Source organism: Erpetoichthys calabaricus, chromosome 8 (assembly GCF_900747795.2).
Source record: "Erpetoichthys calabaricus chromosome 8, fErpCal1.3, whole genome shotgun sequence".
Taxonomy (NCBI): Eukaryota; Metazoa; Chordata; class Cladistia; order Polypteriformes; family Polypteridae; genus Erpetoichthys; species Erpetoichthys calabaricus.
The window spans coordinates 120,521,185-120,643,080 of NC_041401.2; the positions used below are offsets into that span (position 1 = coordinate 120,521,185).

Consider the following 121,896-nt stretch of genomic DNA (forward strand, 5'->3'; position numbering starts at 1 on the left):
TAATTGTGCTTAGGTTTGTATGCTACCAGACTGTCATCCAATTCTGGGATTATTCATGGTACAAAATTTCCTGTTCACTACCTAAGACTGTTATACGCAATTGTCTGTTAACTTTGAACTGCTTCGCCAAACATTCAGCTACAGTATACTGTATATTAATTTTTGTAAGTTGGCATGGTTAAAAGTCAGAATTGTAGTCAACTCAGCATCGTAAATTATTGAAAGCACCAATCTCAGTGACTAAAAATTAAAATGGCACACTTCTGAGGATATGGACTACCTTATTTTGCAATTTTCACCCAAATAAGAAAGCTTATTGAGTTGTAGAGTAATAGATCAATTTTGCTTTTATGTGGAAATGGCTCTCTAACTCCATCAGCTAAGTTGATGTCACATTATGTGACTTTAAGTCATTAGGTATGTTAGACTTGCCGACTGCTGTTTGTGAGTTTGTCACCGAACCATGTTAATTTACAGAACTGAAAATGGCTGGGAATGCCAAATTTAGCAACTACATAACAACTTTCCAGCACAATCGTGCTTGTTCCTTTTTCTGACAACCAATAGCTTGATGCCTAACAAAGCTGCAGTTGTACAAAGGGTTAACAGGTACGGCAAGTTTAGCTGCAATCTCTGCACTTTTTTTCTCCCATTCCGCTCTGGTGTACGTAAAACACAAGACATCAGATGGACAACCTTGTCTTCAGTTTGTGAGGCTTAAAACACCTGGGTTCCTTATTCCTCTCTGTTGTATCCTATGAATTGTACCTCCAAATGAACATTCATTGGTTGTCAGCTCACATGCACACACCGCCCACCGTTACAATTAAAAGAAAAATTTTGGAGTGTGACATAGACTAGTTGAAGTGAGTCTCTGGGCGTGTCACATTAAGAGATTGATCATCAGGGGAGCGATCCACTAACTGCCACTGAATGCCCCCAACTCACTGAGATTATGTGAATGAAGGCTAGAAATGAATAATCACTGAAAAAGTCACCTGATATGATATGGCCTTTACCTACAAAGCTTTTTTAAAGTTTATGAAAAAGGGAATGCGTAAATACTTGTGAAAGATTTCCTTCCACTTTTTCTGTTATCCATCAATCTAAATTAATGTTTTAATACTGGCATAGGTGAAAGACAATGTCACAAGTGCAAAGAGCATAAATCAAGAAGTACTCCTGGATAAGACAACAATTTACAAAAGAATATGATTGCATAGACGTGCACAACGATGTACCTAACAGCTAGTGAGAGGAAGCCCAAGCTGATATAAGGAGAACATCAGACTTCAAAATGTCAAGCATTCAAGATAGAAAATGAAGAGGAATCAACATACTGTGAGATGGAAACGCTACCTATGGCACACCTAGGTAATCATTCATTCATTCATTCATTCATTCACCCATTTACTGAATGTGTTATGTCTGTTACAGTATATTTCCAAAACAAAATGAGCTCAAGAATGCTTTTGGGGATTGCTATTATTCATCAGATCAACAGAGAGCCCTGACTAATGGACTCCAATATAATTTTACATAAAGCATACTGTATGTGTGAACCATTAATCCATAGTAATAATCAAAGAATATCTTTTTGATTGAAAACAGGCCTACTGTATGTATTAAAGGTGTGTCTAAATCGAATTTCAGACAGCTAATATGCTACTTATTATTTTTTTGAGTACAAATTTCATCCTGAGTCATACAGATTTTCTGGCGATGAATCAAGTCACACAGGAGCCCTGCAGCATGTGAGGCAGAATATACGCAGAGAAGAGAGAAAACGGTCAAGCACAGGCTGGCCCAACATCTGCACAGAGTAGAAATGTATTCATTCCACAAAAAAATGAAGTGTCTCTACTTGGCCAAGCAAGTCAGGCCAAGTTCTCAATACACAATTCAATAGCTCTCTGGTCATCATCACTTTTGATGAAAGAAAAAAAATTGACTACATTTACTTTCCAGATGTGCTGTGATCCTGCTCACTCCCTTTCTGCCTTTCATCAGATCAGAAAGAAAGAAAGAAGCCTCTATCCCCAGAGCCTGCTCTCACTTTATCTCTCTCTCTTATTCTGCATTCTGTCGATCCTCCCCCATTTATCCTCCAGCAGATCGGCAAAACAAATTATATGTTTAATTCTGATAAACTGGGCAGCTTGTTCAGACAGGATCTGCCCATTGATGACCTCATCTCTAACTCTCAACAATGATAAGATTTGACAGTTTAACAGGAATATCACATTTAATCACACCTGGTATTGTGGTTCTCCAACTCGTAAAGAAATCTGCCACCCTGGTCGCTTCTTGTTGTAGGTACGCATTATGTGGCTTAGCCAATTTCCTTTGCTTGTTTAATTTACATTATCTCTTTAAAGAAAGCAGAGATAAGGTTTGTTAGTCTTCAAGGGTGATATATGCAAAGATCTTTAAAACAAGAGAATGTAAATATTTAGAGCTAGGTGCCTAGTAGCATGCTTTTATGCCCCCTCGCATTTTTAATTAATGAAACAAGTGACCAAGCGAGAGTAAAATAAAGAGTAAATAAAACTTAAAGGGAACTGACAGAATGAGGTATTACTTAAAGTTATCAGTGGATTTATATTTCTTAACACACACCCCCCCCCCCCACACACACACACACACACACGAACACAGCGTAATGACTTTCAGAGTGATGTCTGTGTGTCTGTCGGCATCAAGATGAGAGTCCATGGACATAATAACACAATTGAAACTTGGAACAGTTATTTGCATTGTAAAATGATTGAAGCCTGGTAATTCTGAACAAAAATCTCTCCAACAATTTTTACCTGGAGAGAAAACTACTGGTACACTGCATACTTAGATAGGGGAAGTGTTGTGACAGATTCTGTAAATGGCTGTCCTGTAGTCTAACACCATGCTTTTATGTATGGGAAATCATGTTGTAGACACATCTGATTTCTTCTTAAAAGGCACAGAAAGTTCATTGAATTCAAAACATATTCAGACTTTCTTCACATTTTATTGTGTTGTAGATTTAATTTTAAATATATAAATGCACTTTTTTTGTCCATCAATCTACACTTAATAACCCATAATAACAAAGAGAAAATATGTAATCAAAATTCACATAAGTATTCTGACCCTTAATTCAGTAGAAGCCTTTCTGGCAGCAATGACATCTTCAAGTCTTCTTGTGTAAGTTTTTCACACATGGATTTGGGCCATTTATTCCACTCTATCTGGCAAATCCTCTCAGAATCCAATAGATGTATGTAGAGTGCCATGTTTAGGTTTCTCTACAAATGTTCTATGGAGTTTAAGTCTGATTTTTTTCTGGACAATTCAAGGACAATCAGAGGTTTGTCCTGAAGTTACTCCAGTGTTGTCTTGGCTGTGTGCTTATAGTTATTGTTGTGTGAAAGTGAACCCTTGCGCAAGTCTGAGAACATGTGTACTCTGGACAAGGTTTTCATCAAGGGCATCACATTATTTGGCTGCATTTAACCTTCTGACCAGCCTCCCTGTCCCTGCCACAGAGAAGCACTCCATAGAATAATGCTGCCACCACCATGCTTCACCATAGGAATGGTATTTAAGGGTAAATGCATTTGAAGCTGAAGCCAGGAAGACGTTCTTTACAAAAAGAGTTGTAACACACTACTGAGACATGGAGTTGAAGCAAAAGTCTGACAACCTTTAAGAAGAATCTGGATGAGATATTGCGACAGCTTAGGTATTAGCTAAACAAACGGGCTTGATGGATTGAATGGTCTTCTCTTGTTTGTCAAATTTCTTATGTTCTTTTGTATTTGGCAGCTGAAGAACAGTACACTTTCATACCAGACATAGTGCTTGGATTTCTGCCCAAAGAGTTCACTTTTTGTCCTATCAGGCCAGAGAATATTTTAACTCATGCTCTGAGTCATTTAAACACCATTTAACAAAATTGGCATATGTCTATCCACTCTACCATAAACACCTGATTGATGCAGTGCTTCTGAGATGGTTGTCCTTCTGACAGGTTCTTCCATCTCAGCAGATGACTTCTGAGGACTTCTGTTAGAGTGATCATTGGGTTCGTGGCAACCTCCCTGACCAAGGCCCTTCTTATCCAATTACTCAATTTGGCCAAATAGCCAACTCTAGGAAGGTTTCAAATATCTTCCATTTCACAGTTTTTGAAACCACAGTACTATTGGGAACACTCAGAGTTTTCGGAAAGGTTTTATACCCTTGACCTGATCTGTGCCTCACCACTATTTGATTGCAGAGTTATACAGGGAGTGCTTTGGACTTCATGGTTTCGTTTTTGCCCTGAACTGCAGTGTGAATTATAGGACCTTATACAGTATATACAGGTCTGTGCCTTTTTAAATAATATGCTGTGAATTCACTTTATCACAAATTAACTACACATACTAAACTGTCATTTGTTAGACAGTGTTCTGATTACAGATTTTGCCTCTTAATTGCATTAAAGTCTCTACTGAAGGACAGTTGAGTAATGACTTTTATATACAGTGTGGCAGGAGGCTGGGGGTCAGACCCAGCCAGGAGTCCTGGAGGGATCGGGAGGCAGATTATACGTCCCCCGGGCCACGAAGGGGCAACCGCCCTGGTTAGTATGGGGACCACGGGAACAGAGCGTGGAGGCTCAAACCCACTGGGGCCCGTGGCCACCGCCAGGGGGCGCCCGGAGCCTCATAGAGTCCGGGATATCTGCACTTCTGCCACACCTGGGAGGGTTGATGGAGGACCTTCCAGGGACGTCCAGAGTGCTTCCGGGTGCTCATGCAGCACTTCCGCCACACCAGGAAGTGCCACCGGAAGAACGTCTGGGTGATTATAAAGGGGCCGCCTTCCTAAAATTGAGGAGCCAGAGTCGGGTGCAGGAGGAGGACGAAGCGCCAGTGAGAGGAAGAAAGGCAGCCCACGGACATTTAAAGGCCTGTGTAAAGGTGACTGGTGCGGGAGCACTGTGTGTGTGCGGGACTTTAATTTGTAAATAAAACGTGTTTTCTAGAACTGCAGTGTCTGTCTGATGGTGTTCGGGCTAGCTCTCACAACAGATCTATACATTCTCAAACCTGCTAAATCCAGTTCAGGGTAACAGGAGGCAGAAACTATTCTGGAATCATAAGGCTCAAGCTAAGAACAATCTGGAGCAAGACCTCCTTAAGACATGCACATTTCATGCATTACTTTACAGAGTTATTCATGTTTTGTGAAATGTTGTAGCGGCTGGAAGCGCTGAGCCTCTAAAGACACAATTCACACGCACTGCAGTGTGGGAGGAGGCAGGTTGATGAGGGAATAGGCAACAGTTGTATATAGTTTAAGCAAGTTCAATAAACAGTCAGTAGTTTTTGCCTGCATTAAGAAAACATTGTCTGGTGAGTTTTCTTTCCTCATAGGGCACTACAGTGTGTCTTGTGAAAGGCATCACATGTATTTTATATGGGCTTTTTCACTAAGGGCAAGTGTGAAAAATAATTTAGTTGTCTTTGTGACATATGGCAATAAACTAGGTAGGTTTATTGGGTCATTTTTGTCAAGTGAACTAGCTGTTATTTCATTGACTAGTTTCACCATCTTTCAAGAAGGTCGTTAATAATGCTTTCTTTGAGCAGTGATTCAATGTTTTTCCCGTATACATAATACTAAGTGGTCACTTTATTAAGTACAACTGCCTTCATATAAAACATAATTGCTCAGTCCGCGACAATACAATATGCATGGCAGAAACACTTTCAACATAGGGGCACAGAGCCTGTCTGAAGAGGATCTTGTATAAGGCAGGAACTACCACTGGATAGGGCACTAGTTTATCCTTTACACAGCCCATGACTGAACAGCAGTCCTGCCAATGTGCATTTTTGGGATGTAGGAGAAGACCAGAGTGCCCAGGAAAAGTATTTCATAGACAGAGGAACAGCAAATTCCATAAAAATAATACCCAGTTGTATGATTTTGAAGCCAGGATGCTGAATCCATAAAGCAGCAGCACTAACCACTGCACCACAGTGTACATCACAGCAATATGCACAGGCAATGTCATCAAAAGAACATTGGCATGTTCACAAAGAATGTAGCTGTGCATATCATAGGGCTTTTGACATTGTATGGTTATGGACACCAGATATGCAGGCATGAATATATAACAAAGACATGTAATTTACAACATTATGACAGTTATTAAAATAGGCTTATCACTCTTAAAATTTCAAACTACAGTTGGTCTGGGAACTGGAAACAGATTATTGACAAAAGCGGACAATTAGGTTCTGTCATGAACTGTGCAGGTTGTTAAGTCCGAACCAGCAGGTGGCAGCAGTATGCCACATTACACTTTGCATGGCTCACTGAATTGTGTGTTAAAGTAATTGGCCAGCCTCATTTGAAAAACTTAGAACTTTACATTTAAGTTGAGGTTTGGGGCAGGAAAGAGACACCTTGGGCCACCAGAAAAAGAGTTGAAGCCTCACCCAGGGATCGCTTTGAGTTTGAACTCATGGACAAACTGCTAGAAAAAGTGCAAAAGTGGAAAATTGGTAGGATGATAAATAAAATAATAAAGTTAAGAACACACTCCAGTCAGAAGCAATGAGGAAATATAGAACACTTCTAACCGACACAAAGGGTTTTTATTATTAATTCAAAATATTACTATATTGACTGCACTAGGCAACAGCAGTATGAGAAAAAAATGGAATGAGGAGATGACTGTGGTAAAACAAAAAAAAAAGAGAATTAGTGTAAGATGCCCTAATTCAGGGTTTTCATAAGAAATGTAATAATTTACTTCATGAGGTAGGAGTAAACAATAGACAAGAATAATTGCATCAGATATTTGAAAAATTATAATATGTGCTTCAATTTAAATGTATCAATGATTGTAATAGAAATAGGTCATTTTCCAAATTCCCACCCTGTGATAGAGGTCCATATGGTGATGGATCAAAAATCAAAAACACCATAAAATTAGTAACCATTGACCTTTAGTCTAAAATGATACCCCACATACTTATGTTTGAAAATTGCCTTTTTAACCATCTAGGAGTGGCTCTTAGAAGGCAAGAAATCAAATATTGGTAAAGAATTAAAAATCATTGTTATCATATTCACGATCAGCAACTTCGAAATGTCATAAAACAATACTCCACATGCCTATATTACTGATCGCCATTTTTTCAAAGGAGTAACTTTGACTCCTCATATCCCATTACAGATGAACCTCTGGGGTCGGTTGATGTGACTTGCACAACTTCAAGTCCTTCTGCGCATTTCTTCTAATGACACCTATAGGTATACTTTTTATCTTAAGGGTGTAATTACCTGCACAAAATATGGTCCAAGAATGGCTTACAAATCAGGGCTTTTATGGTCTAGAGCAGGCATGTCAAACTCACTACCATTGGTGGGCCGCTTCAACTGCCATATGTGTGTCAGTGGGCCGCACTGTAACAAATACTATTATACTATTATACAAAGTTACTGTAGCTTTCTTTCCAATACTGAAAACTTTAAAAAATGTAACAGTTAAAGTTTAAAGTTTAAAGAAAAGCAATTTATTTCCATACAATCTCCATACAACAGCGTACAATTAGAGTCTTAGCCTCTTAGCTAGGTCCTTATATAGGAGTCTTACAGTCTGAGATCTATTTCTTTTGTCCCAACACTTGGCATCTCTTGTTACTAACCAGTTTGTCAATATCAGGCTTTAAATCTTGTGCAGCTGCAACGTTTATGAGGGATAAAAGGTGCTTGACAGTAAGTCTTGAGTGATGTAGGGTTTTGGTAGCTTTCATTAACGAAAACAATTGTTCACAAAGGTAAGTTCTTCCGAACATAGACAGTACTCTTGATGCCAACTTACAGATCTGCACGTACGAGGGTGGCAGGTAAGCATACAAGCCTGGCACACCATCTTCGTTGTATTTTGCCTTCAGAATAGAATCTGAGTGCAGTTCAATCAATTCCATTTGGATATTCTCAGGCGCATTCTCAACATAGTAAGAGTATGGTGACGTAAACAGCGCAATGTCCAGTTTGTGTGAACTGAAATCATGAAAACACTCACTGAATTCATTGCTCAGTAATTCAAGTTGGAAAACAAATCCTCCAAAAGTCAAATTTTACTTTACTAAGTTTACTTCAAATTTTATATTGTAAAATAAGCTGATATGCAAAAAGCCCCCTGACCGACACTAATTTTACAAACTCAAGATCACAAAAATTTGTTAATAAACAATTCAGCAACTTCTTGCGTCCATTTCAGATCTTCAGCTGTAGTCTGCACTAACTGTTTGTTACAATACTAGCACAAAATTATATAAAACTAAAGCAAAAAAACATGAAAATATGCGAGCTATTACTACTTGTGATGGTTAGTTCTGGCCAGTGGCCAGTCTCAGCAGCCCAGCCAGTAGTGTAGCCTGCCAGGCTGCTGTAGCCTAGCACTTAGTTGCGACGTTGCGGCTCATTAATTTTGGTCAAGGCTTCTGGGGGCAGTGTCATGCCTACGGTATCAAGGAGCTGACGCCGCAGCTGCAACTATACTAGCAGATGACGTTTCCGGTACAGTAATGCCATGGGAAAACGCACTTTTGTCAGAAGGCGGAAGTAAGAAAAGTCAATAAGTGACGCTGAAGATGCAGAATGATTCAATCATAAACAATAGTAATCATTTTGTACATGTTTAGTGCTAACTAGGTTCTGTTATGGGGGCTGCACAGATTTCTGTTGCGGGCCGCGTGTTTGACATGCCTGGTCTGGAGGGCCAAAAATTGGTAGGAACCCCCAAAAGGCTTGAAACTTGCATAAAAAAAACATTCATAAGTAATTCTTATAAATGCAAACAGTTGAAGTCAAAACTGGAACAGCAAGAATCAAATAACAGGTCCCAGAACATGAGGCAAAAATCATAGTTTATATGCAAGACAAAGTAGTCAAAACCAAGAATCGACTGAATACTGAACTGAATTTTGGATCAACTGATCCAAAATTTATGTTGAAGCTTGTTGTAAAAGGGCCAGAAAGAAGTCTGCCATCGAAATTCAGGCTTTTGAAATTTAAAGAAAACTAGGGGGACTTCGCGAATCTGCCACTCACGTTTGGCAAAGTGGATGTACAATTTAAACACATTATTATTTTCACGGGAATTGTTACATATGCATAATAGAACTAACTATTTTACATTACAGCGAGTAATTAACCAGAGTAAAAAATAGTAAAACTTAATAAATTGAAAAAAAATTATGTTTCATGTTGCGTTAGAAGTATTTGTTGCGTTATATGTTTTCGTTCTATTTAGCTTTGAAATTAACACGCAATTACTTTTTAAACTTACACTTTTACTGTAAAACTTCAGTAAAAACAATTTTTTGAATTAATTTTTCATCAATATAGCATTGAATTTTGATTCTATGCTTGGACTTACTTCGTGATAACGCAACACCACCTGTGCCTGTGAGTGAATATTGTTTCTTTCACTCTAATAAATAAACCGACTTTTTCGAATGTTTGTCCCTGTGATTTGTTAATTGTCATAGCAAAAGCTATTGTAACGGGAAACTGTAAACATTTTAATATGAATGGCATATCAAGTTCTCCTTTGGTGTCTAATGTTATCCGCGGACGATGTACTACATTACCTTTCTTGTCGCCTGTTCAAATTCTACATGTCATTGCCATGTAACCGATCGTCAATTTTCGTGTTAATTCGTTTGACTTCATCGTTTCTCGGTGCTAGGATTGCCCTTGTACTCATCTCTTCTGTTGATAAACCTTTGGGATGAAATTCATCAATAAGATTTAGACATAACAAGTTGTCTTTTATTGGGAATTTAAAGTGTGAAAAACGTAAAAATGTATAAGAGCTGAGAGCGCAGGAACTGCATCTGACAAAAGCATTCACACGAATGAGAGGTGAGTGGACTGTGGGCATGGTTGTAAATGGTTGAGAGGAGGGCGAGACTTGACAAAATCTTTTGGCAAAAGTCTCGTCTCGCGGGACTTGAAAATATCTCTTGGAAAATGTCTTGTCTCATCTCCAGGTTTTCTTTTATAATAGAGAGATAACACAAGGGTTTTTAGGTTGTACGTACAACCTTGGACAAACTAGTACGTGTCTAATGCCAGTTTTGTATACCTACAGCTCCTGTAATGTAACGCATCCAAAACACTTCCTGCTGAACTTGCCTAGCAGCTGTGACAACATAGAATACCAAATGGGGGCACCCATAACAAAAATAAAATATCACCAATAATGAAAGTAATTCATTTATAATATAGTGTAAACACTTCAAATCTAAAAATGAATGTAACAAGGACATTATTTGAACTCTAAAATCTGAAAAAAAAATCTTACATATTTTTAGTATAAGAATTAAAAGCTATATTATGACAGTTGCATGCTATCTTAAATAACTTCTGTGTAAAGATGCTGAATGTACAACTTGCTGGTGTCAAGTTCTATCCACTACATGGCTGCTAAGCCCTACAGAACATCAAAACTACAGCAAAAATATAAACAAAATGAAATAATAGCAAGAAAGTAATAAAACTGATACAAAGAAGTACAAAAATAACAATAGTGTTAAAGAAATAAAAAAACAAGAATCGTTAAAATGCTTTTACGTGAAACAGATGCCAAGGTTGTTTTCCAAAGTTAAAAGCTTTTTCATGCAGGCTCTTTTATCTTGATTTGGAAAGATTGTAAACAGATACAAACAACAGATAGGTGTTGAAATTAGAAATAAAGAAATACTGGATCAGGCTTACTGAATGATTTCTAAAGTCTATGAGGTCTAAGTCATTACACACCCATGGAGGTGATAGAGAAGCAAGAAATTATGGTCAAAGGCCAAAATACCAGTGAATCAAAACAGGATCAAAAGGGCACAATGAAATCATAAGTCAAAACACTGAAGACAAGTCAAGACCAGAACTTGAAACAACGTAACGCTAGGGCCTTCTTGGTTATCAGGCTAATGAGCACTAAAGAGAAAGAGTTTTCACATCTACCAAGGAATAACACAGAATGCAGCCATGTTTATAGCATCACTTCCCATAAAATCATAATCACAACAATCGTGGTGATGTGATCCATTCCAAAGATTTCATGAAAATAAATAAAGCAGAGAAAATAAACTTTTTAAATTTAAGAGAAATCACTAAAGAACCACCAAAATTAGATTCCTCATGTGTCATAACCAAAAATACACACGTAAAAGGCATATACTCTTCTGTGACACTTCCTAATTTTATTTTTTATTTGGCCTTCTCTTGCATTATTTAATAATGTTCTGGTTCATTGTGGACTTTAATTCTTATAGCATCTTTTCGCATAATCAGTTTCTCCCTTTCTTTTGTTATTATAATTTTAAAATTTAATTGTAACATTTCAATCACCATTTTGGAATTGTCTCAAATGTTGCTATCTTGGAGAGTTTTTGATTACCTGTTACCATGAAATCTCTCCAGAAATTGGTGGTCCGTGACATCACTAGCAGGGCAAGATCATCCCTGACATCTTATCTCTATGCAAAACTGCAGATACGCTGTAAACCTTAAACAAAACAAACTTTCTTTTGTTCTATCTGATTTTTTTCTGGCTTTTTTGGTCTGTCATAATGGTTCCTCTTTCTCCACTGCCCATTGTGTTTCATTTTGTTCCTAAAAGTTTGGAGGTTGCCGTTTCTGTTTATATTTTAAAATGACAAACATCATGTTATGCTTGAAAGTCTGGGTACTAGCAGAGTAGGATTGATTGTAGTAAATATACTGCTAAATAAGCAAAAGCAGTTTTTGTTTTAAAGAATCAGAAGATGAGACTTAGACAAAAACAAAGCCTTGGTGAAAATTGCAAAGATAAATCAGATTCAACAAACCTCAAAAAGAAAGACAAAAAAACAAAGTCCAACGATGCATCCAAAAAATTCAAAACTTGCAGAAAAAATATGTTTGTTTTATTTAAGGTTTATATACACAATCTCAAGGAGAGATACATGTAAGACATCACTGACCACCAGAGCAGTTACCATAAAGGAGAGATTTAACTGGCTTCTTGTGGTGAAGATACTGCATGAAGAGCAGTGGAAATGTTTATTTCCAACTGTTCTTTCTCACTTTACAACTACCTGTTCTAATGAAAAATAAAAAGATTTTTGCTTGTTCAATAGGTTAAAATGAACCACATTTAAATTATCATTGATTATAGGTCCTACTTTATAAATAATAGTGAATTCATGTGTAGAAACAGAAATGTAAAAAGTAAAAACTCTGTATACTAAAATGGTGTTACACACCTTGAACCACTGGCACTAACACATGATAAAGCATCTTTCTCTTTATTTGACAAGAAACAACAAACCTAGAATCTATAAAGGTTACTGCAAAAAAACTTCTAAGAGACAAAACTTTAACACAGAGTTCAAGAATGCTGTGGTAGCTCAAACTATGAATTTTTGATTGAAAATTGAAAATACTTGAAAAACAAAATAAGACTGGCATTGATTTAGAAGAAGTGCAGAATTTGCAAAAGAGGAAATGCTTATCATAGAAATTATTGACATTACTAGTAAAAGAAATATTGATCAAGAACTGTAAAGTAAGTTAGCAGTTGCTCAAGCAAAGAAATTAGATTAGATAAACTGTATTAATGCCAAAGGGAAATTTACATGCAGTAGCAGAAGCATAAGAAAAAAATAGAAACTCACAGAACAAATTATACAATCAAGAACAAATTATACAATCAATCAACAGATACTATAGATAAATATATAAAAATTATATTGCGCAGAAATAGCAAATTAAAGACTATAAGTACTGGGATGTCAGGAGAAAGCACTAAATTTCCTGGTAATAGCAGGTACAAAAGATCCCCGTATGAGCAATTTGATAGTAAGGTTATTTGAAATTATTTCCGATATTTTCCTAGTTATTTTAAAATGTTTGCCTGTATATTAGTTCATAGTTAATGGCAGTTTCGATTACAACCCCTAAAACATTTAAATGGAATATTCTAATTATTTCTTGTCATTCTGACTAGAGACTAGTTCAGTCTGTGATCTGCCTTGCCATTGGTAAGGTATAGAAAGCTAAAAGTTTCAAACCGTAGTAAACACACTGAATGTACTGAAGTTAAGTTTATGTAAGTTGGCCATACAAAAGCAACACAACTTTTAAGTATGGAATGTGTAAGAGCCAGTCTTAGAAAGTTAAAGCTTTGAGTTAAACCCATATTAGTGTTTGCTAAATTTGAATAGAATATACATTTCTTTCATAGTCATAGGCAATGGTATAGTTTTTTTTCCACCTGTAAGTTAGTATGAGATAGAACTTTCTTGCTAAAATTAAGATACAGTCTGGTAATTGATTCAGTTGTTGTTTTGAATAGGTCCCAGTGCACAGGGACTTAAAAGACCCATTTTCAACATAGATCTGGGATAGGCATACAGTTTCTGTCCTGTTTGAAATAGTCCAGAAATGTTAAGAAGTGATTTGTAACGATTAGAAATGAAACAAGATTTAAGCTTTGAACAGAACTTTTCTTAACAAGAGCTCTTTTTTTTCTAAATCAATTTTCTCTTTTTTGTGTGAACTGTTTTGATTTGAATTTTTACTAAAACTTTTAAAAACAAAGACATTTTGTCTGTGGAATCATTTCGACGCGTCAGGCGTTTGTTGAATCCCATTTACAAGCTGGAGCTGCAGAATTTTGGTAATTTTTGGGTAAACGCAGCTACACTTTTTCATCAGAAAACTAGCCGTCTGAAGGCGTTAAACTTGAACTGGAAACTACCATCTGTGGACTATTGACACTTGTACTCCAGAACTCGTCAACGAAAGAAAAAGAACTGAGCTATTACCTTCTATCTCTGCATGATCGTAAATGAAAACAAGGTCGACATACCTGAAGTTGAGAAGATTTAAGAGATTGTGATGTAATATAAGGCATTGTGGAAGATTGCTTGTGTTTTTTGTCTAAGTCATGGAAGCCCGAAAGTCAGAGAACAGTTGCAGAGAGAGACGAAATTGCTAAAACATTGGCCCAACAAAAAGATGCCCCAGCATCTCCAGCGCCAGCACCTCCTGTACCTCCTACACCTCATGGTGAAATACCACACAGACAGGTTCCTTTACTTTCAGGAGACCCACTGGCATATGCATACTTTATCAGAGCTTTCGATCACACTGTAGGTGATGTATTAGAGGACCCTCAAGTTAAATTAGATTACCTGATTCAATACATAAGAGGTCCTCCTCAAGATATGGTTAAGGGCTGTTCACAGAATGTCACAAGGGACAGGCTACATAGAAGCCAGAAGATTGCTTGAAAGATATTATGGTAATGAGTTATTCGTAGCAGACGCATATCTTGACAAAGCATTAAAATGGCCTCAGATAAAGCAAAATGATGGAGAGGCTCTGAGAGATTAGGCGAACTTCCTCTCAACAACAACAACATTTATTTATATAGCACATTTTCATACAAATGATGTAGCTCAAAGTGCTCTACATGATGAAGAAAGAGAAAAAAGACAAAATAAATAAGAAAATAGAATTAGGGAACACTAATTAAAATAAAATAAAGTAAGGTCCGATGGCCACAGAGGACAGAAAAACAAAAAAAAAAAAACTCCAGACGGCTGGAGGCAAAAAAATAAAATCTGCAGGGATTCCAAGTCCACGAGACCCCTCTAGGCATTCTACCTAACATAAATGACCTCAATCAGTCCTCATTGAATTTTGAATTCACATGGAAGAACTTGATGATGACAGTCATGTTTACTTCTGGCCTTTAATTCATCAATGTAGGGACATCACTGTGCTTTGATCAGGTGGTGGTGGCGCAGATCACCACCACAGAAGAACGGAAAGAGAACAAAAGAGAAAATAGGGGTTAGTACAGATTTCAGAGCCTTCAGGAATGATATTGATAATTAAATGCATACACAGAGTATAGGATTAAATTAAAATGAAGATATGAGAAAGCCATGTTAAAATAATGAGTTTTTAGCAGTTTTTAAAGTGCTCCGCTGTATTAACCTGGCGAATTCCTATTGGCAAGCTATTCCAGATTTTAGGTGCATAACAGCAGAAGGCCGCCTCACCACTTCTTTTAAGTTTAGCTCTCGGAATAATAAGCAGACACTCATTTGAAGATCTAAGGTTACGATTTGGAGTGTAAGGTGAAAGACATTCTGAAATATAGGATGGAGCAAGATTTTTTAAGGCTTTGTAAACCATAAGCAGTATTTTAAAGTCAATTCTAAATGACACGGGTAACCAATGTAGTGACATCAAAACTGGAGAGATGTGCTTGGATTTTCTTTTCCTAGTTAAGATTCAAGCAGCTGCATTCTGCACTAGTTGCAATCGATTGATGTCTTTTTTGGGTAGTCCTGAGAGGAGTGCATTACAGTATTCTAGCTGACTGAAAACAAAAGCGTGAGCTAATTTCTCAGCATCATGCAATGTTATAAGAGTTCAAAACTTTTGCTATATTTCTTAAGTGAAAAAATGCTGTCCTAGTAATCTGATTAATATCCATCCAGTTTCCAACCCGCTGAATCCGAACACAGGGTCACGGGGGTCTGCTGGAGCCAATCCCAGCCAACACAGGGCACAAGGCAGGGAACCAATCCCGGGCAGGGTGCCAACCCACCGCAGGACACACACAAACACACCCACACACCAAGCACACACTAGGGCCAATTTAGAATCACCAATCCACCTAACCTGCATGTCTTTGGACTGTGGGAGGAAACCGGAGCGCCCGGAGGAAACCCACGCAGACACGGGGAGAACATGCAAACTCCACGCAGGGAGGACCCGGGAAGCGAACCTGGATCTCCTAACTGCGAGGCAATCTGATTAATATGTGATTTAAAATTCAGGTCAGAGTCAATAGTTACCCCTAAATTCTTTACCTCCATCTTGACTTTTAATCCTAATGCATCAAGTTTACTTCTAATAACCTCATTATATCCATTTTTGCACCAAAATTTCTGTTTTCTCCTTATTTAGTTTGAGAAAATTACTACTCAACCATTCAGAAACACAAGTAAGACTTGTGTCAGACAATCAAGAGTGTCAGGATCGTCAGGTGCTATTGATTAATAAAGCTGTGTGTCATCAGCATAGCTGTGGTAGCTCACGTTATGCCCCGAGATAATCTGGCCTAACGGAAACATGTAAATTGAAAAGAGCAGCGGACCCAGGATAGACCCTTGTGGAACACCATATGGAATATTATAGCAAAGAATTTTCTACCTGCCAGGTAGGACTCAAACCAATTTAAGACACTGCCAGAGAGGCCCACCCATTGACTAAGGTGATTTCTAAGAATATTGTGGTCAATGGTATCAAATGCAGCACTCAGATATAAGAGGATGAGAACAGATACAAGACCTCTGTCTGCATTTACCCGCAAGTCATTTGCTACTTTAACGAGTGCAGTTTCTGTACTGTGATTTGTTCTGAAACCCGACTGAAACTTATCAAAAACAGCATGTTTATTGAGGTGGTCATTTAGCTGCATAATGACTGCCTTCTCTAGGATTTTACTTAAGAAAGGCAAGTTAGAGATAGGTCTAAAATTTTCAAAAGCAGAGGAGTCAAGATTATTTTTTGTCAGCAGGGGTTTAACTACAGCAGTCTTAAGACAGTCTGGGAAGACCCCCGTATCTAATGACGAGTTTACTATGTCAAGAATACTATCAGTTAGCATGCCGGATGCTTCTTTGAAAAAACTTGTTGGTATTAGGTCAAGGACGCAGGTGGATGGTCTCAGTTGAGAAATTATTTTATATAAATCAGGTAAATCTATCCTGGTGAAAGAATTTAATTTGTTTAAAATGGAGTAATGGAGTTTAAGAGGATCAGTATTGGGGAGATGTACTATATTATTTCTAACATCATTAATTTTTTGATAAAAAAAATACAGCAAAAGCCTCACAAGTTTCAATGAAAATTTTTCGAGGCATTCCATTGAGTGACCTGGGTTTAGCAGACAAGCTGTATGAACACTATGAACGGCATTGGGAATGATGGAGAATTCAATGACAATCATAATGTGTGTGCTGTGCTTAAGAAACTCCCATGTTCTTGCGAAGCAAATGGAGAAGGTATGCTTACGAGCTTCAATAAAAAAAGGAGATCAGGCATACCCAAACTAATTACCTTTTTGCGTCACAAAGCTGAAATGCTGTTACATCCTGTGCACGGTGCCATTTCACAAAGCTACATTTTCATAGAGAAAAAAGGAAACACTGACAAAGGTGGGTTTCTCCTGAAGAGTGGCTAGAGAGCAGGAAGCATTTTCACTACAAGTACTTCTGATGCTGCTGAAAAGAGGTCTGGAGAAACCTCTGTCAAAAAGACTGTTACTGATGTCTGTGCATTTAGAAAGCCTTGTGTGTTTTGCAATAGCCAGCATACTCTTGCTGAATGTAGAAAAATCAAAGAAGTGCCACATAAAGAAAGAACTGACTTTTTGAACTCTAAAGGTTTATGTTTTCGCTGTCTCAAACAGGGGCATCTTGGTAAGAACTGTGAAGAAATAATGAAATGTCAGACATGTTCCTTGTAGCACCCAGATATCCTGCACATCAAAAAAGAGGGTGGAGTGACATCTACAGCTACAGCCAGTGTGGCAACATCAACTGAAGGGGAAACTTGTGCCTTTACTGGGTCCGGAGAAGAATGTGCACTATACATGGTCCCAGTTAAGGTAAAATCAAAGAAGAGCGAAAGGTATGTAGAAACCTATGCCTTTATGGATGAACAGTAGTTACTCAATTTTGGGAACCTGGAAAGAGGCAGCTACAATCCCCACTGGGCAAGAAGGGTGATCAGCATTGGTCCTGGGGGGCTGCAGTGGCAGCAAATTTTTGTTCCAACCCAGCTGCTTAATTAAAAAATAGTCCTTGCTAATAACAGGTCTCATTTTTATCATGACTTTACTAGTGCTTTAACTCTGCAATAACAGGTCATTCTTAAATCATAAGATTTTGTTGTTGTTCTAATGATATCATCCAAATGATTTGAAGCCTAAAGCAAATGAGTACTTTTCAGGTCTTCACTTTCTCTTCCCTTTCCTTCTGCGTAATTTATTATGCCAAACCGTGCATAATGAATACATACAAGTGCAAATGGAAACAAGATAGAAGGAAAACTGCTGGTTCCGTTGTGATTTGCATCTTATTGCTAATAAAGAGGAATTAAAAACAGTGAATGCAGCTGTTTAAGATTAAAATAAGCAATTAAGGGTTCAAAATCGTAACAAATGAGACAACTGAAATGAAGCAGAAAAAAGTCACTTGAGCAATAAGTGCTTCATCAGCAATAAATAACTTCTCATGAAGCATTTGGCTTAGAACAAAAACCTGCAGCCACTGCAGCTCTTCAGGACTAAGATTGCTCACCCCTCAGAAGGGGCGGATTCTTAAATAGAAAATTAATTAAATAAAGTTAATTATCAGCACAAACTGGTCTCTAATTAAGAAAAGGGTTAGACTGAAAATCTGTACCCATTGTGGCCCTCCAGGATCAGAGTTGAGTACCCCTGCCTGTGGCAAAAACTGCTCCAAGATGGCACCTCCTAGAGGGTATGGAGAGGATTTTCATGATGACATCCGATTTTGCCACCATTCTTTTTTTCCACAACTGCGTCCAGTTTGTCTAGGCTTTGCCCTGTCATGGAGCAGGCTTTCCTTGTAACTTTGTTTAGGGATATTGAGAATGTACACTGCTCAAAAAATTAAAAGAACACTTAAATCATCACAGTCTAACACCAAATCAATTAAGCTTCAGGGATATCAATCTGTCCTGTTAGAAAGCATAAGCGATTCTGAATCAACTTCATCTGCTTTGGTGCAAATGAAAGTAACAACATGTGCACTGGAGAGGCAACAGCAAGACAACCCCCAAAAAGGTTTTGCAGGTAGTGGTCACAGACATTTGCTTTCTCCTTATCCTTTCTGACTGATTCTTCTCTAGTTTTGCATATTATCACTACTGGTAGCATGAAACGGTACTTTCAGTTGATTCAGGTGGCACAGGTATTTAAATATTTAATTGTAACGTTCCAATCACCATTTTGGTGTTGTCTCAAATGTCCTTGTCTTGGAGAGTTTTTGATTCTGTCACCATGAAATCTCTCCAGAAATTCGTGGGGTGTGACATCACTAGCATGATGCGATCATCCTCCAAGATGGCACATCCATACATGCCATCACAAGAAGTTCTCAAGAGCATGGAGGAGATACCAGGGTACCTGGAGTAACTGTAAATGTTGTGAAATTCCAGTAAAAATGGTCTTTATCCTAGCAATCCATATTACTAACCGAGAATAAACCGAATATGGACGCAGGTACACGGCGATGGGACCATGTATGTACTGCGCAGGCGCACGTCTCATAAACCGCAAGCGAAGTCTTATCCACCGCGAACGAAGGAGTCACGGCCCAAGAACGAAAGAGCTCAACTAACGTGAATGAGAAATGAAGCAACAACGCGCCCATAGCTAATGACTAACGACACAGCCACACAAAACAGAGGATTCTGCGCTGCACCCCAGAGTCAAACGTAAGAGGCTACGGAGGCCCCACAGGTCCACAAAGATAGTACGGAAGGCGCAGGCATCCAAAACGCACTTCTGAATAGGACAAGAAGCAACAACGCACCACAAACTCTCCGTATTAAACGTACGGCATCCTCACACGTCCAACCATATAGCATATGTGAATCACATTACAGTGATGCATTATTAACGGTACAACCACAGAAAACGCTCCGTATTAACAGTAAGTGCAATTATCCATATAATAGACAACAGATAACTAATGGAGTCACGGTCACGGCTCCAAAACGATCCAGCTCAACTAACGGAGCTACAAAAGCGAGCCCGCATGGATAAAAACAATAGACGTAGACGCCTACAATGCGCGTCTGAAACCGCGGAAGCAAAACTGTCTCGGCTCCAAAACCAAACAGCTCCGTATGAACAAATACAATGTACATGGACGCCTATAACGCACGTCAGAAACTGCGGAAGCAAAGCAGACACGGGTTCAAAACGAAAGACCACAACTGACGGAGATACAAACACGAGCCCGCCTGGATATAATCAATGAACGCAGGCGCCTACAGCGTGCGTCTGAAAAGTCGCAAGCAATGCAGGCACATATCGCATACATTCATCAATGTATTTCGGGTTACGCCGACAATAATCTCTTTCAAATCTATTTCGGGTTACCCAAGACCAGGGGTTGGCGAGCGAAGCGAGCAGGGGGCGGAGCCCCCTAGTATCGGATAGTTAACAAAGTCAGAGAAATAGCATCTAAATTGATATACACACTTTTTCCAGGGAAAATGTTCTCTTGAAAGGTTTTACAAATATGTTGACAGAGGCTCTTTATTTTGTTTAAATGGGTCAGACACTACGTTGGATGTGTTTTTGTCTGACTTTTATATACCTTAAATTCTCAATTACTTCTAAGAAGGTGCTTTTGCGTGTTTTTTTAATAAATCTTAAGTCAATTTTATGCACTTATACTATATGTATATTTAATATAACTAAATTAATCTTTTTGATATTCAAAATTCATTTAAAAATTAATCTGATTCTATCTAATCATGAGAATGTTATAGAGTTACGTGGACCGTGACCTTATAAAAGAGTAGGAAAAACACTTCCAGTTAGATTTGGAAAAAGGTAACATTATTTGTAAATAACTAAAGTAAGTTAAGATTACAAAAATGGAGGTCTTAATATAATCAATTTAAAAGTGATAATTTCATTTCTAAAACAAAAAATGACATTTTGTTCACTCTTCCTCAGGCAATATTTAAGTGGTGTGAACTCAATTTTGGTTATAATGTAACTTTATTCAGATTTCCGATAAAACAAGACAGCCTAGCTTTCCATGAACATTTCCAGTTATATTAGAAACTTTTTTTCAGAATTTTATACCATACACAAGGCTATGTGACATAACTTATGCACACTCTTAAATGTAAAGGTTCTAAAATGCCATTTTACTGGGTAATGTGGTTCCTAATCAAACCATTAACTGACGCTTAACTATTTAATTTTGAGTGGAGTTCGTTGCATATGAAATAGGTTCTTTGGGCTTTGAAAAGGTTTCTAAAATGTGGACAAAATAGAAATGTTTATTGTATAGAAAGCTATTTAGGAGGATAGTTTATTTTTTATCATGGTCAGACAAAGGAATATGGTCACTGTTCCATTTCCTCCGATACAATGGGGAGTTTTACTAAATGGAACAGTTTAAATTAAAATATAATTTAACCTGTACTTTAGCCTTAAATGTAAATCCCCCAGGTCTGTTATCATTGATTAAACTCATATTCACTCAAGGACAGATCCCATATTACTATATCTGGTGTCAGAACAACTGGATACACTGTCCAATAAAGATAATTATGAGGACTGTGTTAACCAAATGTATTTTTCCAAGTCACAACTTTGTTTATTTTTAGATCTGGACGTTTTATTTAAACAAAAGCAGAGTTAACCTAAATTTTAAAAAAAAAATCCTTCAAAGAACATAGCTCTCAGCAGAATTTTAGACTTAGATTTAGGGAAAAAAAAAATGAAAGAAACATTTGAAGAACACTTTTTATTTGTGAATATTCAGTTTTTGGTCAAATTTAAAGAACTGGTTGCTATATATAGAATATATATATATGGTGCAGTGAGTCTGTACGCCTGATGAGCCCAGAATTAAGGCGAAACATGTGTCGCGTACTCTTTGCATTATTTGACAGTAAAACCATTTCAACTATTCTATACAATATATACAGTGCATCCGGAAAGTATTCACAGCGCATCACTTTTTCCACATTTTGTTATGTTACAGCCTTATTCCAAAATGGATTAAATTCATTTTTTTCCTCAGAATTCTACACACAACACCCCATAATGACAACGTGAAAAAAGTTTACTTGAGGTTTTTGCAAATTTATTAAAAATACTGAGAAATCACATGTTCATAAGTATTCACAGCCTTTGCTCAATACTTTGTTGATGCACCTTTGGCAGCAATTACAGCCTCAAGTCTTTTTGAATATGATGCCACAAGCTTGGCACACCTATCCTTGGCCAGTTTCACCCATTCCTCTTTGCAGCACCTCTCAAGCTCCATCAGGTTGGATGGGAAGCGTCGGTGCACAGCCATTTTAAGATCTCTCCAGAGATGTTCAATCGGATTCAAGTCTGGGCTCTGGCTGGGCCACTTAAGGACATTCACAGAGTTGTCCTGAAGCCACTCCTTTGATATCTTGGCTGTGTGCTTAGGGTCGTTGTCCTGCTGAAAGATGAACCGTCGCCCCAGTCTGAGGTCAAGAGCGCTCTGGAGCAGGTTTTCATCCAGGATGTCTCTGTACATTGCTGCAGTCATCTTTCCCTTTATCCTGACTAGTCTCCCAGTCACTGCCGCTGAAAAACATCCCCACAGCATGATGCTGCCACCACCATGCTTCACTGTAGGGATGGTATTGGCCTGGTGATGAGCGGTGCCTGGTTTCCTCCAAACGTGACGCCTGGCATTCACACCAAAGACTTCAATCTTTGTCTCATTAGACCAGAGAATTTTCTTTCTCATGGTTTGAGAGTCCTTCAGGTGCCTTTTGGCAAACTCCAGGCGGGCTGCCATGTGCCTTTTACTAAGGAGTGGCTTCCGTCTGGCCACTCTACCATACAGGCCTGATTGGTGGATTGCTGCAGAGATGGTTGTCTTTCTGGAAGGTTCTCCTTTCTCCACAGATGACCTCTGGAGCTCTGACAGAGTGACCATCGGGTTCTGGGTCACCTCCCTGACTAAGGCCCTTCTCCCCCGATCGCTCAGTTTAGATGGCCGGCCAGCTCTAGGAAGACTCCTGGTGGTTTCGAACTTCTTCCACTTACAGATGATGGAGGCCACTGTGCTCATTGGGACCTTCAAAACAGCAGAAATTTTTCTGTAACCTTCCCCAGATTTGTGCCTCGAGACAATTCCTTTGACTTCATGCTTGGTTTGTGCTCTGACATGAACTGTCAGCTGTGGGACCTTATATAGACAGGTGTGTGCCTTTCCAGATCATGTCCAATGAACTGAATTTACCACAGGTGGACTCCAATTAAGCTGCAGAAACATCTCAAGGACGATCAGGGGAAACAGGATGCACCTGAGCTCAATTTTGAGCTTCATGGCAAAGTCTGTGAATACTTATGTACATGTGATTTGTCAGAAAAAAATGAATTTAATCCAGTTTGGAATAAGGCTGTAACATAACAAAATGTGGAAAAAGTGAATACTTTCCGGATGCACTGTATATATATATATATATATATATATATATATATATATATATATATATATATATATATAAAATTCACCTTTATTGTTTTCATAAATCTCTTAAGATATGTATGTATCATATTTCTTTCAAAATAATCGCATAATTATTAACATGGGTCCTTAATGTGTGTCCTTGTTAAGTGTTTACAAATTACATATTTTTTTATCCTTTTTTTCTTCCAATACGTTCATATAAACGCTAGTCGCCTTTAAATGTATTACTTTTGCACAGAAGTACTATTGTATGCCTACATAATTATTCAATCAAACAAAATACCGTCCAGTTTAAATATCCACTTTCGTCGTTACTCTTCACCTTCCAACGTCTTCATTGTATGTGCGCATCCGTATATTGATGACTAGTTTTCTGCACGTGTCTTTCGTTGAGACTACATATCCCAGGTTCCCTTGCTTCACTTTGTAACGTCGAGATAATCTTTACAGCATTGTTTTGATATTTGCTGCATTTGAATTTATTAAAACACTGTGGTATATTGGAAGTCAAAGGTATTTTTATTTGCTCATTTCTGAATCATGATCTGGCACATGACTGAAATAAGCAGGGTATTGTTCCGCTTGCCGTATGTCTTCCACCGAATTGTATGGACTCCGAAGATCGTTCACCTGACATTTCCCAAATATACTTGTCTAAAAGCTGGATTTCCCGTCAATCCAACAGCATCTGAATGCAACCGCATACAATGAATTCTGCAATTTATCTAAACTTTTTGTTTTGACTTCAGAAGCCTGCGACGGAACCGGAAATGGCGTGGAAAGTGATGTTATTGTTTAGTAGTTGTTAGGCGCAATAGTCAGGTTTTTCTCCTGTGTTTCATTTTTTGTTTAATCAAGTCGGGAAATAAACAGAAAACCCAAACTATGATAGTCGTTACTGCTTTTTACGTTTTGTTCTGAACCAATCTCCTGCAATGAATCAAGCGAAAGGCCTCTATCTTGCTACATCTCTTTGGCTAAAATGCGGAAGCAAGTCACCTGATTTATCACGAAAAGCAAAACAGTTTAATGATTAGAGAGAGCGAACCTGAAAAACATCAGACAGATGGTTCTCGGTGTTTGAGACGACGGCTTTTGTGGCGATCGTTAGAGATTGATTGAAGGGTAAGTTGTACATTCTATTTCTTAACACTGTTTTAGTACTAGGATGTTGTACCGTGTTAGCCATTATGAATGTAGAGAAAAGCCAAGCAAAATGACACCTTTTATTGGCTAGTTAGCCAATAAAAGGTGTCATTTTGCTTGGCTTTTCTTAACACTGTTTTGAGGCGCAGATTTACCTGGCAGGTGTGTGTTTTTTTCTACACATGTCAGTGAAGTATATTGAATGTACAAATCATATGCTTTTGTATCATCTTAATATTTACCATTTTTACCTCTTTCTAGGTAGTCTGACAAGCTTGTGTGGTACTTCTTTATCCTGATCAACATAATGCCCTTGAGTGTAGTGTCCTGGAGAATCGGGTTATTCTCGAATAACTCTAACGACAACTTCACCTCATTGTGCCCAAATGGTTCTGTGTGGATATGGGAAGGTTTGAAGGAGTGCGCAGTGGATGGCAGGGATATGGCCAGCGTTTACCTGGGACTGCTGTCCATAGTCTGTTTCATGTTTTCCTCAATTCCGTGAGTATGATGTACATTCGACGTTCAATATATATAAGTATGTATGTGTTTATGTGTGCGTGTATAGTAATATCCGGGTTCAGTTTGAGAAACAGAAGATGGATTCAGCCACTTTATACCAGAAGGTTGATGTGGCCCTAAAACGGACCTGTGATTCCTTCAGCGACACCTCCACCATGCTGCCAAGTCTTCTGTAGCACCACATGCTCCAAGCTGCTTCATGCCCTCTGGCCGCACACACGTATGCCAGCTAGTTCTGCCTCACTAAACTAATCAGGGGTCTAGGCAACCCAACTGCCATACTATCTGCCAGTTCCATGAGCCAACCTAGAACCAGGGTCCATGTCCAAGGTGAGAAGCAGCAGTAAGATGCTGATTAAAGTGCTTTCTTATTGTTATGTCTACATCCTCCCATTCACAGTTCATGGCACTACTTATATAGATGGCTTCTGTGGGTGTCCCCACTCTATCTAGTATGTCCACAGCTTCCCAAAGAACGTATCACACTCTGTTCTGGACACAGGATTGATATGCTTGAGAGTAGCTTATATTCCATCTGCTGAGACATTCCTTGAGTATGAGGTAACCCAATCGTTCCAGTCTGATCTCCACTGTTGTAAGTGTGGTCGAGGAGTCCACCAGTAGTGGTGCTACTAATCCTCTGTTTCTGGGGCATTAGTTGGTTCTGTCCCACTTTATACCAATGAGGCACGGTGTGGTGCTTGCCACAGCTGACTCAATGGATACATGCTCCTTTTAAGCATATTTAGTGGATTTCTATCTGTTAAAGGACCGTTAGCTTTAGTTAGCCACACTAAGTAAGACATACATGCAACCTTTGCACGTTTGTGGTTTTTATAAGCTTCCCTGAAACTAACTGACCCTGAGGCTGCTCATGTCCATTTGCATGATGCAATACTAGGTCATATGTTTGGTGACTCATCCACAACATGCCTGCAACATTACACTTTTTTCTCTCTCTCTCTCTGTCTGCTAACTTGATATTATGTGTTACGTGCATGCTTTTTATAATTTAGTTCTGATAGTTCACTGTTTGAAAGTTTACAGTACTCTGTATACTCTATGCCAGAGTAGCAATTTGATTGTCAATCATGTGGTAAGTGACTCTGCCAATGATATTTTTGTTTCTGTAGGCAATACTACAGGTCTTGGAAAAGTAAAAATATGGATGAGGCTCTGTCGATCTGGTTCTTACTAGGATGGTTGGGAGGAGATTCCTGTAATCTGATTGGTTCATTCCTTGCAGATCAACTTCCCCTTCAGGTAATCCGTGTGGCACTTGTATTCAGTGATCATACATGCGAATTTCGTACTGAATTTTATTTGTGTTTTTGTTTTGATTTCCACAGATATATACTGCAGTGTACTATGTTGTAGCAGACCTTTTAATGCTGGCACTTTATCTTTACTTCTCTAAAATGCGGAGTAAAGCAACACAGAGTGAGTAGTCTTTATTAATTATAAAAGCTTTTTCACACGAAGCCTTTTTTTCAGAAATATTTACAGACAGAAGTAAATGTAGTCCCCCATCATTGTCCATAAGTCTCCTTGTTGCTGCATGGGTTTTACTTTCGCCTCCCCAAAGAGACATACTTCTTAGGTTAATTGGTTGATTCTAGATAGCCGTCTGTGAGTATGAATGAGTGGCCAGTGTAACAGACTGGTGCCCTATCCAGAGCTGTTTCCTTCCTTGTGCCCAAACCCTAAATTGGGTTAAGCAGGCTTGTTTGTGAATGTTACATTAAAGAGTAAATAGACCATCATGCCTTATTTTACAATAATTGCTATTCTGTTATGTCTTTCTTTTCTTTTTTTTTTTTCTTCTCCCCCACTGGGGCATGGCATTGATCTGAATTCCATTCAGAATTATCTGCTGTCAATGTGAATTCTCTTTTGACTATTTATGATATGATTTCGTCACAGGTTTTGCACACTATACTACTGCCATTCAGATGGAGGAAAGTGGAAACTGATGCCAGTAATGGTGAGCGTTGCTCAGTTGTCCACAAAAAATAGATTACAGTTTTGTTTGAACATATGTGAACATTGTAGTTTAATGTTATATTTGCTTAGATATCATTGATTACATGAATCTTTAAGTGCAGTAGAAAGATAAAATTGTTTAATAAGAAATGGTGGGCAGTTAGAGCTTTTGCTTAACATCTCTAGAGTTCTTGGTTCAAATCCTCTGTCTGGACAAAGCTTGTGTGTGTAGACTGTACGTCCTCCCCGTGTCTGAATAGATTTTCTTCCCACGTCCCAAAATCATTCAAGTTACGTTAATTGATATGTCTGAACTGATCAAGTGCAAGTAAATGTGTCTCACAAAGAACTGACACCTCATCCAGGTTTATTTTCTGTCTTGCATTTATAACTGGGGTTTACTGGGTTTAGCTTTCCATGACACTGAACTGAATAAATGGAGTAAACAAGTTATTACAGATACCAGGTGAATGTGGTGCTGTGGTAAATTGTAGGTTGACTAGATTTTCAAAGCCCCAAACTTGAACACTTGCATAGCATGTATGCCCATTTACTTGTGCAAATAGTAATCAATGAATTTATGCTTGAATAAACAGGTTTTATTTAATAATGGAACGATATGAGGGTAATATGGTGGCACAGTGATTAGCTCTGCTGCCCTACAAGTCCAGCCTTTGGATCTTCTCTTGTTTACATTGGTTTTCTGTGCATACCTCCCAAGACATTTGTAGGTTTGACTACTCTTTGCTGATTAGCCCTTGGTGAGTAAGTGGGCTTTGCAGTAGATTGTAATCTGAACTTGATTAAGTAGGTTTGATAATGTTATGTATTATTATAAAACAATGTTCATTGTATATTTTCATTTCAGTACACCCCCAAAATTTGCGGGGTTATGTTCCTAGAGCACCCGCAAATTGTGAAAAACTGCAAATTTTGGATGTGGTAAAAAAAAAAAAAAAAAAAGGCCACATTTTTTTTAAATATGCCCCCAAAACAATTTAATTTAATTTCAAACTCCGCTTAATACATTACCTAAAAAAAAAAAAATGTAAAGGTAAACCTGTGTACTGTATTGCTATGTCTCCCACAGTGCTAGAATGTAAAATACTGATGTTACCGCTATATGTACTGTAATTCATGCAAGCACGTTTTCATAGCCAGAAGCCTTAGAAGGTGCAGAGCGTTTTGACTGCATCTGTTGGCTTTAACCCTTAAACTGCCACATACTTGGGGGTTAATGCATCCCTGGACATCAAATATTTTTTTGCTGCACTTTAAGTAACCGTCACAATTCACAAAGAAAAAGTGAAATTTTAATGGAACACTTTTTTCATGCAAAGAGCATCACAATTGCTGCAACACTGATCATTTTACACACTGCTAATGAACTGTAAAAATTATTTTAAAAAACTACTGGAACAATACGTACAAGGTGCAACTGACGCCATGGATGAAATTCAGTAAATCACTGAGCCAACTGCACTTGAACTGGCAGCACGCAAGCACACAGAGGTAAATGCTGATGCTGGCAGGCTAGTCTAGTGCAGCGGCTCAATCCCAGAGACGGTGATGCTGCAGGGTGTCTGTCACACTTGGGTCACAGAATTGCACAGAAACACAAGAGATTGTAGAGACAGGAACTTTATTCGAACACTTCAAACAAACATGTCTCTTTCAGAAGTAAAATGAGCTCAGTATGCAGTTAGTTTTCAATTAAAGAATAGACAGACATCTTAGGGGAGCACAATGGGAGTGGGACCCCCAACAAGAGCAGAGGATGTCTGGGGGAGGAGGGAGAAACAAATCAATCAGCCAAAACGGACAGGTGCTGTTCAGGCTTTTAAGTATGGCGTAGTGTCGCGTGAGAAGCATATCACACAAAGCATTCTCACGCGACACATGAGAAGCATATCACGTGACAGAGCAGCCACAAGTAAGCCCAGCAAGTAAGGGAGCAAAAAGTAGTCTATCAGCATTTTTTTTTTTTGAGAGGGCTTTTTTTGAGGAGCGTCCATGTCTTCTAGGGGTGCGTTCAGCCCCCCGCTCACAAGGGACTGGCAGTGGTCATGAGCTGGCTGCTCAACAAATGTACGGCACTGACTGATCAGCTCCTGCGTGCTCGCAAATGGCACTGGGAAACGACTATAGCTGGTTGTGGCGGTTTAAGGGTTAAGAGGAACAAAATGGAAAACACAACAACACTCGGCTGGAGATGCGTCACAGGGCAGCAGTCAATCTACAGCAAGGAGAAATGAATAACGCTGTAGCAGTCCGGTGCCACTAAGAATCACACCATCGAGAAGACGGTGATTTATTTATTTTTTTATGGTGGAGATTCCTGGGACGCACCCAGCCTTGGCCCGACCCGCACGCACTCAAAAAACGGGCCAAAAACAAAGCAAACCAGTAATCAAACCGCAAATAAAGAATGTAATGAAACAAATGAAAACAATGATAAAACGCCTGTTACCCTTACAGCGATTACACATTAAATACAACAAAGCACCAACAAAACACACACAGTAAATCATGAAAAACGGCAATGGATGAAATGTAATGATGAAAATAGATAGTCCAGAGATCCACACGTTGAATGGGAATGTAAAGATAGTCTTACTGCTAGTTCCTGAAATGGTGGAAACGATCCAGGACAAAACAAATAAGTACAGGTAACCCAACAGAAAGCAGGCAGAGAGACAGGAATTTGAAACACAAATTACAAAAACTTTTTTTTTGCTTTTGATCACTGGCCCCCCTTTATAAAAGCCGCGCTGACATCCATTGACCCCAACAGCCCCAGCACTTTCAGCAGGAGACCAATCAAAGCCACTGCAGGGACTGCTGGGAGTTGCAGTTTCAAATTCTATTGTCTACTTTTACCATCCCAAGCCACGTTTCCTCTGCAGTTGCTTCCTGTTCTCTCTACAGCACAGTATTGCCATGAAAAAAAACCATAAAAATTGCGGAGAATATTTTGCGGTTTCCGCTAACAATTATTAGATAGGCTCTAAGGAAAAATCTGTGAATGACTGAGGCAGCGAACTCTGAACCGTGACTTCGCGGGGGTCTACTGTATTCAAGATATCATTGTTAAATATTCAAAAACATAATACCGTTTCATATTAACATGCAGCTTAAACCAATTTGTAAAAGTTTTTTTTCTTAGCCTTACAAATGCTCATTCTGCATCTCATGAGTTACACAGCACACACAAGTCCTACAGTCAGAGTCATCCCAGGTCCTTTGTAGCATATCATTGTGAGTCAGTACTTCATTTTCCTAACCACCGAAATTATCTAAAAAAGAATAACTGCAGTTTGTTCATACTAAATATTTTTGTGATACTTACTGAATAATTCACTATTGAAAGTTTTCAGTTATTTTTTTAATCAACTTTTATCAAAATTTTATCAATTCAGTTTATCAAAAAATATTTCATTAAGGTTATTTGTCTACAATATGAAAAATAAAGGGCCCATGTCAAGCAGCACTATGGAATGTATTTAGGTTGGCACTGTGGTTAATGTTTCTATGTTGTAGTTGAGGCACCCGAGTTTAACATTCTCACTATGTACAGTGATCCCTCGCTATATCGCGCTTCGCCTTTCGCAGCTTCACTCTATCGCGGATTTTATATGTAAGCATATTTAAATAATATATCGCGGATTTTTTGCTGGTTCGCGGATTTCTGAGGACAATGGGTCTTTTAATTTCTGGTACATGCTTCCTCAGTTGGTTTGCCCAGTTGATTTCATACAAGGGACGCTATTGGCAGATGGCTGAGAAGCTACCCAACTTACTTTTCTTTCTCTCTCTTGCGCTGACTTTCTCTGATCCTGACGTAGGGCGTGTGAGCAGGGGGGCTGTTCGCACACCTAGACGATACGGACGCTTGTCTAAAAATGCTGAAAGATTATCTTCACGTTGCTACCTTCTGTGTGCAGCTGCTTCGTGAAGCGACCATGCTGCACGGTGCTTCGCATACTTAAAAGCTCAAAGGGCACGTATTGATTTTTCACTGTTTGTTTTTCTCTGTCTCTCTCTCTCTGTCTCCCTGCTCCTGACGGAAGGGGTGTGAGCTGCCGCCTTCAACAGCTTTGTACCGGCGGTGCTTCGCATACTTAAAAGCCAAACAGCCCTATTGATTTGTTTGCTTTCCTCTCTGTTTCTGACATGCTCTGCTCCTGACGCGCACTCCTTTGAAGAGGAAGATATGTTTGCATTCTTTTAATTGTGAGACAGAACTGTCATCTCTGTCTTGTCATGGAGCACAGTTTAAACTGTTGAAAAAGAGACAAATGTTTGTTTGCAGTGTTTGAATAACGTTCCTGTCTCTCTACAACCTCCTGTGTTTCTGCGCAAATCTGTGACCCAAGCATGACAATATAAAAATAACCATATAAACAGATGGTTTCTACTTCGCGGATTTTCTTATTTCACGGGTGGCTCTGGAACGCAACCCCCGCGATGGAGGAGGGATTACTGTATTCCTATATTTTATCTAATCACTTCAGTTTCCTCTTACATCCCAAATGTGTGCAAATTGATTAAATTGACCCAGTTTGGGAGTTTGTCCTGTAGTAGACCAGTATCCCATTCATATATTGTATTCACCTTAATCTCAGCCTAGGATGTGAACCATTCCATCCATCCATTTTCCAACCCGCTGTATCCTAACACAGGGTCACGGGGGTGGATGTGAACCCCCCCAACCCTATATTGAAAAAGGAGCCTTCAGAAAACAAATGGAAGAATGTAATGTTTTAATTGTGCACACAGTTTTGTAGCATTTAACAAACATATCTGCACTTTTAGAAAAGTAGATAATAATGAGAAAAGAAAAACTATATACTGCTATTGTGTATATTTGATTCAAATTAAATTTTAACATGAATTTAATTCAAGACTGCCTTGTATGGCTTGTGGTTTACAATTTTACGGCATGCAGACCAAAGGGGTCAAGGCCAAACTTGGGAAATACGGAGGGTCAGGTGATGAATTCAATAGATTTTTTTTAATTCATGACATTAGAGAGTAATTACAATTTAAACTTGCCACAAACACACTGCCAGACATTTAATTGTGGTGGATGGTTTCATGGTACTTGGTTCTTGGTCAACAGACTCTGAATGTTGTACTACAGTTTGAACACTCTAACCTTAGGTACATAATACTTCTAAGTTTGTAATGTATTCGGTATTTATCTTTACAATATGCATTATCACTGATGCCATTTGGGTCACCAAATTAAACAAAAATATTACTTTGAACATTCTTGGAAAAAATTAAAACGTTTTTCCTTTTTTTAAACTTCTAAATGTGTGATTAAAATCAGAAGGGAGATTTTTTTTATGTCATCGGACTATTAGTACTGCTTTGAACTTAGTTTAATTCAATCTATTTTTATGTTGTGAATTTCCATTTTCAAACTTGAACTGCTTTACAAATATACAAAATAACATAGTTAATACAAAAGTACTTTGTAAAGACCTCTTCCCAAGGACCATGTCCAGGTGTGTTGCTAATTCCTTTGTTTTGTTCTGTTTCAGGTGGCAATTCAATAAATTCAGTTGCTGTGATTTTGCTTATTGGGGGATCAGCCTCATTCTTCCTTTTCCAAGGAAATGACTTTTATCCTGATGTGCCCTCAACATTCAGAGGGCGTACTTTACTGACAGTTTCTGCAGACCACAGTAAGGTGTGTAATGTATGACCCCCGAGTTCAGTGCACTGAATTTAAATGTGACTCCACTCCGCAAAATGCTAAGATGTTTAGCTAATATATATCCTGTTCTTAACAATTCAGGAATTCACTAGAAAACAGATCATCGGCTTCACGATTGGCTCGTTTTCCTCCTTGCTGTATCTTTGTTCCCGCATACCTCAGATCTACACTAATGTGAGTTTCTGTAATTTGTTTTTGTGTATAGTATTGAGCTTTTATCCCAAAAGCAACTTTCCTGTCAGTTCTGTTATGCGTAATTCCTTTTCTTTTATTATTCACAGTTTAAGAGAAAGTCAACTAAAGGTTTGTCCTTCTTCTTAATTGCACTGGTAATCCTGGGGAATGCAACCTATGGAGTAAGTGTTCTTTTGAAAAACCCAGACCATGGGCAGACAGAAAGAGACTACATTGTCCACCATATTCCATGGCTGATTGGCAGTCTTGGGACCCTCAGCCTAGACTTTATAGTATCCTTTAATATAATTTTAGTGGTATGAGTGTGTTCAATGAATGTGTGAAAATTTGTTATAGTTTTAGTGTTTTTATAAACCAAGTTTTTATACTATTGTAGTTTTTGTTCTAATTGGTATTTATAAAAAATAAACATTTTGACAGCATATGTAATGTTCCTCTTTAACAGTTGCCATCCAGATATCAATACAATTCTTGGTGTACCTCAACCAAACTACAGACGATGAGCAGACAACCAGCCTTCTAGACCACAGTTCTAGTACTTGAACAGTCAAGTAGCAATGTTTAGTTTTCACTTATCTGATTTGGGTGCTGTAATGCCATCACATGTAAATTGTTATTGGCTCATGAGATCATGCCATCGATCCCATATGTTTGTGCTTTGTTTGGTGTGTGTGTTGTTGTTGTTTGTTTTTTTTGTTTTTTTTTAAGGGACCAGTTCTTAAAACGTTTTATTCTGATGGAGAAAAAAAGGGACACTTGTTGAAATGTCATTGCAAAAATTGGAACATTTTAAATGCCTGAAATCAGGCAAAAAAAAATCACTTTAGTAGTAGTGTACCAATTTTAAAAATTAGAATTTATGTTTTGCTCACTGACAAAACTAAAAATGATAAGCCAACAAGAGAGTAACAGGAATTAAGCTAGGCTTTTGTCCCCTGATGGGCCTTAAAGGCAGAGCAGGAACTTAGTGATACACACATTTTGTCCAAACAGGAATTGCTAAATATCAGTGCCAGTGTGTTAAGTGGCATCCTTGCACTTTAAATAGGTCAAATATAAATGACCCCAGGCCTGTTAAGAGTTGTGTACTTGTTGCAGCAGGATCTGTCTGACAGGTCTGTGCTCATGTAAAGTGTACAGAACTTAACATTTCATTGTTAGTGAAGCAGACCATAATCATGGCCAGGTGCAGATCCGATTGTAGTGGAGTTTCCACTTCTGGTATTACACATTTTAAAAGAATCTTTTTGGTTATGTCAGTAAGACTTTTTAAAAAAATGTATAGTTATGTTTTATTTGCAACATTTAAACCAGCAAAACTGTATTTTAAGTGTTTTATGACCAATTTCTCATTCTCATGTGATATGAGATAAAACAATAAAAAGAGAATTGTGTAGAACTCCTTTAAGTATCATTTTTTATTTTTGCAGGTATTTCCTTTTACAGTCAGTAGGGTGTTTGTGTTTTTAGAGTACATGAGATCTGGATTCAGCTTGACATAGAGAGTATTCAGTGTGGAGTCTGCATGCTCTCTCCAAGTTCACATCTCTGTACTACAAATCATAAATACCTTTAGGTCACGCCTTCAGGTAGATTAGTACAGCTGTATTATCAGGTAGAGAATATGAGGCTCCATTTGCTATATACTGTACATAGCAATGGGCTGGTGTCCTCCTTTGCACCCACTGCTGCTTTGATTCTTTGTTACCCTGATAACAATGACACAGTTATACAAGGTGATAAATGGATTTGTCTCTGTAATATGGCCAGCAGAATTTTGTTGCAAGAAAAGGTTTGTACAGTAAACCCTTTGCAATTACCCGGCTTTCTGCAGTAATTCTTATAGTAAATGATAGACAAACACAATAATTTTAAACCAGTGATGCACAATCACTTATACCTTTTGTGTATACAAACACATTCCTTAAATGTTCACAATCCAGAGTGGAAAAAGAGTGTGAGCCCTTGTATTTAGTAACTGGTGGACCCTCCTTTAGCAGCAGTAACCTGCCTGAAACGATTTCCTGTAGCTGCTGAACAGATCTGCAATAGTAGTGAGGAATTCTAGACCTTTACTCTACAAAACAGTTTTAGTTCATTGATATTTCTGGGATTGCTTACATGAAGAACCCACTTCAGGTCTACCACAGAATGTCTGTTGTGTTGAGCTCTGGGCACTGACTTGGCTACCTCAAAGCATAAATTGTTTTCTCTTGTTGATTTATTCCAATGTTTCAGGTCACTGTCTTGTTGCATCACTCAACTTCTTGTAGGCTTCACATGCTGTAAAATATTTTAAATTCATTGTTCCCACTGTAATAGTAAACTGTCCAGGTCCTGAGGCATGAAGTACAGTAATTGTATGTATGTTGATACAATTGTAACGTTGTGTAGGCGGTTCTTATGTGGTAATATAATGTTAGTATTCTAGCTATGATTTGAAGTGAGTGACAAGAACTGGTCATTGATGTGGCAGCTGCAAAATCTCCTGATTGATTTCAGCTCCAGCCTTACAGCCTGTAACCTGATGACAACCTGTTACCTGAATGTTTAGTACCTTGGTTTAGTAAGAAAAAGTCTCAGACCAGGGGCCTCATGTACAGTATAAACGGTGCATACTCACAAAAATGTCACATACGCCACTTTCCACACTTGCATAGAGATGTATAAAAACTAGTGCTGGGCAGCGATTAAAATTTTTAATTGCAGACAATCACATTATGTGCAAAATTGAATAATGAACTCAAAAGTAGTGTATCGCGTGTGTTTGATTTGCAAACACTTTAAACAAATAAAGTTCTTTTAAACAGCAGTATTGCCTTTACATATCCATCCATCCATCCATCCATTTTCCAACCCGCTGAATCCGAACACAGGGTCACGGGGGTCTGCTGGAGCCAATCCCAGCCAACACAGGGCACAAGGCAGGAACCAATCCTGGGCAGGGTGCCAACCCACCGCAGTGCCTTTACATAGTAGCAGTTAAAATATTTCTTGTTAATCTCAACTTAAACATTAATGTAATCAAATCAAACATAAAACCAAAGCTATTTGCCACTGCCAGGGCATTAACGTTTTATCTAGTTTGTTAGAGAAAAAGAAGTTACCCTCAGAGTCCAGAGCCACAATTGCAACATTATAATGGGCACCTTCCGAGCAACAGCAAGTTAACATTTCTAAATCTGTTTTCTTTTTTTATCTGAACAGATACCGGCAGAAACATTTTCTTTTATCAGGGAGCAGCATAAACAGTCTATGTTCAGTAGCAACTCTTTGGTGGCTAAAGTGTTTTCCAAAACACTCAGTTTTCTGAAAGGCGCATAAAGCAATGAATAAATCAACAAACTGTTTGCAGCAGCAGCGACTGTACAGGGGCTGGCTCGACGGCCAGCAGGAATGCACAGTGGGCTGGCTGTCTTTTTGAGACAGATGCGCGGGAGTGGCACTTGCAGTGAGACGCAATATGGTTTGTACCTCCTGTCAGAGTAAGTGTCTTTCCTCCCAGGCGAACGTTGCCATAGGTGCATCAGCTACACGAACGTGTTCAGCACCACAATCAGCTGAGGACTGATCAGCTGATGCCGGTACCTCACTTTAGTTTTCAATCTACATCTCCAGATCATTTGCATCAAAATTGGAGTCTGACAAATTAGAGTCCGATTCCGCGATATTATTAAAAAAAAGTCATCCACGGATTATTTTGCTTTGAGCATTCACTTTGGTATCTCTCCACATGCCATTTTTAGAAGCTGTTTGCTCTTTGATACTCATGCACGCGCAGGGAATCGAGGTCAGATCAACAAAACTAACTTTCCTTTTAGCAAAAGCATATCAAAAAGCGCTGTAACAAGATCATTGATCTCTATCGATCGCTAGCCAGACTGAGGCTTTTAAAGTAATAATTACAAACTCCTAACTTGTCCAGGCCTAATAAAAACTAAACTTGCCATAAAGCTACGCATGTTTTCACAGTAGCCTCGGACCATATGTACGCATGTTTGTCCCGTTTTGTAAACGGGCAGCACCCAGGGTCAAAGCAGTACTACTGTTTCTGTGTGGTTTCTCTTTCTTTTTTATATTTGTATCGGTGATGTGGGCTTACAGATCATACTGACTTCTTGTCCCATGATGATGACTGGATTCTAAGTCGATTTAGATTTTCAAGAGCTATCCTCTTGGAGATGTGTGCTGTTAGAATACTACGATTTATACTTGATATCAGTTTTTATGATGATATCAATTTTTATGATGAAATGCATTAATGTACAGTATATTACCATTTACAAATAAATTGTTAACTTCATTTAAATAATTTATGCTGTTAATAATTAAACATGTGGCATGGTGGAAGAGCTGCTTCCTCACAGTAATGGGTTCACATCCCAGGTGTTGCCTGCCTGGAGTTTGAATGTTTTCCTGGTGGGTTTCCTTGGCATGCTTCCGTTTCCTTCCAAAGCATGCATGTTAGGGGATTTGGCAATGCTAAACTGACGCTATTAGTGTATGTGTGTGCTTGTACTTACCGTGTGATGAACTAGCGTCCCATCCTGGGATTGTTCCTGCCTTGCACTCAATGCTTGTTGGGACTGGTGCGGCAGCGCTACCATGCTTTAATGCATTTCATCATGAAAATAATATCAAGTATACATCTTGGCATTCTAAAATACTCCTGTCAGAATAAGAAAAAGTCAGTTTAAGAAGCACGTAGCGATTTATGACTGGGTCAGGGAACATTTAAAATTGAAGTTTACTAGCATTTCTCAGATTTAAATTACGAGGTTCTACTTTAATGACAAAATAAACACTTCACTGTGTCCCTATTTTTGTTTCCTTTTCTGTGGCCCGAATACCCTTTTGTGTGACACTCAGACGGAGGCCTGCGACTCGCCTTTTCACATTGACTTTGATATATGACCACTTCTTTTTGTAGTATGGGTACTGTGCGACTTTCTGAACTTTTGAGTGCCTCTGCTACACTGTGCCACTCCATCAGTTTCCTTTTGTTGCTTATACCAAATTTTGAGAGGAGTCAGGGTGGGGTGTAGTTGTGTGCATTTACGTTAAAATTTATATGTATTGGGATTTATAAAGGGAAAGTATGTAGAACTTTTCTTACGCACAGGTTTATTCATCTGATTTTTTTGTGCATATGCACATTTCTAATTTTTTCCATACGCCATGTTTAAGTGTGAATTCTACACAAGGCATTATACATGAGACCCCAGTGCTTCAGTCATCCATACTGTACTTGACGGATTTTAGACGGATACACTTGCAAAAGAGACATTCTGCATTTCATTTAGAATAGGCTAGACACATACATTAATTAAACTTTTTGTTAATTAATTTGGTGTGTCAAGACAATTTGCCCATTTTTGTCTGAACATACTGCATGGTTTAGGCCAATGGCCACTGTGGGATAAGATCTTCTTCTTTTGGCTTAGGGGTTGCCACAGCGGATCATCTTTTTCCATATCTTTCTGTCTCCTGCATCGTGTTCGTTACACTCATCAACTGCATGTCCTCTCTCACCACATCCATAAACCTTCTCCTAGGCCTTCTTCTTTTCCTCTTACCTGGCAGCTCTATCCTTAACATTCTTCTCCAAATACACTCAGCATCTCTCCTGTGCACATGTCCAAACCATCGCAATCTCACCTCTCTGACTTTGTCTCCCAACCGTCCAACTTGAGCTGACCCTCTAATGTACTCATTTTTAATCCTATCCATCCTCGTCACACCCAGTACAAATCTTAGCATCTTTAACTCTTCTAACTCCAGCTGCTCACTCTTGATGATACCCGTCTGTCACAAATTACTCCTGACACTTTTCTCTACCTATTCTACCCTCCCTGCACTCTCGTTTTCACCTCTCTTTCACAATCCCCATTACTCTGTACTGTTGATCCCAAGTATTTAAACTCGTCCACCTTCGCCAACTCTACTCCTTGCATCCTCACCATTCCACTGACCTCCCTCCCATTCACACACATGTATTCTGTCTTCTTCCTACTGACCTTCATTCCTCTCCTCTCCAGGGCATATCTCCACCTCTCCAGGGTCTCCTCAATCTGCTCTCTACTATCGCTACAGATCACAATGTCATCAGCAAACATCATAGTCCACGGGGACTCCTGTCTAATCTCGTCTGTCCATTGCCATTGCAAATAAGAAAGGGCTCAGAGCCGATCCCTGATGTAATCCCATCTCCACCTTGAATGCATCCGTCACTCCTACTGCAGACCTCCCCACTGTCACACTTCCCTCGTACATATCCTGTACAACTCTTACGTACTTCTCTGCCACTCCCAACTTCTTCATTCAATATCACAGCTCCTCTCAAAGCACTCTGTCATATGCTTTCTCCAGGTCCACAAAGACGCAATGCAACTCCTTCTAGCATTTTCTATACTTCTCCATCAACACCCTCAGAGCAAACATCACATCTGTGGTGCTCTTTCTTGGCATGAAACCATACTGCTGCTCACTAATCACCAACTCACTTCTTAACCTAGCTTCCATTACTTTTTCCCATAACTTCATGCTGTGGCTCATCAATTTTATCCCCCTGTAGTCACTGCAGGCCTGCGCATCCCCCTTATTCTTAAATATCGGCACCAATACACCTCTTCTCCACTCCAGTCATCCTGTCACTTTCCAAGATTCCATTAAACAATCTGGTTAACAACTCCACTTTCATCTCTCCTAAACCCCTCCATGCTTGCACAGGTATGTCATCTGGACCAACAGCCTTTCCATTTTTCATCCTCTTCATAGCTGTCCTTAATCCCTCATTGCTAATCCATTGCACTTCCTGATTCAGTATCTCCACATCATCCAACCTTCTCTCTCTCTCTCGTTCTCTTCATTCATCAGCCTCTCAAAGTAATCTTTCCATCTGCCCAACACTCTCTCCTCGCTTGTCAGTACGTTTCCATTTTTATCCTTTATCAACCTAAGCTGCTGCACATCTTTCCCAGCTCAGTCCCTCTGTCTAGCCAATCGGTACAGGTGCTTTTCTCCCTCCTTAGTGTCCAACCTCTCATACAACTCATCATATAATTATATATAATCAATGACTTTGTTAAATGGTGCGACTCAAACCACCTACACCTGAACACCAGCAAAACCAAGGAGCTGGTGGTGGATTTTAGGAGGCCCAGACCCCTCATAGACCCAGTGATCATCAAAGGTGACTGTGTGCAGATGGTGCAGACCTATAAATAGCTGGGAGTGCAGCTGGATGATAAATTAGACTGGACTGCCAATACTGATGCGCTGTGCAAGAAAGGACAGAGCCGTCTATACTTCCTTAGAAGGCTGGCGTCCTTCAACATCTGCAATAAGATGCTGCAGATGTTCTATCAGACAGTTGTGGCGAGCGCCCTCTTTTACGCGGTGGTGTGCTGGGGAGGCAGCATTAAGAGGAAAGACGCCTCACACCTGGACAAACTGGTGAGGAAGGCAGGCTCTATTGTTGGTATGTAGCTGGACAGTTTTAACATCTGTGGCAGAGCGAAGGGCGCTCAGCAGGCTCCTATCAATTATGGAGAATCCACTGCATCCACTAAATAGTATCATCTCCAGACAGAAGAGCAGCTTCAGCGACAGACTGCTGTCACTGTCCTGCTCCACTGACAGATTGAGGAGATCGTTCCTCCCCCAAACTATGCGACTCTTCCATTCCACCCGGGGGGGTAAACGTTAACATTTAACATTATACAAAGTTATTGTCTTTTTTTCACCTGCATTATTATCATTCTTTAATTTAATATTATTTATTGTATCAGTATGCTGCTGCTGGAAAATGTGAATTTCCCATTGGGACTAATAAAGTATCAATCTATCTATCTATCTGCCTTTTCTTTAGCCTTCGCCACCTCTCTTCACCTTGCATCTTATCTCCTTGTACTCTTGTCTACTTTCTGCATCTCTCTGACTGTCCCACTTCTTCTTTGCCATCCCTCTTCCTCTGTGTACTCTCCTGTACTTTCTCCATTCACTACTTCCTCTGTCCAGCACCCTTCTTGTTGTCACCCTTACTACATCTGCTGTTGTTGTCCAGCTGTGTGGTAACTCTTCACTGCCACCCAGTGCCTGTCTCACCTCCTCCCTAAACTCAACCTTACAGTCTTCCTTTTTGAACTTCCACCATTTGATCTTTGGCTCTGCCCTCACTCTCTTCCTATTCTTGATCTCCAACATCATCCTACAGACCACCATCCTATGCTGCTTAAGTATACTTTCCCCTGCCACCACTTTGCAGTCTTCAATCTCCTTCAGATTGACTCTTCTGCATAGGATGTAATCTACCTGTCTGCATCTTCCGCCACTCTTTTACATCACCCTATGTTCCTCCCTCCTCTTAAAATATGTATTCACCACAGCCATGTCCATCCTTTTGGCAAAATCCACTATCATCTGACCTTTAGGGATGAGTTGAAAACGCGTAAAGGTAAATAAGTGTGTTGATTTTTGAGAACAGCTCAGACTGTTCCTTTCCACTGCTAAGAAGAGGTGTTCTTGTCTTAAAGCAGGACAACAAAACGTAGCTGACTGTTATTAGCATCACCCTGAATACAGTTTTGACATGATTTATTGCAAACTATACAGTATGCTGTCATGTTTGAAGTTTCTCTCTGGAATTTCACCTGAAATTCCTGTAAAGAGTTCTAAACATTTTTGCGCTACTGATTCATCTATAGATCTTGAATCCATCCATTATCCAACCCACTATATCCTAACTACAGGATCACAGGGGTCTGCTGGAGCCAATCCTAGCCAACACGGCGCAAGGCTGGAAACAACCCCCAGGCAGGGTGCCAGCCCACCGCAAGATCTTGAATCCATCTGCATTAATCATCTGCCACACGTAAAAAGTTTGGTTACAAAACTAACAGCTTAATAAAATTGTATTTAAAAATATTTTTTTTTTTTTTTTTTTTTTAATAAAGCTGTTTCTAAAAGAAACAGCAAATGCCAAGTCTGATGTGTTTTCTTTCTGCAACTTCAGGTACTGACACTGCTATTGAGGTGCTGCCTGATTGTTATACTTTCATCCACAAATCCAGACATTCATGGTAATGTTTCTTCAAATCTGTTATTTCCTAGCATGTGCTTAAGTGCTTGTCTCCAAAACCTGTTGGCTGCTAACAAGGTGTACTAATGAAAGACTTGCATTAATGAAGCAAAAGCCTCACTTGATCTCCCACTTTGATTACAGAAATTCAGTGAGGGGTTTTGAGTGTAGTCTTTCAGCAAGAAACTGCATAAAGAAGTGAGTCAGCTGTGTAAATTAAATAAATATGTGTTAATATGTAAAAAGCTATAAAAGACCATCCACTTACAGATCTCGGCTTTATACAGTACCCTCCATGATGTTTGGGACAAATACAAACTTTTTCCTGATTTAACCCTCTGCTCCACAGTTTAAAATTACAAATCAAACAATTCAGATGTGATTAAAGTTTACAGACTTTCATTTTGGTGATTTGGACATCACCATGTAGAAATTACAACACTTCTACACTGTCCCCCTCCATTACAGGACACCATGATGTTCGGAACAAATGGGGTCACGGGTGTTTGTGATTCCTCAGGTGGGTTTCATTGCTTCATAAGATTCCTGGGCTTGCTTCTACCCTTTGGAGTCTGTAGTTGCCATTGTTAAACATGAGGACAAGAGCTGCACCAATGAAAGTCAAAAAAAGCAATTATGAGGATGACAAACAAGAATAAAAGCAAGGATTACATAAATCAACTGCCTGGAATATCATTAAGTAGATAGAATGTACTGGTGAGCTCAATAATCATAAAAACAGCGGTAGGCCAAGTCACTGCTGATGACCAAAGAATCCTCACTCTGGTAAAGAAAAAGCCTCAAATGCCCATGCGACAGATCAGAAACTCTCTTCAGGAGGATGATTGGGTGTGTATCAGAGACTACTATCTGCAGAAGACTTCATGAACAGAAATACAGAGGCCACGCTGAAAGATGTAAACCACTAGTTAGCCACAAAACAGGGTAGCCAGATAAAATTTTGTGATAAAGGACTTACAAGAGTCTGCAGAATTTTGGAAAAAGGACTTGTGGACAAACGAGACAAAGATGAACCTGTATCAGAGGGATGGTAAGAGCAAAGTGTGAAGAAGAAAAGAAACTGCCCAAGTTCCAAAGATTACAGCCTCATCTGTTAAAATGGCTGTAAGGATGTTATGGCTTGGGCATGTATGGCTGCCACAGGTACTGGCACACTTCTCTTCATTGATGATGAAACTGCTGAAGGGTGGTTTTGAAGTGTATAGAAACATCATCTGTGCTGAAGTTCCAGTAAATGCCTCCAACATACCGCCAAGGGAACGCAGGAATTTTTTAAAGCTAAGAAACGGAACCTTCCTGAATGGCCTATCCAGTCACCCAATTTAAATCCAATTCAGCTTGCCTTCAATATTCTGAAGAGAAAACGTAATGGGACAAACTCCCAAAACAAGCAGAAGCTGAAGATGGCTGCATTAGAGGCTTGGCAGAGCATCACCAGAGAACATACTCAGCACCTGGTGACGTCTATGAATCACAGACTCCAAGTAGTTATTGCCATAATCTATCTATGTATTTATTTATTTTAGGAGCTCCTGTAAAAAGCCAAATTTCCCCTTAGGAACAAATAAAGATCTATCTATATAAGTAAAAAACAGCCTTCATGGTCAAAGATGTTAGCAGATCACCTTGGAATCAGAAATGTGGAGAGATGAAGATGAGAAGATTAAAAACTCAATACAGTGCCTATACAAAGTATTCAACCTATCTATAAATCAAGTAAAAAAGAGCCTTCATGGTCAAAGATGTTAGCAGATCACCTTGGAAGCAGAAATGTGGAGAGATGAAGATGAGAAGATCAAAAACTCAGTACAGTGCCTATACAACGTATTCAACCTCTTAGAAGTTTTCACATTTTACATTTATACAACATTGAATCTTTGTGGACTTAATCTGGCTTTTTTGCCACGGATCACCAGTAAAAAAGCTCTTCAATGTCAAATTGATAACAGATCTTGATTAATAAGTGATCTAAATTAATTACAATTAATTGTATTGCATAGTAAAAACATTCCAAGGGGATGAACAATTTTTAGAAGCATGGTATGTGTTCTGCATCTGCAGTGGATGGGGTGGGAATGGAAATGATGAGGTAGAAGAATTAGAGTCATTTTGGTAAGATCAGTGATTCAAAGGATGGACATTAGACAGAGAATAGAAGCAGAATACTCTGCAGCAAATGGATAGTTTCAAGGATAAAAAGAAAAAAAAAAACGAAATTAGTGACTTCAACAATGTTGTTTGTTTCAGAAACTTGGGGAACAATTACAAGGAACACTAAAAGAATGGTCTTGTTTTTTACACTTGCTAAATGACTTAGCCTGAAGTTACCAGATTATGAAAGGGCACTGAAGTGACATTGCAATTAATATAATAAAAAAAACATCAAAAGAACCATGTTTAAGAATCGAAGAAATGACACGAATTGCATCAGACAATGACAAAATGCAGATTCGCTAGAGATATAAGCAGGAGCTGGTTTTGGAAAACACAATTATCAACAAGGTCTCAAAAGCACTTCCTGAAGTCCCTTTTGAGGTGTCCTGTACTATTCTGATGACCATGCTAAGACACATACATTTAAACTACAGAGGAAAATAAGAAGCACCTCCTCATTGGGAATATAACACCATGTCCTGTGACATGTTTGTCTTACTCTCAGTTAGTCTTTACTTTGGGCCCTGAACTTAATTGTACATTGAGGGGTCAAGCTCTGACTGGTTCAATTCTTTTGATATCTTGACATGAGGAAACAAAACTTTGTAGCATTTGGGAGGAATGCAATTCATTGTTTAAATTTCTCTAGAATGTCAAAAAACAAAAATCCAAAACGAATTACTAGTGTTAATCAAAAAGTAAGGCAATTTAATAATTACATAGTAACCACAGTGGATAGAAGCTGACACAATACAACATGCTCATGATGACTTATGGGTCGTTTGAACATGCACAGCTCATCGCTGTGCCATTAGTCTAGATGAAGCCAAAGTCAAATGAACATAGACACTCTGCTGCGGGATTGCACCATTGTTTAAAAACGTGCCATAGTGAGATTTCTTTGGGCAGAGGGAGTGAAACCTGCTGAAATTCACCAAAGGAAGTTGACTCAGTACAGAAGTGAAAACAGCATGACTCAATGAAGTTTCTAAATGGCTGGAAAGTTTTAAAGAGGGAAGAACAAGTGTAACCAACAAAGCTTTATCTGGTTGACCATCAACATCACATACACAAGCCCACAACAACATAGCATATACCTTCATCAGAGAAAACCGGCGGATTACATTGCCCCTAGCTGTTGCAGCACATTTTGATATCTGCTTTGAATCTGCACATGCCATAGTAAATGATGACTTGGGGTACTGTAAAGTTTGTGCAAAATGGGTACCCAAACAGGTTACTGATCTGCTTAAGCCAACATCTTTCAGTAGAAATTTCATCAGGTTTCACTCAATTTACCCAAAGAAATCTTATTCAACGTTGTTCAACAATAGTACAATCTGGAGTATCCATCTTTATTTGACCTTGGCTTCAACTAGATTAATGACAGAGCGCTGCTTGTGCTCAAACTACCCATAATCCATCACAAATAGATAGATAGATAGATAGATAGATAGATAGATAGATAGATAGATAGATAGATAGATAGATAGATAGATAGATAGATACTTTACTAATCCCAAGGGGAAATTCACATACTCCAGCAGCAGCATACACATAAAGAAAATATTAAATTAAAGAGTGATAACAATGCAGGTATACAGACAGACAATAACTTTGAAAAATGTTAACGTTTACCCCCCCGGGTGGAATTGAAGAGTCGCATAGTATGGGGGAGGAACAATCTCCTCAGTCTGTCAGTGGAAAGGAAAGTAACAGCAGTCTGTCGCTGAAGCTGCTCCTCTGTCTGGAGATGATACTGTTCAGTGGATGCAGTGGATTCACCATGATTGACAGGAGCCTGCTCAGTGCTCGTCGCTCTGCCACAGATGTCAAACTGTCCAGCTCCGTGCCTACAATAGAGCCTGCCTTCCTCACCAGTTTGTCCAGGCGTGAGGCGCCCCAATTCTTTATGCTGCCTCCCCAGCACACCACCGCGTAGAAGAGGATGCTCGCCACAACTGTCTGATAAAACATCTGCAGCATCTTATTGCAGATGTTGAAGGACGCCAGCCTTCTAAGGAAGTATAGTCGGCTCTGTCCTTTCTTGCACAGAGCATCAGTATTGGCAGTCCAGTCCAATTTATCATCCAGCTGCACTCCCAGGTATTTATAGGTCTGCACCCTCTGCACACAGTCACCTCTGATGATCACAGGGTCCATGAGGGGTCTGGGCCTCCTAAAATCCACCACCAGCTCCTTGGTTTTGCTGGTGTTCAGGTGTAGGTGGTTTGAGTCGCACCATTTAACAAAGTCCTTGATTAGGTCCCTATACTCCTCCTCCTGCCCAGTACTGATGCAACCCACGATAGCAGTGTCGTCAGCAAACTTTTGCACATGGCAGGACTCTGAGTTGTATTGGAAGTACGATGTACAGTGGTGTGAAAAACTATTTGCCCCCTTCCTGATTTCTTATTCTTTTGCATATTTGTCACACAAAATGTTTCTGATCATCAAACACATTTAACCATTAGTCAAATATAGCACAAGTAAACACAAAATGCAGTTTTTAAATGATGGTGTTTATTATTTAGGGAGAAAAAAAATCCAAACCTACAAGGCCCTGTGTGAAAAAGTAATTGCCCCCCTTGTTAAAAAATAACCTAACTGTGGTGTATCACACCTGAGTTCAATTTCCGTAGCCACCCCCAGGCCTGATTACTGCCACACCTGTCTCAATCAAGAAATCACTTAAATAGGAGCTGCCTGACACAGAGAAGTAGACCAAAAGCACCTCAAAAGCTAGACATCATGCCAAGATCCAAAGAAATTCAGGAACAAATGAGAACAGAAGTAATTGAGATCTATCAGTCTGGTAAAGGTTATAAAGCCATTTCTAAAGCTTTGGGACTCCAGCGAACCACAGTGAGAGCCATTTTCCACAAATGGCAAAAACATGGAACAGTGGTGAACCTTCCCAGGAGTGGCCGGCCGACCAAAATTACCCCAAGAGCGCAGAGACGACTCATCCGAGAGGTCACAAAAGACCCCAGGACAACGTCTAAAGAACTGCAGGCCTCACTTGCCTCAATTAAGGTCAGTGTTCACGACTCCACCATAAGAAAGAGACTGGGCAAAAACGGCCTGCATGGCAGATTTCCAAGACGCAAACCACTGTTAAGCAAAAAGAACATTAGGGCTCGTCTCAATTTTGTTAAGAAACATCTCAATGATTGCCAAGACTTTTGGGGAAATACCTTGTGGACTGATGAGTCAAAAGTTGAACTTTTTGGAAGGCAAATGTCCCGTTACATCTGGCGTAAAAGGAACACAGCATTTCAGAAAAAGAACATCATACCAACAGTAAAATATGGTGGTGGTAGTGTGATGGTCTGGGGTTGTTTTGCTGCTTCAGGACCTGGAAGGCTTGCTGTGATAGATGGAACCATGAATTCTACTGTCTACCAAAAAATCCTGAAGGAGAATGTCCGGCCATCTGTTCGTCAACTCAAGCTGAAGCAATCTTGGGTGCTGCAACAGGACAATGACCCAAAACACACCAGCAAATCCACCTCTGAATGGCTGAAGAAAAACAAAATGAAGACTTTGGAGTGGCCTAGTCAAAGTCCTGACCTGAATCCAATTGAGATGCTATGGCATGACCTTAAAAAGGCGGTTCATGCTAGAAAACCCTCAAATAAAGCTGAATTACAACAATTTTGCAAAGATGAGTGGGCCAAAATTCCTCCAGAGCGCTGTAAAGACTCATTGCAAGTTATCGCAAACGCTTGATTGCAGTTATTGCTGCTAAGGGTGGCCCAACCAGTTATTAGGTTCAGGGGGCAATTACTTTTTCACACAGGGCCATGTAGATTTGGATTTTTTTTTCTCCCTAAATAATAAAAACCACCATTTACAAACTGCATTTTGTGTTTACTTGTGTTATATTTGACTAATGGTTAAATGTGTTTGATGATCAGAAACATTTTGTGTGACAAACATGCAAAAGAATAAGAAATCAGGAAGGGGGCAAATAGTTTTTCACACCACTGTATATAGGCTGAACAGGACTGGAGAAAGTACAGTCCCCTACGGCGATCCTATGTTGCTGACCACAATGTCAGACCTGCAGTTCCCAAGACGCACATACTGAGGTCTGTCCTTAAGATAGTCCACGATCCATGCTACCAGGTATGAATCTACTCCCATCTCTGTCAGCTTGTCCCTAAGGAGCAGAGGTTGGATGGTGTTGAAGGCGCTAGAGAAGTCCAGAAACATAATTCTTACAGCACCACTGCCTCTGTCCAAGTGGGAGAGGGATCGGTGTAGCATGTAGATGATGGCATCCTCCGCTCCCACCTTCTCCTGGTATGCGAACTGCAGAGGGTCGAGGGGGTGATGGACCTGTGGCCTCAGGTGGTGAAGCAGCAGCTGGTCCATGGTTTTCATCACATGCTAAGTCAGAGCGACAGGCCGGAAGTCATTCAGCCCACTAGGATGTGATACCTTTGGGACTGGGGTGATGCAAGATGTTTTCCAAAGCCTTGGGACTCTCCCCTGTTCCAGGCTCAGGTTGAAGATGCGCTGTAGAGGACTCCCCAGCTCTAACGCACAGGCCTTCAGCAGTCGTGGCAATACTCCATCTGGACCCGCTGCTTTGCTGACACAAAGTCTGCTCAGCTCTCTGCTTACCTGGGCTGCTGTAATTGTGGGTTGGGGTAGACTCTCTCCTATGCTGGTATCAGCAGAAGGATGGGTGGAGGGTGCAGTACTTCGAGGTGAGAGTGGGTTAGGGTGGTCAAACCTGTTAAAAAAGTTCTTCATCTGGTTTGCTCTCTCCATGTTTCTCTCGATGGTGGCACCCACAAATGTGCCATATATTGCATCAGCTTCTACCTGTTGAAATAACCATGTAATTTCTGGTCTCTCATTTGTCTGTTTTATTGTTTACTTTTTATACAATTCAATAATATACAGTTTTATAAAACAATATTCAACAAACTGCCTTTGTATGTGGACAAGACATAAGAGGTGATTGTTGACTTCGTGAAGGCCTATCAATGCGCCACCTCACATTCAGGGCTCCATGGTGGAATTGGTCAAGAGCACCAAGTTCCTTGGTGTACACCCGGCAGCTGACCTTACTTGGTCAACTAACACCACCTCCACAGCGAAGAAGGTGCAGCAGCATCTCCACTTCTTCCAGGGGCTGAGGAGGGCAAGCCTACCTCCATCAATTCTCACCACATTTGACAGAAGCACCACTGACAGCTTTCTGAACAGCTGCACCAGTGTTAATTTTGACAAATTTTGATATAGTTTTAGTCTTAGTCTTCTGTTTTCGTCACATTTTAGTCACTTAAATATTGTTAGTTTTAGTCTAGTTTTAGCAGACACAAAGTAAATTAATTTTAGTCAAGAAAAAGTAAATTGGTTTTAGTCGGCTAAAAGTAAGAGTAAATTAGTCAAACAGACAAAATCAGATGGATATCTTATTTCACAAATGAATATGCATAGAATATACTGTACCTGTAAACTATTATAGTAATATGCACACTAATGAGTCAAACAATATGTAGTGATTATTGGACAAAAAATGAAGAATAGGTGTAGAAAGGATTTACTCCAAAAGATCTTGATCAGGTAATGGCAACTCTGGTCTGTCATCATAGTTTTCTGACCTTCAACATGCCTTGGTTATGCTGCTATAAGCTTTTAAATAAAAAATATATATGGCATAAGTGCTTTTACTATGTTTTTCACAATTTAGGGGTTATGCTCATAAACATTGGTTTGCTCCCAAAAATCAAACGAATAACACAATTTTAACGTTTGTATGTTCGTATTCAGCAGTGAAGCAATGTTGTTTTGCAGTATTGTACATGTACATATCGTATTAATTGAGAGATGTGCTTCAAGCACTTCAAGCACTGAAATCCTAAATACATTTTATGATAGCATTAACAAATTGAGCAAGTCATATCATCAATGATGTTGACAAGCCACCTCGTTTGAAACCTGCCTCGATTTGTAATTACTACAACTGTTGTCGTCACTGCCACTGTACCCGTATGCGTAAGTGGTTGCAACCGAGATGGTTTCACCCGCAACTCTGAACTGTATCCACCAGTTACAAAACGGATGGATGCGCAGACACATGTTTAGATGTGCTCATTACAATCAAGAAACGTATGCAAAGTTTCCGTTTCTTTATAGGGACTGTGTAGCACACTGTACTACAAGCGATTAGCCCCCCCCCCCCCCCCCATTATTTTATCTGCTGTAACAAACGTGTGACATGACAAGATAAAACATTTAAATGTCACATACAGTACTGATGCTCACTGCATCTGTTTGCGCTCTCAAAGCTGGACGAATCTGTTTCTTAAGTAACTCGTAAAGGGGTAAAACTGGCAATAACAAAATACTGTGTGCGTCTGTGTGTTAGCTTTTTTTTCATTAATAAGCACGTTTTCCCACAATCGAACGCTGAAATACTCGAAAACACAGCATTGCCAGACATGACTTCTGCTGTTTTTCTTGTCGACGAGTGCTGCATTATCACCACTATAAGCCTTTTTCATATGTAGTTTTTACTCACATTTTTCTTACATATTATTGTGTCATCCGAAGTCATTCGTGTATTTGCGGTCACTGAAGAGTGCGCTACCGACCTTACTATTGATGTGACATCCCTATTAGCAGCAAAATCGACGCATTTGACAAGTTAAGTATTAGCAGGGTGTATGAGAGCCAGAGGTATCGGTACAGTATTGAAGTCGGGCATGTCGACACCTAGATAACGTTACATACCTTGGCATGAATCTTTGGATGGTGCGCCACTAGACACTCTTTCAGGTTTGTGGTATTTTTCCTGTGAGCTTCTTTCTACATGGCTTATACTGGGCTTTATTTTCGTAAGCGTTGTAATTAAAGTTGGTCCAGATATCTGGCCGTTTTTTTCGCCCAAGAATCACGTTGGCTGACATAGCCGAGTCGAGTGGAGCAGGACTCTGGCTGACGTAATGATTTCCTAATGGCGCCCAAACATGTATACACGCTTGTAATTGGTTAACACTAGTTTTTTAAAATTGCACCATGATATTCATGCGTGTTATTTATTGGTGGAAAATGTCATGTGTCATAGAGATATGCAAAGAGCTTCATATTGCTCATTGTCCAGTTTTCTGTTTGGAACACGTTCGCTTTGTTTAGTTTTCATCAACAAAGATTTTAAAAGCATAGTTGGTCTCATCCATTATAGCAGATGGACGTCTGAAGCAGAGCTCCGCCAGCAGCGGCTTTATTTTCCCACGTATTTCATATTATTTAGAGGTATCCTGTATTTTACCCGACCAAGGAACTTCCACTACAATATACAAGCATGAGTAACAAGAAGAAAAGTCAGAAAGAACCCGGAAAAGAAACTTAAAGCTGTTTCAAAGTCTGGACAGACATCCAGCCCGAGTGCAAGGTATGGCCTCTCAGAGACTGACCTGGAACAAGCAGACGAATGCGCAGATTTCCTAGGGCCCTGCTTCATTGTATCGTCTCCAGTCGAGAGTGAAAATGGGAGCGAAGGTGCAAGCGATACAGGTCGCGATGGATCGCCGATTTCTGAGGATCATCCGAGACTAGAAAAGGCCCTGCAGGATGTGCTCTTATCTACTCATTGCGAGCCCGCAGCACCAGCTGTAACAGGAGCTGCATTTCCACTCGTAGAGCACGAAATCCAAAGCGAATTGTTCGAACTGAAAGAGATGATTGCTATACTGGCTGCCGCCATGGCTACGGCCATAAATGAGTTTAAGAAGGATAACAAGAATGAGCTTAAGAAGGCTAACAGTGAGCTTAAGAAGGATATCATCGAGATTAAAAAGGATAACAAAGACCGGGAAATGCGTCTATTTAAACGTTTTGACGTGAACTTTAAAGGCATGTTGGAGAAATTAGAGGAACACATCGAAGAAAATAGATCCAAACTGAAAATGCTTGCCGACCAGATTAATGACGTTACAGATCAGCTGGATGACGTTAAACAGGCATTCACGGCTCGAGTTGAAACAGCGGAACAATTGGCGTCTAACGCCGATGAAAAAGCTACAGCTGCGAATTCCGAATGCAAAAAAACAGACTTGCGGCCCTGGAAGATGGGTAGAGAAGAAACAATATAAGAATTGAGGGTTTACCTGAGAAACGAGAAAGCTCGAGCCCAGTGAAATTTGCAGTAGAATTACTGTCTAAAATAATTGGAGATGATTTTAAACTCGACATTGAGATAGCAGCTGCTTATCGCACATACAGATCAAGTACCTTTAAACCTAGGTCTTTTAATTGTCCGCTTCGAGCGACTGCGATGTAAGCTTGATGTGATGGCACTTCTCAGACACAAGCAAGAGATTATATTTGAAAATAATCTTATTCGTATTTTCCCCAACTTCTCACCATTAACAGCTGCAAAACGCGCAGCCTACTTTGACATTAAAAAGTTGCTACAGAAAGCCAATATCAAATACAGCCTCTTGTATCCCGCCACACTGAAAGTGGAAGTTCAAGATCAATATTATATTTTTTCAAGCAAGGAAGAAGCTAAAAAGGAACTAAAGAAGCTGTTTCCGACACTCTTTTGAAAGTTAATGAGCCGTATTCTATCAAGGCATGGGAAGGACCTATCATCTGCTCTCGGATTCACTTTTAAAGAGACTGGTATTATAATTATACATTCTTTTCTTTACTTGGAAATTATATGTTTATGTCTTAATTATAGTTATAGACGTGAGTGTGGAAGTGTGGAAGTAATTCAAGTAGGATCTGTTTTTTTTTTTTTTTTTACTACCTTAAAGTAGACTGTCTAACATCATACTCTTGGTTTATTGCTATTTCTACTATTACATTACTATTACATTTATACTATTACATTATACTATTACATTAGGAATTACTATGTTTATCCTAGACTACTTTTTAAAATCATTCCCAGGGTTCATTCTTTTTTTTTATCTTAATATCCTAATATCTTAAAATTGTTGAAGATTATTTTAAGCTTAAAGACTGTTAATGATTTTATTTTCGGCAGATAGCATTAAGAACTCAGCTGCAATAGATATCTCTTTGTTTTAATTCTCTAAGGCCGCTGCGGGGTGGGGTTTGTTTTGTTTTGTTTTGGACGTGCTCTGTCTCTTTGTATGTCAGAGGACCGGGACATCGCGAAGTGGGATCAAGCCTCATGTGGGGAGGCAAAATAGGGGGGTGGGGGAATAAAGGGGGGAGAGGAGGAGAGCAGGCTATATCTAATCTATTCTTCTAATCCCTATAACTATAAATATCAATGCAACAATAGGCTAAAATGCAATAACTCATGGGGAATTTTGAAATTAAGATTAAAACTGCCTCACTACCAGTTAAGACTATAAAATGACATTAAAAACTCAGAATCAAGGTCTCCATGATGGGACAGTTAACTTTGTGAGCTGGAATGTTAAAGGCCTGAATCACGAATTAAAGAGAAAGAAAGTATGCTCTCACCTAACAGGCTTAAACGCTAAAATAGTATTTTTACAGGAGACCCACTTACTAAGCAAGGATCAGTTCAGACTACAAAAAGACTGGACTGGCCAAATGTTCTATTCTAGCTTTATAAAGAAAACTAGAGGGATGGGAATTCTCATACACAGAACAGTTCCATTTGTAGCATCAGATGTAGCATCGGACCCTGAAGGGAGATATGTGATGGTCATGGGCAACTTAAATAAGAGTAAAATGATTTTGATAAATGTTTATGCACCCAATGTCAATGATAAGGAATTCATGCAAAATCTATTTGCATCCATTCCCAATGTGAACACTCATAAAATTATAATGGCTGGGGACTTTAATTGTGTTTTAAATCCACTCTTAGATAGGACTCCTCTGACAGGGGGGACGACATCTAATACTGCAAAGATAATTACACAGTTTTTAACTGACCACAACTTATCAGACCCCTGGAGGTTTCTTAACCCAAACTCAAGAACATATTCATTCTACTCACCAGTGCATTATAGCTACTCAAGAATTGATTATTTTTTTATAGATAATTTCCTGCCTACGATTAAATTATGCAAATACGACACAATTGTTATCTCCGACCATGCCCCTCTAGTCTTGGAGCTAAAATCATTAAGCCCCTCACACTCACCTCGCAGATGGCGCCTTAACCTTCTTCTATTGGCAGACGAGAACTGCACAGAATTTATATCCAAACAAATCAGCTTCTTCCTAGAGACAAACATGCCCACAGAGGTTTCTGCAGGAACACTCTGGGAAACTCTAAAGGCCTTCTTAAGAGGACAGATTATTTCATATCTTTCCCACAGAAATAAATTAGAAACCAAGAAAGTGTCAGAGTTAAGAAGCGAAATTACTAGAATAGATGAAGAACAAGCCAGGCATTCAAGTGAAGCTCTCCACAGGAAAAGGCAGGCCCTGCATACAGAACTTATCATCTTAACAACTAAAGAAACTGAACAACTTATTTATAAGTCTAGACATCATTACTATGAACACGGAGAAAAAGCTAATAAGCTTTTAGCTCAACAAATTCACAAACAAGAAGTTCGCAATGCAATACCAGTAATCACCAACACGAATGGAGAAGAAATTATTGACCATAAAAATATAATGCACGCATTTAGAGATTATTATAAATCCTTATATTCTTCTGAGCTCAAAGAAGACAACACACAATCTAATGCATTTCTGGATACATTACAGACACCACAAATAGATGCTTTAACCCTTTGTGGTCGTTAGGCCAGAAAACTGGCCTTAGTAAAAAGTGCGCTATAGGTCGTCAGGCCACCACTGGTGGCCCTGCAAGTTTCTGACCGATTTCCACAGTCGCCTGGTCGAGAAAAGTGGCCTGTGTTATTCCTACGTGCTTGAAAAAAATAACTGCTGTAATTATTGGCGTTTTTTCAATAATTAATTACGACTAATGTAGCGTGACGTTGAAAATTAAATACGACTGCAAAGGGTTAAGTGCTGAGGAACTGGATAAACCTCTGGCGCTAACAGAATTACTAGATGCTATAAAGTCACTTCAAAGCGGGAATTCAGCAGGCCCTGATGGTTACCCTGTAGAATTTTATAAGAAATTCTCCACTCAGCTAGCTCCCCTCTTATTGGCAACATTTACAGTAGCTAGAGACAACCAAATACTACCTCAAACATTTCGTCAAGCATTAATCACCATCTTTCCTAAACAAAATAAGGACTTGTTACAATGTGCATCATACAGACCAATTTCACTCCTGAATAATGATGTTAAGATACTCTCAAAAATTCTAGCTAGAAGGATGGAGAAAGTGCTGCCCTCGGTAATATCACAGGATCAAACTGGATTTATTAAAGGCCAACACCTATCTTCCAATCTCCGACGCTTGTTTAATGTTACATATTCACCAGCAAAATCAAACACCCCAGAGATATTACTATCATTAGACGCAGAAAAAGCATTTGATATGATTGAATGGAACTACCTTTTCACTGCATTGGAGAAATTTGGGTTTGGCCTGAATATTTGTGCATGGATCAAACTACTGTATACCAATCCAGAAGCTTCAGTTTGTATTAATAACATTTGCTCAGACTACTTTAAGCTAGAACGTGGCACCAGACAAGGATGTCCCTTGTCGCCACTGTTGTTTGCAATCGCCATTGAACCACTGGCGGTTCACTGCCGAAATTCTTATCAGATAAAGGGGATTGTCAGAGAAGGACTGGAACAGAAAATTTCTCTATATGCAGATGATATGGTTTTATATATATCAGACCCAGAAAACACTGTGCCTGCAGTTTTAATAGCACTAACAGAATTTCAAAAGATATCTGGTCTTAGAATTAATCTGAATAAAAGTATACTCTTTCCAGTGAATTCACAAGCATATTAGATTGGACACTCTACCTTTTACCATAGCAGATCAATTTAAATACCTAGGGGTAAATATCACAAGTAAACATAAAGCTCTTTATCAACAAAATTTTGCCGTCTGTATGGAAAAAATTAAGCAAGACTTGCATAGATGGTCAACCCTTCATCTCACTCTAGCCGGAGGAATTAACGTTGTTAAGATGAATATCTTTCCTAAACTTCTTTTTTTATTTCAAAACATTCCAATATATATCAATAAATAATTTTTTAAACAGTTAGATTCAACAATTACCTCATTCATTTGGAACTCAAAACACCCACGTATCCAAAGAGCGACCCTACAAAGACCTCAGGCAGAAGGTGGCATGGCTTCACCTAATTTTCAGTTTTATTACTGGGCAGCAAACATACATGCCATAAAAACCCGGACACAAATATATGAACATACACAGGCTTGGTCCGCAATAGAAGTAAAATCCTGTAGTACTTCTTTATACTCCCTGCTCTGCTCTCCAATAAATGCAAGTTATCACAAATATACTAATAACCCAATTGTGCTTTACTCACTCAGAATATGGAACCAACTTAGAAAGCATTTTAAGATGGAAAATCTTTTATCTGTGGCACCTCTGCAAGAGAACCACCTCTTTCAACCCTCGCAAACATATCCATTTTTTAATACTTGGAAAATTTTGGGATTAAAATGCTCAGAGATCTTTATATAGACAACATATTTGGATCTTTTGAACAATTACGTTCAAAATTCAACCTCCCAGCTACACATTTCTTTCACTATCTTCAAATTAGAAATTTTGTTAAACAGAAATTGCCCGATTTTCCCCACCTCGTACCCTCCACAATGCTGGAAAAAATACTGCTAAATTTCGAGGAATTAAACACCATTTCTGCATTATATAAAATCCTATTAGAGTCCCTACCTTTCAAAGATCCAAGAGGACATTGGGAAGAAGATCTCCTAATCAATATATCAGAAAAGGAGTGGAAGGTAGCAAAGCAGAGAATTCACTCGAGTTCTATATGCGCAAAGCATAGAATTATTCAACTAAAAGTTATATATCGAGCTCATCTGTCTTGCTTAAAACTGTCCAAAATGTTTCCAGGGCAAGATCCAACCTGCGAACGCTGCAACCAAGCTCCTGCCTCACTGGGTCACATGTTTTGGGCCTGCACCAAACTAACATCATTTTGGACAAAAATTTTTAAGTGCCTTTCAGACAGCCTTGATATCACAATTCCTCCTAACCCATTAACAGCTGTGTTCGGTGTTCTTCCAGACGGACTTGAAGTGGAGAAGGACAAGCAAACGGTGATTGCATTCACTACACTTTTGGCACGCAGACTTATTCTGTTAAATTGGAAGAATCCTAACTCTCCTCTGATAAGTCAGTGGGAAACCAATGTTTTATATTTGAAATTGGAAAAAATCAAATTCTCAGTTAGAGGATCTGTACAAAATTTTTTCAAAACCTGGCAGGATCTAATCAATATTATTTTAGAATACGAGAAATAACTATTACCACATTTTATTCCCTTCTCCATTTCTTATTTACCTATATATTTATTTCTCCCTTTCTTTTGTTTTAATGTTGCCTTATTAAAAAGCCCTAAGCAATTCTCCTTTGGCTAAGCTCTCCTTCTCAGGGGTGGGGTTTGATTTGTCTTCAATTTTGTTTGGTTATAAATTGATCTATTTGTATGGAATGATTACAATAAAAATTAATAAATAAATAAAAAAAAAGATTTTAAAAGCATTCGTCTTAGTTTCTGTCAATAATGGCGCATTTTTATGTACTGTAGTTTTTGTTCCTTTTTCGTTACAGAAAAAATGTCGTTGAGTATTTTTCGTCTTAGTTTTTATCAACAAAATTAACACTGAGCTGCACCACCGTCCAATAATATCCACTCTGGTTTGAGAACTGCAGTGTCTCTGACTGCAAGAACCTACAATGGATAGTGCACAGTGCAGAAAAAATCATTGGGTTCACTCTGTCCAGATCACATCTTTTGCATCCCCAAAGCATTGTGAAGGACCACACCCACCCTTCCTTTGGTCTCTTTTGTCCCACTTAAATGTGGCTGATGGTACTGTAGCATTTGAAGCAGTTCTGCCAGGTTTTGGAACAGCTTCTGGCCAGCCAGACTCTGAACTCAATGCTGATACTCCAAGTCCTCAGATTTACTCCTAGTAACTTGCTTATATGCAATATACTTGTTACAATTTTTATTATTAGTTGTTATTATTTATTTATTACACTTTCAAGAAATTACTATCTATACATTTGGCTGTTTTGAATTAGCAACATTCATTCAGATCCATTCAAACACAGTGGTGCATTTCTTCTATCGACAATTCATCTCCTGCCTTTTCTGTTAGCCAGCCAAGTCTTCCTCATTGGAATTACATAATGGCCTTTTCTCTCTATGTTCTACTAGGGCATATGATCTTCCATTGCTTGCTCCTGCAAATACTCGTAATACACACCAAACTTTAATTTAAGGAAGGCACAGATCCAGATATTTTAGGTTAAATTAGTTCTACTCCATGTCAAACTGTAGAACATATTAATGATATCTTAGCCATTTCTTCTTGTGGTACATTAAAACTTTCACAAATTGAGCAACACCAAATACCCCCATCATAAATTCAGAGGTTAAGGAGCTTGATGCGGATTGAAAAATTCTGAGCTCAAGGGTATTTGATGCATTGACCTTAGAAACTTAAACCACAAGACTTTATCCTACAGCAATGATTTTAAAGCCACACAAGGAGAAGCACTTCTTGCAAATGTTTCCAAAACCAATGTAGTACCTCAATGCAAGGCATTTTACTCAATTTCTCATTTACAAGTGTAATGAGGAAATTACTAACTGATCACTTATTTTATTTTTGATGTTCTCGATTAGAAAGTACTGTAAATTGAAATGTCAGCAGCACTCGGAGTTTGAATCCCGCGCCCGGTCACTATCTGAATAGAGTTTAGATGTTCTCCCTTTGTCTACACAGGCTTTCCTTCCACATCCTCAAAGGCACACTTTTGCTTTCAATCTGGTTCAGTGGGAGTGTGGGTGTATGCTTAATACTCCAGCTTTTCCATGTTCCTGAACTGGACAAAATGAGATTATTATGTTGCTATTGATATACTATATATAGTAACCCACCCACTGAGCAATATTAGTATGTCTCCTTCAATGATTCACTGCTACAAATGCGAAGAACAAAGACATGTCATTACCAAGTACCCACACTTAGACAAACTAATGCAGTGCAGATGGGCAAAGAACAATTGGCATTGTGGATTGGTTTGTTCAACCCCTTTCCAATTTGATGTCTACCCAATGCCATTGATCAACAACCTTATTGAGAAATTAGGTAATTTACTGCATGTTTCATGACACTGGATATGGCCAAGGGGCACTGGCAGAAGCCAAAGAAAAAATGTCATTTAGCACCCCTATTGATTACTGGTGGGATTTGCGGGTGATGAGGAAGGTGAACCCGAGGAAGGCTGCAGAACCCGACGGTGTGGCTGGACGGGTGCAGAAAGACTGTGCAGATCAACTGGCCGGAATCTTCACCAGGATTTTCAACCAGTCCCTGTCCCAGGCCACTTTCCCATCCTGCCTCAAGTCCTCAATCATTGTTCCGCTGCCGAAAAAATCCAACACGAACAGTCTAAATGATTTCCGCCCAGTGGCACTCACATCTGTCATCATGAAGTGCTTTGAGAAACTGGTGCGGAGTCATATCATCGCCTGCCTGCCAGCAGACCTGGACCCATTTCAATTTGCTTACAAAGCAAAGAGATCCACAGAGGATGCTGTGGCCACAGCCCTTCATGCTGCCCTGACCAACCTGGAGCAGTAGAGGAGTTACGCCAGACTGCTCTTTGTAGACTTCAGCTCGGCGTTTAACACCATCCTAACACAACGACTGGTGTCCAAACTGGCAGATCTGGGACTTCCATCACTCACCTGCAGTTGGATACTGGACTTCCTGTTTGGTCGCTCCCAGAGGGTCAGGCTGGGTCTCCACACATCCACTGCTCTCAGCCTCAACAGTGGGACGCCGCAGGGTTGTGTGCTCAGCCCGCTCCTCTACACATATGACTGTGTCCCCACTCACCATAGCAACAAGATTATAAAGTTCGCGGATGACACGACGGTGGTCGGACTCATCTCGGGCAAGGAGGGTGAGCTAGCATACAGGGACGAGGTGGAGCGACTGTCAGAGTGGTGCACAGTCAATAACCTGCTCCTCAACACCAAAAAAACAAAGGAGCTTGTTATTGACTTTAGGAAAAACAAAACTGACATCCAGCCACTCACCATTGGCGGGGCCTGTGTGGAGAGGGTCCCGGTGTTCAGGTTTCTGGGTATGGAGCTGAAGGATGACCTGACCTGGAGCGCCAACACCAAGGAGGTGCTAAAGAAGGCGCAGCAGAGACTGTATTTTCTGAGAATTCTCAGAAAGAACCATCTCCCAAAAAATCTGCTCCTTGCTTTTTATCACTGTTCCATCGAGAGTGTGCTCACGTATGGACTGTGTGTGTGGTACGGCAGCTGCACTTCCTCAGAAAAGAAAGCGCTCCATAGGGTCGTCAGGACAGCGGAGAGAACAATTGGTTGTACCCTCCCCACTCTGGAACAAATCTACATGTCCCGATGCCGCAAAAAAGCAATTGACATTTCACAGGATTCATCACATCCCGGTCATTGCCTCTTCCAGCTTTTGCCATCGGGCAAGAGATACAGAGCTATGAAAACTAGGACAAACCGCCTTAAAAACAGCTTTTATCCGAAAGCAATCATGGCCCTGAACTCAGAATAAAACTGCTCCATATTATTCTACCAATGTGCAATATAGACCTTAAGTCAACAAGTGCAATTTGTATATTTATTACTATTCGGTTTGTTATTATTTTCTCTCCTTGTCTTTTTAACTCTTATTCCTCACACTGAGTCGATTGCACCTTCAATTTCGTTGTTCCTTTGTAAAAGTGACAATGACAATAAAGATCTATCTATCTATTCTTTGGGTTACAAAGGGCACCAGCAACTTTTCAAATCTGGTGCCTGGACTGCTACAGCCTCATCACACCTTTAGTACTATTTGTGTTGACAAAGGTATTTTTCCAACACCTGGGAGGAACACTTGCAGCATCTCTTTACCATGCTGTGTACATCTATGTCCGCAGGTCTTCATATTAATAAAGAAAAATATTATTTTTGGCCTGACAGAAACAAAACACTTGAGTAAAATAGTTGGACAGGGTCAAATCAAGCAAAATAGATGCTGCGCAAGGCTGGTCTCAACCAAAAATGAAGAGGCAAGTACAAACCTTTGTAGGACCAGCCGGGACTACGAAGGGTTCGTACCATGCTGCTCTGAATGAGCTGTGCCTTTAACTAACCTAACATGAAAGTCAACCCCCATGCATGTGGTCTGGAATTCCACAGCAGAAACGTCACTCGTGGACTTAATGCCGGCCCTGATGTCATGACCCATTCTTGTAGTAGCTATCTTCTCTCTTCTGTTCCTTCTCCAGATTGATGCCTCTGCGTTTGGCTTGGGGACTGTGTTAATTTAGCACATTAATGGTTCTGAACATGTTGTGTTGCTAGGTATCTTGTTGGCATTCTTTTACATAGGTTTACCCTCTGTTAACTCCTGCCGAAGAGGTTTCACCAGCTCTGAATCTGGCCCTGATTTTGGGCCTCGACTGGGCTACTCTAGGAAATTCTTAATGATTTTAAGACACTCCAGTGTGATTGTTGTTGAATATTTCTGATCACTATGCTGTTTGAAGATGAATGGTGCAACAAAGAAAGTTCTTTTAGTTCCACTTTTTGGTAATATGCATTATTTTTGCACCATTTTCACTTACATCATTTTCAGTTTAGCTTTATGAAACTGTTTTAGTTTTTATTACTGGAGACTTGCCTCTAGTATTCCTTTAAGAGGATCATTTCCATTTAGTTTTTATAGTATCTTAAGAAGGGCTGTTTAATGAAGATTAAGAAAATCACGCTGTGCCACCCATAGCACAAGGATTGTAGAAACACACACAAATGCCCATAAAAGATACTGCAAATCACTATTTTTACCACAGAGTATCAACTGAACATTTTGTAAGATGTGTGTCACCAGTGTTGTTGAAGTGTCCATCTGTTCAAGGAGCAGGCCATTTACTTTTAAACTTACCAAAAACTTTATACTACTTTATGAAGGCAAGTGATTGAATTGAGAATGTCTAGCAGGTTGTATCAAATGGCTGTATTGAGTTAGGTCGACTGAGGTGACCAAACAGCAGCTTTCTGCAAACATGAAATTATAGTTTTGTTTACCATTGGCACCTGTCATTTTACCTTCTATAACCAATTTGCATTTTTTAGCATGTCACAGCCCTCAACCTCTTTACAGATGTCTACTATAGATGTTGGAGTGGTTTTAAATTCATCAGCTTCCTTTGCTTTGAACTTCACAAACCCAACCGCCTACATCGATTACACATTTCTTGTTATTGTCAATATTGCACACTACCTATTTCATTCTATGCCATAATTTTGCTGTGTTTCAATGTACATGAACAGCTGGCCAGTGACTGGTCACACTCATCAGGCTGCACATCGTAAAAAAGAAAGGACAGTCAACAGTACATGACTGGTGGATTTGCTTATTTTTAAAAATTGAAACAATTTTAGTTTCCACACTTTTTAATTTTAACAAAATTCTATTTTTAGTAACTTTGTGTTCTTTAATAACAAACCTTGCTTCTATGTTCCAGTACTCTTGTGGATTGCAGGTTTCCCTCCAGTGTTTTTTATTTAGGCTTATCTGTATTTACTTGTAAGTTTTCCAGTCCCTACTATGGTGAAGGCTCCCCCAAAGCATGCTGCTTGCAAGCACTCTGCTTCTCTGTTCCTTGACCTGCTTTTAGTTTTGCAGCAACTGACACATTTTTAGCACTGAAGCCCAACAGTTCAATTTCAGTACAATCATCCAAATTGTTGAGTATCTCATTTGCCTCTGGAAAAAATCCTGGCAGACATGATTTCTGTCTTCTTGCCACCCTTCCTTACAAGTCAAATTTCTTAAGTATTCCTGCTATTGTGCTGTGGTCTTAAGCACAGTTTCTCCCATTTATGTCACGGAGGACTATAACTCCTTTAGATTTGCTGAAGACCTCCTTGTAGTCTCTCTTGTCGCAGCTCATTTTGTCCAGACACTCAGAATTTGAGGACAGCAAGTTCTGGGCAGATTTGAAGTTTAGTATTTTTCTCAACTTTTTAATGATGGACTTCACTGTGATTTGAGGCATATGAACACAAGTTTTTCATTTTCGGACAATAGACACCCCCCCCCCCCCCCAAACCCCAATAATCTTCTCTCAAATCATCTTGAATATTCCATGGAAGGACTATAATGCTAAAAGTGTCTGCACACTGGCAGACTCCAGTTTAGTAACTGAGGGAGTTGGCAATGAGAAAAGATTTGGTTACTTCAGGTTGGGGGTTGGGATGAGTTACATATGCCAAATCATGGAGGGAATATATGTATGTTATCAATAAGCTTAGTTAACTTTTATTTAATAAAAAAAATCCACTTTGCTATTAAGAGTACTTTATGTTAAGAGACAAAAATGTGTTAAAATATATAATGGTTCCATTCTCCAACACAAAAAACTGAAAACATTTCAAGAGAGTACGTATTTCTTATAATTCTGAATGGAACGATGTATCTTATGACTTCGGGAAATTTTTATTTTGGTAGGTGAAAGCATGCAGAGGACGACAAACACAGATAAATAAGTGAACAATATGTGGTACATAATCCATTTTCTATAAGAAGCCACATGGCAATTTTGTTAAGACTCATCTAATGGGTTGGTCTCATGAGTGCCTTGGGAACAGCTTGAATTCTTTCCAGCTAATAACAGAATTTTGGTGCTATACAAAATATCCAACCACCATACTTCAGTAAAAGTAAAAGTGCCTTTCTGGACAGCAACTTTACTAAAAGTAAAATTTGTTCATGAGAAAACTTCTGAAGCAGAAGCCGAAAGTATCCAATATTAAGTGTTTACTGGTTGTAAATTAGCTGGTGTCAGATATGAATTTCAGATGGCTTGTTCCAGTTGAGTCTCCATGGGAAGAAATGGATTATTGGTAACTGAAGAAGCCAGTATGCTATTTACAGAACCATTCTTGGACTTTCATAAATTCCTAGTAAAAAGCTTATTTGCAGACAGGCACCTGATGGCCAACAATGTTCAGACATCACATGGCTCTGTACATATAAAGGAACCAAATCTGGGACACACAAACTCTCCACACTGTCACCTGCACGACTGACTTTTAGTAGGATAGATGCGTTAAGTATTGTTGTGTTAGTCATACCCTGGTACTCAGAAATGTACAATTATCCTACAAAGTGACGTTTTCCTATTTGCCAGGGTCCAGTGTGCATGTTTGTTAACTCCTGGTGGTACACCTTCTGGTTTCATGCTGACAGAGAAGGTGTGTGTGTGATCATTTTCTTCTCTAGTTATCACTTTTGCGCTCAAATGTAACATGACTAGAAGTGGCTTCTATAACTCTGGGTAAGACTCTTTGCATCCATTGTTCCCATTCTTGAGTGGTCTACTTTTAGACCAGAGAACCAACACTCAATGGAAGAATTTTTTAAGTGATAACCTACTGCCCTGCATACTTTTAACTCAAGTTTGGTCAAAACGCCAGGTGGGCTGGTTGCAGTTTTAAAATAGTCTTAATGTGTCTGCAGTTCATTATCATGGCAGTTTTGCTTTAATATTGCCAGATTCTGACAGAAATGCACATACAAATGTTTTCTTATGTATCTACCAGCTTTAAAGTCACATTGTTGGCATATGATGCAAATAAATAGTCAATTACAAGGGATGGGCAGATTTACCTAATAAAGTGGCAACTTAGGGCAATTGTTTCCAAGCTCAGTCCAGCTAAACAGTTTAACTCCCATATATTTATTTCATGATCAGTCCATCATTCAAAACCTTTAAAGGACAGCTCACTAAACATTGAAAGTATGAATAATTTATAAGCTTCCTTTTCCATTTTCTTTGTAATTCACCCTTTTCAATAGTTTGTTCCTTGAATAGTATCCAAATGCCGACAACACTGAATGCTACAGGAGAGGAATGACTTCAGTGCCATATTAGGTTGCTTGCTCACTTGTAAAAAAGAAAATGAGTCGACAACTGAGGATGGCCATGAACTCATTTACTAAATTATCATTGTTTGCTTACTATTAAGAGAGCAAAAGAGTAAATTAAAAGAAAAAATAAATAAATCTTGAAATTTAAAGCTATTGCAAAGAATAAAAATACTTAATTTCTTAATCAGAATGACTAAAAGTATGAATGAAATACTGATTGCAAAACTGGTTTCAACAACAACCTGGAGATATGGGATCACTTAGGACTGAACTTGACAACCACCAACTTAGTGCATTTTCGCAAAACAAAGCACTAACAGACATGTTTGTGCAAATATACCATACATATATTTTTCATAAAATTAAAATGAAATTCATTGTGCAACAGCCACTCAAAATCTCTACTCATAAAATAGGACTTGTTTGGTTTAAACATTAAACTTCTACATAGGTTTATAATGAAGTCAAACAGGCATGCAATATTGATGGAGGTTAATAAGAGTTTAGTTGTCAATATTGGTTATCACTCAAACTGCTTATGTACCTTCACCATTAGCCTAGCTAAAAGGTGTAAGGAATGAACAGTTCAAATGTTATAAGCACCCTATAAAAATATAACTTGAAAATGATTCAAAATTTTCTTTTAACAACTTTATTATGGTGTCTGTATTACAAGATGGATACTTATCAGATTAAGCTTTGCGAAAACTGGGGCAAGAAAACTGCTTCCTTTAAGAAAGGAGTATTCTAGCCCTAGAAAAGGAAAGGGTAGAAGAGACAGCGGAGTGTCATCTGCCTTCTGTACAAGAGAGCTGTATATGCAATCCCAGCCACAAATAGGAGCCATTCCTACCCTGCACTGCTGTTTTAAATCACTTCTGCTTTACATTTTATACACAAAAAGTACAAGAGGTCATGTTGTTTAACGGCTGTCATTTTTTTTTTTTAAAGAAATGGTTTCAATATACAAGAACACAGTGCTGAGCCATTAATTACAATTTAAAAAGACAGACAGGGTGAAAAGGAAGGAAAGGGTCCTGTGTGTGAAGGGCACCATTGGGCTTTTCCTAAAGTACAAGAGTGCGTAGCAAGGGGCAGTAGAGGAGCGGACATACAAGATGGCTATTTCTAACTTTGCTGTTTGCCCTTCAAGGCCTTCATCAAGTCATTCTTGAGAGCATCTTGCCTGGATTTGTCTGCCATTGTCTGAACACTCCTGTGGGATAGAGAGAGAAATGATGAGGTTTTGGCAAACATAATCAGCACCAGCAACTACTAAACATGATATGTTTCACTTCCCAAGAAGGACTGACTGACAGCAGCAGCAAGGCAGCATGTCCGTTTCATTTCTATTCACACTCGAACACATAGGTTGGTTTATACTTATAACAGGATTAATTCAACCACAAAACAAAAGGTGGCAGCATTCCTGAGTTGCTTGCTATATGTGCTTTAAAACTGCATTCATGTTTCATAAAATAAGAGTGGAGCTCATTCTATTATTAAAACAGGTTAGTCAAAACAACACTAAAGTGTGTTAGTAAAATGCACAAATGAGCAGGGCAGCACCCCGCTACTTCACACTGCTTGCTGTCACAATGCAACACTCTGTCATGCAGAAGCACTCTAGTTACCCTGGCACACTACTGGCATACTGCCAGATACCTGCCGACTCTAGTTATCTGGCTGGATGTAAATCTGCCGCTGAGTGAGCACCTGAGACAGCTCACGCTGCAGCTGCCTGTACTTTTGATTGTCAGGCAAAGCATCAATAGATCTACAAGGAAGTGAGAGGGGAAGAGGAAGAACTAAGAATGGCTGTAAGAACATAAAAACAGAAATTAGAAAATGTAAATGAACAGCTCTTATTATTAGAAAAGGAAAGTGAAATTCATTATTATGACACAAGTTATTTTCTCCAAGTTCCAAAAAGTAACTGGGCTGTTATTTCTTTGCACATATTAAGAAATGTTCTAAGTGTTAATCAAGATATGAGTTCCTCTACATTAGAAAAGCTCTTCTGTGAAGCAGGTAGCCACCCAGGTATTTCAGAAACTTGGACTATTATTTGGACCTGCTACTGGTTGAATGAAAAATAAATAAAAACACTATCAAAACTTCTTAATCCAACCGAAGGTTATAGGAGGGTGGAGTTTAACCTAAGATGCCAGGCCACCCACAAACACACCCAACATATGGGTCAATCTGAAACTGCCAGTTGACCTACCCTGCATGTATTCGGGGATACGAGTGTAAAACTAATACCTGGAGGAAAACCCATGTAGAAATGAGAGTGTGTACAATTCACATGGACAATGATAGGACAATGGGTCCTTGACACAACAGTGCTAACCGCTGTGCAATAGTGTCTCCCATAAACAAAATTTGGCCAGAATTATGAATATAGTAGAGTCTCGCTTATCCAACATAAACGGGCTGGCAGAACGTAGGATAAGTGAAAACGTCGGATTAATGGGAGGTGTTAAGAAAAAGCCTATTAAACGTCAAACTATGTTATAATTTTACACATTACGAACCTAATAATCATGTTTTACAACAAAACAGAAAAAATTAACTGAAAAAATGAATTTACGGTTACAGGATTGTCTTAAGTTAAATACAGTATGCACTGTACTTAAAAAGTTCAGTCCTGTGATGATTTAAAGAAATTTTTGATCGTAGTCTGCTTTCCTGATGAGTGCCGTTTCTTCGCTGCCAAGTCTCGCCATCTTTGCAACATCATTATGTCAATTCCTGTAGCAGCTTCTTGTTACTCAATGTATTTAATTGCAGTTTCTAGTGCCTTAACTCCGTCACTCATATAGTCAACATCTGTACGAGCGTATACTGTTTACTACAGCATTGTGACTGCATGTGTGTTTGTGCTGTGACGTGCGAGTCTCCATCTTGCACCTGAAAATACAAAGCTGAGTCTCAGTACTGTAGCAACACCAACTTTATTCAGCTTGAAACAGCAACAACGCGGTTATTTATTGTAGCGGGATCTGCCACTCTCTTATACACAGACACAGCAGTCAGGCAGGGCCGTGGCCAAGTAATACTGTGCCCTGCGGATTTATAATGTTCCTTGTATCACCCATCGATGGCAGGCGCTTATAGCATGTCCCCGATCTTTTCGGATTCGCTTTTACGGCGAACTGCTACAGTGCTGGGAGACTGCGATTGCTTTGGGAAGCTCTTCTGCTTGTCGTCCCGTTGGGTAGAATCCCACAAGAGTTTAGAAACTCACCCACACCAGCCATGATTCTTTTCAAAGGTAAAGTGCAGGCTAATTTGTTTTATGTAGTTTTACTTTATATTTTGTATTAATCATTTTTATATGAATAGTTTTGGGTTGTGGAACGAATCATCTGAGTTTCCATTATTTCTTATGGGGAAACTCGCTTTGATATACCGGTGCTTTGGACTGCGAGCATGTTTCTGGAACGAATTATGCTTGCAAACCAAGGTTCCACTGTAATTAGCTGCGGTACTGTCGGGAGCAACAAAAAATAGACTATGCTCACGCTCGCAACTTGCAGTTCTTGTTGCCGATTGATGCGTTTTTTTTTTGTTTGTTTGTTTTTTTTTTTTTTGTGGTGGGACGTCGGATAATGTGGAATGTCAGATAAGCGAAACTCTACTGTAGTTATATTCCCTAATACCAGCTTTACAAGAGATCTAGTATTTCTTACCCAGATGCTACTTTTGAGAGAAGAGGAAAAAAAAAAAAAAATCCTCACCTCAGGCCATTGACAATATCTTTTGTTTTCCCAAAATATATCTCATTCAAAGTACTTCGGATTTTATTTTCCATGTCCTACAGACAGAGGACAGAAAACATTTCAAATATACAACATGTATTTTACTCAATAAAAAGAACTAAAAGATGCAGAAAAAAATTAACAAATGTATATATCTCTATATCTAACCCCCAGTTGTGGCCAGTATATTAGTAAAACCTGTAAATGTACCAAAAAAAAGAGTATTTATTGGAGACAAAAATCACGAAATTATATAAATATGTAAAAGAAAAATTATTTAAACTTAAAGAAAAATTTAAATTTGAATAATCTGACATAACCAAAATGGTCTTGGTATCAAAAGAATAACAATTTTAAAAGTCAAAGAATAACAGGGATTTTTAGACTGAAGAGAATGAGGTCTGAAGAATGAATAAAGTACTTTAATATTTTTTAAAGATGAGCAGAGAAGGCAAGAGGAAAAACAGATTTTTGTCAATGGCAACTGTCATTTCAAAATAGTTCTAGAGTTTAAGGTAGGAAACATTTCTGAACCTGAAACACTGGACTGGGGGACAAAAACTTCTTTAAAAAAACATTTAATTAGCATATTAAAAGCAGTGCAAAACTAAAATGGAGAGAAAAACTGCATCAATTTCATGATCAACAAACACTGAACATATTTAAAGTGTCCTTTACTCATCACAGCTATGGAAATTTATCAAATGAGTGAAACATAAATAAAGAAAAAAGTTAACCATACATTGCAGACAGAGAGGATAATTAAATCAAGTAATGAAAATAATTACAAAATAAACTAGCATTTACACTTTTAAGAGCACAGTCTATTTTGACAGCTTTTCATACCTTAGCTTCTAAGAAGATACAGTGCAAAAACATTTCATTTTTCACATGAAATACCAAGGTGTGTCCTTTGCCCCTCTACCTTTCCTCCAACCAAGCCAATGCAATTTACTTTTCACATCTTGTACTACTGCACTTGTGCTCTCCCATCTCATGACCAACTTAGATTCTGTCTCAAGCAAAGACTTTGAATCGTGTACACAATCTACTCAGTGAGTCACATAAAGCATTGTGCATTTGATTAGTTAACAGACTATCCTGCTCCCATACGATTGTTAATTGGGAGAATACTATTACACAATAGGTTAAAATGAATTCAAGGCAAAACCCTGCATTATTGATTTATGATGTGGTTTTTGTTGCTTTAATAAAAGCACAGCATTGTTTTCACAAACAATGTTATATTAAACAAAAGGTAAAAGCCTTTTACATAGGGAAGTTTTTATTTAAATAAAGGAAACCAACTGCCTGTTAATTAGCTTAAAAGAACTACCATTATAAAGTTCAGACTTACATTTTTAAAAAGCTAGATTAGACTGAACGTCTCTTTCTTGTGAAAGTTTATTACATTCTACCCTTCTATGGATGGGGACCACAATTAGGAAGAAGTTTTAAAACAAATATATAAAATGTTTCTCTAAAGGGGACATTTGCTTTCACCATAATGTGTTGATAACTAAGGATTCATTCAATTCTCAACCAAACAAGGGTACACTTACCTCTACCAGTCGCCCAATGTTAGCTATGTGTGGAGAAGAGTCACTAACAGTCTCATCCTTCTCCATCTAAAACCAAAGCCAAAGCAATACATTAATTACATACAAAGTGTTGGCACCCTTCTATCCCAAGGATATCCCAGATACCTGTCTTGTCAGACTTCCACCCAAATTCATTGTTCCTGAGCCAGTCTTAGTGGTCTGTAACCACAACATAACTGTGGATGTAAGTTTGTAGTGGGCCGTGCGACCACTGGACTTTTCCTAAGATTGACAAATGAAGTAAAACGACAAGAACAAGAAGAATGTTAACACATCTATGAGGTATAAATGGAAGCCTTTCCTATGAAGTCACTGCCACATACCTGTACTTCTACCACATGGATTGAATCCCAGCATCCCTTGATCTTTTTGGAGCCATCCCCAGCCTTTTTGATAAGAATTACTCCAGCAAATCCATGATCCAGATCCCAGAGATACACAGAGGACACACCTCCTTCAAAATACCTTAAATAAGGGCAAATCGATAAATAAACAAACACTCATACTCTGCTAATAGCTATATACTTTGACTGTTTTTTGGATGGAGAAGATTTAGACACTCACAAATCTCTGTACTGGTCAAATGCATTGTTTGCCTCAATCTCCAATTTACGCAAGCGGGCAGAGGGCATGGCACCATCCTCGATGGGTGGTTCATACTTATTACTCCAAGGAGACCTGAGAGTTGCAAAATAAAACAAAATGTTCAACTTTCCCTTGTTTCAGACTTAAAAACATAACATTTACTTAATTTTCACCAACTGGAATGATGATTGGTATACACAAAGGAGGAGGGAGAAAATTTGATTTAGTGTATACAGTACCACAAGAAGGTAGATAAAGACCAGTGGCTCAGCAGGATACATTATTTAAATTAAAAACAAATTGTATCAAATAGATGCAGATAAGTGACTGAAGTGAAATTTAAAAAAGTGAAAATTGCAGAGGACAAAAAAAAATGTAATATATAACAAATAACATGCAAATAAAATATTACAAATGGACATAGACAGAGGCCAGAACTGGAACGAAATATATCAAAGGAAACTTAAGAAAATTTGAAGATTTTACACATAGAAAAGAGGAATGGAACTGCACTCACAATAGCTGTCCTGTTCTGAACTCAGTGCTGCTCCCCACCATCAGATCTGCTCGTAGTAGCTTATTTATATGCAGTACATTTGTTACTATGCTGTTTTTATTAGTATTTATTACTATTCTCTATTCACTTACCTAATATTTATTATTCGTCAAATTATATTATACTTCTTTACCTGTCTTGCACTTGTCCTGTGATAATGTATATGTTGCAATACTGTGCATGATGGATGATATGACAATTAAGCCACTTGAAATGACTTGACTACAAAAGGCCACTCTGAAGTTTTTGGAGTTCCAAAACAATTTTACCTCACTGGTCAATGAATTACTGTATCTTCTGTTATACAAGCATCACAGTTTTTTGCTAACTGCTCAACTGGGGTTAGAGAAAGAAGTGTTCCTCACAATCAGGATACACAGAAGCATTTATGTTTTAACCAACTGTGCAAACCTTTTAAGATGGGTTAAAATCTAAGTAATCATCACAAACCTCAGCATTAATATTTGTTGTGCACCATTTGTTGGAATGCATGTTGTAATGCATATCGTAATAAAATGCATTGAACTTGCCATTCCAACAAATGGAGCATCACAAATATTTGTGGTAATAAAACATTACTACAAATATTTGTGATGCATCATCTATAAAAATGACAAAGACAATGCATATGTCTCTGTTACATGCCATCTGTAATGGGATTTGTGAAAGCAGTGTTAATTTTTGTCATACACCATCTGTTGGAATGAGACACACAAGGATACACAGATAAACAGACACTTATCCTTTTATTAAAGTTGAATGGGACACTGAACATTCAGAGATTTACAAAGTTTATAGGATAGGCATGCAATGGTTCTTAATTTCCACAGATTAGTTCACATCTTTGTGGAAAAAGAATCAATAGCTGAATGTGTTATTGAGTAGAAAAAAACAACTCTATTCAAGGCTAACACTGGGGTGGGTTTAAAAAAAAAAAAAACTATTGAAACCTAAATTTGTTCTTTGAGTTTGTAAGAAAGACTAATATTATAGGGTTGAAAATAACCTGAAGTAAAAGCAATTTGCACAACACGTTAATACAAAGAAAAAATTGGCGTGAAATTCTCCTAACTCAAATATTTTCCTGGCTCCAAACAGGATTGATTATTTTCATGCAAGCCACATAAAAACACCAGTTTCATATATATTGTACTAAATAAAGTCTGCAGTTTAGAAGCCAGTTTGTAGCTTATTTCAAATGAGGTGTCATTATGTATAGAAGGATGTATTTAATTTAAAGCTAGTAAAACCCAGACTTTTGAGAAACTTCTACATTGCTAAACCTCAACATTTCTTTAATAAAATGTATTCAGTTTACTCAAAGACTTACAAGAGTTTCTATTTCAGACTCTACCAGTGTATTCTCATCTCCCAAGCAAGTGCAGCAAAGTAACAATTTCTTACCAAACACCTTTACTTCCCAACTGATGAAAAAATCATTCCAATGCCCAAATCTAACAGAGTAACAGAGTCCGATAATATCTTTACATTTTTGTTGATTTGTATATGTAGCCTGTTGCCATGGCATATGGGCCATAATAAGCAATGCATGTATTCTATATGCAATCCTTTTCACTGTTGCTTTTATTCCCTATTTATTCAATGCCTTGTTACCCAGTGCTTGCCAATAAAAATAATAAAATAAGAATTAAAGTACTCCTGACATGCAAATACCACTTGAATTGAATTATACAAGACTGTTTAGAGAAATAAAACAATGCTAAATAAATCCATAATTATACACACAGTAAAACTATTTTTCAATGAGTTTTGGAAATCTCAAACATAAGAGCACAGAATGAGAAAACTTAACATCTCTTTTAATGGCACATACTGTATACGCCAGACTTTTAGACTGCATCCATGTAACTATTTTTTAAATCTGATAATCCTAATCTGGCTCTAATAAAGAAACAACCAGTGGGGAAAAATATCAAAAACTCTACTCATTCTAGACAGCACAACACTCAGTCACAGGATATGCTGACAGACACCCCATCATCTAAAAGCAAGTAAGCTAAGGAATATTTAGATTCCAATAAATTGGAAAGGCTGCAGTTTACCTGTAACACAGACCCAGGGAGTCACAAAGTAAATTAATCAAAACACAGGTGTACTGCACTGCAACAATGTTATTTGCTGTTTCAGTAGGCCATTTTATTAGGAGAGGATCAATAATAAAGTCAAATTTAGAGACAATTTAATGAAAATAATTATCAAAACATTAATCAATATTTTTTATGACTCCAAGCTATAGGCAGCACCCAGTTAAAATATATTTCAGTTTATACTGTACTAAAAAAAAATGTTATATCTCAAATTTTGACAAAAGTTTGATCATGGTCATGTTTGTTTGATCAACCAATGACATTTAAAAGCTGCACTCAAAACTCACCGGTAAGAGTCACCATCTCTGTTATAGTCACAAAGCAAGTAGTCCTTCCCCACAGTCTTGTCACGAGCAATTTTCAGTGGCTGATCTACTGAAGATAGCAAATCCTCACACAGACTGGGCACCTAATTATGATGAAATATTTAAGAGAGCTAATTAACAAGAAAATATAGCGCCACTTCATGTTTCTGGAAGAAGCTGAAAATTCATTTATAACAAACAAAGAGTCTTTCTCTTATAAAAAGTCTCTTTTCAGTGAACACATCACTTCATGATATAGCCAGCAGAGGGCATCTCACAATTTGAATATTTATAAAATGTCTTAAACTGCAGAAGAAAAAAAGGTGGTAAAGGTTACTTTTAAGCAAAGAAGCAAAAAAAAAAAAAAATGTTTATAAGCCCAATGTTTCATGTGTAAGGGAGCAGAAAAAAAATGTTTCGAATCTCCTTTTTCATTTTTTCAACTCAATCAATTTATTATTTTTAGTATATGTATGCTTTCACAGCCCTTCCCCAATTAAAGTGGAATGCAATTTTTCTGATGCCAGTAATGCAATTTTAAACTTAGATGTAAACCGTTTGCAGAAATAAGAATACTCTCTCCTAAAAATGCCATAAATACATGGAACAGTAAAGACTTGAAATACCAATGACTGAAAGTACAGGGGTGTAAGGTTTTATTCGTGACATGATAAAGTAAACAGACTAGCTAGAGTGTGTTGTCCTAAATCCTTGATTACACAGAAGCCTAAATATAAAAGGCTACAAACTGCAAGAATGACTACTACAGCCCACACAAAGCTATCTTTGTTTGTAAAGTAACACAATCTTCCATACATGTGCCATAATAGTTGAAACATTAACAATTTCAATGCCAGTTGTAAAATAAAGAGTAGTTGCCAAGTTTAGAGCTTTTTCTGCATGATGCAATATTAACATCAGAAGCAAGTTTCGTACCACAGGCAGTCCCTATGATTGACAGCCTGACTAATGAGTGCTAATAACAGATATGTACAATGAGCAGAATCTGCTTTTGAAATGAAGATGCATGACTTACCAAATCAATGAGGTCACTCAAGTTCTTCTCTATCTGCTGAGGCGGCAGACGCCGCATCAGGTCAAGAGCGCAGTCCAGCTGCTGGTCATTCTATAAAAGACAGTAAAAGAGTTAATGAATTACACAAAGGCTTGCAAACTGAATTTGTTTGTTTCAAAATTATGTAGCAAATAAATGTGATATATCTCAAGAAAAGCTCCATTTAGTGAATACCTTGATTGAAAAATACAAACTAGAATAGGAAAAAAAGCCCCTCCTCTAAATTAGAAACTAAAGAGCATGGGAAATTCATGAGTCAAAACACCGCTAAGGTCATGATCCAGCACATTTTTTTTTTTTTTTTTTTAACCAAATGCAGAAATATTCCACTAAAATGAAGTCTCATGCATTAACAAGCCACAGTAATTATGCTGTGATACATGGACAAGCCACTATTGTATTTATAAGCAAGATAAATAGAAACACTTGAAAGAATAATTCTAACATTTTCTTAACAGCTGGAAAGTTGTATGCAGTCTAATTAATGGCTATACAGTTTGACAAATGATCGAACACTTGATAGACTGAAATTAATGGAATTTTCTTTGCTGCAATATTTTGTTTGTAAATGAGAACAAGCCACACATTCCTTCTACCACCCCAGATCTGTATGAATTGCCCCATAAACCACTTATGTATTACAGTGCATCTGGAAAGTATTCACAGCGCATCACTTTTTCCACATTTTGTTATGTTACAGCCTTATTCCAAAATGGATTAAATTCATTTTTTTCCTCAGAATTCTACACACAACACCCCATAATGACAACATGAAAAAAGTTTTGAGATTTTTGCAAATTTATTAAAAATAAAAAAAACTGAGAAAGCCCATGTACATAAGTATTCACAGCCTTTGCCATGAAGCTCAAAATTGAGCTCAGGTACATCCTGTTTCCCCTGATCATCCTCGAGATGTTTCTGCAGCTTAATTGGAGTCCACCTGTGGTAAACTCAGTTGATTGGACATGATTTGGAAAGGCACACACCTGTCTATATAATGAAAAAAATGAATTTAATCCACTTTGGAATAAGGCTGTAACATTACAAAATGTGGAAAAAGTGATGCGCTGTGAATACTTTCCGGATGCACTGTAGATATATCATAAATGGAATAATTTAGAAGGGTTCTGAAAATAATGAGGGCCTATTTATCAAATACAATTTCAAAGAATACCCTTAAACACAGAATTGTGTTTTCTCTAAAAGTTCAATAACATGATCATAGGAAATTAGGAACTGTGAGCATGCACTTTTAGAATCAAATTCACTTTGAAAGAACTAGATGAACAACCCAAAATTGGAGCAACAATGCAGCAACTAACAATCTTAAAGTGCTTAGATCTCATAGGACCTCAAAAATGCACTTCAATAATGCTTATAAATATAGCAGTTCATTATATCTCACTGATATGAGCTATAAAAACCAAGTCCAAAATACTACTACTGTGAATGGAAACCTACCAGCAGAAGCAAAAAAAAAAAAAATACTTGTTTTCTCCACCCCATTAACATAGGCAAAATTCATTTTTAGCAGATTATTGGTTTATGTAAAGTAAACAGATTGTGCAAGATACAGTATTTTCTTCTGAATTTGAAAATTGTTTTTTAAAATCACCTGAAATAGGACTTCAGGTCAGGTTTGCTTCTTTGTGCTTACCATATTGTTAATGTATAATAAAACAACCATAAAAACTATGCATTTTCTAAGTACAAAGTCATGGAACCATAGAGTCCTCCAAGTATGGTACAAACACATGTTTCTCCTGCCTCTGTGCTTCACAGTTTTAAATTTCTAATCAAACAATTCATATGTGATTAGAGTGCATATTCTCAGATTTCATTAAAGGGATTTTTTTTTTTTTAAAATGAACATTTATTTCAACATGTAAGACTTTTTAAGCACTTTTTGCATACATAAATCCACAACAACCCATCCCTTCCCTCACCTGAGGGTATCACATTGTTTGGGACATTTGGTTTAATAGATGGTTTTGATTATTCTGGTGTGTTTAAACTGCTTTATTAGCACAGGTAGATGAGAGTTTTCAGTATGTAGTCTTGCTTCTGTGCTTTTGATCACCTTTGGAGTCTGTTCCCATTTTTCAACATGAGGACCAGAGTTGCGCCAATGGATCTCAAAGAAGTTATTATAAGGCTAAAAAAGAAGAACAAATAAAATTCTACCTATCTACACTACCTAAGAGATACTGGCCAAACCAGAATCAACAGCGTGGAATACTATTAGAGGAAAAAAAGTATAATCATGAGCTTAGTAATTGCAAAAAGGGCCCGTTAGGCCTAGGAATACCTCCACTGCTAACAAAAGAAGAATGCTCAACATAATGAAGGAAAATTCCCAAGTGCCTGCCTGACAGATTAAAAACTAGCTCCAGGTAGCAGATGTAATTTTGTCAATGACTTATGCTCGCAGAAGACTTTGTGAACAGCAATAGAGAGATGACACTGCAATATGCAAACTAGCAGCCAGCCTCAGAAACAGGATGGCCAGATTGTTTGCCAAGTAGTACTAAAAGGGCCTGCAGAATGCTGGAAAAAAGTGTTGTGGACAGATGAGACCAAGACTAACCAGTATCAAAAACTGATGGCAAGAGGAAAATGTGGAGGTGAAATGTAACTGCCCAAGATCCAAAGCACACCTCTTCATTTGTGAAACACGGCGGTGTGGGTGTTATGGCTTTTACATGTATGGATGCCTCAGGGACTGCCTCACTAATTTTCATTGATGATGTAACTGGTGATGGCAGTAGCAAATTTAATTCTGAAGTATAAAAATCTTATTTGCTAAAGTTCAAGAAAATGCCTGCAAACTCATTGGACGGTACTTCATCCTACAGCAAACCATAATCCCAAACATACTGCTAAAGCAACAAAGTAGTTGCCAGAAGCTAAAAATCTAGAAGATTCTTGAATGGCCAAGCCAGTCTCTCAATCTAAATCCAACTGGGCATGCTTTCCATACTCTGTATTGTCTAAGAGAAAACTTAAAGGACAAGAACCTGAAAGCAAAAAGGAGTTAAACATGGCTGCAGTAGAGTCCTGGCAGAGTCCTAACAGAGAAGTTACTCAGCACCTTGTGATGTTTATAAATCACAGTATTTCAAGTAGACATTGCATGGAAGGGACATGCAAAAAAGTACAAAACATGACTAAAACGGGTTTTGCTCAAAGGCAAAAGCTGGCATTCAATTGTCAAAAAATGGTTGTTTACTTTACCTGCATTAATTTTGTACTCCAGGTGTGATATGCAAAGCTGCAGTATCTTACTGATGTTTTTGTGCTTTACTTCCAGGATCAGCCTTTTAGAAATTTTGAATGGTTGGATTATCTTCATTAGCAAAAATTACAGCCAGACCCTTTTACAACAGTGTTTTTTTCTCTCTCCCATTATTCTGCACTTTGATCTACAAGTGTACTCAGAAAAGTTTTTCTAAATGCTTCTCCTGTGCCCGAAAAGTATAATTTTACCTCTGATCCTGCCCAATTCACACAAACTTGAGATCCCTGACTGTTGTTTAACATCAAGACCTTGCAATAAAGCAAATGGAAAATAACTCATAATTCTGATTTTCCATTTACCACAAAGGTTTCAACTTTAAAGTGCCTCTTCACACACTATGCCTTTGTCCCAGAATTAATCTCCATCTTACATGATGGCTGGTTTTACAAATAATGTCTAAAACAATGAGGTGTAATTAAAAATATTCAGCCACCTTTATTAAAATATTGATTCATCTGTAAAAGAGAAAAAAATTAGACAGACTGTGCAGATGCTGACTCGATATTGTGATGATCCCATTTTTCTGGGCAAGTCTACAAGTTCTGACTAGCTTTTTTATTTTGAATGCCGCTACCCAATGGACATTTCCAAAATAATAAACCAAGTCTGCCTTTGACATGTCTGCCTCTTGCCTACTTTTTTACTCTGCTTGCTGTTCTCAACCTGTTACTATCTTACTAACAAACTAACCAATGTTCTCCTGATCTAAAACTGCAAGAAAAATCAGAATATCTTTACACTCCAGCCAAATGTAGTGAGAAGGACCCATGCAACAGTGTCATAAACACTTCATGTTTTTCAGATGCAAAAGTAAAATATAAAGTAAAAAACAGTAATAATGTAGCGTAGAGTGGTACCATCATGTGAGGCTCGTATGGATTTCAACTCCTTTCCGTGGCAGTTTTTTTTGATTCGCTGTCCCGAGTAGGACTCTTGCACATAGTCCATCAGTACTAGTCTGAAAAATGACTGCAGTTCAGATACTCAGGATTTTGATTCCTCTTATATTTAAATAACAGTTGCTCAAGTACAACCTGGATTGTATTTTTAACTTTGCTGTTTCGGTTCTTGCTATAAGCACCAGTGCAGTTATTACCATGATGATAAAGCATGTACAAATGTACATTCAAATATTTACTTATTTTTAATTTGAATATTCAAACCTTGTTTTACAGCTAATTTGACAGCCCTAAACATGTCTACCTTAATATACATACCATTGTTATGTCCCAAACATTATGGTGCCCAGAAATGGGAGGAATATGTATAAAAATTAATCACTTTCTACATGGTGAAAGCAAAATGTATAAATATACCCTTTAATAAAATCTGAGAATCACTAAGAAGTCACAAAAAATAGGTTTTTAAAAGTTACTTCATAAAATGGAGCTATTATAGACAGAGCAGATAGCAAAAATGCATCTCTATTGATTCTGAATAGGTAGCTAATTATTATGTTGATGTATGAAGGGTCATACACAAAGTTCATATTACATAATTGTAAAACTGGACAGTGATGATTATATATAAAGTATGAATAAGAGTGTGTATGGCATTTGATAATTAGAAGACCCTTCACTAAATTAAGAAAGGATAAAACCCTTTGCCGAGAGTTTCAGTCTTCACAACTATTGAACATAAAACACACCAACAATTCTTAGTTAAGATGGAAAGAAATGTTGCTAAAATCCACTACAAATATTAAATAATGACCAATTACTTAAGTAAAACACCATCAAGTGAAGCCCATCGTCTAAAGGAATCTGTCTTTTACTCAGGTTTTCGTATGAAAAAATAAATGCTTTAAATAGGCTTACATAGAGGTTCAACATCTTCCTTGCAGGCTCAAAAAGAGAGCTCTTAACCTCTAATGACCTGTTTGTTAATGGATTTTTATAGAGAATTTTGAATATCAAACATTATAAATAGGATATCTGCTACTGAAAACTGCTGACTTAATCACAAGCACATATACTTCTCCATCACAATTTATTGCTCTGTCACTAACATTATTATTGCACATTTTACAAAGTACCACCAGGACATTTTACACATTTCACCCATTAACGTAACAGTTTTCCTCACACAAGCAGTTGCAGTAAAGTCCCATATCCAAGATGATGGCTTTGTATACAAATGCCCTTCGACCCAACAATTTGTTAATAAATTTCCTGGGATGACCTACATGGTGAAGAGTGCCTTAGATAAACACACATGTGGGCTAGGGGCTAAAAAGCAAGTCTCGTCCCCTTTCAACTTATTATGTAGGTCCCTTCAAAAGCACGTGTAACACTTATGTTTTTTTCATAAAACAGTGCAAAGTTTATGTCCAATAGCTTTTAAGTCACTCAGCAGTTGTGTGAACAACCTGTGACATGGTCAAACACAGGATCACACAGCAGGTAACAGACTCCGTATGCAACAGTTCAAATTAAGAATAGCAGGAATATCTACTGGCATGCAGATAAAACACACACTGCCTAATACCATATAAAAATGAGCATCCAAGAAGAAATGAAGAAAAAAGTAAACAGTGTAAGTTGAGATCTGAATATACTTCAGACTTTGACCCTACTATTTCCCTGAACTGAATACTAAATTGGAGGTACATAGTACAGCTCAATATAAAAAAAAATGGAAAACACAAAAAGCTAGACAAAAACAAATACCTAACAAAAAAGCTACTGTATATACTAAGAATGATTCTTATATACACATTTTGAACAGTGTTATAACAAAACATTTCCTTTCTCCATCGGGTAAAGAGATGGAAAGTAAAACCAAGGTAAAACGTGTTTTCTGAATGCATTTACCATGGTCTGTGGGGCTCAGAGTATTTTGGATTGTCAACTCAATACACCGGTTGCCGGTTCGAATCCCCATCACTGCCAAAAGAGATCCTACTCTGCTGGGCCCTTGAGCAAGACCCTTAACCTGTAATTGCTCCAGGGGCGCTGTACAATGGCTGACCCTGCGCTCTAACCCCAAGGGGTATGCGAAAACTAACAAATTTCTAATACGAGAAATCGTATAAGACGAAATAAAGAACAAAAAAAAAAAAAAATTTTTATATATATATATATATATATATATATATATATATATATATATATATATATAAACACCCTCAAACAGGTTTACACTTTTGTCTCATCTGTCCATAGAATATTGCTTCAGAAATCTGAATTTTTGTGCATCATATCTTGGTTGGTAACATATACTTTAACATAAGAACTTTTACCATTCCACTATGTCATGGATCCTACTTTTGCCCAGTGTCATTACAAGGATACAGTAATAAACACCACCCTTGCACAAGACCTGCAGACCCTAGAACTCTACGCTCTTTACAGATTTATTTAAAAACACAGGACAACATGTGAAAAAATTGACTACTGTATCAAAATTTCTCCATTTAAACAACACAATTTTGACCATGGCTCAGTGGAACACTGAATACTTAGAAGAAGCATGTTAACCGTTGTCAAAATTACTTGTATATCTACTTACATCTCTCCTTTCTAGAGTTTTTTGGTGGAAAGCAATCTGTTTGTAACTAAAAATTAAAGTTATGATTACCTTGGACATCACAAACAAAAGTAGTATAAACTTGGGTAATATTTTCCATGGTTTTTAACATGGGGGGGGGGGGGGTCAGGGAAAAAAATTACACCAAATGTAGCATATTTTTCACGACACTATAAGTAGTCCCAGGGTTGGATTCTACTTTGTATCTAATACTTCCAGGATAGGTACCAGTTCCTCTAAATTGGATAACTGGGTTACAAAAAGGTGTCTGGAGGTATGTATTTCAAAAAGTAAGCTTCTCCAATTACAAAATGACAACATGCAAGCTCAAACAATAATCCACTTAACTCCATATAATTTGCTCATTCATTTCCTATACACTTTTCAAGAAAATTAAAAATTATTGCTCCACAAGAGCAGCAAAACACAAAGAAGAAAATAATTCCTCCCGGTGCAAGCCTGTACACTGGTGCATATCAGTGATATCACCATCACAGATGCAGCAGTGAAAGGGCCTTTAAACTTTAATTCCACAATACGTTACTCTAGCCGAGTTTTTAAGCTCAATTATGCCTTCACTCCAGTAGTATAACAACAGTATAATAAGGGTATATCAACAGACAAATCTCAATTTTTTAAAGATTAACACAATGTGTGCTTTTAGAAGCCAGATGTGATTTTAAGGATCTGGAGGAACATTCATTTGTCATTTCTGCCCAACTCTGGAATTCCTAAAGTGCTAATTGATATGCTAGGGATGTTTGCACACCACTTATTTATACATATACACACATACATACATACACACACACACACACACACAGTGTATATACATATACAGTGATCCCTCACTATATCGCGCTTTGCCTTTCGCGGCTTCACTCCATCGCGGATTTTATATGTAAGCATATTTAAATATATATCGCGGATTTTTCGCTGCTTCGCGGGTTTCTGTGGACAATGGGTCTTTTAATTTCTGGTACATGCTCCCTCAGTTGGTTTGCCCAGTTGATTTCATACAAGGGACGCTATTGGCAGATGGCTGAGAAGCTACCCAACTTACTTTCTCTCTCTCTCTCTCTCTCTCTCTCTTGCGCTGACGTAGGGGGGTGTGAGCAGGGGGGCTGTTCACACACCTAGACGATAGGGACGTTGCTACTTTCTGTGTGCAGCTGCTTCCTGAAGGACATGCTGCACGGTGCTTCGCATAATTAAAAGCTCAAAGGGCACGTATTGATTTTTGACTTTATTTTTCTCTGGCTCTCTCTCTCTTTGTCTGCTCCTGACGGAGGGGGTGTGAGCTGCCGCCTTCAACAGCTTTGTACCGGAGGTGCTTCGCATACTTAAAAGCTAAACAGCCCTATTGATTTTTTTTTGACTGCTTGCTTTGTTCTCTCTCTCCTGACGCGCACTCCTTTGAAAAGGAAGATATGTTTGCATTCTTTAAATTGTGAGACGGAACTGTCATCTCTGTCTTGTCATGGAGCACAGTTTAAACTTTTGAAAAAGAGACAAATGTTTGTTTGCAGTGTTTGAATAATGTTCCTGTCTCTCTACAACCTCCTGTGTTTCTGCGCAAATCTGTGACCCAAGCATGACAATATAAAAATAACCATATAAACATATGGTTTCTACTTCGCGGATTTTCTTATTTCGCGGGTGGCTCTGGAACACAACCCCCGCGATGGAGGAGGGATTACTGTACACATATATACATAAAAAAAACCTACCCACTTTTGCAGGAAATAAAATAGATTAATTTTAGCACCCCATTTCATTTTTCATAATGTCACATTCCATTTTTTTCAATCTGCACACATCAAAACTCACTTTAGGGCTAATTTAGAGAGTTCCAATTAAATGTAACACATATTCTGGAGATGCAAGACAAAAATTCGAGTGGTCACAGAAAAACCAATGAAGAAACAAGGAGACTGTAAACATCATACATGCAGTGCCTAGGTTGAAATTCATACTTGGGACTCTGGAGGTGTAAGACAGTAGCATGTATCTACAGAGCTCCTCCAATGTTATGATTTAAAGCATTTCTAGTCATTATTTCCTCATTCCAGATTTCTAGTTGCTCAATGTGTCATTCTCCGAAGTACTGCAGCAATAACATTTGAAAATAAGGGTTGCTCTTATCTCCACTGTGAATATACATGTCACTGCCTGTTTTCCGACAAAATAAGACAGTACAATCAGAATGCCTGAATGCACTGGGACCCAGGCAGAAACAAATAAGAGTTTGTTTCCCCAACATTAACATACTCAAAATCTGAAACCAAATGAACAAACAGCAGCGTTTGTTCATGTTTTTGAACGAACAAACAAACAAACAGATAGAAGCAGTACCCCCACAGATATGAGGAAAATACATTAAGACGTCATAGAAAACATCTGGGCCAGGATCAAAAAAGCACTTAGGGGACAAAATGAACCACTGTGCCACCCTATAATCTGTTAGCTGTAGCTAAATACCAAAGCTAAATGAAAATAATAATAGAATCATATAATAAGCTACTAACTGATAGTTGATCACTACTCAGATAAGGTAATTCCTGGAGATTATACCAATTTTTAAATAAAAACTAGTTCATATTAGAGGTTGATTGTGTCCATTCTAAATTATGAATTGAGAAGTAAAAAACACCAGTCACACCACTCTCACCCAAAGTTGTGAGCACACACTGTACATAAAGAGCTGTTTGGTGCCAACGGACACCTTCATCAAATCAGTAACTCAGAAGTCACGTTCTATTTTAAGGCATTCAATTGATGGTGGAATTAAAATTTTCAATTAGATTTTTAATAAAAGACTAGGGGGCTTCACTGGCCAACACCCGTATTTGGTTTTCCGGATACACACTTTTAAGATTGTTTTTTCTTTGAATTGTTGCTATTTCATTAGTTTCACTTTTATTTCAGAACTTCTGTAAAAACAATATTTGTAATCTTGCGAGTCCCAATATGCTGAATTTTTTTAACGAGGTCAGGATAGGTTTCTCTGTTTAGAATTTCAGCATAGACAAAACGATCTACATCATCAGCATTTAACAATTTTTTTTTTTTTTTTTTTTACAAAGTAACAAAGTAAGTAGAGTTCTGCATTGGACTCCTGTCTGTAAAGTCGTGCTATTTTCCTCTCACAGTTCCAAAAGTACATGGGGTTACCAAGGTGATACCCCAGCTTTTGTCTAGGTTTTTGTACAAGGGCTAGACAGAACGTTTTTGACTCCTGGGGTAAATTTAGGTTTTTAAATAAGCAGACAGACAGATAAATATATATACATTAACAAAGTAACCAATAAATGCATGTGCAGTAAACTCCGTTTTTGAAATTCTCAAGATTCTTTATTTGTCACATGCATAGTTATAAAGGACAACACGCAGTGAAATGCATCCTGATCCACTTATCAAAAACTGCAAAGTTAGAAGAATATCAGTTAGATTAACAAAAAGTCATAGATTGAAAGATAACAGTATAGTAGAACATAATAAATAAGTAAAATTATGTGAATAAAGTAGAATTAAGTGTTAAGGTGCAACAGTGTAGTAATTATTGTGCAAAACCAAAGTTAGACTGGTGCATAGTTAAATGAGGCAGTTTATTTGTTTGCGCTACTGCGATCTTTACTTTTTTATATTTTCTAATTTTCCTACTTTCATATCCTTTAACTTTCTCCACATGTGTATAGCGCCAACGTTTTTTTTTTTTTGAGCCTTTCTAATTTCCCTGGTTTCATAGACTCTAACCTGCTCTGCATGTGTTTAGCGCCAACGTTTGTAAACGTCTTTATGAAGTTCTACTTTGTCTTTTACTCACTGTCATTTAATTCTGAGCCGGATTGGACGTGCTTTTTTTTCAATTCTACTTGTTCCGGGCTGATAATTACTTTACTTATTTTCTGAATTTGCACCTCGATTATTCTTTTTTGCTCTTTTTTCTGTCCAATGCATTTGAGTCTCTTTTCTCCGCGCTTTTCTTTCTTCTTCGTTTAATCGTCGACGTTTCATTTCTACCGTATTGACCTTTTACACTTTATATGCACGGAGAACCCTGGAGCTGTGTGTGCTGCATGACTGCCTTTACACTGCTGATTTGCTTTTTTTTTTTGATATTGCTTTAAAGTAGGGTGTGTCTTGCAAGACTCTCGTTCTGTGGTGCCGTGAGACGCACCGTGGCAGGTCTCTTTCGTCTCGCGGGTCTTTAAATTATCTTCTGAGAAGATCACGTATTGTAGACTATCAGGACAGGGGACAGGATTTCTTTTTATAATAGATAGATAAATCAGATATTAAAAATTAAATACATTTTTGCATGAGAAGTAATTGGCATGTACACAGAACTCTCCCTTTCTACTATACACAAATCTATATTACTAAACCACAGTTTAATTTATGCACGGCGGACGCACCGAAGCGAATGCACACTGTGCCCCAGAGTCAAACGCAGCGGCTTCCCAGAGTCAGTAGGTGCCGCCCAAACAACACAACCTGTACACTAAACTTGCTCTAATCCACTGTGCCAGCAGTCTGTGTGGCATGTTTGAATCACATAACGGTAATTCAGTAACAGAAAAACAAAAACGAGACCGCATGGATAAAAACAATAAACTTAGGCTCCTACAATGTGCTTCACAAACACCAGAAGCAAAGAAGTTGCTATACTCTCAAAAATTCTAGCTAGAAGGATGGAGAAAGTGCTGCCCTTGGTAATATCACAGGATCAAACTGGATTTATTAAAGGCTGACATCTATCTTCCAATCTCCGACGCTTGTTTAATGTTATATATTCACCAGCAAAATCAAACACCCCTGAGATTTTACTATCATTAGATGCAGAAAAAGCATTTGATATGATTGAATGGAACTACCTTTTCACTGCATTGGAGAAATTTGGGTTTGGCCCAAATATTTGTGCATGGATCAAGCTTCAGTTTGTATTAATAACATTTGCTCAGACCACTTTAAGCTAGAATGTGGCACCAGACAAGGATGTCCCTTGTCACTACTGCTATTTGCAATCGCCATTGAACCACTGGCGGTTCACTGCCGAAATTCTTATCAGATTAGGGGGATTGTCAGAGAAGGACTGGAACAGAAAATTTCTCTATATGCAGATGATATGGTTTTATATATATCAGACCCAGAAAACACTGTCCCTGCAGTTCTAACAGCACTAACAGAATTTCAAAAGACATCTGGTCTTAAAATTAATCTGAATAAAAGTATACTCTATCCAGTGAATTCACAAGCATATAATATCAGATTTGACACCCTACCTTTTACCATAGCAGATCAGTTTAAATACCTAGGGGTAAATATCACAAGTAAACATAAAGCTCTTTATCAACAAAACTTTCCCGTCTGTATGGAAAAAATTAAGCAAGACTTAGATAGATGGTCAACCCTTCATCTCACTCTAGCCGGAAGAATTAACGTTGTTAAGATGAATATCCTTCCTAAACTTCTCTTTTTATTTCAAAACATTCCAATATATATCAATAAATCATTTTTTAAGCAATTAGATTCAACAATAACCTCATTCATTTGGAACTCAAAACACCCACATATCCGAAAAGCAACCCTACAAAGACCTCAGGCAGAAGGTGGCATGGCTATACCTAATTTTCAGTTTTATTACTGGACAGCAAACATACAAGCCATAAAAACCTGGACACAAATAAATGAACACACACAGGACTGGTCCGCAATAGAAATAAAATCCTGTAGTACTTCTTTATACTCCCTGCTCTGCTCTCCAATAAATGCAAGTTACCGCAAATATACTAATAACTCAATCGTGCTTTACTCACTTAGAATATGGAACCAAATTAGAAAGCATTTTAAGATGGAAAATCTTTTATCCATGGCACCTCTGCAAGAAAACCACCTCTTTCAACCCTCGCAAACATATCCAGTATTTAATACCTGGAAAAGTTTGGGGATTAAAATGCTCAGAGATCTTTATATAGACAACATATTTGCATCTTTTGAACAATTACGTTCAAAATTCAACCTCCCAGCTACACATTTTTTTCACTATCTACAAATTAGAAATTTTGTTAAACAGAAATTGCCCGATTTTCCCCACCTCGCACCCTCCACAATGCTGGAAAAAATACTGCTCATTGCCAAGGAATTAAACACCATTTCCGCATTATATAAAATCCTATTAGAGTCCCTACCTTTCAAAGATCCAAGAGGACATTGGGAAGAAGATCTCCTAATCAATATATCAGAAAAGGAGTGGAAGGTAGCAAAGCAGAGAATTCACTCGAGCTCCATATTCGCAAAGCATAGAATTATTCAACTAAAAATTATATATCGAGCTCATCTGTCTCGCTTAAAACTGTCCAAAATGTTTCCAGGGCAAGATCCAACCTGCAAACGCTGCAACCAAGCTCCTGCCTCACTGGGTCACATGTTCTGGGTCTGCACCAAATTAACATCATTTTGGACAAAAATTTTTAAGTGACTTTCAGACAGCCTTGGGGTCACAATCCCTCCTAACCCACTAACAGCTGTGTTCGGTGTTCTTCCAGACGGACTTGAAGTGGAAAAGGACAAGCAAACGGTGATTGCATTCACTACACTTTTGGCACGCAGACTTATTCTGTTAAATTGGAAGAATCCTAACTCTCCTCTGATAAGTCAGTGGGAAACCGATGTTTTATATTATTTGAAATTGGAAAAAATCAAATTCTCAGAGGATCTGTACAAAATATTTTCAAAACCTGGCAGGATTTGATCAATATTATTTTAGAATAAGAGAAATAACTATTACCGCATTTAATTCCCTTCTCCATCTCTTATTTACATATATATTTATTTCTCCCTTTCCTTTGCTTATTGTTGTCTTATTAAAAAGCCCTAAGCAATTCTCCTTTAGCTAAGCTCTCCTCCTCAGGGGTGGGGTTTGATTTGTCTTTAATTTGTTTGGTTATAAATTGATCTATTTGTATGGAATGATTACAATAAAATTAATAATAAAAAAAAAAAAGTCACGGCTGCGCTGCGGCGCCCCAGAGTCAAACACAGCGGCTTCCCAGAGTCAGTTGGTGGCGCTCAAACACAACCTGTAAACTAAACTTGCTCTAATCCACTGTGCCAGCAGTCTGTGTGGCATGTTTGAATCACATAACGGTAATTCAGTAACAGAGAAACAAAAACGAGACAGCATGGATAAAAACAATAAACGGAGGCTCCTACAACACGCTTCACAAACACCACAAGCAAAGAAGTCACGGCTGCGCCGCGGCGCCCCAGAGTCAAACACAGCGGCTTCCCAGAGTCAGTAGGTGGCGCCCAAACAACACAACCTGTAAACTAAACTTGCTCTAATCCACTGTGCCAGCAGTCTGTGTGGCATGTTTGAATCACATAACGGTTATTCAGTAACAGAGAAACAAAAACGAGACTGCATGGATAAAAACAATAAACGGAGGCTCCTACAAAGCGATTCAGAAACACCGGAAGCAAAGAAGTCACGGCTCCAAAACGAAACACCTCAAGTAACGGAAATACAAAAACGAGCCCGTATGGATAAAAACAATGAACGAAGGCGCCTACAACACGCCTCTGAAACAGCACACACAAAGGAGTCACAGCTCCACTTCTCCTGACAACACAGCCATAGAAAAACAAAAAAGAGACTGCACTGATTCTGAAACACAAGAACCAGACGAGTCACAGCTCCAAAAAGAAACCGCTTTAGTACAAATATGTTTATCTAATTAAATGACATTTCCCAGGACGCACCCACCCTCCATGATATTTCATTCCTCCAAATATCGGAGGGAACAGAAAGTGACTGCCATTCTTGGATTTGCGATTCTTTCGAGAATCGCGGGCTTGCTGGTCATTAACAAAAAGGCAGTATTTCTGTAGACTAACAGGCAGGCAGCTTGCTGTCACCATCTCTTTCAACAGCTAATTCTACATTAGTGCTGGGCGGTATTACCAAAATTCTGTATCACGGTATTTTTCAAAATTATACCGGTTTCACGGTATTGGACGGTATTTTTTTCCCATGCATGAGTGGATGTTAACCACATTTTCCACTGCAATTACTGGCTAAGAATAACCTATTCAACTGTCATGAGAATTGTACATTGTACAAAAAAAAAAAAAAAATTTCATTGTGCACACAAGTATTAATACAGGTTTGCATGGCCCCATAAAGTGATAGTTTTCAAGGGGGTGGTACTAATGAAGAGAAGGAATAACATTGCATGACAGAAGCAGTCAAAATATAGATAGAGCCTTTTTATTGAACAAAGTTTGCAAACAACTTAAACTGAAATTTTGACAACATATTTTCAACCATCCAAAGAGGCATTTAGACTTATCCATAGGTGCTTGTCAAAAGTTGTATTGCACTAAACATGTCTTAGAAAAGGAATAGTAAATATTTTTTGTAAACCAACTACACTTTGTTAATGTTAACAATCTCGGTCCACTGACACGTTAAAGTGTCTTTTTAAACAACTTTACCATCATTAAACTGCACAATATTTAAACTAATAAATAATAACAATAAAATAACAGTGCAAGTTCCAGTAATAATACTATTACTTCCAAGACTTCAAGCCCAGGTGCATTACATAGTATTCATCAAATGAAAATAAAATAAAACAAAACAAGTGTAACTTGGTGATGACATCTTTACCAACTGAACCATCATTAAGGCAAACTGCATTAATATGGACCTTGCTTCAAGCTAAGCTATATACATAAATAATAAAACTGCAACTTGCATTTATAATGCTATTTGTGGTATAGCCCTACGGAAGCGTATTAGGGCCACGGTGAAGGAAAAAAAAAAAATTATATGTCAAGATTAAAGTCAACATTTCTAGTTATTTTTGCTGTTTATGTCAAGATTAAAGTTGACATTTCCACTTTATTCTCATAGTTTATTTTCTCGTTAGACTAGACTTTAGTAAACTAAACTTCATCCTAAAATCAACAAGGGGGGCTTCGCTCGCCTACACCCGGCGTTGGGTATCCTGAAATACATTAGTCGAGCTCGTTCATCTTGGAGCCGTGCCCGCTTTGCTTGCGGCATTTCATACGCGCTTTGTAGGTGTCTGCGTTCATTGATTTTATCCAGGCGGGCTCGCGTTTGTATATCCGTCAGTCGAGCTTGTTCATTTTGAACCCGTGCCTGCTTTGCTTCCGCAGTTTCAGACGCGCGGTGTAGGTGCCTGCGTTCATTGATCTTATCCAGGTGGGCTCGTGTTTGTATCGTTGAGCTGTATTGTGTTTGAATTCGGTGTAAAGCGTTCAGCGTTTTGTTCTACCCCAAGCAGCACATTATTCCTAACTTCACTCCGCAGTAGTGCCACACACAATATGGCGGTGACGCCTGCGCCCTCCATAGTAGTGCCACACACAATATGGCGGTGACGCCTGCGCCCTCCGTAGTAGTGCCACTCACAATATGGCGTTGACGCCTGCGCCTTTCGTACTCTCTTTGTGGACCTGTGGGGCCACCGTAGCCTCTTCCGTTTGAATCCGGGCTGCAGCGCAGAATCCTCTTTTTGGCGTGGCTGTGTCGGTAGTCGTTAGCTATGGGCGCCTTGTTGCTTCATTTCTCATTCACGTCAGTTGAGCTGTTTCGTTTTTGGGCCGTGAGTCCTTCGTTCTAGGTGGATACGACTTCGATTGTGGTTTATGAGACGTGCGCTGTACGCACCTGTGCAGTACGTCTCATGGTCCCATCGCCGTGTACCTGCGTCCATGCCATCCGGTTTAGTTAGTAAACCTGCGTCCATGCCATCCGGTTTACCATTCTCGGTTAGTAATATGGATGTTTAATTTACTAGATTTTTCTCAAACCCCGTCATAAGTTAATGTAGCACATTAAATGCTTTGTGTTAAGTGTTCCCAAAACCAGTTGTTAATTGCTACGCGCTTCTTAAACCGACTTCCTCTGCACTAAGAGGAGGCGCAGGCTGCAATCGCCGCACAGAATACATTCACTTCATGATATTCCTGCTCTCTGAAAACGTAGAATGCTAACATAAATTTTCATGATGAACTGCATTAAAGCAGGTATTAAACATGCACAGTAGTGCTGCTCCCTCGCAGTAAGGGGTCCCAAGGTGTACGTTCAGTGTAGAGAACTTTATGGCAGGTGTGACGAGTCTCCAAAGAACTGGATGAATGAATGGGTATTGCACAGGTTTAACTGAAATATTGTGTAAATATTGGGTTTGTGATCTGGTGGTCGGAGACACGAACACAGAATTCAAAGGATGTTCTTCTGAACAGGCTTTCTTTATTGCACGCGTGCTGTCTCGGTCTGACGTACCAAACCCCCAGTTTCTATCTTTCCTTTTTCTTTCTCCACATAACCAATCACCACATGATAAACGTCTTTGTGAAATTAAAACTAGTTATAAACTCTGACCACGGAGTGTTCAGAACTTTAAAAAATCTTCGTTATACACGTTTAATTATGCCATCCATTCAGGGTTGCACCCATCCCATCAAGCATTGTGTGCGAGGCAGGAGCAAATCCTGAACAGGGCACCAGCACATCGCAGGGCGAATATAGCATAACAAAACCCGACATCCTACATGACTTTGAAAAAAACTGAAGCACGTCGAGTAAACCCACCAGAAAAACATGCAAATTCAAGGCAGGGAACACAAGGGACCCCCTTGCAGTGCATCCTCCACGCCACCGTGCCCCCACATTATTAATACATGCTTTAATGCATTTCATCATGAAAATGATATCAAGTATTTATCTCAGCATTCTAAATGTTCAGAGAGCAGGAATATCATGAAATTACTGTATTTTGTGTGGTGATCACTGCCTGTGCCTCCTCTTAGTGCAAGAGGAAGTCAGTTTAAGAAGCACGTAGCGATTAACATGGCTCGGGGAACACTTTAAATGGTTTGTGTTATGAGCTACATAACTTCTGACAGGGTTTAAGAAAATCTAGTAAATTAAATATTCATTTTAAGATGGAGTTTAGTTTACGATGTTCTACTTTAATGACAAATTACGAGAATAGAGTCAACATGTCCACTTTAACCTCAAAATAAACAGTGAGAATAAAGTAGAAATGTCGAGAATAAAGTCAACATGTCGTCACACTATTACACAGTACCTAGGTACATTACACAGTATTTAAAAAAAATAAAATAAGTACAACTTGGCCTGCAGTATTATCCAGTAGTATAGAAACAGTATCGACATATTTGAACATAATGGTCCACATTCGACCTTTTAAAACCAAAGTATCTCTAGACAACAGACACGGATCCTTTTTTCGGCAAAAGTTCTTCTGTGTAATCATGTTCAACTTTAATTGGCTGCTACAGCTTCAGTTCAAAATGTTCTCTGTCCATTTTCACCATTCAATACCTCCACTACCGCATGTACTCCGTTGCATTAGTGTTTAGCGGTGCAGCAGTGAAAAATGTCCCCCCTTAAACAGTTTCCCGCTGCGCCACGTTCCAAACATTATTTAGGCTATTTAAACCGGTGTTGCGGTATAAGAAAAATCCATATCATAACAAAAATAAAAAACATTTTTTGGTATGAACCGGTATACCACCCAGCACTAATCCACATACCATACAAAAGAGTACTGGCAAAGAGGGAAACTCATACCAGGGCAGTAGTTCAACCACAAAAACTAAAAACTTCCTGTTGGATATTGACTGTCAAGAAACAGCAAAACCCAGAGGGGCCAGAGTGTGGCAATGCTCAAGACTTAATGAAAAAACAGTAATAATATAAAATAGTAGAATTAAATTATGTATTACAAAATATTGTGAAAGGTAAGTATTATTAATGAAAGCTAAAATACATAAATGAACTGCAGTACACATCATTATGGAGACAAGAATTAAGAGTAACTACTGTATCCAAAACCTCACTTTCACCATATTGTCATCAAAACCTCAACAAGACTCTGACCTTGCTTCCCTGAAGTAATATGCCATGCATTCAGCACCTCTTTTGTTATCTAAAAAAAACTGTGCTTTTGATGGTCTTCCTGTGCAAAGTATGAACATGTTATAACAGGTTTGGAATTTGTTGCCAATGTATTAATTTGAACGAAATGCTCTGACCAAATTAGCCCCAAGACAATTTACTCATACAGTATCTACACTTTCCTGCATGATAAGGAATTTTCTTTAAATACATATAAAGCTATCTACTCCACTGAGTCCAAAATACTTACCTGCACTGCTCACAACATATAAATCTGTCAAACCAAATAGCTCAGTTTTTAAAGCCTACTGTGCAAATCTTTGTAAACATTTTTATATAAACTATAGTCTCCACTTTACAGAATTCTCTTCCTTGGACAGTTCTTGACATTCAGATAGTCTTGGTTGGACGACTCACTGGCTTTTACACTGCTATCCTGTCATTTACAAACTTTAACACACATTTTGTGTCACTATCACAATAACTACACTACTTAATATAAACCAAGTTTAGGCTATATACATCTATCACGAAATTAGTGAGTAATTAGCCAATGATTCAGACATCAATCCCTTTTCTGAAGCTCCCAGCTATTTAAACTGTATAAATAACCAAATTCCATTAATTGTCATATTGTTATGACTAGTGCTTGTGCATGATGGCAGAACAGTTGGATGCTTCATGATGACAAGAGTGTTCACATATTCTCCAAACAACATATGAGCACCTCTTGCCCATGGTTGTGGTTTTTTGGCAAAAAAATGTATCCATGCATAAAGAACAAATCACTACATTCCAAAACAGCTGTGGGCCTGATTGGCAGCCTGTCAAAACAAAATTGAGTCCACAAAACAGCCCACACTTGGAACAGTCTCTCTTCTCTATATTCAGAAACCTAGCAGTTTCAATTACTGCAATAGAAATAGACAAATTCAGAAATGTACTAAAGACAAATTCACCTTCAGCACTACAGACAAAACTTAATCTCAAGGTGTCATTGGCTCCTAAAACAAACAAATAGTAGCCAATAGCTATGAATTAGGTGCCAAATAATCAAATGTGTAAAATATTAATCTTTCGATCTCTTACCTTTGTAACCTCTTGATGATTTGGTTAAATTTCAAGCTATGTACAGTCATTACTGTATATTTTACTCAGGCTCCAAGTCTGCAAAGACTAAGCTGTGGAAAATGAATGTCCCATAAAGTGGTTGGGATGGAGACACACATTAAATATGAAATTGATTAAGAAGACTGTTCAAAATGTATTCTTTAAGGCTGTAGACAATTTTACCAATGCAGTGTTCATTTTGCAAACAGCTTACAAGAGCACACGTTTCTACAGCAAATGCTCAGCTGTGGAAATGAGTGTCCCCCCTGGTGGAAGGGATGCAGGGGCACAGTAGATATGAACGTGCAATAACACTGTGTTCACAGCTTGATCAGTTGCAATCTGCCATGATCAATTATGTATGTAATATAACAGGAAAAAGTGTTTTATAGGATAATAATGCCTTATTTGAAAATGAGATCCTTCCCCAATATAAAGGGGAGGTCATTACAGGCAAAGGATATTTTTGTTGATAGAACTTAAACTACAGTATTTCATTCACATGGTTTTGACAAGTTATATGGCAGATGAAATCCGAGTTCTACAACAATGCCTTTCCTGTGGAAATTTTTTTCCTATTCCACCCCCCCCCCCCCCAATTACCCAAGTAAAACGTTTAAGAGCAAAGCACCACATATTGCGTGAAAGTGGGTTAGTCCATTTACTTCAACAATTTAATCTTTAAAATGTCTTTTGTGCTTAGTTCCTGTGTGTCAAGTAATGAATTATTAATTATCCATCCATCCATTATCCAACCCGCTATATTCCTAACACAGGGTCACGGGGGTCTGCAGGAGCCAATCCCAGCCAACACAGGGCGCAAAGCAGGAAACAAACCCCGGGCAGGGTGCCAGCCCACCGCAGGGCACACATTTTTTTAATAAAATCTTATTTTCCATGTTACTTTGTTGATACACTCCCTTTGAAGAATATATTGGGAACAGATCACATACTGTGCGCGCCAAAACGACCAAAGTAGGCACTAGCAAAGTGGCATTTATCAATACCATTTTTAATAGTTTACTGTTTGCCACCAGTCACAGAGAACCCCAGTAAAATGACAACAACATGTCATACACATGTGACCAACACAGACTTCATGACATTGCTGTGCATGAGGAAACAGTGGGCAGGCAGCTGCATGTTTACTGACAGACAGGCCATCATTTTGCCCAGAGCATGCATTAAATTAAGAGAAATGTTATACAAGAGGAGATAGGTGACAATTACACAATAGTGTTCATGCGCCAAATCAGAAGGGACAACTGAATTACACAGGGCACACATCTTCATAACGGGGGACCTACATGATGGACAGATGAATTTCAAATGTTTTGCATGCCTTCCTTTTGTTTTGATGACCAGTTGTGCTATATTGAGCTCTTCATTGATTATCCTGGCACAAACGCAACCAGCCTCTCATTGAAATTCACCATTTCGAATATGCCATATACTTAGAAATATTTTCATACGAGTGTCTCCAAATCTGATGTTATTTTCACAGCGATTCCCTCACACCAAGCATGGACATGTCTAAACCAGCCTTTATGCAGCTCACAGATGTCTAATGGGGAGACAGTACCAACACATATGTTAACGCTGCCTGCGCTCAACAACTGCATGCATGCATGCATGCATGCATGCATGCATGCATACATACATACATACATACATACATACATACATACATACATACATACATGCATACGTGCATACATGCATACATGCATACATGCATACATACATAAAAAAGTCCTTTTGCATCTATTACAATTTCTTTTAAGTTTCAGTTATTTTATTCGCCACTGGTGAACTAAGTAGAAATGATAATCAAAGTCAATTTTTGGTTGCATTTGTGACCATTTTAGTCGCAGTCTGGAGCCCTGACCTTAATATATACCTTAGTCTTAATATATATTTTTTATGTTCAATGTTTATTTTTTGTTTATGCATTAACTTATCAGAAGAGAACAGCAAATTTCAGATATCCCAACAAACATGTTCCAAACAAAAATATGAAATGTTACATACAAATGCTTGTATTTTATTAAAGAAGGTAACACATTAAAATAACCCGATACAAAACCGGATTACTTTCAAGGTATATAGCCCAGACCACAATTAAATGGGAGACAGGAGTCTGAAGATGTGTCCAACCGGAAGGATTGGTGCTGCATTTCTGTAACTGGAGTTGGTGACTTGGTCATAATTAACTGAATCCTCAACATGTGATGAGTCCAAAATTCACTCAGCAAGAGGAAAATGACCCCAAACACACAGTTCTTTGTTGACCTTGGCTATCTTCAGCACAAGCCTTCTCAAAAATCATAGAAGCTACTGTACTTAGGACTACCTAGACTTACAGAATCAAACGAGACAGACAATATCTGCAGAAGAAAGAGGTGAAGTTCTCCTAGAAGCTTGGGGCAAATTTAGTCAGTTTTCAAATCAAAACACACAACTGTGCACCAACCAACAAGAATTGATGCAGTCTAAAATGGAAACCGCAGTCAGGCCAAATATTCATTTGATTTAGTGTTTACTGTTAAGTAATTTTTTGATTTTTTTAAATTTTATTTAATTATTTTTGAAAGCATCATTGCATTTTATCTCATTTATTTTACTTGTCCATGATGTTTTTGCACAGTAGTATAACTTACATCTTACATTAGTACAGAGCATAAAGTATGCCCCCTCTGAACATAGAAAACTAATCTTTATGGCTAAATTATCCATCCATTTTCCAACTCGCTGAATCCGAACACAGGGTCACGGGGGTCTGCTGGAGCCAATCCCAGCCAACACAGGGCACAAGGCAGGAACCAATCCTGGGCAGGGTGCCAACCCACCAAAGAACACACACAAACACACCCACACACCAAGCACACACTAGGGCAAATTTAGAATCGCCAATCCACCTAACCTGCATGTCTTTGGACTGTGGGAGGAAACCGGAGTGCCCGGAAAGAAACCCACGCAGACACGGGGAGAACATGCAAACTCCACGCAGGGAGGACCCGGGAAGCGAACCCAGGTCCCCAGGTCTCCCAACTGCGAGGCAGCAGAGCTACCCACTGCGCCACTGTGCCACCCTGGCTAAATTATAACCATTATAAATTCTAGAAAAATAAGTATGTCTAAATTTAAATTTTGTAAAAACAGAATTATAATAAATAAAATAAGTAAAATAAGAAAATTAAGAAACACTGCTTAAATCAAGGATGGTAAAAATGAGTACATTTGTGTACATATAAATTCTACAAATATGTAATATTCTAGTACTAAGTATAACCATCATTAGTTTAGTACTGCACTGATCTTATATGGCACAGAGTGCACAAGTTTAATGAAAATTGTCTGGTCTATAATGCTTCACACTAAGTGATCTGATTTTTCATTGGGAGTGTTGGACAACGTGTCCACAGAAATAGTGTTAAGGTCTGGTGACATATTTGACCACTTCATTACCCTCACTTTGCTCTTCCAAAAGAATGCAGCAGTGACCTTGGAAGAATTTTTGGGGTTACTGTCATGTTGAAAAACTACTCAACAACCCAGGGCGAGGAGAGAAAGCAGCACCTTTTATTTCATGATTTTGTGGTACATTGATGATTTTATGATACCTATCAGATTCAAGAAGATTGATTTTGGTCTCATCAGACCACAAAATATATTCCTAAAAGTCTTTACCCTTGTTAATATGGGTTTTGGTAAACACTTAAATGGGCTTTCTTGTACTATAGCTTAAGCACTGGCTTCCTGCATCTACAACAACCAATGCATTCCACTTCCATACAGGGTGTGTCTTAATGAAAGAAATTAAATGATCACTCCAGTTTGATTTCTCCAACGATGGAAAGCTCTCAGGTTGATGCTTTGCAATCTTCCTCCACTTTTCTCAGCAAAAAATGCTCAACACAAGTTGACAACTTACAACTGCCTGAAAGTTTCAGAGTGCATGTCACAAGTCTATACTGTTTGAATTTCTGTATCATTTTGCTACTGTATTTTGACTTTGATTTGCCAATAATCTTCTACCCTTGTCCTCTTTTGTGTAACAAATTAATTTTTCATCTTAAGCATCCAGACAATTCTCTCTCATGTGGCTGCATTGTCAATGATTAAATCTGAGTCATTCAATGAATTAAGTACAACTCAAATTGAAGGTGAACCGATTACATAAGTTTGAGCGTAATGGTTGAACAGACTCATCTACCGAATCAATTTCCCCTAACTAGAGTCCACTGCAAACAAATTTAGCAGTTTTGTTTTTTATCATATACTAATAAACATGTGCCCCCTTACCCCATCATGTAAAAGTAATAATTGGGAGGAGGAACAAGACACAAACTAAACTAAACATAGCACTGACAAAAAAAAAATTTCACTTCAAGAGCTGCTTGCTGGCAAATAGAAATGTAATTCCCATTGTCCTCCTACATGCAAAACACTCTGCCAGCTTGCAAAACCAATCAACACTCAACACTATGCTTTTTTGTGGTATGTCATTTGCATTTGTGATAAGAAAAGGCACAATATGCACTATAGCCAAGCCACTATGAAACAACAAAGTACACTGTGTTTGAGTGAGTAAAATGCAATTGGTAACTTCTAGTTTCCTATTTGTAGACATTCATTCAAATCGGACAGAGTGCTGGCAACAGAAAATAAATTAGTGATGCAATTTATGTAATGCAGATACTTTCCAATGTCTATGATAACTATAATTAGGGTTGTCATGATACCAAGTGTTAAAATTCAGTACCATATTCGATATCCTATACAGTATATAATGTAACTCAAAAAATGTATTTAAATAAGTTGCATTTCTGTGTGCATTAAAATGTTTATATTGATGAAAACAGATTTTAGTCAAAAATGTAAATACTTCAAGTAGCACAATCTTTTGTTAAAGGTTAAGAGAGTAACCTTCTGCAAGCAATCAAAACTAAAGAAGTTTAAATCCAGTCAACAGTTTTTCTACATTGATGAAAATGAATATTAAGGTACTATAATACGATGTTACAAATGTCATTAATGTTAAATGAATAATTACTGCAATCTTGGGTAAACCTTGTGCATAAAAATAGAAAACAAACATTCAAGAAAAAAGTGCATTTCGTGGTCATTTGTAAACAACTGTTCAGAAAAGTAACACACAAATCATACATTATATAGTAAATGTGACGAAAACATTTTAAAATCTCATGTAATAATAATAAAAAAAAAAACTCAAAAGGGTGACGCAACTCTAGTGCTAAGGAGTGTTGTCCTGAATAAACAGCACAGAATTCAAATTATTTCAGATCTAGAATGTTTAACTATAAAAAAAGTTTTATCCTGCAGAAAAAGTAAAAAGTCACATCACAGTATACAGGTTTATACTTGTGTTTCCGTAATTTAGAAATTTGTATTGACTCATGAATCAGTCTTACAATGTCTGGCTACATTAGTGGCATTAGTCCCTTTAGTTGGCATCGTGCTTAGAATCTTTGCATACAGGCTTCATGTATCTTGTGGTTTTCCGTCCATATCTGCCACAAAGCCAAAATAGTTCCAGATGTCATTCCAGCTGTGGTCTTTGTCAATTAAGAATGCTGGTAAAGGTTGCAACACTAATAAAGTTGCAATCTTATTGACACCAGCAAGTGGGTAGAAACGGCTGCCACTCAAGCCATGATGGTTGATAGACTATGAGGCTTAATTGTCAAAAATCACAGTGAACCATAAGTGCATTTCGTAATGTAGGCTATAGAATCAATACCAAAAGAGTATACAAGTAATTTAAAAATGTTACAAATGATACTTGGTATTTTGATACTTTTGACAAACCTAATTATAATCAGGCACCCATTGGTTAACCAGTAAGCAAAATAAGCACATGGTAAGGAGACCAAGGAAAGGGGGCATCACAGAATTTATACATAAGAGTTTATTTATTCATAAGCTTTCTCCAACTTTTTTGAAATCAGCAGTAGGCAACAGTTAGCATTACCTTTGCATCTTTGGATTCATGTATATTAAATTGATATATATCTTCAAGGTTAGAAAGAAATGGAAGATGCATTTCACACAAATAATTATATTTCTTCATTTGAATATCTTTTTAATTGTCATTCAGTTCTGATTTCTACAGGAAGGATTTTATTATTATTATTCATTACATTTATATAGCGCTTTTCTCATTTGAAAATATAAAAGTATGCTTTTCAGATCACTTAAGTTCAGTAGTGTGACAACTGAGAAGTTGGAAAGCCTTCTTGGGTAGGATAGATTTTATGGCTTGTTTGAATAACATCTACCAAGGCAATACTCAATGTAAATGTACATATTTATTGGATTGTCTTAATATAATTTCTATTCATGTTCACAAATATATTTTGAAAGGCAATATTAAAGTCTAGTTAGGCTTATTCGTTTTTGTTCAATGGGGAACCAAAGCTATTGGAAAGAATATCTTTTTGAATGCTTATTTTTTTATTGTTAGTCTTGATTACTGTATAGTCTATACAGTACACATTTTCAATGATTCTATATCTTAAAAGGCAAGTTCGATATATGATTACTTTTTTTTTTTTTTTTAGTTCTTATTTATTTTGCACAATAAATATTTTTTGAGTTACTTCAGTTGATTAAATGGTCATTATGAAATCAAACATCACAGTAGACCTAAACACTGTTAAACTATGAAATTAGGCCAACAGCAGCACCCAAACTGGACTGTGTATGAAAAAAGATGGTACTCACTAACTTCTATAGTTTCACAATTTAGAGCACACCAACTAGATGAATCAGTCTGGTACAGGGAAACTGCACATCAGCAGACTGCAAGGCCCTGCTGTGTGTGGATGTATGCTCCTTTCATAAAGGATATTTATGAAAATAGATGTCTGAAGAAAGCATTTTTCATTGCCTTAAAACCAAGTAACAAACTACCTTATCCCTCCATCACCATCCAGAAAATGAAAGTATGTAGTATTCATAGCCAGACTAGTTAGTGGCAAACAGTTTTTAATTGGTGACATATTAAACTGTGAACTCACATACGTGTAACCCAAGTGTCATGTACCATTTATGTGGGGAAAGAAATTGATCAAAAATTTCATATCAAAAATTTATCAGTGTCTACACTACTGGTCCAAAGTTTTAGAGCATCTCAGTTTTTATGGAAATGCATGCAGGTTAAGAACTTCACTTTTCAATTAAATCAAGACAGAGAACAAATAACCTGACAAAAAAAGTCAAGGAATCATTAAGTGTACAAATATTTATTAAATATTTTTGATTAATTAACATTAGCCCATCTTTTGCTGACATAACAGCCAAACTGTGGTAACCCTTTTGATTCAGAATGCCAATCACCATGCAAGCCACCAACTCTACCTTCAGCAAAAGAACCCCGGACCATTACATGTTCTCTTCCATGTTTGACAGTCTGTGTCACACACTGAGGAACAATTCTTTCACCAACCCGATGGCATACAAAGTGTTGAACTGAACATTTAAAATTCTGATTCAACAGTCCATAAGACTTCACAGCCGGTATTTCAAAGGCCCTATCTTATCTTTAAAAGAATGGTTTTCTTACTGCCCCTTGCCCCGTCCAACCTGCAGCACAGTCTCCTCTTCACAGTAAAAACCTGACACTTGCAGGAAAGCCAAAATTCTGAATAATATGCTTACTGTCTGGTAGAATGAAAATTAGAAAGAAAAAAAAAAAGCCATGGTGCATATCCAGTCACCTGGGACAAAGACTGGACTTCTTTGGTACTGTGTCTCTCCGGAAAATCCTTGGGTACCGTTGGTTTGACTTTGTGTTGAATGAGCGGTTGCTCATGGATTCCCGAATAAGGCACATTGCCTGCATTGTGAGGGAGTGTCAGTTACGGCACGTTTCCCTGAAGGTGATCCAGCTCGTAAGATCATCATTGTTGGGGACCCGAGTGGCTGGACCAGGCCAAGAGGTCACCCACATAACACCTGGCTGCAGCAGATAGAGGGTCGTTTCCAGAGGGTGGGACTAGACTGTGTGTCTGCCTGGTGGGTTGCCAACCAGGATCCTGAGTTGTTTCGTTGTGTGGCGGGTGCGGCAATGCACTGTACCAGTGCATGCTCCCCAACTTGACTTGACAGAGAGAATATAACTAGTTTTTTTTTTTTTTTTTAAGAACATGCTTACAGTTTGGCAGCATCTGAAAAGAGAACACATTTCAAAAGATTATATTCTGCCAATTTATAATTCAAGGAGGAGGAGACCACTGATCTACCAATAACAAAAATACTGTATTCCTATACATAAGAACATTGTGTGGTCCAATTTCAGAACAAGCTGTTCACAAAACAAGAGCATGGCCATGAAACGTTGAACAAATTTGTAGCAGACTTACTAAGGTCTGAAACATTCATATTTACTATTAACCATAACTTAGCATACTTCACTGCCAAAGAGCAACAAGGTTTTTTTTTTTTTTTGTTTTTTTTTTTAGTTTGGGCCACTCTTTATGTTTATCTTTCAACAGTGGAGTTTTCCTGGGTCTTCTGCCATTGAGGCCACTGTCATTCAAAAAGCAACGGATGATGCTATCAGACACTGGTAGACCTTAACTTTGGGGTTGTATCTTGTATCTCTTCGGAAGTTCTCCTTGGCTTTTTGGCTATCATTCTCACTATCCTTCTGCCCATTCTGGGGTCAATTGCACTCTAGAAGATCTTTGTAGAATGAGCAATACATCTCTTTTTGAACCCGATTTGCTTTACTCAAAGACCTATCAAAGGCATGCAGGTATACTGTACATGGGTCAACTGCTTTTTATTTAATCACTTTTCACAAGGCTTACTTTTTCCAATGAGCTGTAAGGGTACCGATACATTTGTTCACATAATAAACAAGTTAAACAATGTTAGATTGCAGATAACTTAAATTGATAACTTTCAGTTAATTTTAACTTACTTTACAAATCAGTGACGTTGTTCTCACAATGCTATGCATTAGAATAAAAGATGCATTTGAAGTGAATATCTGTGTCCCCGACTTGTTCACTGGTAAAGAAACCTGTCTTTCATTCAATTACACAGCATTGTGGGAGTGACGTACACATTTTGTATGTTTTGACCACACAAATAGATATTGGACATGGATTATGCAACACTAATTACAGTAATCCCTCACTATATCGCGTTTCGACTTTCGCGGCTTCACTCTATTGCGGATTTTATATGTAAGCATATTTAAATATACATCGCGGATTTTTTGCTGGTTCGTGGGTTTCAGCGGACAATGGGTATTTTAATTTCTGGTACATGCTTCCTCAGTTGGTTTGCCCAGTTGATTTCATACAAGGGACGCTATTGGCAGATGGCTGAGAAGCTACCCAATCAGAGCACGTATTAAATAAAACTCCTAGAGGATACGGACGCTCCTCAAAAAACACTGAAAGACTACCTTCACATTGCTCCCTTCCTTGCTGGGCTTACTTGTGGCTGGTTTTTTGCGCAATATGCTTCCCGCACGGTGCTTCACATACTTAAAAGCCCAAACAGCACCTACTGATTTTTGATTATTTGCTTTTCTCTCTCTTGCTCCAACATTCTCTGCTTCTGATGGAGGGGGTGTGAGCAGGGGGGCTGTTCGCACCCCTAGAGGATACGGACGCTTGTCTAAAAAATGATTAAAGACTACCTTCACATTGCTCCCTTCCTTGCTGGGCTAACTTGCGGCTGCTTTGTCAAGCGATATGCTTCCCGCACGGTGCTTCGCATACTTAAAAGCTCAACCAGCACCTATCGGTTTTTGATTGTTTGCTTTTCTCTCTCTCTCTCCCTGACATTCTCTGCTCCTGACGGGCACTCCTTTGAAGAGGACGATATGGTTGCATTCTTTTAATTGTGAGATGGAACTGTCATCTCTGTCTTGTCATGGAGCACGTTTAACTTTTGAAAAAGAGACAAATAATTGTTTGCAGTGTTTGAATAAAGTTCCTGTCTCTCTATAAACTCCTGTGTTTTCTGTGCAAATCTGTGACCCAAGCGTGACAATATAAAAATAACCATATAAACATATGGTTTTTACTTCGTGGATTTTCACCTTTCGCGGGGAGCTCTGGAATGCAACCCCCGCGATGGAGAAGGGATTACTGTACGTTGCATTTTTTTTTCCTTCTTCCATGGATGTTTTACACATCCTTTGGCACTGTTCAGCATTGATCACTTATTGACATTGTTGAGTTTGAAAAAAATCAATATTTAATTTCTCTATGAAAACACAAGACTAACATTTTTTCCCCTCGACCACCACCACAGACTACATGGGGAAAGATGGCATTTACAAAATATAATTTTTGGGCTGAGTATGGTGGACAGCTGACTCCCAAGGCTTTTCATATTCATCATATTCTGTGCATTGGTTAGTTTGAAAATGGCAAGAGAAAAGTTAGTTCTCAAACTATCTTTAATGGCAACAGATTTCTAAAATAGTTTGCATATTGCCATGTTTTAAGCAACAGCTGTCTTTTCAAAGCCAAACCACCGACATGTAAAGGAGGATAATTCACATCAAGCAATCTAATGCAATAGACTGTGAGGCTGGTGGTGTCTGTATTGTGCCTTGCACTGTCTTTTCACTCATTTTTAAGTGGCTATGCTAGCTTAGCTTGTGGAGTGATGACCATGTACACCTACACTATCACACTGCATGCACTCTCAATGTGCAAATACAGTAGTCTATCCTACTAGGCTACATGTAGTCTGGCTATATCAGATATGTTTGGAGACAACCAAGAGAGAACAATTAGATGGCTCGTGAAAGAGGCACTCAAAGTATTTGAACTGCAAAGAACAGAGGTGCTCTTGTTAATTTAATTGGACAGAGGGCAAGCTTCTGATTACTAAACTGCTATGTTTGTGAAAATATATGAATTGCAAAATATGTATTTGACATAAATGATGTGTCACACCCAGTCAAAAGGAGGTGAAAGGACTTTTGTTAAGACACCTGAGATAAACAAAATGTAGATTTCAGTACTGAGCACAACCAAATCAACAAATCTGCCTAACGACATCAGTAGAAGCACACAGGAGGCTGAACAGCATGCACCATTCCACAGCACAACTAAAGGAATTAGCATTACTGTCTAATTGGTAAAGCAACCAACACCATGTCAGAATAGTAACAGTATTTTAACACATGGTATATTCATAGACCACAATGCTTATCTAGACTGTGTTCACTATTATGACATACAGTATACTCATGCAATAGTCAAGATGTCAGAAAGCTATCGTAGCAGACAGAAGCACTTCTCAAACGTGTTTCTCCTATCACAGTGCTCATTAAAATGTACAAATTATTAAGCTTCAGTTACCTTGTGCTATGCAGCTCCTGTACTAATAACATCAATTTTAGTTTTTTATTTTATCTCAATGTCAAGTATTTATGTTTTTTGGCTCTCTTCCTAAACCCAGTTTCAACTTCAAGGTTCAGGAAGTTTTTTTTTTTTTTTTTGGTTGGGGGTTAGGGTTATTACGGGGATGTTTAGGAAGAGTCCCTATGTGTGTAAATCTTGGCAGTGCAGGATTTCACTGCTATTCACTACAGACTTTTTAAATGGGTTGCCCCCAATATCAATTAACCTAATAAAACAAGAATACATATCTGGACCTGAGAGACTAGGCTACATGACACAGTAAGTGCATGTACTCTCAAGGCATTTATTTCATTGCTTTTTGTAAAGTAAATACCCGCTAATAACTTGCACATTGTTAAACCAACAATTAAGATATTATCATTGATGATACATATCGCACACCACTAGGCTGTGCTACTATATCTACAATAATGATATTAAACAATATAAACGAATTTCTGCTGTTTGTGGCAACACTAGAATCTCCACTTTTTGAAGTGTGCTATATAAAACAATTAATGAAATACTCTCAAACCCACTTAATCCATTTTAGAGTTATAAAGGTCTGGAACATATCCATGCAGCAGGATGCTCAAAACCAGAAGCAGTTATGGACGAGGTGCCAATCTAATGCAGGGTCCACTCACACAAGGCCAAAGCAGAAATACAAACTAACCTAACTCTATCTAGGAAGGAAAAATCTGTGCAGATACAGGATGGATAAAATGAACAAGGATTTAAGTAAGTTTTTGAGAAATCAGGCATGAAGATATGCTTACACCAAAAAAACAGGAAAATGCGTAAACCAAAAAAATAAAAAAATCCTGGTATATGCACATTTCTACACAATTTACTTTTATACTGTAAATTACAATCATCTTGTACAATATGAATGTCCTGCAAAGTCCGCTTAGTTGTCACCCTGAAACAACCATATATGGACTATACTAATTGAACCCTACATGCGCAATCACTACACAGCGGATTTATTGACAGGTAGAGCAGTCTCCCTCCTTATGCATCATGATGTGCTTCACAACTGAGTGCACTAAGAACATGCGAAGCATTGCACCAACTCTCCTCTGCACACTTAGGCTCAGAAAGGCATAAAGTACCAGCATCTGATCAGGTAACCAATATCATCTGGAGCACTTAATGAAAGGATTGCTTTTACCATGAATAATATGGGCCACAGTCACCTTACCAACAAGCCAGTCACCAAACACAGCACCATCACATCAGCCAAAGCTACTTTGTCTCAAAATAAATCAAGGGTTATGTCCACTAGCCACAATGTTTCTCAGTCTTATCTGGGCATCACAGAGAACTTGTGCGTTAACAGGATGTAATTGCTTACACCTAACAAAAGCAGTTTCATTCTCTACAAGTGCCGTTCTTGCTGTAAAGTGTACCCAATACATTAGTAAAGCTGGACACTATTGCAAATTGCCTTTTTATGCTGGCAAAAACCTGCTGTTATGCTTTATATTTGTATACTCATCCCATAAAAAATTAAAACTGAATTTAGTACCTTGTTCCTAACCTGTCAGCCAATTCCCTGAGAATAGACAACAGATGATATATAGGCTATATAAAAGAAAAAAATACAGTTCTTCAGTGCAGGTATGCAGCATCGGCTCTCTTAAGAGGAATCTAAAATAATATGTATATTATATTCATCATTTAAGGCTTAATGTTTGTCATGTCAAAACACATTACAATGACGACTGTGATTAAGGCTGCAACGATTAGTCGACGTAATCGACGACAGACTACAAAAAAATCGTTGACACGGATTTTTTTTTTTTTTTTTTTTTATTGTCGACGCATCATACACAGAACCTTCAACAGAGGCTCCAGTCATAAAGAACCATATTGGTTTTTGTAACTGCAATGCACTACATGTCTAAGGGCAGTATCGTTTGTTAATGTTTGTCAAGACTACACACAGTTCTGCCAACGAAGAAGAACGTCTGAGGAGAAGAAGAATGTACAGGAAAGTAAACAGTTGCAATGGCGAGTCGCATAGAGGAGGGGAAAGGAGATGGAAAAAAATTGAGACAGAAACTTTCTAAAGTGTGGGAGCACTTTACCGAAAAAGAAAAAAAAAGTTGAATGCAGATTATGCAAAGCGGAGCTTTCTTTTCACGGCAGCACCACCGCGATGCATGAGCATCTGAAACACAAGCATCCTGGAGCTGTGATGCTGCCATCTCGAGAGGTAAGTTTTAGCGAGTAAAGTTACTGTCACGTGTTAACATTGATGTTTGCACTATAATGTGCATATCAAAGTTTCGACAATGATAGTTAACCCTTAAACCGACACATACTTGGGTGTTGATGCACCCCTGGACGCCAAATACTTTTTAGCTGCACTTTTTAAGTAAACGTCACAATTCACAAAGAAAATGTGAAATTTTAATGGAACACATTTTTTTTCATGCAAAGAGCATCACAATTACTGCAACACTGATCATTTTACACACTGCAAATGAACTGTAAAAACTATTTAAAAAAACTACTGCAACAATCCATTATTATATGTTCAAGGTGCAACTGAAGTCATTGGTGAAATTCAGTAAATCACCGAGCCAACTGCGCTTGAACTGGCTGCACGCAAACACACAGAGGTAAGCGCTGATGCCTGCAGGCTCGTCTAATGCAGTGGCTAAATCCCAGAGATAGTGGGGCTGCAGTTCAGCTAGGGCCGGCAGTGGTCGTGAGCTGGCGGCTCAACGAATATATGGCTTTGACTAATCACGTCCGGCGTGCTGGCAAATTGGTTTGTGAAGTAAATATAGCCGATTGTGGGGTTCAATGAATATACATCACCGAATATACTCGGCTCCGGCATGCTGGCAAATTGCACTGAGAAACAACTTTAGCCAGTTCTGGCGGTTTAAGGGTTAAGTGAACATAATTTCAGTTATGTTTGTTAACGTGTTTGGAGCTATAGTAAACGAGTGAATAGGAGTAGCTGAGCCATCCTAGTTTTTTTTTTTTCTTCTTTTTTCATATATTTGAGTTCATACGAATAGTAAACCATCTCTAACTAACATTAGGTAACTTGTGTTTTGGAGTATATCAGTAATTAGTTTGTTACATATTTTAGTCCGTTATTTTTTTATTTTGGCATAATATCGTACATTATGTGATAACACTACAACACTTTTCCTTCAGAGTGTGATGATTAAAATATCTTTGTCTGCAACATTATTCTTTTGTATTCCTGCTACCTCTACTCCTGCTGAGCATCTCTTCTCAACAGCTGGGAACACTGTCTCAAAGAAGAGAGCCAGCCTCACACCAGAGCATGTCGAAATGCTCATGCTCCTGCACTGCAATCAGGAATATATGAACTAAATATTTTAAAAACTGTACATTAGTGTTTCATTTTATTTGAATTGAAGCATTATTTCAACTTTTGGACTTTAAGACACACCAGTGGCCATTTTTGGTTAAGTTAAATGCAATTTTTTTGTTTAACCCTTTAACCGCCAACTCCCTAAATATTCCCCACGCCAGGCGAAATCTGAACAATTTTTGTTTTTTTACTTTTTTACATTTTTTTTACATTTTTTACATTTATTCAAGCAGTATTGACCACTAAATGTTGTGCAAGTTGCCAGTGTATACACGAAATCTATAAATGTAACCTGAATTCTCAGCTAAGCAAAACATCTTGATACCAAACCGTGCCCTTTTCAATGGTAGATACTGTCGAAACTGTAAGCGGCCCTTCCACGACAATAAACTTTCATCAACTGCAACTGACGGTCCTGGCATGTAGGGCAACTGAAATGCTTCAAATAAATGATCAATCAAAGGACGTAGCTTGAACAAGTGGTCGCGGTTTGGATCTTTCTTATCTGGCTCGTTTCTGTTGTCATTCAAATGAAAGAATTTCAGCAGCAAAGAGAATCGGTTACGTGTCATGACAGCTGCAAAAATAGGTGTTGCATACATAGGATCTGTAGACCAGTACATCTCAATATCTGGTTTTCTGATTATTCCCATCAACATCAAAATCCCAATGAATTTTTTCATTTCGTTTTCATCAGTGTCAAACCAAGCACGAACACGGGAATGTGGAGGTAAATTGGGATTTTTCTCAATAAACTGTGCTGCATACAGATTTGTCTGATGAACAAAATGTCTAATCAAATCAGGTGACACAAACAGCTCATAAAACTGCTCAGCAGTGTAATTGTTTACATCAACAATAAAGCCACACGTTCCCTCAAACGAATGCAGAAAAGGTAGTTCACCACGGGCAGCAGCCCAGCTGAGATGCTGGGGATACACCCACTCAGCGCCGTCATCCGATGCGTCTTCATTCACAATATCATGCAGCGCACGTTGCTGCTCATCACTGTCACTAAAATCTTCTTCAGAACTGCTACAATCATGATCAGAACTGTCCAAAATCGCCTGCAAAGCCTCACTTGAAGTCAGTTTACGTTTCGCCATATTCACAGCTGTTACATGCGAATCACGTCACATGACCGGCCAAAACAACCACAGACTTGTCGAAATACAACGTAGTAATAATACCCACGCCAAACCGTCAGTTATACTACTTGCCAGGCATTCATATAACCACAGGCAAATGTGCCGGATAATTCCGGCAGTATGGCGTTAGCATTAAAACAACGGTGCCGGATATATCCGGCAGAGGGCGGTGAAGGGGTTAAAGACTATGTGCGCTTTAGTTTGTATTATTTAATGTATTTTTTGTGATGGTCACACTAATATAAAACATCTGATTATTTTCATATTTATGTTTCACTGGTTGTTATTTTAATTTATTATTAACTTTAATCGTGTTAATGCACAGACATCAGGGTGACATTCACAGGTGGACAGACATGAGCAGATGAGGCAAGAAATGCACTGGAACCCAGAAGAGGATGTGCAACCACAGGTCGCAGGCTTCAAAATAGTCAGGCATGAAATTATCGTGACTAATCGAAAAAAAAATTTGAACGATTAGTCGACTTAAAAGAAGTGGTGAGGCGGCCTTCTACTGTTATGCACCTAAAATCTGGAATAGCCTGCCAGTAGGAATTCGCCAGGCTAATACAGTGGAGCACTTTAAAAAACTACTGAAAACACATTACTTTAACATGGCCTTCTCATAACTTCACTGTAATTTAACCCTGACACTCTGTATATCCAATTCATTCTAATAACTATTCATTCAAAATTTGTACTAACCCCTACTCTCTCTTCTGTTTCCTTTTCCGGTGTCCTATTGGTGGTGGCACCATCTACCCAAAGCACCATGATGTTCCAACAATGATGGATGGATTAAAAGCCAGAAGTCTGTATAACCATCAGCATCAAGTGACTCCGTGAGAACCCTAACTACAAAGAGGACTATTTCATTTATGTTAGGTAGAATGCCCAAAGGGGACTGGGCGGTCTCGTGGCCTGGAACCCCTACAGATTTTATTTTTTTCTCCAGCTTTCTGGAGTTTTTTTTTGTTTTTTCTGTCCACCCTGGCCATCGGACCTTACTCCTTATTATGTTAACTAAGGTTGTCTTATTTTAATTTCTTTTTTGTCTTTTATTCTTCTTTTCTTCATTATGTAAAGCACTTTGAGCTACTTTTTGTATGAAAATGTGCTATATAAATAAATGTTGTTGTTGTTGTTGACTGCCAAAATAATTATTAGTTGCAGCCCTATCTGGGATATGAATTATTATATACAAGAGTCATCATGTAGTTGATTTGGCTGCATTTTGCTACTTCATTTAGGGGATGCCTTCACTTCCCAGTTTCTCTGAAATGTTGCATATAGAAGAGTCAGAGTTGCTGTAAATATCCACATTTTCTCCCATCAAGTTCTCTCTTATAAATCTTGATATTTGTGTGGAAAGAGTGGTTCTACATCTACTTAAAAGGAAAAAGTATTAAAATGATAAATTCACAGCTTTTTCCCCTTTAACGTATTTAGTATTACTACTAATAACTACTAATCATAAAAATTTCTGAAGTGACAGGGGTTCTGGTTTCCTAATGGTTTTATGACTTTTATAAGTGTTATATTTAAACATACCTTTTGAATATTTAGAAATATTTCAGACATCCACCAAAAATATAGAACATTTTCAAATATAAAACTTGCTATACTCTTTAGAAATATTTCTGCATCTACTTACCCATGGCACTGGAGAGTGATGACATGTTGCATATTTGTCAGTCCTGTAACAATATTAATTCTAATACCTTTTTGTAAAATTCTTGTTTCTTTGCTTTTTTTAATACATTTCATTGATTTTAATTAGAAATAGAGAACATTCCGTATAGACAAGTCAAACTTAACAAATCAAAGCAAAACTCCACCCCCACCCAAGAGAAAGAGAGAAAAGCCAGCAACCAAAGTTACTCTATACAGGGAACAAGAAAGGAAGGGTATCCTTTTCCCCAAAATGGAAGCTTATTCTAAAATGTTATTTATTAGCTCCTACCATGTTTTAAAAAAAGTTGTGAACAGATCCTCAGTGAAAGGTATTAGTCTGATCTTAGTCGGTCAATTCTGCCTTCGGCTTTGCTTTGTGGTTCATGGTATACAGTTTAAAGATCAACAGGAATTCTAGAGGTTCAAATACATAGAATTCAACTGCTATGATCATACTGCCAAAGAAAGCAAAGATAAGATGTGCTTACTGCTTAATACCATTTGTTTTGCTTCCATAACATTGCACTGAACTAATGTAGACCATTTTGTTAAGCTGATGCATGGGATATTGGTAAGGAAAATTAAAAGACAGAACTCAACGATGACTGCACCAGACAGTAGTGACGTGTGGCATGTTGATTAGTACATGCAAGTAAGAATTTTACAGTACTCTGCACATGTGACAATACTGACCCAATAAAACGTAAAGTGTCTACAATAACAAGAAAATAGCACAATCATGAATTAAGTTTGCTACTGCAATGCTTATAAATCTCTTACAAATGTAATTTTGAAAAAGCAACATAATGCAAAAACCAAAGAGGATTTTTTAGCACACACTCCAAAGAGACTGTGACATCTCCAAAGATTGTGTGATTGGGTTTAAAGGTACTTAAAGGCCTCTGAATGTACAGAGAACTTTAAAAGTGAGAGCTTTGTACTAGTTGAAAGGATACAGGAAACAAGAGTGGTGACAAGAAGAACTTTACTCAGAAATGGGCAAACAACTCAAATAATGGGGGATCGATTGGCATTGACCTGAATGAATATTATGCTCTGGAATCAAAGACACATATCAAGTCTGACATTTGTGTAATTTCAGATACAAACAGAATCAAAGTGTTTTTGCCAACAATGCAGAAACCTTGCAGCAATTTTGAAAGAAAAAAATAAACTTTTGTTCTAACACTTTAGTGTCATGCAATACTATTAGTTAGGGATGCACCGATACCGAAACGGGTATCTGGTATCGGCCTCGATACCACATTTTCTAAAGTACTCGTACTCGTTAAAAGTCCCCCGATACCGGGGACCGATACCACGGTCTGAGAAATGTCTATGTTTGAGCTGCGTGTAAGGGGTTAATCACAGGCGCCGAGTGCCCGCCCCCAGGCTCCGGCTGCAGCTCAGAGGAGGGGGGAAGGCGAGGCATGTCAGCCATGTGGAACTATTTCAAAGTGAATGAAGACGACAAAACAAAGGCGGATTGCAAATTGTGCTCAGCGAAATTGTCCAGAGGAGGCTCAAAAGGTAGCGCATTTAACACAAGTAATTTAATCAAGCACCTAAAATCCCAACACGACAACGAGTACAAAGAGTTTACCCACGCTTCTAAACCAACACAACCCACGCTGCAGCAAACTCTTGCAAGACGAGAGAAAATGTCCAGAGACAATCCACATGCTATGAAAATAACACAGGCAATTATCGAGTACATTGCATTGAGTGACCAGCCACTCTCGGAGGTAGAAAATGTGGGATTCCTGCGTCTCCTCCATGTTCTGGAGCCCAGATATGATGTCCCAAGCCGCCGCTACATGACTGACACGGAGTTGCCTAAACTACACGACTCCATGAAAAAACATATCCACAGCCTACTGCAAGCCTCCTCTGCGTTTAGTTTCACCACGGATATTTGGACAAGCAGTGTTAGGCCCGTGTCGCTAATTAGCCTAACCTCCCAGTGGATAGACGAGAGTTTCTTGTTTTTTTTGTTAAATTATATGACTAAAGCTGTTACCTGTAAATTTAAATCATGTTTTTATTAAGTACTCGGTATCGGCGAGTACTGAAATGCAAGTACTCGTACTTGTTTTCCAAAAAAGTGGTATCGGTGCATCCCTACTATTAGTCAAACTCGATGATTTGCAAAAGGACAAGTGCATTGCAGTAGAATTCCCTTATGTTAATTCCTACACAAACTAATCATCATAGTGATACAGGCTTTTTATAGCTGATCCAAACACCTCACCAAAGACATTATACCACATCAAAAAAAGTTGATAAAAACATTTAATAATAATAAAAGTTGTCACTCTTTAGAAGAGATAAAACATGCCTTTAAGAAAATGCTATTTTGGTGGGTGGAGGCAACACACAAAAATAGTTGGAGTACTTCTCTGCAATCACAGATCCTAGACCAGAGTTTCCCAACCTGTGGGCCGTGGTCTCCTCACTGGTCCCCACATGGGTGGCAAACACAATGGCTTGTTAAAAAAAAAAAACAAACAAACAAATGGATCAGGACACCAAAAAGGTTGGGAGGCGCTATCCTAGACCCTTTCCTACATTTAGTAAGACTGGAACTTGACAAAGAGATGCTTGGGAACCATGTTCTTTCATAATATCCACAAAGAAGACATCACAAATCATAGCCTGAAAGATGTGTTTGCTGCACGGGAAATGCAAAAGAGCATGTTGGTCTGTAAAACTGCAGACAGTGTGGTCAGTGCAATTAAAGCCACAAACCTCAGCACAAGAGTGCAGTATTTTCGTCATTGTTTTCTTTTGGCAATAAGTGTGAAATCTAGTAACATTTCGGTTCAGCTACAGGTGTAATACTGTATTATCAATTACTTACTATCACAGCACATTTTAATTTGGTTAGGTCATATGTAGAATATAAACATTTTTAGGTTTGATAGTATACAGTTTTTCACTACAATTTAAATATCTTATTTAAAAAATAAACAGTTATGTAGTGATTAAAAACTCCCTCATGTTAAAATAAGTTCAAAATATTAATTTTGTATTTTTTCTAATGTTATTATGTTTTAGCTCCACATCTTCTATAACTAAATGTTTAAATGCGCATGATGCTATGGTATACGAGGGGGGACCCAAAAATAACCGGAAATAAGGAATTTTGTTGTTGTTAGGTTATTTATTTATTTCCGGTTATTTTTGGGTCCCCCCTCGTATAAATAAAATTCTTATTATGTCATCTAATGGAAAATGGGGGGGGGGGGGGTTTTGGACAGGATGGGCATTGAAAAGACTATACAAGAAGACTATCAGTACCACAACCTATAGTCGGAAAAAGCCGGCTTTGTTCAGAAAGAACTGAACGTTCAACAAAAACAAACAAACAAAAAAAAAAAAACACTGTGGCAATTTAATCCAAAACTGAGGCAAAGACCCTTAAGTAGAAGGCAGTAGCCACATAGATACTCTTTAACGAGGAAACGTTCAAGAATCATGTGCACATTATGCAAGCCACTGGAGATGAGAAACCCATTTTAAAAGACTTAGAAGAGCACTGATTCATGTTACAGATAGACTGTATTGTCACAAGCCCAGTACAAGAGGATGTCATCTACAAAGCCACTTTTGCATATTTTTGCTACATGTGTCTTGGCTCTCATGAGATGGATGCAGTTCTCACGTACTCAGTCAAGGCCAATGTGGCAACACTATATGAAACAGAAACAAGCAGATCCCAAACTGAGGTGTTGTATGTGGCAGTTTTTCTAATCCCAACATTCAAGGAATAATCAACCCATAAATTTAATTTTTTCTTGTTACTTGTATTACTCATGCCAAAAAACCTACACATCCTTTACACAATTATTAGCTCAATCTGTGCAAAATAATGCTTTTTTACTAATACAATGATAAAATGTTACCTCCAGAATTACCAGCCAGTATATATCAACAAGAAACTCGAAAGACTCACGGGAGGGATTTTTTTTGAATTGAAGAAAAGATACTTGACCAGTGAATAATGGGGAAAGGGTGGGTCTTTATGTATGTGCTGAGAATTGAGGAACTATTTAAACACACTGTTAGCATAAATAGACTAATTTTGCACATTTTAACATAGTGACTTGTATAAAAGACACGTAGATTATGTGACATGAGTAAAGGGAGATAAATATCCATGTGATAATGTCCGGCATCATTCACCTATTGATTTTGTTAAATACGATCTGTTACATACTTTCTCCAAAAAAAAAAAAAAAAACAAAACATGGGATTAAATTTTTTTCTCAGCCACCACTAAAATGTACAAAGGGTATGAAACACATTAAAAAAAATACTTTTGTGAGGAGTATTCCTTTAAGTACAACAAACCAAATTCCTTATAAGAAAAGGCAAACAAGTCCTGTGGTGGGTTGGCACCCTGCCCGGGATTGGTTCCTGCCTTGTGCCCTGTGTTGGTTGGGATTGGCTCCAGCAGACCCCCGTGACCCTGTGTTCAGATTGAGCATGTTGGAAAATGGATGGATGGATGGAAAAGGCAAACAAAACTTAACAGCAACATACTGTTTCACTTCAAGAAAGACTAGAAGCAGGACATGAACAGCTATACATGTTTTTAACACTGTAAACTAAAGAGAATTTGCTGACTGGTGGAATAAGAATTTGAGAAATATACAATAATCCTGACAACACTGAAACTTGTGAACAACAGTTTTCTGGAGGTTGAAAAAAAATTGTTCTTGCATTACTTTGTCTTTTAAAGGCTCAGCACTTTCTAATTACCTGTCATATAAAGTCAAATGCTTGTCTGTCAAAGTTAAACCATATCTTTTAGAGAATATATGTATTAGTTTCAAAATTTTATCAAGATATTCTAGCAAAACTGTAGTTTCCAACTAGCCAACTGATAATTACATTACCAATTAAAATATAATTTTCTATATTTTTGATGAGAAAAACATGCATTTCAATTACAATAATGAAGTGAAAAGGTTCTGCAAATAACCTTGTTTTACAATTAAACAATTATTTTGAATAAATACATATAATCTAAAACGTCAAGGATCAATCTAATATTATAATACATACAGTAGATTGGTTAGTCATACAACCAGATTATGATTAATATGTGATTGGAGATAATGCTGACTTTTGTCTATTTATTTATTTTTTAAGACAAATCGTGTGAACTCTCCTACCATATTCCTATAAGCATGGAAATGTTCAATCAATTCAGACACAGCTGTGCTGTCTTCAGCATTACTTAGGCTGATAAAAATCTGGAATGATTTCTAGTCTAATGAAGTGAAACAGAGAAAATTTCAGTAATGCTTGAAATAAAGTGTTTTAAAATTATTCTATATTTAAAAAGTACATAATGATATAAAATTTTGTATCATTTTAAAGGCAAATTCCAACAAAGCCGAGTTTAGAGTGTATTCATGATTTGTTTTCTGGTCTGTTACAGCCATTTAGCTGACACAATAAAATGGAAATATAATATTTGTGTACCGGGATTACTTACAAAGGAACTTACTTAATTTCATCTTTCCTAAGGTAAATAGGATATAGGATCCCCCCAGTCATCCCATGCATTTTATAATCTTGTTACCTATTACTGGAATATTAATCTTTTAATTGTGTTTTGTCAAAATGCACGGCCTAGAGAGACTTTTATTTGCACCCCTCCAGTGCTGTACTTTCGTGATATCCTGACTGGTTAAAACAGAATGTGATCATTAGTGAAATAAATTATAATTTAAATTGCACTAAGATTAAATTTGTGTTCTGTAAATTAGTACAACAGAAAAAAAAAGAATATGTGCTTTGAGGCTATAATCATATTCATAAATATCCAAGTTGTTGTTTTGGTGGTCCGTCGTCTTGCGCTATAACAGAACAATGTATATTACGTAATATAATCCCAGCTTCACAGTGGTTCATCACTGGTTGATTCTTAACACTGTGTTATAACACTACACTGCTGGATTGTATCAATCACACCTACAGACAGACACAATGAAGATATGTATTGACATGCTCCAGTTTGCAGGCTGAGCTTTTTAAACCAACCCAAATCTATGCATCCATAAAATGCAACCTAAAATGAACAAGCAAATTGCTCAGGAACAAACAACAAAACAGCAGTTTAGCACAACATTTTCCAAATGTAGTACTTGATCATAGTGGGATATTTGCACAGTTTAATAAAACAAACATAACAATAACTTCTAAGAGGAGTTCAACTGATATTTAGAAAAGAACACAAGCAGAACTGAATACCAAGCTGCAAAAACACCAAAAGTAAGTCAGTTTCTACATCTCACATGTATGTAGACCAACAATGTTTTCTACGAAGCTGGATTTCAGATCATGACCCTCACACAGTCACAAAAAGTAAAGTATGAAAACCCTGCTTGGCCTTAAGCAAGTGCTTTCAAGACCAAAACAGACAACTCCGATTTGATTCTGGGTTCACGGATATATTTAGATGAAACTAAGCACAATCAAAACAACAAAAACCATTAAAAATAATTTCGATTCATCAATCCATTTTTATTTGACTTGCACCAAGGAAGGCAGAACGCAAAGATCTGCTGCCTCAGCTAGAAAACTCCTTGGTCTAAATATATCCCACATGTGTAACAGAAGGCCTCGCTGGGTCATATACAGACGGGTAACACTAGTGACAACATGTAAAACACTGCTCCAACTTCAGCTATAGACAGACCCCTCGCCTTTCGAGTTCTGTAACAATTCACAAGAAACTCCTTTCAAGATCTTCATGCACACACAAGTTGCCCCAAAACAAAATACATGGTCAGACACAATTGATCATCATGGTGTTCAAAAAAAGAAAGAAAGAAAAAAAACTTAAAACTTGTGCGCTACCCGATCACAGGAAGTCAAATAAGGTTCAGTGTGGAAGAACAAGCACTGCGGCTGTAATACCAATGTCAAGAAACTTAAATACGGAGTTCGACATTAACGCAAAGTGTTCAAACCTCATCTGCTGCACTGGGCAATTTCTGACTCTTGAATTGACTCATAAAGCGGGGCCACCCTCCGAGAAGAGCACCTTAAGACCTGCAGATCAAGTCTAAAGAAGAGAAGTTTTCTACATCACCCAATAACATTAACAACTCCCTAAAACGAAAACTTCAGCCCACGTCCAGCAGCGGGGCATATACGCAAGAATGCAACATTTACATTGGGACCTAAAGTAAAAACTGGGAATATCAAACTCACTAACAGCGTAGATACCAGACACATCGAATGTTCGACCACACTAGTTTCCTTTCATATTGCAACTTAACCGAATAATGTAAACGTTCTCAGACCAGGAAAATAAAACGGAGCTATGCAAGCATATTACCTTGCTTGTCTCAGTTTAATATTTCGAGTTTGTAACTGGAGTCAAACATGAGCATGTCAGCTCCTCTGCATTCCACCGTAGTATGATCACTACAATCACGTTTAGTAATATGTCTCCATACGTTCCTATGCCTCCTAAAGAAGGCCCCAACTTGCACCGGCGTTTCCTTTTCTCAGGTTGTATTTTTCTTGTTTTCGCAGCTGCGAGGCGACTATATTTTGGCGGCGCTTCCAACACCCCTTCCCTGTCCCGCACCAAGGAACCACCCAACCAGGTCCCCATCGCAACTTGGTCTTGCCTCTTACCATTGTTCAGGACTCAGAGTGTCACTTAAATCCGAACGTTAGGATACTTCTTAATCGACAGTCCCGAAGACAGACCACACAAGAAACCCTGCCCAGCCTGCTCAAACACTTCCTGCTCCAGCACAGGTTGAGGCAAAGAGGGGACGGGCGGAGGCGGCCATTGCGCATCCGGGTCATATTGCTGCAGCCCCTGAACTACCAATCAAAACGCAGCAACCAGGGCATGGCCAAGTATGGAGAGGCGGCGTGTGGCAGAGGGAGGGGCAGAAGAGAAAGCGCGTGGAACGTCGGAAAAGAAAAGATTTTAAATCGCCTAACAGAAAATATTTTTATCATTTACTATAATCATAACTTAATTATTATTTTAGAACTATACAGTACATTTAAAACTAAGGAAAAGTGCAATCCGATATACCGAAAAAGAACGGGTACAATAGACAGCTGAGAAACAATAATCGGTGAAAGATTGAGCGGTTGAATACGCAGTAGTTAAAAACTACTGTTCTATGGTGCGAAAAAAAGTAAGCATTCACACATTTAGGAATAAGCTGGTGATCTTTGACAAAGTTCTTTTACGAAAATGATCTAACAATTTATCATACAGTAGAAGTACTTGTAACCGCTTTAGTTTTAAAGCCTGGGAAGAAAGAAAGCCTAAATAATCTAAAACTCGTCACATTTTAAAAACACAAACGAGAAGATACTTATTCTTATTTACGATAGTAGACAAAAGTCAAGATTATCTCCGATCATATAATAAACATAAGCTGATTGTATTAATAACTGATCTACTGTCTTTTTCTTCCTCTTCTTTCTGTTGCTCCCGTTGGGGGTTGCCACAGCGGATCATCTTCTTCCATATCTTTCTGTCCTCTGCATCTTGCTCTGTTACACCCTTTCACCTGCATGCCCTCTCTCCCCACATCCATTAACCTTCGCTTAGGCCTTCCTCTTTTCTTCTTTCCTGGCAACTCTATCCTTAGCATCCTTCTCCCAATATACCCAGCATCTCTCCTCTGCACATGTCCAAACCAACGCAATCTCGCCCCTCTGACTTTGTCTCCCAACCGTCCAACTTGAGCTGACCCTATAATGTACTCATTTCTAATCCTATCCATCCTAGTCATACACAGTACAAATCTTAGCATCTTTACTCTGCTACCTCCAGCTCTGTCCCCTGCTTTCTGGTCAGTGCCACCATCTCCAACCCATATAACATAGCTGGTCTCACTACCGTCCTGTAGACCTTCCCTTTCACTCTTGCTGATACCCGTCTGTCACAAATTACTCCTGACACTCTTCTCCACCCATTCCACCATACCCGCACTCCCTTTTTCACCTCTCTTCCACAATCCCCATTACTCTGTACTGTTGATCCCAAGTATTTAAACTCATCCACCTTCACCAACTCTACTCCCTGCATCCTCACCATTCCACTGACCTCCCTCTCATTTAAACACATGTATTCTGTCTTGTTCCTACTGACCTTCATTCCTCTCCTCTCTAGAGCATT

General features: G+C 38.3%; 2 protein-coding genes across 5 annotated transcripts; one reads left to right on the plus strand and one right to left on the minus strand.

Moving 5' to 3' along the window:
• The first annotated feature begins 24,026 nt into the window (after nt 1-24,026).
• On the plus strand, nt 24,027-34,321 carry slc66a1 (solute carrier family 66 member 1). Its single transcript, XM_028807332.2, has 8 exons — nt 24,027-24,476; nt 24,759-24,998; nt 26,153-26,282; nt 26,369-26,459; nt 32,552-32,700; nt 32,809-32,901; nt 33,009-33,194; nt 33,379-34,321. Exons 2-8 carry the CDS (start codon nt 24,805-24,807, stop codon nt 33,463-33,465), a joined length of 930 nt encoding a protein of 309 aa, XP_028663165.2. The 5' UTR covers nt 24,027-24,476; nt 24,759-24,804; the 3' UTR covers nt 33,466-34,321.
• A 31,556-nt stretch (nt 34,322-65,877) lies between these two features.
• capzb (capping actin protein of muscle Z-line subunit beta) lies at nt 65,878-120,543 on the minus strand. 4 transcript variants are annotated; one of them, XM_051930234.1, is made up of 10 exons: nt 120,384-120,543; nt 75,197-75,286; nt 74,143-74,264; nt 71,171-71,284; nt 70,930-71,071; nt 70,712-70,828; nt 70,568-70,633; nt 68,985-69,061; nt 66,911-67,018; nt 65,878-66,457 (listed from the first exon to the last, which is right to left on the minus strand). In XM_051930234.1, the coding sequence occupies exons 1-9, from the start codon at nt 120,384-120,386 to the stop codon at nt 66,916-66,918; spliced, it is 834 nt and encodes a 277-aa protein (XP_051786194.1). In that variant the 5' UTR covers nt 120,387-120,543; the 3' UTR covers nt 65,878-66,457; nt 66,911-66,915. The 4 variants fall into 4 exon arrangements, with proteins under 4 accessions (XP_051786194.1, XP_028663167.1, XP_051786193.1 ...); XM_028807334.2 differs by having other exon boundaries at nt 66,907-67,018; XM_051930233.1 differs by having other exon boundaries at nt 66,876-67,018.
• Nucleotides 120,544-121,896: the final 1,353 nt, after the last annotated feature.

Bases quoted from the DNA above. Each gene is read 5' to 3' on its own strand.
- slc66a1 (XM_028807332.2), top strand. From the start codon at position 24,805: ATGCCCTTGAGTGTAGTGTCCTGGAGAATCGGGTTATTCTCGAATAAC. The intron at 24,999-26,152 runs GTGAGTATGATG...TTGTTTCTGTAG, and splicing joins TTCATGTTTTCCTCAATTCC to GCAATACTACAGGTCTTGGA. The intron at 32,701-32,808 runs GTGTGTAATGTA...TTAACAATTCAG, and splicing joins TTTCTGCAGACCACAGTAAG to GAATTCACTAGAAAACAGAT.
- capzb (XM_051930234.1), bottom strand. The intron at 74,265-75,196 runs GTAAGTCATGCA...CATCATAATTAG, and splicing joins TGAGTGACCTCATTGATTTG to GTGCCCAGTCTGTGTGAGGA. The intron at 69,062-70,567 runs GTAAGTGTACCC...CTCTGTCTGTAG, and splicing joins ACATTGGGCGACTGGTAGAG to GACATGGAAAATAAAATCCG.